The 141,852-nt window shown below is 45.2% G+C and overlaps 6 protein-coding genes and 2 long non-coding RNA genes across 18 annotated transcripts; 6 read left to right on the top strand and 2 right to left on the bottom strand.

The window, feature by feature from the left end:
- Nucleotides 1-24,278: 24,278 nt before the first annotated feature.
- LOC134480872 (uncharacterized) lies at nt 24,279-27,892 on the bottom strand. Its single transcript, XR_010055803.1, has 2 exons — nt 27,689-27,892; nt 24,279-25,020 (listed from the first exon to the last, which is right to left on the bottom strand). It is a non-coding gene; the product is annotated as an uncharacterized LOC134480872 (long non-coding RNA).
- On the top strand, nt 24,568-28,863 carry Krt10 (keratin 10). Of its 3 annotated transcripts, none has more exons than NM_001413356.1 (8): nt 24,568-25,220; nt 25,989-26,071; nt 26,529-26,685; nt 26,792-26,953; nt 27,047-27,172; nt 27,405-27,622; nt 27,883-28,205; nt 28,486-28,863. In NM_001413356.1, the coding sequence occupies exons 1-8, from the start codon at nt 24,597-24,599 to the stop codon at nt 28,590-28,592; spliced, it is 1,800 nt and encodes a 599-aa protein (NP_001400285.1). In that variant the 5' UTR covers nt 24,568-24,596; the 3' UTR covers nt 28,593-28,863. The 3 variants fall into 3 exon arrangements, with proteins under 3 accessions (NP_001400285.1, XP_063125641.1, XP_063125642.1); XM_063269571.1 differs by having other exon boundaries at nt 24,574-25,220; nt 27,883-28,185; XM_063269572.1 differs by lacking the exon at nt 27,883-28,205 and having other exon boundaries at nt 24,574-25,220; nt 27,405-27,726.
- Nucleotides 28,864-36,238: 7,375 nt separating this feature from the next.
- Nucleotides 36,239-42,580, bottom strand: LOC108352132 (uncharacterized). Of its 4 annotated transcripts, XR_001840282.3 has the most exons (6): nt 40,808-42,494; nt 40,015-40,063; nt 39,215-39,253; nt 38,462-38,559; nt 37,849-37,915; nt 36,239-37,097 (listed from the first exon to the last, which is right to left on the bottom strand). It is a non-coding gene; the product is annotated as an uncharacterized LOC108352132 (long non-coding RNA). The 4 variants fall into 4 exon arrangements; XR_010055454.1 differs by lacking the exon at nt 40,808-42,494 and having other exon boundaries at nt 40,015-40,686; XR_010055453.1 differs by having other exon boundaries at nt 38,462-40,063; nt 40,808-42,580.
- On the top strand, nt 38,871-49,212 carry Krt28 (keratin 28). 2 transcript variants are annotated; one of them, NM_001415700.1, is made up of 8 exons: nt 38,871-39,364; nt 39,781-39,863; nt 40,672-40,828; nt 42,476-42,637; nt 42,718-42,843; nt 46,566-46,783; nt 48,558-48,613; nt 48,879-49,212. In NM_001415700.1, exons 1-8 carry the CDS (start codon nt 38,921-38,923, stop codon nt 49,019-49,021), a joined length of 1,389 nt encoding a protein of 462 aa, NP_001402629.1. In that variant the 5' UTR covers nt 38,871-38,920; the 3' UTR covers nt 49,022-49,212. The 2 variants fall into 2 exon arrangements, with proteins under 2 accessions (NP_001402629.1, NP_001008760.1); NM_001008760.2 differs by lacking the exon at nt 46,566-46,783 and having other exon boundaries at nt 48,577-48,613.
- A 14,384-nt stretch (nt 49,213-63,596) lies between these two features.
- Nucleotides 63,597-68,880, top strand: Krt27 (keratin 27). Its single transcript, NM_001008824.1, has 8 exons — nt 63,597-64,010; nt 64,641-64,723; nt 65,079-65,235; nt 65,625-65,786; nt 65,882-66,007; nt 67,566-67,783; nt 67,992-68,041; nt 68,741-68,880. The coding sequence occupies exons 1-8, from the start codon at nt 63,597-63,599 to the stop codon at nt 68,878-68,880; spliced, it is 1,350 nt and encodes a 449-aa protein (NP_001008824.1).
- A 3,091-nt stretch (nt 68,881-71,971) lies between these two features.
- On the top strand, nt 71,972-86,591 carry Krt26 (keratin 26). 4 transcript variants are annotated; one of them, XM_039086530.2, is made up of 8 exons: nt 71,972-72,123; nt 78,100-78,182; nt 79,348-79,504; nt 79,627-79,788; nt 79,874-79,999; nt 80,948-81,165; nt 83,631-83,689; nt 85,243-86,591. In XM_039086530.2, exons 1-8 carry the CDS (start codon nt 72,121-72,123, stop codon nt 85,392-85,394), a joined length of 960 nt encoding a protein of 319 aa, XP_038942458.1. In that variant the 5' UTR covers nt 71,972-72,120; the 3' UTR covers nt 85,395-86,591. The 4 variants fall into 4 exon arrangements, with proteins under 4 accessions (XP_038942458.1, XP_063125638.1, XP_063125637.1 ...); XM_063269567.1 differs by lacking the exon at nt 71,972-72,123 and adding an exon at nt 75,095-75,343; NM_001008823.2 differs by lacking the exon at nt 71,972-72,123 and adding an exon at nt 76,727-77,173 and having other exon boundaries at nt 85,243-85,831.
- Nucleotides 86,592-91,337: 4,746 nt separating this feature from the next.
- Nucleotides 91,338-100,161, top strand: Krt25 (keratin 25). 2 transcript variants are annotated; one of them, NM_001008822.2, is made up of 8 exons: nt 92,531-93,007; nt 93,316-93,398; nt 94,572-94,728; nt 97,415-97,576; nt 97,661-97,786; nt 98,357-98,574; nt 99,360-99,427; nt 99,760-100,155. In NM_001008822.2, the coding sequence occupies exons 1-8, from the start codon at nt 92,591-92,593 to the stop codon at nt 99,867-99,869; spliced, it is 1,341 nt and encodes a 446-aa protein (NP_001008822.1). In that variant the 5' UTR covers nt 92,531-92,590; the 3' UTR covers nt 99,870-100,155. The 2 variants fall into 2 exon arrangements, with proteins under 2 accessions (XP_063125193.1, NP_001008822.1); XM_063269123.1 differs by having other exon boundaries at nt 91,338-93,007; nt 97,415-97,786; nt 99,760-100,161.
- A 30,080-nt stretch (nt 100,162-130,241) lies between these two features.
- Nucleotides 130,242-135,378, top strand: Krt24 (keratin 24). The gene is made up of 8 exons (NM_001004131.2): nt 130,242-130,784; nt 131,728-131,810; nt 132,527-132,683; nt 132,890-133,051; nt 133,148-133,273; nt 133,898-134,115; nt 134,318-134,400; nt 135,030-135,378. The coding sequence occupies exons 1-8, from the start codon at nt 130,242-130,244 to the stop codon at nt 135,131-135,133; spliced, it is 1,476 nt and encodes a 491-aa protein (NP_001004131.1). The 3' UTR covers nt 135,134-135,378.
- Nucleotides 135,379-141,852: the final 6,474 nt, after the last annotated feature.

Here is a 141,852-nt window from a genome sequence, read left to right as displayed (position 1 = left end):
AGACGGGAGGATCCTATGAGCCCCAGAGTTTGGAGTCAGCCCAGTGGCTAAGCTTGAGAAGCCCCAACACCAAAGAATACGTTTCTATGATCCCATGTATATGAAGCTTTAGGAAAACCAGGTCTCCTCCCCAGTGGCAGCAGGTCAGTGGCCTCCTGGGATGAAAGGTCAAGGAGAAGAAATGAACTGGCTTACTGGGGTCCCAAGACAGCCTTTGACATCGACGGACTTACTGATGACAGTGACGGTGACATCGGTATATCTAATTCTCAGACCAGGAGCTTTAAGTGGACTCATTGTTCCGTATGTGCAGAGCAATGTAGTCTGCAGGTATAATCCTAAAATGACGGTAGCCAGAGGGTTGGTTCGTCTTCATGGTGATCAGCAGTGGAAGCAGGGGGGCACGTGGGATGAGCAGGGGCGTGCCTGAGAGAGCCAGTACCTGCTCTGAGCACTGGCTGTTGACTCATCAGGGATTTGGAATATTATGGCACAAGCTCGGGGGGTTCCTTATTCATGATGTCAAAGACACCAGGCGCCTGCTGTCCACTGTGCCCGGTAAGAACAGAGTCAATGGCCAGTGGGCTGAGTTTGATTCCAGCTCTATCACTTACTGGTGGTTTTATTTCTCAGTCTCATCTATAAAACCTTGGTATAGACTAATGCCTACTGAGTCAGGGGCCTGGCACAGTGGGTGAGCTCTTATGTAGTATTACCAGGCCCTGAGTTCAATCCCCACAACCAGAAAATAATAAAGTGCCTACCCCCCATAATTATTATAAGAATTCAGGGAGATAATTCACTTACGGCACTAACTCAGTGTTAATCGTTATCAGTCAGAAAATAAAAAACACAGCATCTCTGAGACTAGAACACCAGCTAATTTGCATATCATCCCCTTGATACTTGTGATTTTCCTTCTCTTCATAGGCACTCTGAAACAATTTGGATGTTGGAAAAGAAATATGCAATGTTCTTGTGCATCTGATATATTCTGGGCCTGATACACAGGCAGGGAGGGGGTCGATTCTATTCGCCTTCCGGTCCCCCAGGTAACTGCCAGCATCGGATAAGTCCATTTCCCCACAGGAGCTTTGTGAGCAGCAAACCTCTTGAGAACCATAAGCTGCCTTAAGGCAGCTGCTCACACTGAAGGAGAGAGCCTCACACCCTGTGACCTATAAAACAGGTGCTTGGGGACCTAGCCCTTGCGATATTCCAGCTCATGGTATAATGTAGTCATGAATAAATCTACAGCTTTACAGGTACGCAATGGTGTGTTTGCAAAACTCAGAATAGATATGTTTAAACTTCATCAGAAGCAGAAGCATGGGCCTCAGGCAATTCAGAAGTCATTTCTACCCTCGGGTCGTCCTTAAAATTCACTGTGAATTTTAGTTGCTAAAAGATGTCACTGTTTATATAGTATTCCACATATGTTCTCTCTGTGTGTGTGCATGTATGTGTGTGAGTGTGCATGCATGTGCGTGTGTGTGTGCATGCACACATGCTGCTACACATAGTGTAGAGGTTGGTGTGTATGCCTTATTTTTTTATATTTATTATTACTATTATTTTGAGACAAGGTCTCTTCACTGAACTGGACCTAGCCATTGGACTTACAGGCACACAATGCTGTACTCACGTTTGATTGTTTGTTTGTTTGTTTGTCCACTCGTTCATTTGTACATAGATGCTGGACATCCAAGCTGGGGTCCTCCTGCTTGTGCAGCAAGCACTTTCCCAATAAGCCGTCTCCCAGCCCTGTGCATACACTTTTAACAAGATGCTACTTTCTGCCTCAAAATCATGGGAACAAATACATGACTCAGAAGCAGACCTTTGTTTAATGAGACAATCCACAAAGGGCAGCAGGCTCTAACGCTGACAGGAGTTGTTACTTCGGGCTCTGTTCAGGAAGGAATTGTTTTCCTGAGCATGCTACTCCACTCAAGATGGCCCACGCTTTACAAAAGGACAGTCATGACGTGATGCGTATTCACAGGAGTTCAGCATTTTTGGAACTATGGGAAAACACCATAAGCACAGGACACTGTGACGGGCTAGGCAGTCTGTTTGTTGGACCCACCTCCTACAGTTACACATATATATAATGTTTCTCCTAAGAAAAGTGTATCTGTTCTGAAATATTTCATTTACTGGGACCTGCTATGGGGTTTTAAGAATTCAGTTAACAGTTTCACTTTTCCAGTGAACAGAGCTACAAATGTAGCGTTTAAGCCAGTTCAAGTGTAAATTGTATTTTTAAGCAATGTCCAGGTGGTGCAGTTTTAAACGGTATTATATATTCCCTTATTTGCATATTGATTCAACAGATTGATTTGCCATCACCTACCTGTAAGTATCTATCTATTCTATTGGAAATAACGCCAATCTGCATGCCCTACATACAAATACAGAACCCAGCACCAAACATTGCTCTCCTTATCTACCTGGTACAGGTGGAGTAAGGCGGTACTGTTGTTCATGGGCAAGTGCCATGTCCCAGTCCCACACACGTATACACGCCTGTTCAGCAAAGGTATGAGGAAGAGCCTCTCCATGCAGAAGATACAATTCTTACTCCTTTTTCTATTGGTTTTTAAAAGGAGCAACTCATACGATGAAACGGAAATTCCCAGGGCATGTTTTCTAACAGTGTGACACCCTTAAATGTCTTGTTACATTGTACATTATATGTAAGGACTCCCAGGATGCTTTACATTTGGGGGACCTCTATTCTAAGCCATCTTGTGTGCTGGATGACAGAGTAATTTTGATGTAAAAATGTCCTATCTTATCTAAGAGCAGCTGGGTAAGCTGGCAGATAAATTTTTATCAGTTAAAAAAAAAACACATAGGCAGTCAGCACCCAAGCAAGAGATAACCCAGGAACAAAATCTGTGGCATCCCATCTGCACTGATCAGAATTCACCAGCCTGGTCATAGATAAAAACACAGCAGAGTGTGTTGGTTCCCTGTTCTCCTTGTTCAGAGGTTGGGGGTCAGCGAAAGTCTTCCAGGGCAGCATATCTGGCCGAAGACACTCGGTTCCCCACTGGAGTCCCCAGTGGCAGAGCTCTCCCCTGTGTGACCCTGAACAGTGTTTGCACAGCTTGCAGGGCTGCAGGAGCTGGAAAGCTGAAAGCCAGCCAACGGGAGGATGAGAGTCACCCAAGGGGAAGGCACGGTTCAGCAGGGAGGAGACCAATGGGAGCCTGAGTCATCGTTATCATGACTATCCGTCACCTTGAGGGTACCTGAGGAACGGTTGCATGACAGGGGATTGTTTCTGAGGAGTGAAGGCAAAATACGTGTCGGGCTGTCTTTCCCAAGACACACCAAAATAGCAAGTTACACAATTATTTGTCAATTTAGACAGGAGATATTTTATTGCCACTGTTACAGAAAGGGACCTTTAATCAAATAATCTGTGTGAGTTTTCACCATACATATGCATATACATACATATATACATCCTCTCTAACATCCTTCTGTTGAGGCTTTTTACCCTGATCATGCTCTGTACCACCTAAACTATAGACGTCTAGATCCCTTCGTCCAACAGCACACTAAGTTCACCATGAGCACATCTGCCTGTGTCTCCTACGTAGCTTTCTCTGATTATTTCTCTCCATTACCATGACCATCATCACCCCCATCCAAGCTGGATGCCCAGGCAGCTTCCCCTTTACCCCCTCCTTCCTGTTCCCGGCTCACAGCTGATCTCATCACTACATTGCTCGAAACTCTTCAAACACTTCAAGCGTCCTTGGGATAAATACCAAAGATCCATCCCAATCAAGTCTGTACTTTCTCAAACTGGGGATCTCTTTTATAGTCACCAATTCTGCTGGCCTGCCTAGTGATTTTAAAATACTACCCATATGTATTTAAGGTGTAGAACATGGTATGACGATACATACTTACACATACGTGTAGTGAGTACTACAGTCCAGTAAAATATAACCCTCTTTTCCTTCCCACTCAGCTTCCTGTCAGACATTTCCTCTTGACTAAAGGGGTATTTTCTCCCCAGTTGTGGTCAAACTAAACCCTGCTTATCAGTCAGGTCTAGCTCAAATATCCTTCTGGAAAGACTTGATTAACCTTCTCCATCGCCATTAACCAAATCAGTTTCTCTTGATATACATACATACATACGTATATATTTCCCTTTATATCTCTTAGCACAATTTGCAGTTCTATATTTATCTGTATGACAATTGAAACAATATAAGCAAGATCTTTAAGGACAGGGGCTGTATCTGTTTTCAATCTAGGAGATCCACTGCCTTCTTCTGGCCCCCAAGGACACTCACACTTGTTTGCATATACACCACACAATCATACACAAAAATAAAAATAAGGCTGGAGAGATGGCTCAGTGGTTAAGAGCTCTGACTGCTCTTCCAGAGGTCCTGAGTTCAAATCCCAGCAACCACATGGTGGCTCGCAATCATCTGTAATGAGATCTGATGCCCTCTTCTGGTGTCTTTGAAGACAGTTACAATGTACTCATATAAATAAAATAAATAAATATTTAAAAATAAATAAATAAAAATAAATCTTTAAAAGAAAAAAACATAGTTCCAGCACCCCCTCATGTCCAGTAAGAAATCCTTGTCTCAAAAAACAAGTCCTGGAGCAACTCTCGCAGTGGACCTCTAGCCTCTACATATACACACACACTCCCATCTGCATGTACACACTCATATCCACCACACACACATGAACACGCATATACATATGTACAAACATGCACAGTACTGACACCCAGAACAGGGACTAAAATGGCACTTGCAGCCCACCGCAAGAGGTGGTCAGGACTTGCTGGATACACAGGCACGAAGTCATGCACAAGTGTCAAACTATTGAATTAAAGCTGGAATACCGGTGTCACTCTCGAGGGAGCTCCAGTACTTAGCATGGAGCTGCCACATTCAAAGTGCTCAGTAGACACTTCTTACATAGACAGTGAATGTTGTTTTCCAGGAGTATCCACCAGATCTGAGCCCTAGGAGGCTCAGAGAAGCTTTTTGTCTCCCCCGCCCCAGTGGACAGCAGTCAGTACAGAGATGCCCAGTCGCTCAGGGTGCTGAGAATAAGAGACCGAGTGCTCAGCCCTAGATGATGTCTCTATGACCCCGCCGCCAAGGCTCAGGGACCATCCCAGAAGAAGAGAGGCACAAAGAACAAACATAAAAGCTGAAGAAGTGCTGTGATGTGCTGTCCGCCGACATGGCTACCATGATACGCTGTCTGCTGACGAGGCTACGGTGAACAGAGGCTGCGTTTATTTCTCCAGTTTCCACCACTCACCTCTGGTGATGCTGAATGAAGCAACCCAAGCTCATCAAGATACAACAGATAAGCAGCATGCGGCGCTAAGAGGACGCCATGAGTATCTTCTACCCAGATGTGTTATTTGTGATTAAATATGCAATGCTGATTTATTTAAATTAATGCTTAAATACTTCAGTCCCCTGGAAATTACTTATTCTCACTTTGCTCTCCTTAATTCTTAATCAAACAACTTGACTGACTGCTGCCGACTGAAAGGCGCTGAGAAAGGCGTTTCCATTTTACTGAGGTATTGGTTGGGTTTGGTGAATGTTTTCCGTGCATTCTGTGGGGACAGAAAACTTCCCTAGAGCATGAAAACCTGAGCTTGGTCCTTTCTCAAGCTTACTGATAGAAATCACGTTGCTCAATATCTGGTGATTCAGTAGAAAGGGCTCTTCAGTTTCAACAAGCAGGCTTTTAACTCATGACATTTTCTGAGGAAAGCAACCTGAAGACTTCTTCCCACACATACTAAGAATGCCAGTCAGTTGTTTTGACAAAATAAGGTAACTTGGTTTCTAGTCCGTATTTATCAGATAAAACTATGCCCATAGACATTCACTTATAGAAGCAATGTTGGCATTTCCTAACTCAGCCTTACAGAGTACAGTCAACTCAACTGTGGGCATAAAAGAGAATTCTCCCAAAGCAACTGAGGGAAGACTAGGTTTATAGGACAGAAGAAAGAAGAACATGGTTTTAATGTCAGACTACTCCTCATAACCTAGATCAAAATAGAATGGGCGTGTCTCAGCCCTTGTCATCGGGGCTACTCTAGAATTTACTTTCCTGTCAAATGAATATCTACCCAGTTTTACAGAGGCAACTGTGGGCAGCCACGGGTGCAGATCACCTTACCTTGAGGTATAAAGTAAGCTATGTAGGAGAGAAGATGCAGACAGGATGCTGCGGACCTTTGGAGATGGAGAAAAACTGCATAGGCTGATTAAGAGCCGCTCTCTCGGAGCAGCACCTCAGCAGAGCCTCCATATCTGAGCAAAGGACTACAACACTGTGACATCTCCCTGCACGGTGCAAAGGACAGGTGATGGGCAAGACTGAAACCATAGCATCCGACTCATAGAACCCCAAGCTCCTCGGCCACAGCAATCCAGACTTCAGTCTTAGAAAACAACCCAAAACTTTACTTACACACATGTGTGAGCCTGGTGTGCATGGAACCCAGGAGATTGCATCAGATCTCCTGGGACTGGAGTTACAAATGGTTGCGAGCCACCATGTGAGTAGCAGGAATTGAACACTGATCCTGTGAAAGAACAGCCAGAGCTCTTTACTGCTGAGCCATCTCTTCAGCCCAAAGGTGATTGATTTTAATGAATATACCATCATTTATTCAGATGGTTTCTTTTTCAGGGAGTCAGACGATTAGAGATGCAATACTGTCCCCATCAGCATTACAACGAAGTCATCCAGGGGACTAGAGAAAACAATCTCAAAATTCATACAGATAGGGGGAAAAAAGGGAGAGTCACATGGCCAAAGCTATATTCATTAAAACAAACAAAACTGAAATGTCACACAGCCAAAGCCACCGTAACACAGCACAATGTCACAGCATAAAAACACACAGATGCACAGCTCAGGATGGCCATCCCAGAATCAGTCCATGAAGTCCATGAGACTGCCAACCAATTCGTTAAGGATTTTTATTAGCACATACCAAATTATATAACAGACTTCGTTATAAAAATGTCATGCCTGTATAGATGGTTTTGGTTACAGTCAAACGCCTGCCTCACGCTCTCTCATCTGCCTTCCACTACTGATCCACATCCTTCCTCCCAAATAATTCTTGCATTTTTAATATAGATTTGACATATGACAGAAATATGCAATATCCGTCTTCCTGGTCCACCTTACCTCACTGGCATGCTGACCTCCAATACCACCCATTTCCCTGCAAATGGCATCATCTCAGTCTTCTGGATGCCAGAGCAAAGGTAGCACCATGTATTGTTAGCCATCTAAAAACAAATCCTGTCTAGAAAACAAATCCCCAGTGCTTAACACAGCCAGGACGTAGTGGGTAATTGGAACATGGGAATTGGAAATACCACATCATGTATATCCCACTGAAAAGCTCACAGGAAAGCGAATTCGGGGCACAGTTCACTAAGAGAACCCATGCCTGCCATTTGCAATTCCCCCAAATCGATCCATTCATTTAAAAAACTTTTTTTTTCTTATTTTTGGTTAGAGGACAAGATTGGCTGAAGTCCAATGATCAAACTATTTGGTCTGTCATTTGGCACATTTTCCAATAAGAGCTTACGCTGATTGAATTTTTCATTTTGGTACCAATTAGGCTGTCATTTATGTATGTGGCTCCAGTCCATGAGTCACCCAAAATTATAAAATCTGGGAGCAATCATAATTTTTAATCACCACCCCTCAGCAGTTGACGGTAGAGCACTCTGCAGCAGGGACTAAGGAGCTAACTACATTCTAAAGGGCGGATTGAGCAAAAGGTATTAGGAAGAGCATTCTGAGCAGCATGGGGAAGAGCGATCTCTAATAGCTCAGCAACCGGGGAGAACAGAATATGGATTCTCAGGGAAAGTTTGTTTGGAGTGAAACAACAACAACAAAAACCCCAATATGTGTTATTAGATTTTGCAATGGCTGTGTTGCAATAAAGAAATGTGATTTTAATTGAAGAGGAAGATAATTACAGCTTAAGAGCCAACTACTTAATCAACACTACAATCAGAACAGTCTTAGTGACAAACGTTGGCCCCACACCCAAGAAGAAAGGTTGAACCCAGAAAGTGAGTAAAGCAAGTTTCCATTACAAATGTGCTCGAGCCACCCTGGAGCCACGCCCTGAAACTGGGGGAAGGGGGGAAGTGCGTTTACGTTCCTAGTGATCACTGCATTTAAATAATTTCCACAAGTTTAGATAAGAAAAGGAGAGACTCTGTTTTGAATTGTGTCTCCAAAGGATACAGTGTTGCTCTGGAGATGGGCACACTGGCATACAACACAGCACACATTTCCCCAGACAATATTCCTTGAGATGATACTGTAAACAGAAAGGAGTCGGGGAGGGAAGCAGATTATAACTCCAGATATACAAGTGATGCCGGTTAGGACGGCTCCTACGATGCGGTAGAGGGAAGCCATGTTGTCTGAGGAGCAGGCGAATGAGCTGGTGGAAAAGACTTCAGGAGACTTGCTGGCTGCATGGCCGTGTCTGTCTAACAGATTTCAAGCCAAGATAAAAAAGATTTCCGAGAGTCATTTGTAACACCTCAAATAACACTTGTAAGTCAGTGAGTTTCTTCTACACCTGAAATATTCAAGCTGGGATTGCTGATATTGATAAGGGGATCTTCTTAATGTTGAATATTTAACAAGTCAAAAAGGAAGCAAATTAATATTAGTGACTATCTTCTGTGTACAGATGTTTCGTGTTATCTAGATTACTGATCTCAAAAAAAAAAAACACATGCCTCTGTCAGATCTTTAGAAAATGCATTTTAAAAAAGAATTAGAGAGCTGAAGAGATGAGTCAGCTGTTAGGAGCACTGGCTGCTCTTCCACGGGACGAATTCAATTCCCTGCACCCACGTGGCAGCTCACAATTGTCTATGACTCCAGTTCCAGGAGATCGAACACCCTCACACAGAGACACGTGCAGGCAAACCACCAATGCACATAAAATAAAAATAAATGATTTTAAAAAGAATTGATAGCATTTCTTTTGCAGGGATTAAGAGAGATTGCATCGTGTAGCATAGTCCCTGGAGAGACAGCAGAAACTTGAAATGTGGTGATAACCTCTGAGGTCCTTTGTAGCTCTATTCCAGCCTGAGCCATGGCAGCAAATGTGTTGGTGGTCATGTCTGGTACTCTGGTACTCTTTATGTTAAACTATCCAGAGAAAGCAGGAAGAAGGTATTAGCTTTCTTTGTGCCATTAAACTCAAAAGCCAGACCGTTCCTTAGGTCCTTTCCGGCTGCGTCTGTGTATTTCATGAACACATTGGATGATGGCAAACCATCTGAAGCTGGAAAGGGAGACGGTTTTAGCTCGCACGGGTCAAACCTAGAAAACCAGTTGTGATTTCCTTGATTATGGTTATTAAGAGCAATTCTGTGGCAAGTCTAGTTATATCAAAAAGCTGTGTCCTCATCAATTAGGACAATCAATTAACATCTATGCCACGTCATCGGGAGACTTTGTGTAGGATGTGTTGACCCATGCCTGCAATCCAGCACTCAGCAGGCTGAAAAGGAGGATGGAGAACTTCAGGTCAGCCCGGGCACATAGGGATGCTGTGTCAGAGGAAATGGCAAAAGGGAAGGAGAAAGAGGAGGGAGGGGGACTTTTGAGGTTTTGCGTTTGTTATCTCTGATCTACAAAGTCCCTGAAACTATCTTTCTATTTTTCATTATCAGTTCTTGAGTGCATATAGGAAATAAATTCTTTTTACCAAGTGGCTAGCTAAAACAATGCTCATTAATATCATTCCTAAACCCACTAGTGGGAGTACATGCAAAATATGAAATCAAGCAAAGGGTTGCTCACAGACTAGGTCAAGAGAGTCTTAAGATGCAAATTAGAATCACTTCGGAAATTTTGTCATGGTCCATGTTCTGCAGATTTTTGGGTCCAGAAATGGAATGTTGCCATACATGGAGGTCATCCGACATTTGATTACCAGGCTATGCCAACTACATTCACATGATACAGATGTCTAGATGGTAGTTCCAGTTTAACAAGGAAGGCAATATTTTCTCAGTCACCCAAGAACACTTTCCTGAGGACTCAACTTCCCAACAATGGCCACAGTTGGCTTCTCTAAAATATAAGGTTGGCTTTTTCTTTTCACCACGTGTCTGTTTTTTATAAATTCCATATGGTAAATTTTAAATTATCCACCCAAAATTTAGATTCATTGGGGCTTAGGGGATACAAAGAGAGGTAAAATGCCACCCTATCCTTGTGAGAAGTCATGCCTTTGAGGGTTTGAAAGCTAGGAGACCAAGAGGCAGTCATCATTACATGGGATGGTAGATATAGACAGCTATTCTCAAACCTTCGTGAGGGGCTCAGTGTCACTATTACTTTGAATGTTCTTCATTTTTTCAGGATCCTGCCTGTGTCATCTCACTTCTAGGGTCCCTGAGTCTTCCTTTTTTGGTTCCTGGAGGGAAACATTTCCTAAATAACCTGAAGACTCCAAGTCCAGCCTCCTTCATTGGCCAGTGTGCCCCATACGTTGTCCTAATGACACCTGTTTTCCTCTTTGCCGTTCCTTTGTCTTGTACGCTCACTTGGAATGTTCTAGTAACACAAGATGTAGGTGACTTCATTCTCTCTCCACCCTCTCCTTCCCTGATGATAAATGGTCTGGCTTCTGTGCCCTAAATTATCTGGAAAATTGTTGTTCCTGGATCTCCAAGGATCTTGTGGCAATAACATAGATGTTTTTCTCCTAGCATTACTTCTCCATGCGCTCTCTCTCTCTCTCTCTCTCTCTCTCTCTCTCTCTCTCTCTCTCTCTCTCTCTCTCTCTCCAGAATATGAAACTCACAACCTTGAAGAACCTTCATCTGGAGAGTGCCAGGTGAATCACCTTGCTTCCATCCATTCTGTGGTTTCCTGAGTTTCCCTGGGCTTCCAGACCACTCCTCATTCGTTTCTTTTACTGGGTGCTTTTCTCTGAGACAAACTTGACTTGGAGGGTTCCCCACCCTTCAGGCTTCACCTTCAGCTTGCTCTTCTCTGTACAAGTCAGGTGTCCTAAGGCTTCCCCCACTACCATGGTATGGATCGACTTGACCGTCAGTGGGTCCCTAAACTCCCATCAACCTCAGTGGTTCTTTTCCTTTGCACAAGCTGTCAGATTATACAATCTGTAAATTATGAAGACTGGGGCTGTGAGTGTAATTTTAGTTAATACCTTGGAATGATTCACTCTCTAGTCACAGAAGACAATGGCAACTTACAGGCTCTTTCCAGAACAGCCTAATTGAAACACAAGCTGGAATCTTAGATGTTGTTGGCCAGTCCATCTCCTCAAAATTCTCTTCTCTCTTACCTTCTTCTAACTTCTGTCTCCTGGTTCTCTCTCTCTCTCTCTCTCTCTCTCTCCCTCCCTCCCTCCCTCCCTCCCTCCCTCCCTCCCTCCGTCCCTCCCTCTCTCCCCCCCCCATCAAGCCTGTTAATATATTATATGCTGTGGTATCTTTGGTCTTCTTCCTTTCTCCCCACAATCCATGCTTCCTCTTTGCCAAGAACATGCAAACTCAGCCAGATACACTTTCCTGGATCCCAAGATACACAGAGCCATGAGATAGCTATTCTTGGGTGCCTCATCTCCAGTCTTCCTATCCCAAATTCACTGGCTTTCCTACACAGACTGACCCTCCTTTGTAGTCATATCAATTAATGAGGTTCCTCAAAGCCCAAACCTAGAAACCTCGTCATCTTAGACTCCCCCACAAATAGTCTGTAAATGGCCGCAGCTGAATGCCACCATTCAGCTCCTGCCTCTCCTTCCTTCCTGCACCACCGCTGCCTTCATGGTGTCTCATTGTCCTTTTTTCCACCTCAGACCCTTGAAACTCCTACCTTGCCTTCCTACCTCCAGTTCCCCTAAACTCCTTCTAGTGCACACTTGAGCTTACAGATGTTGGGGCCATGCTCATCTCCTATTTGATGGCTCTCACTCATCTACTCCATGACTCTGGCCTCAAGTCCAAATTCTTAAGATGGCATGAAGGAGCTTCCCAGGGTGGCCCCAACCTGTTTTCAGGCTTATCACTTGGCACTCGTGCACATCTGCTTTATGCCAAACCAAACTTCTCAGTTCTCCGTCCCGGCTGTCTCCATCTCCTCTGTACATGAGGCCTCTTTGTCTACTGTGTTGTTTTTATGCAAAGGTGCCATTCCTGGGGCTTCTCCTTAAGCCTCCCAGGAACTAGTTTCTCTTAGGCTGCAGTGCACGTGTTCTATACAAATCTGTATTAGGAAACTCTCGTCCGACCCGCATTTATTTGTGCTTCATGCCCTGCTCGCTCCTGGAAGAGCTGGCTTCCTAAAGGGCCAGGGGGATGTCTCACTCACCTTAGCCTCTACAGACTCCAGCGGGGTGTCTAACATATATGTGTGGAGAGTAAGAATAACTATTATGTCATAAATAGTTATAAACAGGAAGCCAGGGGGTGGGAGGTTACAAGGGCAGAGGGCAGATGAAGGGGCAGGGAGATGAGTGGAATTCGTGTGCGTGATGTGAAATTCACAAAGAACCAATAAGTTAAAAGTTCTAGGAAATTGAAGTCAACTCCTGGGACAAGGGACTGCAGACAACCAAGGGCTTGCCTTACCTTTGTCACAGCAAACCATACTGTCGAGTTGAACTAAGTGAAATAATACAGAGAAATGTCATCTTCCAAGTTTTCACCCCCACTGAGCCCAAATTTCACTCAGATCAAAGGTGCATGCTCTAATCTAAACAGTGAATACCTCTGCACTCCTTCCCAGCTCTCCCATCGGTAAATCACACCTCAGCCTCAAGTAGACTAGCCGGATGGTAATCTGCAGAATACCTCTTCTCACGGCATTGTTAATGCCGAGGAAACAGGAAGTGGAGGCTGTCCAGGGAGGACAAACTAAACTGGGATGTGGCTTTGGGCTGTCAACACCAGAACACGGGATTAATGGCTGACGGGGGCTGGGGGAGGGGGTCTGTAGAAAGTAAGAAGTCAGCAACGCAAATATGTACGAGCAAGGATGGAAACTCAGGTAGATGCTGGCTCCTTTCCTCCACAGAGCAGGGAACACCCTCTCTCACACTCAGCGCAGCCCCACCTCTACACACGGGCTTGGCTCTGCCTGGGAAGAGCTCATTGTCCTCTCTTACTTAACTCCTGCTAACTCCTGTAACCTCTCGCGGTGGTTTCCACCCTCTGCCCCCATTATCTTTCCTTTCCTCTGGTAAGAAGGGAAAGAGAAGACTGTAAGGTGGCTTCTGCAGTCCCAAGACATCAGCCCCAGAGGCGATTCTATCTCTGCTCACCCTGATCCCACCTGAGACATTCTCTTACCTCCCACCTTAACTGCACCAGTGAGCAGGCACAGGAAGGAAGGAGTCTAGGTTTCCACACAACGAACACACCATGCATGCATTCGAGGCTGTTTCTGCCTTTCGAGACCGGCAGCAGCGCACCTTTGAGAAACACAAGTCAACCTGTGAAGAGGATGCACCACCTCCAAGAGTAGGAGTCGGCAGATCTCACTGTAGCCATTCTTCCTCCAGCCTTTCCTAAAGACAGACCGTCACCCTCTTGGCCTTGTCCACTCCAGCACTGTAGCAATAGTTTTTGTTAATTTGCTATTGTGTTTGGAGCTAGGGGCTAAATGTATCCTTCCTACCCAATTCTCTCCTCCTCAAAGTTACAGCTTAACATGATTCCTTCCTCCCTTCCTGGATATGCAAGAACTCTCCCTCCACGACCTATACCATTTGAGATGGTTTGACATACACAGTACTATGAACTCTCATTAGTCATGCAACATGAAATCGCCCACTTCGTCTAAGACCTGTAAGAAGAGGCTCACACTCTGTCTAGTAACCCTCAACTCTACTTGGATCCCTCTCTGAGCTGTCTGTCTATGAAATCTGTCTTTCCACAGTGTTAATAGTCTTTCTAATAAACCTCTTATCCAAAAGAACAATCCATCTCAGTGTCCCCTGGAACTCCTGAACCTTTCAGACTTTCATTTCCTATGTTATAGGAAGCCCAGAAGGGATGACCACTCAGACACGGATCATAGCCAACTGAAAGCCTTTATTCCAGATGGCTCGGGCCACAACCAAGTGTTCAAGGACCTACGTGTGGCCCCAAGTGTATAGAGCAAAAAATTTTGAAGGGCAGAGACCTCGCTGATGCCTCTCACTCAGCAGATGCAGTGAGAAGCTTCAAGAAGAAACCAGCTGAAGAAAGCAGTTTCAACAGAGGCTAAGATGAGCAGTTGGCTGGCTGGAGGGGGCTTCTGCACAAACAGGCAGTCTTAACAGAGGCTAAGGTAAGTTAAGTAGGACATGTTAACCTTTGGTTCCTACAGTAGCGTTAAGAAGCTTTCCATGGGAACAACAATGCCAACCAACCAGAGCTTCCAGGGACTAAGCCACTACCCAAAGACTATACATGGACTGACCCTGGACTCTGACCTCATAGGTAGCAATGAATATCCTAGTAAGAGCACCAGTGGAAGGGGAAGCCCTGGGTCCTGCTAAGAGTGAACCCCCAGTGTGAGGGGTGTGAGGAGGGCGGTAATGGGGGGAGGATGGGGAGGGGAACACCTATAGAGAAGGGGAGGGGGAGGGGTTAGGGGGATGTTGGCACGGAAACCGGGAAAGGGAATAACAATCGAAATGTAAATAAGAAATACTCAAGTTAATAAAGATTAAAAAAAAAAAAAAGAAAAAGCTTTCCCCAGGATTCTCCATCGAGGAGTTCAGATTCTAGATGAACCTGAAACGGCTTCAGCAGGAATACAAAATGGAGGAATCACTGCGTGCCCTTGCCCCGACACACCTGCGGCCATAGTGGGGTGCCTAAACTTCAGAACTGGCCCCAGACCTTTTCAAACCAACTGGAAATACACACGTGGAGAGTGACCAGGGAAGGACTATTTGCAAGGGGTAGGTTTGGTATGGGAGGACAACTATGGGTAGCAATTATCTCCATGCCCAAAAGGACAAAAGAAGGTCATTTACAACTAGAATATCCCATAAGGATGGCCTGCTTGAGAGGAGTGAGTGTGTGTGTGTGTGTGTGTGTGTGTGTGTGTGTGTGTGAGACAGACTGACAGAGACAGACAGAGACAGTGACAACAGAGACAGAGAGACAGAGACAGACAGAGACAGAGAGACAGAGACAGAGACAGAGAGAGGGGTGCACAGGCCACAGGACAACCTTGGGTGTTGTGATTGCTTCTCCTCAATGCCATCCACACTTACTTGGTTTTTTTTTTCTTTCAGGGTGTTTGTTAGTTTGTTTTTCTTTTTGAGACAGGGTCTCTCTTTGGCATAGAGCTAGCAAATCTGGCTATGTGAGCTGGCCAGTGAGCTCCAAAGATCTACCTGTCTGCCTCCACAGCACTGCACTTACAAAGGTCTCCACACTTGGCTTCGTGTACGTGGGTTCTGGGGAGCAACACGGGTCCTCATGCTTGTGTGACACGCACTTATGGACAGCTAGATCTTACGTTGCTATGGAATCTGGTTCCTAATTCCTCTCCTCCGGTATTTTTAGTTCTCAAGGAGCACTAAACTGTTTTGTTGGCAGGTGTTTCTGATACAAGAAAGTTTCTCTTCTACATAAATATACACCAGCACTGTTGGAACTAAGCGCTAGGTTCCGACAAAATTATACCGTGTAACAGGTCTCATGTGGGAGGTTTATTAAAAGAGATACAGAGGCTGCCTGGGAGATGGGGGGAGTTGGGGGGAGAGAAACATGGCCTTTTATCAGGGCTGTGGTGCACCCACATCCTGCAACAGGGGAAACAATGGAAACGTGTCACCTCTGGGCAACTAGTATTGACATGTCTTGTCAGGGGGTCCCTCAGGGGCTGGCTGTGAAGGTGCCTGATTGTCAACATTGTCACGGGGTCCCTTTTAGGCTGGCCAGGGAGGTGCCTGATCGCCAACAAGCCCTAAAAAGACACTGTCGGCGTTCCCTGACAGAAGCTGAGCCTTGTCTGTCTTTCCCTGTATTTCTCCCCTCGTGCTTCAGGGGATCAACAATACATGTAACTGCTACCGTCTGGATCTCGTCTACTCAAGTGTAGCAAAACTATGGGTTCTTAGGACCACCACAGTCTGACACAGAAACGGCAGAACTCTCTGGCTGCAGGAATGGGCTGCCTCAGACTGAGGTGGAGGGAGATGGCCCAGAGCCTCCGTGCACAGATATCTTGGATTCTTGGGGTACACTGGAAGATAGGTAAGGAAGAAGAGACAGAGAAATCTGATGAGGAGACAAAAATCAAAGAGGAGAAAAAGCTGCCTGGGTGCTGACGCTGAGGACTGGTCCATGGAGCCAGAGCCGTCTGTACTGAGCAGGAGGAGCAAATGTGTGAGACGCGTCCACCATTTACACTCTTTTGTTTTGTTTCCTTTTAAATTTTTATTTGGATGTAATTGTGTGTGTGTGTGTGTGTGTGTGTGTGTGTGTGTGGTGTATGTATTCATGTGTGTGTCTATGTGTGTGTGCACATGTATGTACAAATATGCACATGTATGTGAGGGTATCTTCCTCAATTGCCTTCTAATTTTTTTTTTTTTAGACAAAGTCACACTGAACCTGGAGACCACCAACTCGGTGGCCATCAAGCCTGAGGGCTTCTCTGGTCCCCTCCCTCCCACAGCTTGGATTACAGCCATGTGCCACCAGGCCCTGCTTTTCATACCATGCTCGAGACTTGAACTTGGACCTTCATGCTTGTGTGGCAAGCACTTTTCAGAGTGAGGCATCTCCCCAGTCCACCCATATGGGTCCTTAAAAAAAGAAGTAATAATTTTGCTTAAAACTAGCCTTTTAAGTGTGCAAAGTGTGATTTCAGCAGGCTTCTGCCCAACACCGCTCTTTTCTTTCTCACCAAGGTCTAAAATTCCTGTTACAAGGAACAGCCTTTCATTTCAGAACTAAAGGGCTTGAAACACAGAGGCAGAAGTTCTGAAATGCATCCGGTGAGTAGACAGTGCTTACCAGAGGCATGAGCGGCACCACATCCTCTAAGAATGAGAAGCTAAATCACAAGAAAGCCCACAGCACCCGTTGGGGTGCACTGTTTACAGTGCTGATCCGGTTTTAAGGACAAATGGATACCTAGAATCAGTGTGTGCTCGGCTCTGGGCCTGGGAGGACCATCAATAAAGAAGCATCCATGATCCGTCCACAGGACCAGGGTCCAGAACAGCCTCCTAAGACTGCACTTCAAAACATAGCTAAGCCGTTCATTCACCTCTGCTTCCTGGCTGTGGACGCAGAGTGAGCTGCTGGTTTATATCCCTACCGCCATGCCTTCCTTAAAAAAAAAAAAAAAATCATCTAAGCCAAAAGGCATACTCATCAAACCTGCTTACCTTAAAATCTCCACTTAGTTCAGTTACAGGGAGTGAGTGCCATGCTCTCCTAAAACAGGCGTTCGACAAAAAAATAAATAAATAAATAAATAAATAAATAAATAAATAAATAAATTCCATGTTTATCACAGCAACTGGTGTTTCTGGGGGAGACTTTGAAAGCACGAAGCATAGCTTAATTCAGTGCCGAGAAAGGTTGGGCTTAAGACTATGCAATCTAGTGGCAGGCTTTGTCCATCTAGCTGGGCCACTAATTCATCATTCATTATCCCCCAAGCTTCAGTTTCCTCCTCTATGAGTGGAGAATAATAGTTTCAGGTTGTCGAGCGACTGATGGGCCCACCAGGCTCCAATGGAGAACCACATGGTTCCAAGCCCATAGCCACGTAGAAGGCCCTGGTTAAACTTGGTGGGGTCACAAAACAAAACAAAAGGACAAGACTGTGGGGAAGGGATTTGGGGCAGGGTAGGGGCAGTGGCAGCAGGGTGGAATGGAGCTAACAAAGGCCTGGGCTGAGGGATCACGCACTATATACAAGTAGGAAATTGTCAAAGAACACATTCAACTGCCTTTTTGTAAAGAATGAAAAACTAGAAAGTTCTACTTAGCCCCACCTTTTAACCAAAATAGATTTACAGAAGCTGGGGGATTCCAAACCAGCAAGCTCTGGTTTGGTTTGCTAGCATATTAGGTCAGATGAGCACTGTATTCCGCAAGACTTAAAGAGTTAAAACCTGAAGGAGAGGATTAAGCCAAATGGGAGCTAGCAGCTTCTGGGAAAGCCAGCAGTGTAAAAGGATTAACGTCACGATTATGCACGGTGGCTAATTGCATCGACTTAAGGACTGTGTTGGGGCTGAGCACAAGCCTGAAGGTCTTGAGAGCCTCCAGAAACCAGCGCAGGAGAGGCCCTCCCGGAGCGCGTGGGCAGAGCCAGGCACAGGGGAGAGCTGCAGGTCTGACCTCTTCCAGGACAGCTCCACTCACCCATTCTTTTTCCCTCCAAATAAGTCTGTTTTCCACCACAGCACCATTTGAAAATGTGTCCAGTTTGAAAAAAAAATAAATATAGAATTCCTGTGTAATCATTAATTTTGCTAAACCTCAATGCTAGGAAATACAGTTTTAAGTCATTTCAAGGGAGTTTAAGGAGTTGCTCAGAAAATAAACCGGATGAAATGCCAGCAAAGTCCTTTTCAGGAGACCTTTGGGTAAACGACGTAACGACGTAACGACGTAACGTTGCTGTTAGGATTTGGTGAGATAAACGTGCAGGTGAGGTGCTCGGCACAAGGCCTTAAACTTGGAGACTCTCAAGGCGCAGATGAATGGTTTAATCCAAGAAATTAAATAGTCTCGGGATGTGATCAGTCTCCAAGCCTGCACAGCCAGAATGGTCATGGTCAATTTCCCTGATGCAACTGCATTGCACTGAAATAGTTACTAAAGTCTAGCGCCTGCGTTCTTATCCACTCGGGGGAAACACGTGACTCAGATAAAGAAGTACATCGCTATGAAATTAGTCATTTGGTTTTTTTTTTAAGCCAGTCTAAGAATTTCCTGAATAACATTAAGAGATTCGTTTTACTCCGTATGATTTCCTTCCCTTCAGTTTATACATTGTATACTTAATTAGAATAGCTAGAGGAGGTGATGATGACTGTGTAGTTTAACTTCTATGTCCCATTTCTGAGCCAAAATCTTCAATATTCTATTTAGATTTACATAAACTTCGTAAGACAGACAGACAGACAGACAGAGAGAGAGAGAGAGAGAGAGAGAGAGAGAGAGAGAGAAACAGAGACAGAGAAAGAGGTTATACCCAGTAGTACTATGGTTTACACCCAGCCATTCTTTCAATTATCAACCTGGGTGAAGAAGAATTCTGTAGCTTTGTGAGAGTAAAAGCCAGCTGCTAGAACTGGACGCTGTTCACGTCGGCCTTTAAGACTGGAGTGTGCCCAGGTTGGTTTGATTCTTTCTCTTTCCTTGTGGGAACCAGGGTGACGGTTACATTTTTGCCTGCTACCCTGTGTCACTGTTTCCTTCCAGAGGCTTCACAGTGGGCAACTGTCTTTCACAGAACAGTGTCAACTTGACCAAAGGAAGAAACCTGGGGTACAGGAGGGAAATGTAAAGGCTAAATCATGCTAAATCTAATCCTATTGTACTCCATACTCACAGGGGTACTTAAGGAGAAGGCCACCTGGCCAGTGAATTCAAATTCCATGATACAAGTCCTTATCTCAGTAGTACCAGGGCAATCTCGGCAAATGACTTGATTGAAGAGGGAAATGCAGGCTTAAGGTCTACCTAGTCTCCGTTGCACATCACCCAAAGCTATCCTGGGAATATTATGTAGAATCTTGAATGTCTTATCCTTATAAAACATTTTCAAATCCACAAGTGTTACTTTTTTTTTCCAAGAAAAATCAACTTTTGACTAGCCTTTCGGTTTTCAACTTGCAAGAGTGCCAACATGTCCTGGGGACAAAGCAAGGAAAAGAAAGTGGGGGAGGGGAGGCACTGAAAACCCCGCAAAGAACAATCACTATCTACAAGGTGTGCCGAGAATCTAAGCCATCGTTTCTTCTACAGAGGAGGTCAAATGGCCAATAATGAGGCGGCCAGCACTCCATGTCACAAACTTCAATGCAACATAAGAACTATCTCAGGCAGTCTGCAGCTGTGGTTGGGTGAGTGGAATAAGCCAGCCACAGGGAAGAAGCTATTCCAGACTGGGGGCAGGCAGTAAGCAAGGTCCTCGAGGTGGAACTGAGCAGTGTTTGGCCAAGAGTGAAATGGAAAGGCTTGCTTGTAAATGCCATCGTACTTCACTGGCTTATATAGTACTGGCATTTTGATATTTCGTAGCATTGGCCTCCATATTTTACAGGATAATAACTTGAAACACAGAAAAGCTGAGTGTTTTGCCCAAGGCCATGTAATTACTTTATGAGAATGCAGCTCTTGTTCAGCCCTGCCACCCTCACCGCAGGGGGCATAGGGTTGGCTGGACAGGGGCGAGCCAGGTTATAGAAAAGACTCAATCCATCACAGAAGCTAGCATGCTGATGAGGTGATGACAGTGCCGCTTCCACAGCATTAATCATGCCACGGTGAAGACTGGATCTCAAGTGACACGAGGAGCCAAAAAACTAAGTAAGACTTCAGAAGCTGGTGAAACCAACCTGGGGAAAACATTCGAGAGGCAGGGTTAGAGTACTGGCAGCAAAATAAGGTAAAAGTAGTGGGCTGCTGGTCGGCAGAAAATGGATGAGTTTTTTAAAATCAAATGGAAGCAAGGCTAGCTCACGGAAAAACGGATGGCAGGCTCGTCGTGAAGTAAACAGGCTCAATACTCCCTCACCCTGCTCTCCCTGGCCACTTTCGCCCTCTAGCCCCAACTTTTCAGTGTGTGTATGCATGTGTGTATGTGTGTGTGTGTGTGTGTGTGTGTTCATGTGTACATACATACATGTGTGTGTATATACATGCCTGTGAAGATCAAAGGTTAAAGTCAGGTATCTTCCTTGCTGTCTACCATATTCCTGAGACAGGGTTTCTCACTGAACCTAAAGTTTACCAATAAACCGGGCTGGCTGCTGAGCCAGCCTCAGGGGGCCTCTTGTCTCTGTCTTCTTGCACTGGGACTCCAGGCAGGGATCATCAGGCTCGACCTTTTTCACACAGGCTCTGAGGGGCTGAACTCAGAAAGTAAAAGCACTTTAGCCACTAAGCTATCTCCCATGGCCCATGCTTTCATATTTTGCAGCCCTAAGTGGGTTGGGCTGTAAGAAAAAAGATCAGTGACGATCACAGAAACATCCTCCCAGCTCTTCTGCCTGCTGTCTGCTGTCCTGATGCTCTGCATTTATTAACTCATGAGTCTCCCAAGATAGCACCTTAGAGTTAGCAAAGATAGAATTCCTACTTTAGAATTTAGAGAGGAAACGAGGACCCAGCTTCCCAGTAAACAGTGCACCTGACCCTAGAGCCCATCCACAGAGGCACTACAGCATCCTCCAGAGCTCCCAGGCAGTGTCCATCTCAGTACAGGCCAAGATACTGGGAGGGGTGGATTGTATAAGATCACGCAGACTTAGGATCACTGAATTGGACAGGTTTTCCAATGAACATGCATGGACCTTATCGATACCTTGTCACAATCAGTCTCTCACATGACTCCTGGAATCTGCACCCCTTGGCACTCTGTCCGTACCCTCCACTGTAGCCTAGATTGTTCTAACAGTCTCCTGGACTCATGGGGATGTTTGTTCCCCTCTCCAGGGACACACTATATCCCTGGAGGAGCAGGAATTATATCTTAGTCACCTATGTGAGCCCAGGTCATACTGCAGGTGCTCAATTCAACCTGTTGAAGAAATGAATAATTAATGAATATGAACGACACGTTCCAGCCAGACAGGTTCACTTCGAGTCTCCGCCTGCTGGGTATTGTTTTAGTCCTCACTTCCCAGGACATCTTCTCTCTGCTGTTGCACATACTGAAGACTGAACCATGCTTCACAGGACTCAGCTCAATTCCACCTGTGCTGTGACATTCAGTCCAGTGACCTCAGCAACATCAGCCCAATGTCATGGAAACGGTCATCTCTGTTGCTACTGCAAAACCAGACTCTAGCACAACGGGCTGTGTGCCTCTGGGATCATTCCTATACGTTTTTAAGGTTTAGTGTTCCCCAGCTATAAAATTAGGCAAATGTTATCTGTCCTTAGAGAACTAGGGGACGACTGAAAGTAAACCATCTGAAGACCGCACATGGGGGGGAAATGTGTGCCCCACACTCCTTTACCATGCATGTACCACTTAAATAGCATGTCTTGGCATTTCCCTTCAGTCTGACTGCAAAGACTTGGAGAGATCTTAAGGACAGGAGCAGGATGCCATCCACATCCTTCTGAACATCTCATGATTTACACAGAAACTCTGAAAGCAGAGAGACTGTGAGGTGGGCTGTCACAAACACATGCAAGCGATGATCACATTCTCGTCGGCACCTCTGTGATCCCACTCATGCCCAAGACTCAATTCAAACAGTAAGAGCAACTACAGACAGAGGTTTACTCCCGCAGAATCTCTCCCTACTATTTTTAGACCAATCTTAAAGTAGATTGAGGTTTTTATGTTTTTCACCAGTGCAGAAAACTAAAAGACAACACTAAAACACAACCTAGGAAAGTCAACACTGATGGCCATAGTGGCTGTCAGTAACATTGAAAGCTCTTTGCTCTCTCTTTCCATCAAGTTTTGAGAGCAAGGTTTAACCTCTCTGAACCAGCCAAAGTCTTCTCTCCTTGCAGTGAGTCCCGATTGATTTACATGTTATCTACGCATGAATCAATTCCCATGCTCAGGGCTTTTTTGTTTCTTTCAGCTGCTGCCCTACTTGCAGGTTCTGACAGGTTGGAGGAGCTGCAGCCTCACAAGCTGCACCTCACAGACGCCTCAGCCAAAACCCCCTTTCCCTGAAGAGACCAGTTCTGTAGCTCCTGTTCCACGGAATGTGCAGCCACAAATTTATTTGAAAAAGCAATTACTAATGGAATCCTGCCAACTGCCTGTGTCTTCAATATTCCCCTGTTTCTATGTTCGTTCTGTTTTTGCTTTTTTCCCAGGGGAAGAAGCAATTGGTGAAATTCAGAGCCTTAGTTTCTCTAACAGCAAATCTACCACAGAAGAGAAGGAATATGTAAGGTGGGAGAATAGAAAACAGGCAAACCCAAGAGTCAAGCACACGTCCAACCGTGGTCCAGCCAGCTAGCATTAGAAAAAAAATCACTCCATGCCTTAGCTTCACCTTCCTGTCAAAACTGAGACAGTAACAGCTAGCCCTATGTCAGTGGGTTACTCTGGAGATTTTTAAATCCACCTATCACAAAAAACATTACATAATTACGTAATTCTAAAACATGTGTGAATCCATACCGATATAAATATATGTGTAATATATTTTAACAAGGGCAATGCCATAGCCTATGGGTAGTTATAAAATAATTTTATGTCATGTAAAGTCCCAATTAAATACTTCACTGGATACTGTCCCACTGAACCTGAGCGCAGTATATCCAGAGGAAATATGTTTCTCTTGTTTACTGAGAAGGAAAATCTGGCTCTGGAACAGAGGTACAAGTCTAGCTATAAGTCCTGAAGCAAGTGCCATTCCATAACCTGGATTTATGTTGCCACAAGAAAACTTTTCGTGCAATAAACCTCCCTTTGTAATCAGCCAGAGCTTAAAGCACTTCAGGTTAGTTCTTCCCTTGTGCTCAGAATTTCTGCACTGTGGTCTTCCTTGCACCTGAACCACGAATTTAAAAGTATGAAGTGACATAAACTAACACTTCATGACATTATGTCAAGAATTTGAAGATCCCATAGTCGTTCCTGTGTTCGGTTCCCTAAGTAAAAAATATGAATATACCCTCATTTGCCAAATAAAAAACCCTCCACATAAGGGATTATATATGTGTGTGATATATATCAGATGTAATAATATATATATTATATATCCTATGTATACATATATAGTATACATACAATTTCCTAAATTGTGCTTCTTAAATGTGGCAACTTAACACTAATAATATAGGTCAGCATATTCTATTTTTTTATTTACTTACTTCAAGATCCTTATTATAGCACAATCCCAGCACACTTGCTATTTACTGCAATTTTTAAAGCTATCTAGAACAGGAATTTGAGAAAATTCTTATTTCAACTGTAATCTATAAGCAAAGTTCTTTTACTTTTTGAACTTAGCAAATACTAAGTACAAGCCAAACTGACTTTAGAAAAATTAGATTTTTACTGGTTACTCAATGGTCTTCCAGTGGTACAATGTACTCATCTGAACTCCACCCGTTTTCAGTTTCAACACAGCAAATTTCCCATTTGCACTCAGGGCAAATTCAAGAGCATTGAGAAGGTATTGGTTATTACTGAAGATAATTTATGCAATCATAAGCCAAAGATGCTAAGCTCGCAAAAAGAAAACCATACAGGTAAGCAAAGCCCAGACGCTGTGAGACACGCCCTCTCCGTATATAAAGGCTCGGCACTGTCCTTGGTAGCAAGCACTCCTCGGGCTACACTACACCACCATGTCTGTTCGATTCAGCTCCAACAGCAGGCAGTACTCCTCCGCCCGCAGTGGAGGAGGAGGAGGAGGTGGTGGTGGTGGATCATCCATCAGAGTTTCCAGCACCAAAAGCTCCCTTGGTGGAGGGTACAGCTCAGGGGGGTTCAGCGGTGGCTCTTTTAGCCGTGGGAGCTCTAGCGGAGGTTGCTTTGGGGGCTCATCAGGTGGCTATGGAGGCTTTGGAGGGGGCAGCTTCGGGGGTGGCTATGGAGGAGGCAGCTTTGGTGGAGGCTACGGAGGAGGCAGCTTTGGTGGAGGCTATGGAGGAGGCAGCTTCGGTGGAGGATATGGAGGAGGCAGCTTCGGTGGAGGCAGCTTCGGTGGAGGAAGCTTCGGTGGAGGAAGCTTCGGCGGTGGGCTTGGAGGAGATGGTGGTGGCCTTCTCTCTGGAAATGAAAAGGTGACCATGCAGAACCTGAATGACCGCCTGGCCTCCTACATGAACAAGGTCCGGGATCTGGAAGAGTCAAACTATGAGCTGGAGGGTAAAATCAAGGAGTGGTACGAGAAGCACGGCAACTCCAGCCAGCGAGAGCCCCGGGACTACAGCAAATACTACAAAACCATCGAAGACCTTAAAGGGCAGGTAAGTCGCCTTAAACTCCAGGTTTCTGTCGTCCCATGTGTGTAATGCAGACAGATGAAAGGAAGCTAAGCATAGCACAGCTGACCAGTGTCTCTCACCTGGTAACTTTTCCTGTCTAGTGTAACCAAGTCATTTATGAAGGCATGGCCATGTCAACCTTCCTCTAGCATGTGTGTTGCCTGTCTTCCAAGATGACAGACTACTGAGAACCTTATAGGTTTTAACAAACATATATGAGTTCACAGTTAAATATGCTAGATCATATATAAATGTGGGAGCTAAAACAATTTTAAATGAGTATGAGATATATATATAGATATATATATATATGGCTTACTTACAATTATAAACAAGCCATATCCAGCACTAACATTGCAATAACAACTCTCCAGCATAGAAATGAGCTACCCCCTGTCTCTGGGGAATCTGTTAACTACATGTGTAAATTCACCCCTAGAAGTATTTATTAACAAATGAAACAAATACCGACGTGAGTTGCTCAAAGGTTAGCTGCAACACAAACAAATCCCACGCTGTAAAGGAGAAGCTGCAGGAATAACACACTCCCAGCCAGTGCTCAGAAAGGAATCAGGGCTACTGAAAACATGCTCAAGGGGGAAAGTACGGGCAAGTTCGTGAAAGTCGAGGTTTAAATTAGCCTCCCTCCAGATTTTTGAAAGAGAAATATAAAAACACAACTCACCTATGCTAGCCTGAAAAGCCATGAGCCCACCTGACCTTTTCAATAACTTGTGTCTCTCCCTTCAGATCGTCAACCTGACAACTGACAATGCCAATGTCCTGCTGCAGATTGACAATGCCAGACTGGCAGCTGATGACTTCAGGCTGAAGTAAGTTGCGTGGATGTGGTGCAAATAGAGCAGGGGCTTCAAACGACGCCCCTGGACACCCACGACAGCTTTTATGTTCTCCTGAACTCTCCAGAGTCAAACAGTGATGAGCTGTTAAAAATTATTAATTCTGGGGTTAGGGATTTAGCTCAGTGGTAGAGCGCTTGCCTAGGAAGCGCAAGGCCCTGGGTTCGGTCCCCAGCTCCGAAAAAAAAAGAACCAAAAAAAAAATTATTAATTCTAATCATATCTTTTGGGCAATTATCAAAGAAAGATGTACTTGAAAGTGACAGCTTTCTTCATATCAAACTATTAATTAATATTCCCACATGAACTCATGTGTTACGAATGTTGCTGTGGCATGAAATCAAATCTGTATTTGGACTGTTAGTCAGCCTTTATCCAGGTACACCTTCACCCTCCTGTATATCCAGTGTCTGTATCCTGCTTGTTTCAGGTATGAGAATGAAGTAGCCCTGCGCCAGAGTGTGGAGGCCGACATTAATGGCCTGCGCAGGGTGCTGGACGAACTGACCCTCAGCAAGGCTGACCTGGAGATGCAGATCGAAAGTTTGACTGAAGAGCTGGCTTACCTGAAGAAGAACCACGAAGAGGTGACACAAAATTACACAATTACATCCCCCCCCCCACCTTTAAAGAAAAAAAGCTCATCTCGGTCATGGTGCATTCATTAATTAAATCTAACTGTCCCTCAAACAGGAAATGAAAGACCTTCAAAATGTATCCACTGGTGATGTGAACGTGGAAATGAACGCTGCCCCAGGGGTGGACCTGACTCAGCTGCTCAACAACATGAGAAACCAATACGAACAACTTGCAGAAAAGAATCGCAAGGACGCAGAAGCCTGGTTCAATGAGAAGGTAAAAACTAATCGCCCTTCTCAGCGAAGCCCATGGAGACTTTTTTAGCATGCCCAAACGTTCTCATCTTTTCCCGTTTTTTTGATCCTCTAGAGCAAGGAACTCACCACAGAAATCGACAGCAACATTGAACAAATGTCCAGCCATAAGAGTGAAATCACTGAATTGAGACGCACTGTTCAGGGTCTGGAGATCGAACTACAGTCCCAGCTGGCCCTGGTACGCTAAATTTTATAAACTGGTTTCTATTTTATCCTGCCATTGTTTATGCTAAGAATGACCTGGGGGCAAGAAATTAAAATCGAAATTGCAGCTTTGCGCGGGAAAAGAACTGTTCGCGTAGAATCAGTCGTGCTCAAACTTTGGCAGTATTGCCATTAAGCATGAATCCTATTTACCCTTACTGAATAATTCCCATGTTTCACTATACTTAATAAAACCTTCTTCTCAGAAACAATCGCTGGAAGCCTCCTTGGCAGAAACAGAAGGACGCTACTGCGTGCAGCTCTCCCAGATTCAAAGCCAGATCTCCGCCCTGGAGGAACAACTGCAACAGATTCGGGCTGAAACCGAGTGCCAGAACGCCGAGTACCAACAACTCCTAGACATTAAGACCCGCCTGGAGAACGAGATCCAAACCTACCGCAGCCTGCTAGAAGGAGAAGGAGGGTATGTTGGAAACCTGCAAATAACCCTCAATTGCTTTCCTTCAGAATTCCACTTAGCAAAGCTTACCCAAACCCAAGGAAAAACCAGAGGCTGGAAGGGGAGCAGTAATGATTTCAGGAATTAGGGCTGTGTATATAAATATGTTACGGAAACTAATAGACAAACTTGACTGGATTATACTTTCTTAATATTGCACTGGAGCGCAACCTAACGCTTCCACGTTACAAGTGACCGCATTTGACCCTTCACGCTCTGTTTAGTTCCGGAGGCGGATCCTACGGCGGCGGCGGACGTGGCGGCGGCGGCCACGGCGGCAGCTACGGCGGCGGAAGTACCGGCGGCGGCGGCGGAAGCGGAAGCTACGGCGGTGGAAGCTCCGGCGGCGGTGGCCACGGAGGCAGTTCCGGTGGCGGCTACGGCGGCGGAAGTTCCAGCGGCGGTGGTCACGGCGGCAGTTCCGGTGGTGGCTACGGCGGCGGAAGTTCCAGTGGAGGCCAGAGCGGAAGCGGAGGGTTCAAGACTTCCGGGTCCGGTGGCGGGGACCAATCGTCTAAAGGCCCAAGGTCAGCAGAAACTAGCTGGGGTAATCTGAATTAGTTTTAACTTTCTCCAGCGGTTTTGTTGCTCTTTAAACTCAAGAACTGATTTTAAAACAATGAAAATCTTGAGTTAGATCTTCATTTGTGTTTTTAATCATAGTATAGACACCAGTATTTGAAAATGCCAAATACAGCTTGTATTTTCTTTTTTTCAGAACAACTTGGAAAAGTTGTATTATCTTCCTTTTGTAATAGCTTATTAGTGGCTAGGATCCCTACAAATCTTTTCATCTAAATTCTAATTTATTTTTTTATTATTCGCAGATACTAATAAAACCAGAGTGATCAAGACGATTATTGAGGAGGTGACACCTGAGGGTAGAGTCCTTTCGTCTATGATTGAATCAGAAACCAAGAAACACTTCTACTAAGCTGCTTAGAAGAGTCTCTAAACACAGGCCAACTGTACAGACGTGTGGAAAACAAAATGTCCAGGAAAACACTTCTGTCTTAATGGTCTATGGAAATAGGTTCGCTCCTTGAAATTAAGGGTCTAAAAGGTGTTTTGTGGTTTCTGTATTTCTTCTTTTCATTTATCAGAAAGTGTTCTTTTGTGGAGAAAAAAAAGAAAACTTTCTCATTTACTAATGAATTTCTCATTTACTAATGAATTTCAATAAACTTTCTCACTCATGCAAACTATGAAAATTTGTCAGAATTATTATTTAATTGGGTGGGTGTGCCTGGGGCAGTATGAGTTGTCTGCATGAAAAGGTCCATAATTCCCCCAAGCTTAGTTTTTCTAAAGATACACAATGAGTAGAGAACTCCCAGCTCTCTGGCTGTAACCTGCTTCAGTCTTGGAAATTTTGAAACCATCTCAAATAAGATTTCCAATATAAAAGGAAGTTTCGTATTCTCTTTCTTATTTCTCGTGTTTTCTGACTCTGTTTCCAATTATAATATTGCTTCTCAAGTCTTATATGCCACTTGTAATACATCTTCCGACAAAGTCAACCAGTCCAACAGAAATCATCAAAATAAAATTATTTTGTGTCTGCCAGATGACAGCAGTGAATCCAAACAGACACCTCTAAACCTCCTGCTTCCCCCAACTCTTGATTTGTAATCAATACTCAAGACCTTGTTCTTTCAGTATACACTTAATTATATCTCTCAACCAGACCCCAACCATGCTGGCTAGTTTTGGGTCAACTTAGACACAAGGTAGAGTCATTTGGGAGGAGGGAGCCTCGGTTGAGAAAATGCCTCCCTAAGACTACAAGAAGGCCTGTAGGCATTTTCTTCATTAGTGACTAATGGGGAAGGGCCCAACCCATTGTGGTTCTGGGTTCTGTAAGAAAGTGAGCTGAGCAAGCCAAGGACAGAGTCAATAAGCAACGCCCTCTCATGGCCTCTGTATCAGATCCTGCCTCCAAGTCCCTCCCCTGTTTTCCTTCAATGATGAACAGTGATGAGGAGGCATAAGTTGAATAAACCCTTTCCTTCCCAAGATGCTTTTGCCAGGGTGTTTCACGACAGCAAAAGTAACCCTAAGACATCAACGGGAATTACTCAGTACTCTACTTGGGGTAAAGAGGGAAAGCCCTATGTGCTTTTGGATTGCCCGTGTCCATTGACTAGCAACATCACCATCCTTCTTGACTTGAACTCTAGTGCTTTTCAAGATCTGAGCCCTGATCCCTTGCCATTTCAGTGGGATGACACTAAATAAACCCTACCCTTAAGTATAACACACTTCAGAATGTGGCCAAAAGGGCAGTGCCCCTCCACAGACATTGAGAATCAGGCTCTCTTTTAATATCAAGAATTAAATTAATTTTTTTTAAAAAATTACTTTCTCAATCTATATGCATTGAGATTCCTTGTCTTTGAGTACTTTGCGATTCCTTTGGGATACTAAATCATACCCCAGTGCAATCTAAGCTAGACTATAATACTGGAGAAATGACAGAGTCTGCCTTACACATTGCTTAACCCCACCCTAATGTAGTTGGTCTTTTTTTAGCACAAATTGTTAAGTACTGGTTGAGCAGCAAAATCAATAAGTCATGTCCATGTAAGTTGACCTCCCAAAGTGAACCCAGAGGTACTAGGGACTAAGAATAAAAAAGAGTGTACTTGCTGTCCTGTATAACAACGCTGTCCCTGTATAACAACGCACACGAGACCAACTCTTCTGTGCCATGAACATGTGATTATTTTAAACACATTGTAGACAAACTGGAAATGTTTCTGTTGAGCCAAAAAGGAAAAGAGTATTCGTGATGCCCAGGGCCTTCCATGGGCTAACAGCTTGACTAGCTCTCTGCCTTCATACTTCTTCCCTTACCCTCCAGCAACAGCCACCCCCGTCCTGGCAGACAGCTGTAGAAGTTCGAGGGACTGGACTGTAACTAGTGAGGATGTTTCTAATGTGAATGTGGGGGAAAAGCCATCTAAATGCCAAAAAATCAAAGCCCTGGAGACGTCTCCCTGTTCTTCTGGCATTGGTAGAAAAGGTAGGGGGTGAAACGAGCGGCTCCTTTAAGGAGGCAAGACACGTTCTAAGTGGTAGTGCAGAGAGAACCCTCCAAGCATGAAAAGATGGAGGCAGCACAAACAGCTGTCTGAGGAAGGACAAACCCGAGAGTACACGTCAAGGGTTTGTTACACATCTGAGTATCAACTACGAAAATCTTTCCACAACTACAAATGCCAGGATCCTGATGAACAAAAGGAAGGCCATGGCAACTCCTAGGTATGGCTGAGGAGAAGGTTTTTATTGTAGGTATGAGAAAGAGAACAACCAGAAGCATCTGGAAAAGTCCAGCCTGAACATGGCCATCAGAATAGACAGGGCCATGAGAGGTGAGGGGAAGAACGAGAAAGGAAGAGAAGAGAGAAGGGCAAGAGATGGGACCAGGAGAGGGAGACGAACCAAGAGGAGCATATGGACAAAGAGGCCAAGAAAGGACCAAAAGACTGTATAGCAAAAATGACTGCGTGGTATAGGAAAGACGCTGAGAAATGAGAAGCTCGGGGTCTGGAGAGGTTTAGGCTACAGGGCTGGGGTGCGAAGTGCTGAGAGGAGCCAGGAGTCTGCAACAGATACTTGGGATGCTGGGAGCATCCACTCTGCTAGGTTAATAGGCACCTTAGCCATTTGTCCTGAGGTTCTTGCCCATGTGACATCTACCAGAAGCAAAGGAGACTGGAGTGTGCCCAAGAACATGATTCGGTGGCTAAGATGCATCCATTCATTCGACAAGCACAGTTGTGCAAGCTGTGTCACACACATGCTAGACCTTGGAAGCAAACAAAATCAAGACATAGCCACTTCCTGTCATTCCTGGCACGGATGTGTCCATCAGGGACTAGAGATGGTGGACGAGACACTAAGGCATTCAAATCAGAATGTCACGTCAGGGAAGGGTCACTAGAAAATATGAGCCTTGCATTTACCTGGAAGAGGGCCGAAGCTGGCTAATTGGAAAGAATGTGAACTCTAGGACAGCCAGAGACATGTTTGCAGCGGCGCAGTGTAGCAGCACCCAAGCTCCCCACTGCTACTGTGCCAAGAAAACTTCCTTAGAACCATGATTGATTGCTTGTCCTTGACTTAATCATTTCCCTAAAGTTCATCTCGTTCTGTAAGGGAATATAGCCACAGTTCCTGACCGTGTGGACTTCTACGAGGAACCTTTATTTTTACTGCTACAAGAATAATTCTTGGTTCCTCTCTCTTCCATTCTCTCCTACCCACACCCCAGCTAGTCACTTCTAGGTGCTAGTTAGACTGTCTTCAAAATTATCACAATGCCATCTAGCTCTGTCCTAACTCAGGTCACCTTAACGTCTCCACCAAATTACTGCGGCTGGCTCTCTGGTGATTTCTCCACTGACTTTTATTCCATCACCAGCCATCCCTACACTCCAGCCAGAACAATAACCAAACAAAAACTGCTTACGCTTCTCAACAGTCACCTTTAATGCTCAGAACCTAATTCAAAGTCCCTCCCCTAGCTCAATACACCCCTCGACCAGCTTCCTCCTGACACATTGACATCCATACCTCCTCCAGTTCCTTGAAGGCACCCCACTATTCCTTCCTGCTACAGTTTGGTTGTGCTTTGACTGTGTTCCCCCAAAGTTTCATGTGTTAGAAATTTGGGCTAACACGTGAAAGGATGGCTATGCTCAGAAGTAGTGGGACATGTAGTCAGACTCTTGGCTATTCTGTGGGGTCTTTGTCCTCCGCCCTCCCTCATCCCTTTTCATCCACACTTTCGATGACCTAACACTAGAGTGGAGAGAAGAAAGAATAGAGGGGGGAAGAGGGTGATGTTACATTAGATGACTTCCTGCTGATTATGGGGCATTGGGGTTTTGGGGACAAGTTTGATCTTCGCCATCGGGATATCTAATTTCTTCTTGTTGTTTCTTCTTTGCACACAACTGCTTAACAAACCTCAGCCAACAAGAACCAACCAACAATTCACCAGCTGCAACCCTGCCTCTAGGAGACTTGTCATTTGTATATCCTCTGAAGAGCTCCCATGATTCAAAATGTCACACACACACACACACACACACACACACACACACACACACACACACTCTCAGAGCTGGCAAAACCATACCCTTGTCAGAGTATAAGGCAAATCATAGTCAGCCGTTGTGGACAATCTGAAGCAGACCCATATCCCACACCCGGGATTAAAATGAAAACATAGTCTTATAATACTTGGGGGGAGGTTTTCCAAAGAAACCAAAATTCTCATTACAGGGGTCTTTCAGAGTTGACTCCCACTGGGAGTTGATTAAGGCACTGTGAGCACCACCCTTGGAGAGAACTGAGGAAGTTCTCCTGAGATCTGGGTTAGTCCCCTAGAAGTGCTGCTGTGTCAGAGAGGTCCTGACCCCTCTGTCTGTGTTCTGGCTTCTTACCTCACCGTGTGACCCCTCCCTTCACAGCACTCCCTCCACAACGCCCAGCGTGAGCTTCTTACAGAGGCTGAGGACAGGACTTTGTTCATGAATGTTCATGAACCTCCAGTGCTGTTAGCTAAAAATATTCCCTTCAATATAAAGTGTTAGGTTTCCGGTAGCTTGCCATAGTAATATAAAATAAAATAACTCCCCTCTAAGACTGCCCCATCCATGTGCCAGCCTAGAAAATAATATTTTTCATGTTTCTTCCATGTGCTTAATGTTATTTCTTTAAAAGATTACCCCAACCTAAACTAGGTACACATGTTTCTTTCCCAAATTTTTAACACAATTTCTATTTTATGGTTATTAGGACAACTCTACACACACACACACACACACACACTCCATAAAAGTTGAGAATGTGTCTGTTTTTCTTTCTGCATTACCTGCTGCTAACACAGAGCCTGGTACAGAAATGTTCACTGACTATTTCTTTAAGACTTATTTAATTTTATGTAGTATGGGTATTTTGCCTCCATGCGTCTGAGCATGCCACTCATGCGGTACCTTGAAGGTCAAAACAGGGCAACTCATATGTGGGTGCTGGGAATCCAGGTCCACTGCAAAATAAACACTGTGACCAAAAGCAACTTGAGGGAGGAAAGAGTTTATTTCGTGTTACAGCTCCTGATCACAGTCCATCACGGAAGAAAGCAGGGTGGGAATTCAAACAGGGCAGAAGCCCGAAGGCAGGAACTGAAGCCAGATCATGGAGGAACTGCTGCCTTTGGGCTTGTTCTCAAGCTCTGGTTCAACTATTTCTTATACCTCCTAGGACAACCTGCCTAGGGGTGAAACCGCCCAAAGTGGGCTGGGCTTTCTCACATCAATCTCTCTCTCTCTCTCTCAACCTCTCTCTCTCTCTCTCTCTCTCTCTCTCTCTCTCTCTCTCTCTCTCTCACACACACACACACACACACACACACACACACACACACACACACACACACACACGACTTGCCTAGAGGCTAATCTGATGGAGGTATTCTCTCAGTCTAAGATCCTTCTTCCCAGGTGGCACTAGTTTGACAAAAGGAAATGTCTCCTTTTCTTATTTCCAGTTTTCTCAAGATTCATCCGAGATGATGCACTAGACGCTCCTATGGAATCTGTACAGCACACTATCAATACAAGGCAGTCTGGTCTTACATTAATCTCTTCCAGCTGAGGGCCACAGTTCTGCCCGAAAGACCAGTGACATCCATTTGAAGGGCAGCACCGCCCCCTGGTGGAAATAACGGGTAGGGGCAAGTATAGCCACCAACGGATGGTCAGAGAGCTTATTTATTTAAACGTGCTCCTTAGGAGTTTTTGATTTGTATGTGTGCCATTGTATTCTTAATTGGTGAATAATGCTCACACATATATATATATATTTTATATACTGTATTGTCTTGAAATATGTATAATTGAGAAATGACTAAATTAAACTGACATATCACATACCTTTTTTATGATAGGGACACTTAAAATCTACTTGTATTAAATACGTTGTTTTCCCTCTTATTTTGACACAAAATGTTCTCTCGGAAATGTTTTATTTGCATGTGAATCATATACAACAAATTAGTTGCCTGCTCATTACGCAATTTTAATTATAATAATTAGAAGCAATAGTAGTAGTAGCCATTTATTAATAATCAAGCACTGAAGATACTTTAATTATTAATATATGCTAATGTGCTCCTTTAGTGTTTCGATTTCAACAATTCAATCAGAAGAATGGTTTTACAATGCGTAAACAATTCAGACTGTGGATGCCAATATGTAAAGTAGGTATGCAAATCAGTGTGCATCACGAGTAATTATTCATAGGTAAAATAGTCTCCTGGAGTCACTTTTCTTCAACTGTGTGGTCCCCCGCTAGGTTGGCTAGGTTGCCCGTGCTCTAGCTGATGGCCCCACGTCTGTGAATCGGGCACTGATACCTCAGACACACCGGGTTTAGGAAAATAGAAAAACAAGAAGTTGGGAAGGGGATGTGTGCACGTAGGTCTGGGAGGAGTTTGGAGAGGGGCATGGCTGTGATGGAAACAAGTTGCATTCATCTCTGAAATTCTCAAAGAGTAAGTGAATCTCCAAGTCACCGTGACCAGACAAGTTTACGCCCAGTGTGTGCCTGGTAATCCGGAATAAAATGCTTGACATGTCTGGGTCTTATTTATCTAACCTACTAATAAGGAACTAAGTTAAGAGGTATCTGGGGCTCTTCATAACTGTGACGATGTCCTGCAGCTTTGCTAGGTCGTGCATTTAAAGACTATACCAATGCTGACCACAGCATCAACCAGCCAGCCAGGTTGGTGGTAATTCATGTCCTGGCAACACCAATCAGGACAGTCAGTATCCTCGAGATGACACCAAGACCATACCATGTCTCCACCTGAAACTGAAGCCGGTCATTTCAAAGTCCCCCCAATCCTTCCTTTCTCCTGTCCTTTCAACCATCCTCACCCCACCCTTCTGGGCCACTGCCCCAGGGAAGTTTCCTTCACTTTCAGCTTCACTTCCCCAGCGTGTGCACAGATACAGACACACACACACACACACACACACACACACACACACACACACACACACCAGCCCCACCATCAATCAATAGGGCTGCCATTTATTGAATCAGTCCACTTTCTAGACTGATGAGATGGAAACTTTTAAAGTACATTTTGACAATTTATTTGAAATGTTTCTGAAAGCAACTCTGATAAAAGAAAGGAAGGGAAGGAGAGAGGGGAGAGAGAGAGAGAGAGAGAGAGAGAGAGAGAGAGAGAGAGAGAGAGCATTTAATGGAGAATCTGCCTTACAGCATTAACTATTCAATGTGTCTTTCCTCTAGATGTCCTAGCAGTAACATCTGTCAGAAGCCCCTCATTAGTCCCTGTCCCTGTCTCTCTCCCTACTGGTGCACTCTCTCCTCCCAGTTTTCAGCTTCTGTCTTCTCTCCCTCCTCTGGTGTCACCCTGAATCTTTCCTTTCGCTTCCACTCCACACACCCCATCTATGAACTTTAAGACAGATAATACAAATAAACCCATCTTCCGTCCATCCACAATGCTACGTCCAGCTTTGTGACACTTAATTCTTTTTCAATTTATTTGTGTGTGTGTGTGTGTGTGTGTGTGTGTGTGTGTTGTGTGTGTCTGTGTGTCTATGTCTGTATCTGTGCAATGCTATGCCCTCCATATAGAGGTCAGAAGACAACTTCCAGTGTCAACCCTAACCTTCAACTTTGTTTGATGTAGGGTCTCATTGGTTTTGTTTTGTGATATGCTAAAATGCTTTTACAGAAGATGGCACCCAAATGCCCCTTACCACATACTCTTGTCAGCCCATCATCAAAGGATATCAGCAACTGGCTGCAGGTCCATTTCTCTCACCTCCGACATCACGATTCCATGTCCACTTAACATCATGGTCCACTTGTTCCTCGTTCCATAGCCCATATCCGTTGAGCCCAGTCCCTGTGGCTGGTTTCTGGATTTGAACGGCATCTACCTATTTTAAAATTCTGTACATTGGTCTCCCCTCTCCAGTTGCTAAAGTTTGAATGTGGTTTGCGTATGTCTTGAGGTTTCTGTGCTGGAAACTTGGTCTCCAGGTGATGGCTTTGAGGGAGTGGAACCTTTCAGAGGTTACACGCCGCGGAAGGCAATTGGCTCAGTGTTCATTAGGGACTCTGCCTCAAAAAGGACTCACACAGTTTTGCTTGTGGGACCCAATCAGCTCTTGTGGAAGGGCTGTTTTAAAGCAAAGCCATCCCCAAGTATTTGCTTCTTCTTCAGAAGCTTTTCCCTTCCCGTTTCTCTACCACATTGTGATGAAGACAAAGGGACCGTCACCAGAAGCTGAAAAGATGGTGCTGCCCAATCACAGATTCTCAGTTTCCAAAACTGTCAGTTAGAGAGATCTCTTTTCTTTATAAAACAGCCAGCCTCGGGTGTCTTGTTAAAGCAACAGAAGTCGATTAACATTGAACCAACCTCCCCTCAGCTTTACCCAAGACATGCTCACTCTGGCCTCCTCTGTGACACAAAGACATCCAATGACTCAAACTCTTTCATCAGCTTATCTGTCTCTCTGATTTTGATCCTTCCTTCTTTATAATTATGTAGCCAGACACCCCGGTCATTTTCTCTAGAGCACCAGGAATCTCTTTGGCAGTCTTTTCCTTCAGATCCCCTGAAACCTACATCACTCTGTCTACACTATTCCTTCCAAATACATCATCGAGCATCAACTCGAAATGAGAACTGTGCCCTCAGTTCTGCATGCCAACCCCTTCACACCTTGCTGGCCAGGCGTTTGCCCAGAGCAATGAGCTTACTCTAAATATTGATTCTGCCTATTGGCAGCCATCTGTATCTGGGGTATCCAGCAACCTCTCAAATTCAGTTAGTCAGAAATTAAGCTTAGTGTTCCCACCTTAATCCCATCTCAGTCAACATTATGAATTCCCAGCTATGAAATCAGTTATAAGAGCCAGCCCCAGCCCCAGCCCCAGCCCCAGCCCCAGCCCCAGCCCCAGCCCCAGCCCCAGCCCCAGCCCCAGCCCCAGGCCCAGGCCCAGGCCCAGGCCCAGCCCCAGGCCCAGGCCCAGGCCCAGTCCCAGCCCCAGCCCCAGCCCCAGGCCCAGCCCCAGCCCCAGGCCCAGCCCCAGCCCCAGCCCCAGGCCCAGGCCCAGCTACTGTGTACTTGGCATTGCCTTCTTTGATCAGCCTGAGATACATGGCAAATTCCAGGCCTGGTCAATAGTAAGATCCTGTCCAAAAAAAAGAGAGAAAGAATTCTTCCTTTACTCTCATATGTTAATCGATAACCACTTCCTCCCTACTCCCCCATCTTCTGTACACGACCATCTTCCTCTTTCCCACCTGGCCATTCTTCTACTTCTGTACTCTGCCTTATCAACTCGTTTCAGCTTGATTCCTTTGCTGCATTTTTATTAAAATATAATTGCATCATTTCCCGCCATTCAATTCTTTCCTTCAACTCCTCCCTCGCCCCTCGCCCCTCCCCCCTCCCCCGCCTCACTCCTACTCCCTACTAGGTTCCTGGCCTCCTCTTCTTTTATATAATATATATATATATATATATATATATATATATATATATATTATATAAAAGGACTGTAACAGCGTCTCTTCGTGTCTGCAGTATTGAGCTCCCATCTTCCATAGTATACTAGACACGGTAGCCACAGACTGTGTCACCGGCCCACATGTGTGTCACAGCTACGGAAAGGAGGAATTACCAAGGATGTACTTATTTAAAATGACACGGTTTTTGTTCTCAGGGGATAAAATACCTGTTTCCGTAGCTAATAGTCCTTCATCCACCTGCATAGTAAACCAGGAAGACAGGGCCTGTCTCTGTCTCACTTAGCCTGTGACACTGGATCAGCCCCTGTACGGGATAATGACAGCGTGTTCACAGGGTCTCTGGATGAAAGAAAAGGATTAGTCATTCAAAATTAAAAGTCAAAATAATGAGCTTAATATAGAACTAAACCCTACTTTGTGTACGATAACAAATAACCTGAAGCTATGGGGGGTGGGGGGGTTGCTAGGCATTAATTACTTTTTAAATCACCCAATTATGCATCATTTCATGCTAATCTAAATGATGCCATTTCTCTCTCAGCAGACACCACTCAACTCGAGACGGCCCCCACAACCGTGTATAAAAGCTCAAAGAACCCACAAGCAGGCAACGTTCCTTTGAAATTACAACTGCCCGCGGACCCGTGGAACGTTTGCCTGGCACCATGTCTCTCCGGTTTTCTGGCGGATCCAGGCACGCTGGCCTACAGTCAGGATCCCTCAGGCCGCCCAGCGGAGGCGCAGGCTTTGCTGGGAGCAGTGCGGCCGGCGGTTCAGTTGCTGGTAGTGGATTTTCTTGGGCCTTGGGAGGGACACTGTGCAGTGCTCCTGGTGGGAGCCACGCTACTGGTGCCCTGGGAAATGTCACTTGTGTTGGCTTCGCTGGAAGTGAAGGAGGGCTCCTCTCTGGAAACGAGAAGGTCACCATGCAGAATCTCAACAACCGCTTGGCCTCTTACCTGGATAATGTGAAAGCTCTGGAGGAAGCGAACACTGAACTAGAGAGAAAGATCAAAACTTGGCATGAGAAATACGGACCCGGATCTTGCCGTGGGCTTGACCGTGACTACAGCAATTATCATCTAACCATTGAGGACCTTAAAAGCAAGGTAAGGTCACAAACTTGAAACTGGCCAAGTAGTTAAAACTTAATAACTTTCGGCAAAAGTATATAAAACCACAAAGGGAAATGCTTCGTGGCTGTTCTCTAACTTGCATTTAATTTTAATAAATAATTCTTCCCGTTACTCAAAATTAGGAGCCTTGATTCAATACTTTCAATGTAGCTAAAAGACTAATCCCACTGTGTACTTTGAAATGCACTTATAGATAATAAATCATTATATTCTAAAAATTATGCAATTATCTGAGAATGAATTTAAAACATTACTCTTTTAAAATTAAATTATAAACATTCTGATAATTGCATAAGTCTAAAAAACAGATGCAGGGGCTTGATTATTTTCTAAGTAATAAATAACAAAAGCAAGGTTATTTCTGTTAACTTCCTTTTAATTTCCTCTAGGTCATCTCTTCCACGGCTGCTAACGCTAATATAATTCTGCAGATTGATAATGCCAGACTGGCTGCTGACGATTTCAGACTAAAGTAAGTGACAGTGACAGTCGTGGCCCCGAAACTGAGCCCCTATGTGTTAATGTTGCAAAAAAAAAAGTTCATTTTCATCTCAAGTAAAATTACAGCCTAAAGGAATGAAAGGATTTCTGTTAGAAAAATAACAATTAAGTGAGAACGTTACCTATGCCTTCCGTCCTTGGAAAAAGCTGCCCTTGCTTCTCCACGTCTGCCTAAAGTAATGTGAAGCACGCAGTAAATACTCAGGGACTACTGTCCACTCCCTAAGAATGCTAACCTAGGGCCTGGAGGGATGGCTCAGGAGTTCAGAGCACTGACTGCTCTTCCAGAGGTCCCACGGTCAGTCCCCAGCACCCAACTCACGACTCTTTGTAACTCCAGTTCCAGGGGATCTGACATCCACATACATGCAGGCAAAACACCAATGCATATAAAAAATAAGTAAAACTTTTTCTAAGATGTTAACTTAGATAGGATTATGAAATGGCTGCTGTCACTTAACGGGCACTTCCGTCTCTGTGATTGGTTAGCTGCTCCTTGTCCTGCCCAGATTTGGAGGGACAGATCTTTATGCACAGCTGTTTTGTTTTATGACAAGGACTCACTCTGTAACCCAGGCCAGTCTAGAACTCACAATCCTCCCGCCTCCAGCTCCTGAGTTCTTAGAATACAGACATGAGCTACCCCACAGGGGTATTTTTCTGTGGATTCTTATATTTAGAGTCCTGGTCTGATTTCAGATTTCCAGCTGACATCTTCGACTTCTTGAAGAGGTCTAGCGTGTACTGAAATTCATCTAAATCCACTCCCTCCCCTCAAGGTATGAAAACGAACTCACCCTTCACCAAAATGTGGAGGCCGACATCAATGGATTGCGTCGCGTCCTGGACGAGCTGACGCTCTGCAGGACGGACCAAGAGCTGCAGTATGAATCCCTGAGTGAGGAGATGACTTACCTCAAGAAGAACCACGAAGAGGTAGGAGAAGCTTCCCTCTAACCAACACAGCTCTGCCCGTGAAAAGTCTAGGGAGGGAGGTTGTTGCTGTTCCAGCACGAATCCGGACTCACGGAGACCACACACAGAATCTACTTGCCTCCCACGAGAACATTAGAGGAAGGAAAGTTAGGAGACAGAAAGAGAGCGCTAGAGAGCAAGAAGAGTTACGAGACAGACATAGATAGAGACAGAGGGGAAGGGGGGGGATTTGTACAGCACAGCACCAGAAGGCCCCAGGGATGTTTGGCAGGACAGTGATCACACACACACACACACACACACACACACACACACACACACACACACACCAAGGAAACCAGGAGAGGGAAGGGAAGGAATGACAAGCCCCAGGGAAGGACTGGAAACACTACAGGATCCATGTCTTCTTAAAGGCACAGCCACGGAAAGAAGGCAGCTTTGATGGCACTGAGGGTGGGGTAGAAAAAGCACTTGCATTGTGCCACCCTGAGAGCATTTACCACACTCTCTGTGGCAGGTGCCATCAGTCTAACTGCAACTAGTTTGATAGTTTGATTTTTGAAAATCCACAGCGACAAGAATTTTCCTTCGTATGGAATCTTACAGAAAATTTTAAAATACAGAAATACATTAAGAGTAGCTTTTTAGGGGAGATCTATACACATGGATGGATGGATAGATAGATAGATAGATAGATAGATAGATAGATAGATAGATAGAGAGGAGGAACGGATAGAGAGAAAAAGGAGAGGGAGAGAGAGAGAGAGAGAGAGAGAGAGAGAGAGAGAGAGAAATCTTAACTAAGAAGTCAGATTCTAGTTTAAGGAAACAAAAGTCAGCCAGGCATGGCAGTACATACCTGAGGCACTTGGGAGGTGGAGGCAGGCAGGGGCATGGGACCTGGAGGCCAGTCTGGGCTACATAGCAAGTCCCTGTCCTGGGATAGGGGAGAAACCTGAGATATTAACACTGTGAGATCCAAATGAAAAGATCAGCTACTCAGTGGACTGGGATAGATGCCACAGCTGAACGGTGTAGCCGCTAAGAACAGGAGTCGGGAGTCCAGTCCATTCTGCCTCTGGCCAGATCCCAGTGAGCAACTTAGGCAGCTGTCTTCTCCTCTCTGTGCTCCACTCCCCTCATCTGTGAAGGGAGTGCCTGTCTCATAAGGATGCTCAGACTTGTAGCACTTGCTCAGAGCAGCGTCTGAGCAATGGTCATTCAAATAAATGGCTATTAGCATCCCTTGGGTGAAATTCCACAGTGGCTGGGATTGGGGGCAGGCGGAGGCTGGGTTTTCCTCTGTCTCCCAAGTGCTGGGATTAAAGACGTGAGCCATTACCTGCTGGTTCAACTTTATAATCCCAGCTTTTTGGAAGCTGAAGCAGGATAATTCCCTAATTCAAGGTCCAGCCTGGGTTACATAGTGAGTTCCAGCTTAGTCTGGGCTCCAGAGTGAGATTCTGTCTCATAAAAACAAGGATGGATAGACGGAAAGAAGGAAGGAAGGAAGATGGATGAATGGATGGACGACAGCCTTGAACACAGACAAAATAGCACCCATAAATTATTCATCACTCTGGGGACTTTGGGACCTCTAAACCCTTCTCAGATGGCATGTGGACAGTCGCTTGCATTTCACTTTAGGAAATGAAGGTTCTGCAGTGCGCAGCCGGAGGTAACGTGAATGTGGAGATGAACGCGGCCCCGGGCGTGGACCTCACCGTCCTGCTGAACAACATGAGAGCCGAGTACGAGGCCCTGGCTGAGCAGAACCGCAGGGACGCCGAGGCCTGGTTCCAAGAGAAGGTGAGGGGAGCTAGACCTGCTCTGTCTATGGTACCCTAGCAGGCCAGACTCAGTGTGACCCTGTGCACCCTTCCTTCCAGAGCGCCACGCTGCAGCAGCAGATCTCCAATGACTTGGGCGCAGCCACCTCAGCCAGGACTGAGCTGACAGAGCTGAAGCGCTCCCTGCAGACGCTGGAGATCGAGCTGCAGTCACTCTCAGCAACGGTAGGTGCTGACCCCAGACCGCCTGAACTTCTGGTTCCCAAAAACCGAAGAGAAGCTTTTCTTTTCTTTCCTGAAAGGGGCGCACGGGGGATGGGGGAGGAACAGCAGTAAAAGCATCCTAGGAGACAGAAAGAGGCAGTGTCTTCCTCACAGACGTCTTGATACTGCTAAGTTCCTTCCTGGACGGCGCCCAGAGTTCATTGTGGTTAAAAAAAAAAAAAAAGGTCTGGCACCCAACTCCACCCTGTACATGGTTCGTTCAGCGCCCCAGAGCATGCTGGGCAGTGTTGTTTCAGTTAAAACATTAAAGGACAGGACTAGCGTTCCTCGTCCACACGGGCCATCATCTCCGACTACGCGGAAAGGCATATTAAGAGACAGTACACAAGGCTGGAGAGGTAGGTCTGCAGTTAAAAGAACCCACTCTTTTAGGGGAGCCAAATTTAATTCTCAGCACCCATAAGGCAGCTAACAACTATCGGTAGCTCCATCCAGTCTCGCGGTATCTGGTACCATATTCTGTCTTCTGCAGACATTGTATACCTGAGGTGCACACGCATACAGGCAAAACAGCCGAACGCATAAATTTTTTTAAAGAAAAGTACACGTCAACCCAGGCGTGGGGGCTATCTTCCCTCTCACCTACTCTGGTAAAGTTCTCATACCCCAGCACACACCCCACAGCCTGGCACTCAGCCTCTTAGGAATATCTGGGCCACGGAGAAGACTTCGATAGTTACCATGGAAACAACCTAGAAACCTACTTTCTGTCAAGGCTGTGAGCTGACAGCATCCGTAAGGCTTGACTTTGAGAAGTGTGGCAAGCCGGTGGCCCAAGGATTCCCCATCCTCATTACAAAAGGTTTTGCAATCCCTGAAGACACCAGGGTGTCACATGAACAAAGAAAGTGCTACTATAAAAATCAGAACAGTGAGTCAGCCACAAAGGAAATCACGGCTCAGTAGACTAAGAAAGACCTTTTGGTTTAGCCAACCTGAAAACACAGTCGCAGTGTTCTATCACTTAGTATTTAGACAGAAGATTTACCATTGGCTGAGCCTCGGTTTACCCAGCATGCCCCTCTTCCCCTCACTCTCCGTTCAGCAGCCTCTCTAGCCCTTCCTTCTGTATTCTCTCTTCCCTAAAAGCATCAGAACTCCGCATGATCTTCTGCTGCTGCAGGGATGAAGCCTCCCTGTTTCTGAAAAAACAGGATAGGCAATAAACTCTCAAATGTCCTCATCAGAATTAGAAGCATTTTCACATAGAAGCAATGCTGTCGTGAAGCAGTTAGATTCTCGGCTCAGATCACCCATCCCGGGGGTCAGGAAATCGGGTCAGGAAATAACCCACCCTGCAAAATCCGTTTAACAGCCAGTGCAACCAAGCTATAAAGTAATACTTGTAACCTAGCTTCCATACCCAAGATTCTTTGGTCAAGATAAATCGCAAGTTCAGTTTCCCACAGGGAGAACACAAGTCAATTACAGGTTGGAGGTTAGCTCTGTGTAAACACCCACGTGTTTGCTTCCTGTGTTGCGCCAACTTCCAAGTTCATCTGGTTCTTTCTCATCAGCACTCAACTTTCCCAGTAGAAGGCAGTTAAGAGAGATGCTGCCCCCTTCCGGCTTCCCAGGGTATAAGCCATCTTATAGACTATCCTAGGGAAGAAAGGCTTTGAGGCTTTGAACTGCGGTTATGCCCCTCCCTGACACCTTGGTAGCCTGCACCTTTTCTTTCTTATTACCATCTCTGTCACCTTCTGCTCGCTTGCTCCTGGAGAGCCCAGGAACCTGTCCAAATGCTGCAACCAGACTAAATCAGGATCGTAAGGGTCTCGGCCCCAGTAGACCCTCACATGCCTGTCATGATGACTATCTCACTACATAACTACTTCTTTGCAACCCTAGGATTGAGTTGCTTCATCATATGTTGGTGATACACAAACTTATCCTTAAAATTAGAATGCTATTAATGCAAAAAGGAAGTAAGCTAGGGAGCTGGGGGACAGCTCTGCCGGGAAAGGGCTTGCCGGGCAAACATAAATAAGGATATGAGTTTTATCTCTAGGACTCCGTAAAAGAAGCCAGGCATGATAGCATGAGCTTGGAATCCCAGTGCTGGGAAATAGAGACAAGAGGATCCCTGGGGCTCACTAACCAGCCAGTGTAGCTTAATCAGTGAGCCCAGGCTGTCGAAGGAAGAAAGGAAGGAAGGAAGGAAGGAAGGAAGGAAGGAAGGAAGGAAGGAAAGAAAGAAAAAGAAAGAAAGAAACAGGGTAAGGAAACAGAAAAAGAAAAAAGTATTACCTGAGGAATGATACCCAAGAATGTCCTCTGGTCTGTCTCTCTCTCTCCCTCCCTCTCTCCCTCTTTCTCTCTCTCTCTCTGTCTCTCTCTCTGTCTCTCTCTCTGTCACTCTCTCTCTCTCTCTCTCTCTCTCTCTCTCTCTCTCACACACACACACACACACACACACACACACACACACCAGAGAGAGAGAAGGCATTTAAAATTCAAATGCATTTATTATGTAAACGCTTGAATCAACTGCCTCCAAAAATGCCAGGCAGAGGCTTGCACCTCCTTCTAACAGAGGCGTTATGTCCTGTGACGTAAGAGCAGTAGTCATGCCACAGGAAGACAAGGGAAATGAGAGAGTGGAAGAGGCACTAGACATTCTGATAATGATTAATATCAGAGGTAGTAACTGCCCGGACACATATATTTCCGTATGATAAGACAAAGAGGGAAATTACCGTAATTGAAGGAGGAATCATGGGGCAGGACAAATTACAGTCTAAGGAGAGAGGAAATGAGGTACTCTTAGGACATAGTGTAGACACCATGACCTGCATGTAATGAGCGCCGGGGCCTTGAGAGCCCACCCTGCTAAAGGATTTATTCAGTCTGAACAGCTTTAAAAAGAGGACTGTGGTGAACGACAGAAAAATCAAGAATGGATTACAAAAGAAACCAATAGTCCAGTGGGTCTAGGGATAGGACAAGAGCTGTTGAGAAGTGAAGTTTTGGTATAACAGTCAACCCTCCAAAGCTATTTTAAAATATAAATTATCCTTTATATTGGGGTTGGGGATTTAGCTCAGTGGTAGAGCGCTTGCCTAGTAAGCGCAAGGCCCTGGGTTTGGTCCCCAGCTCCGAAAAAAAGAAAAAAGAAAAAAATTATCCTTTATAGATTTCTTACCGTGCTGTGCCCCAAAAGTGCTTTTATATACGTGTTTGTCTTAACAAAAACTGTTAACAAAATCTTAACAGTCAAACATCTTGAGGGAGGAGCAGTGAGATGCCTCAGGGGACAAGGGCATTTGCTGCCAAGGCTCTCAACCAGAGTTTGATCCCAAGAACCCATATGGTGGAAGGAAAGAATCAATTCTGCAGGTTGTCCTGCGATCTCCACGTTTGCTGTGGCACATGCTTACACACAATCGCTTGCACACACGCACGCACGCACACACACACACACACACACATATACACGCGGCGCACATAAATATTAAAATAAAGTCTTGGGTGGGGATCATTTATCCCTTTTCAGGCCATTCAGTGCTTGTTCACCCAAGGTTAATAACAGGCTCCACCTCCTTTGTTGTGGTGACGAGACCCTAACCTGCCTGGGGAGTGGTCCTGGAGGGTACTGAGAAACCCAGGACTGGGTGCTCCTCTAATGATTTCATCCCTTACTGTGATCTTTGATGTTTCAGAAACACTCTCTAGAGTGCACCCTAGCGGAGACCGAGGGCAACTACTGCTCGCAGCTGGCTCAGATCCAGGCTCAGATCAGCGCCCTGGAGGAGCAGCTTCACCAGGTGAGGACGGAGACCGAGGGCCAGAAGCTGGAACATGAGCAGCTGCTGGACATCAAGGCTCACCTGGAGAAGGAGATCGAGACCTACTGCCGCCTCATAGGCGGAGACGAGAAGTAAGATCCGTGGGAAGTCCCCAACAACAACCATGCTCTACCCCTCAGCGTTCAATGCTTTCAGACTGTGGTTTCTCTGTCCCACTGCACAAAAATGCACATCCTTCTCCTGCCTCTAAATAGAGGAACCGTTTCCTCTATATTTCGTACATCACAAAGTCCCCTTATCTACTGCGGATGACTCCTGTCATTCCTGCACAAGTTCCCCACTACTGTCCACGTTAAGCCTTGGAATTTGAAGATTCTCCTGACCCCTGTCCCTCCTCCAAGTCCCCTGAACAAGACCCCAGGACACATTCTATATGTGTGTGTGGCTCCTAGGATATTTTTGTTGCATATTTTTATATGTAGCTCTTAAGCTAATAACGTACTTTTTAAATTATTGGATTAAAAAAATCGAATGGGAGGGACTGGGAAGATGGCTCAGTGGGGGAAGTGCTTGTCTGGCGAGAGCCTGCCTTTGATCTCCAGCACATTTGTAAATGCTGAGGGCAATGGCTGTACTTGGGGTCAGGGGAGAGACTGCGGATGCTGAGTGCTCCCTGGTCAGCCAATCGAGGTGATTTGTGTGCTGTCGGTTCAGGGAGAGACCCTGTCTTAAACAGGGTAGAAGGACTGAGAGATGGCTGAGAGGTTAGGAAGCACGTGTTGCCCTTGCAGATGACAGGTTTAGTTCTCAGCACCTGTAGGATTCACACCATTCTGTACCTCCAGTTCTTGGGAAACTGATGCCCTCCTCTAGCCTCTGAGGGCACTACATGCACGTGGTGCATACACATGTTTGCAGGTGAAATGTTCATGCATGTAGAATAAAAATTAATAAGTCTCTGTCTAAAACAAAGGGTGAGAGCAATGAGGGAAGGTTCCTCATGCCAACCGACACACAGCCACACTCACACACATACACTCACACACATACACACTCACATACACACACTTACTCATATACACATACTCACACACATACACACTCACACACATACACATACACACATACACACTCACACACATACACTCACACACACTCACACACACATACACTCACACACATACACATACTCACACACATACACACTCACACACATACACACTCACACACATACACACACTCATACACATACACACACTATACACATACACACGCTCACGCACACACTCACACATATGCACACATACATACCCACACATGCACACATACACATATTCACACACACAAGCACACACTTACAAACACATACACTCACACACATACACTCATATTCATACACACACATACACACACTCACTCACACGCTCACTCACACACACACCCATGAACACACTCACACACCTACATACATACCTACATGCACTCATACACATACACATACTCACATACATACTCACACACATACACATACACATACTTACAAACACACACACATATATACATCTATGCACACACACTCATATACACATACTCACAAACACACTTTCACACACATGCACACACACATTCACACACTCAACAAACACACACACAATCACAAACATACTCACATACACACATACACATTCACATACACATACCACCAACACTACCACTACCAAAAAGAAAAAAATGGAAATATTTTTAAATCTGCTCTTTAGATAACTTGTAATCACTTCCTGCTCCTGCACACAGATCATATTTTTTCAAAAGTAAAATTGAGATCTGTTGAGTCATTAGTTCAATGAAAGTTTCCTAAGTGATAATGGACACCAATATAAAATAACAAAGTTTTCTTCCCTCCAGTTCCTGCTCTAGCTCAAAGGGTTTTGAATCTGGAACCTCGGGGAATTCATCCAAAGGTAACAAAAACCTCGTTTGATTTCTATAGCAGAAAATCCCTTTACATCAATGGCTCTCACGCATAGTAGCAATGTCTACAGTTAGGAAGTTTTAAGTAAAGTGCTCTGTACTAGAAATGTTCTCCAAACACCCCAAACTCTTATTTTAAGCCCATAACCCTCCCCCAGTGTGTGCGATGCAGTGCGAGGAGCCAAGCAATGGTGTCCTTCTTCACGTAAACTCTCGGGGCAGAATACGGCCATTCACCTGTGTTTTCTTCTCTAGATGTATCCAAAACCACACTGGTGAAGACCGTGGTTGAAGAAATAGATCCGCGTGGTAAGGTCCTGTCCTCCAGGATCCACTCCATCGAGGAAAAGATGACCAAGATAAGCAACAGCAAGGCTGAGCAGAGGGTTCCCTTCTAGCTGCCACGCTGGGAAGGGGGGGGTAGCTTGGGGACGGAGCCAGCATGGCTGCACAGTTCTAAAACTCAGGGAGAATGGAAACGCTTTCTTCTATTACAGATAAGTGACCTTAGACAAAATACCTGCTTTCTTAGTGACTGTCAAAGGATGCTGGGTGTTTGTGTCCAAATAAAATAACTGATGGTAACACACTTCTGTTTGCTAGTGACTAATAACGAGTTGTGATTTTTTTCACCCCCGTAGGTAGACCTTTATGGAAAACGTCTTTATCGAATTTCACTCTAGTTTTCAACAACAACTAACAATTCGATCACACGGTATTTAAAAATAAATATCCACTAGGCATAATCTTCAAATCCCACCACATCTGCATGAAGTAAACACGGGGGTCTAGGGTACTGTCAGAAAATTCTCCTGCAACTGACACATTCTACCACTAGATGGCGCACGTCTGGTGTTTTTGTTAAAATGGCTCAAACTAGCTCAAGCTGCCACACAGACTTCTGGGATACCCCCATCTAACCAGAAAAAAAAGATCTCTGAAAAGATCTACCGCAACCAAGTCCAAGTTGATGGCTTTCCAGGAAAGACTATAGAAGCTTTGCTCCGGGAAGCCCCAGACAGAAATTTAGGCATTGCCAACCACAGGGTCCACTGCAAATACTCAGTTTTGAAGTTGTTAAGAAAGAGCAGTAGACTGTTGGGCACAACCACATTCCCATAAAATTTTATTTAGAGGCGCTGAGATTGGTTTTTTAATTGCAAATAATTTAACGTTTCATGAACTGCTATTCTTCCCATGTTTTCAACCGTTTAAGATGTAAAAGCCAGGGACTGGAGAGATGGTTCAGCAATTCAGAGCATTAGCTGTTCTTCCAGGGTAGAAGGGAGTACCATGACTTTAGAGTTGTAAATCTGTTCTTCCTAGAAAATGACTATGCCATTCAGCTCTGTGGTTTCCTGAGCTCAGCGGAAATTAGGGCAACTGGACCCTGACGAAGTTCTGCGAATAAGCACATATTCTCCCCCTAGTCCCTGCAGAATCCCACTGCTTTTTACTGTCGTGAGTTTGTGGACTTCAAGGTTCTGAAGAATCAATACCTGTCTGGAGGATAAGGAATTCCAGCACTCTGCTTAAACAGTTAGTTGGTTTATTGGAGGTGTTGCTGCTGCTGCTGCTGCTGCTGCTGCTGCTGCTGCTGCTGCTGCTGCTGCTGCTGCTAAGACAAAACCTGGAGGGGAGAGGCTGGAGAGATGGCTCAGCGGTTAAGAGCAGTGACTGCTTTTCCAGGGGTCCTGAGTTCAAATCCCAGCAACCACATGGTGGCTCACAACCATCTGTAATGGGATCTGATGCCCTCTTCTGGTGTGTCTGAAGACAGTGACGATGTACTCATAAATAAAATAAATAAAATCTTAGAGAGAGAGAGAGAGAGAGAGAGAGAGAGAGAGAGAGAGAGAGAGAGCGCAAAGATCTCATTCTGTATCCCAGGTCTGCCTACAACTCATATATAACATAGGCTGACTTCAAACACATAGCAATCCCCCTGTCTCAGTACTGGGAATACAGGCATGAATTACCATACCTGGCTTTCAGTAGTTAGTTGTTACCAAAAACAAAAAGCAAAGCAAAACAAAACAAACAAACAAAAAACCGTCACAGACATCTAAGATGTGTGGAAGCCCTTTCAGGCAGTGAATTACCTCAGGTTTCCTGTAAGGGCAGGAAGTAGCTCCCAAGAGGCATTCTGTGCTATTTCACATGCTACAGAATGGTGTTTGGTGGTAATTTGATACAATCAAGTTAGGTGTGGTTGCAAACTGTAATTTTCCTCTGGTTACTGCTTCTCCCTGGACGTCACACTTCCTGTGAATGTGTGTGTCTTATGTCTACTAACTTGTGCCTAGGTATTGCTAACTTTCTTTTTCTTCTATTACTTCTCATGCGTTTCAGGTGATTTTTGAAGGGATAGATGACGTCTTAATCTATTAGCAGGCACAAAATGTTTCATACAGGAATACATCCATTTCTACATTTTCTCTTTGCTGTGTATTAACATTTTCTGGGGTTTCGCCTCACGTGGTTTCTTTGACTCATTTTCTCCAGGCAAGTATTCCTTATTTTTAAAAATGAGGTGCAATTCCAAATGACTCTTTAATTTCTCAGAATTCTCTTTTCTTTTGCTTGGATACAGGATTCAAAATTGTTGGCTTTGGGGCTGGAGATACAGCTCAGTGGGTTTTTTTGGGAGCTTTTTGTTTTGTTGTTTTGGGAGTTTAGGTTTGGTTTGATTTGGTTTGGTTTGGTTATTGGTTTCCTGAAACAGGGCTTCTCTGTGTAGCCCTGGCTGTCCTGGAACTCTGCAGACCAGGTTGACATTGAACTCAGAGATCCACCTGCCTCTGCCTGCCGAGTTTGGGGATTAAAGGTGTGTGTCACAACTACCCAGCATGGCTCAGTGCTTCAAAGTACATTCTGTTCTTCCAGGGGACCTGAATTTGGTCCTCACACCCATATAGGTGTGTTTATAACCACCTGTAACTCAAGCACCAGGGGACCCAGTGCCCTCTTGTGCACTCCAAGAGCATCTTCACTCAACTGCAAATACACAGGCACACATGTATAAACACAACTAGAAAGAGAATAGACCTTTACAACAAACCTCTCTAAGAACAGACTCACAGAACAATATAATACAACGAAGGACCTAGAATGCACTGCACAGCTGCAGTCACTCAATGTTTGGCAAAGGGACAACACATATGGGAGAAAGCCCTCTCAATGAAGTGTTGGGAAAACTAGATATTCCCCCAGGTAGAGCAAAGCTAGATTCCTATGTCTCACCCTGGGAAAGAACCAATTCAGTAAAGATCTGAACGTCAGACCTAAAACCTTGAAATACCTAGGAAAAGCACCTTAAAGTCTAAGCTTGGGAAAAGATTTTTCTGACAAAACTCCAACAGTTCTGGAAATAATTTGCCGATGGGATTCCCATTAAAATCAAAAGCTCCTGCATAACAGAGAGAAAAATCAGGGGAGGAAAAGCAGCCAACAGAATTGGAGAATACCTTTGCCAGTCAAACCTCTGATGGGAGATTAACATCTAGAATCTGTGAAGAACTCAGTAAAGATAACTGTCAAAGATCAAAGCAAATGCCAGGCGTGGTGCCCATCTTTAATCCCAGCACTCAAGAGGCAGAGGCAGTCAGACCTCTATGAAATCCAAAGCCATTCTGGTCCACATAGCAAGTTCCAGTCAGCAAAAGCTGCATAGTAAGACCCTATGTATTGTGAGATGATGTCATTATGCAGGTGAAGGCAGGTACAAGATAGAATGAGGCCTGTCATTGGACAAGAAGGAAGGATGGGCGGGAGAAAGGTTCGAGGGAAGAGGAGGAGACTGGGATGGACGGAGACTGCGGAAGAAGCCACGGAGAGAACATGGAGGCTGATGTTAAGATTCCACTGTGTAGCCCCACACCCGCGGATCCCAGCCCGCAGCAGCTCTCTGCTCCCAAACCCCGTGGGAGAGAGATCTCACCGCCTGATCAGGTGGGCACTCCTGAGGCTGCAGAGCGGAGGAGACCACCAACACTGCTCACCCCTGCCCACATCCCTGGCCCAAGAGGCAACTGTATAAGGCCTCTGGGTTCCCGTAGGGGAGGGCCCAGGAGCGGCAGGACCCCTGCGCCTGAGACACCGCCGGAACCTGAAGGAAACAGACCGGATAAACAGTTCTCTGCACCCAAATCCCGTGGGAGGGAGAGCTAAACCTTCAGAGAGGCAGACAAGCCTGGGAAACCAGAAGAGACTGCACTCTGTGCACATCCAGACGCCAGAGGAAAACACCAAACGTCATCTGGAACCCTGGTGCACGGAGGCTCCCGGAAAGAGCAGCGCAGATCTTCCCGGTTGCTGCCGCCGCGGAGAGGACTTAGGCAGTACCCCACAAGCAAACTTGAGCCTTGGAACCACAGGTAGGACCAACTTTTCCCCTGCAAGAAACCTGCCTGGTGAACTCAAGACACAGGCCCACAGGAACAGCTGAAGACCTGTAGAGAGGAAAAACTACACGCCCGAAAGCAGAACACTCTGTCCCCATAACTGGCTGAAAGAAAACAGGAAAACAGGTCTACAGCACTCCTGACACACAGGCTTATAGGACAGTCTAGCCACTGTCAGAAATAGCAGAACAAAGTAACACTAGAGATAATCTGATGGCGAGAGGCAAGCGCAGGAACCCAAGCAACAGAAACCAAGACTACATGGCATCATCGGAGCCCAATTCTCCCACCAAAGCAAACACGGAATATCCAAACACACCAGAAAAGCAAGATCTAGTTTCAAAATCATATTTGATCATGATGCTGGAGGACTTCAAGAAAGACATAAAGAACTCCCTTAGAGAACAAGTAGAAGCCTACAGAGAGGAATCGCAAAAATCCCTGAAAGAATTCCAGGAAAACACAATCAAACAGTTGAAGGAATTAAAAATGGAAATAGAAGCAATCAAGAAAGAACACATGGAAACAACCCTGGACATAGAAAATCAAAAGAAAAGACAAGGAGCTGTAGATACAAGCTTCACCAACAGAATACAAGAGATGGAAGAGAGAATCTCGGGAGCAGAAGATTCCATAGAAATCATTGACTCAACTGTCAAAGATAATGTAAAGCGGAAAAAGCTACTGGTCCAAAACATACAGGAAATCCAGGACTCACTGAGAAGATCAAACCTAAGGATAATAGGTATAGAAGAGAGTGAAGACTCCCAGCTCAAAGGACCAGTAAATATCTTCAACAAAATCATAGAAGAAAACTTCCCTAACCTAAAAAAAGAGATACCCATAGGCATACAAGAAGCCTACAGAACTCCAAATAGATTGGACCAGAAAAGAAACACCTCCCGTCACATAATAGTCAAAACACCAAACGCACAAAATAAAGAAAGAATATTAAAAGCAGTAAGGGAAAAAGGTCAAGTAACATATAAAGGCAGACCTATCAGAATCACACCAGACTTTTCGCCAGAAACTATGAAGGCCAGAAGATCCTGGACAGATGTCATACAGACCCTAAGAGAACACAAATGCCAGCCCAGGTTACTGTATCCTGCAAAACTCTCAATTAACATAGATGGAGAAACCAAGATATTCCATGACAAAACCAAATTTACACAATATCTTTCTACAAATCCAGCACTACAAAGGATAATAAAGGGTAAAGCCCAACATAAGGAGGCAAGCTATACCCTAGAAGAAGCAAGAAACTAATCGTCTTGGCAACAAAACAAAGAGAATGAAAGCACACAAACATAACCTCACATCCAAATATGAATATAACAGGAAGCAATAATCACTATTCCTTAATATCTCTCAACATCAATGGCCTCAATTCCCCAATAAAAAGACATAGATTAACAAACTGGATACACAATGAGGACCCTGCATTCTGCTGCCTACAGGAAACACACCTCAGAGACAAAGACAGACACTACCTCAGAGTGAAAAGCTGGAAAACAACTTTCCAAGCAAATGGTCAGAAGAAGCAAGCTGGAGTAGCCATTCTAATATCAAATAAAATCAATTTTCAATTGAAAGTCATCAAAAAAGATAAGGAAGGACACTTCATATTCATCAAAGGAAAAATCCACCAAGATGAACTCTCAATCCTCATCTTCGATTGGTTTATATACAAGTGTGCAATTTCTAGGCTTGAAAGTAAAATGATGCTATCTGGTGCTGGATAGAGGAGCCTTATTTTTTATTATGGCAGCTTGCTATTTTTGTAACATGGTGATTTGGTTGAACACAATAAAGTACAGTAGTAACTGAAAAAAAAAAGATTCCACTGTGTATTTACAGGTTGTTATGAATGTTCTTAAGGGATGGATGTGTACAGGGCTTTGTATGTTTAGGTGGGCAAATATATCTTATCAATTAGATCAGAGGTTATTGTGTTGTGTGTTCTTTCATGTGGCGATTTAAGTTTAAGAGGGTGTGCAGCAGCTAGAGACAGTGGGCCACCACAGAGTTGGAATGTGTGTTTCTGGCGTGATGGCAGCCTGCCTTGGGAACTAGATGAGTAGAGAGATGGCTGCCAGGCCCAGAGAGATGTCATCGGCAGTGTGATGTGGGATAGAGCAAAACGGGTGAGACGCTTTGCTGACTGAGATGAAGCTATCTACAGGATATCTTGGAGCACTGAGGTGCTGAACCTGGGGGGTGGGGGGAGACAGCACTTTCTTATAATTTTATAGCAACAATGTATGAACACACACACACACAGAGGGAGGGAGAGAGAGAGAGAATGCATATAAATGCATATAAGTGTGTGTGTGTGTGTGTGTGTGTGTGTGTGTGTGTGCATGCACGTGTGTGTATCTATGTGTATAGAGGAACCACTCAGTAAATGGGCACGTGAGCTGAACAGACAATCCTCAAAAGAAGAAATACAAATAGCAAAGAACAAGCAGACAGATGAAAGGTGTTTGACACCAAAATTCACAATTCCACTTCATTCAGTCAGCACAGTTTTCGTCAAGAAAACAGACGGCGATAACCCTGCTGCAGGCGAGGGGAGCAAGGTCCTTCATACTGTGCAGGTGGGGTGTAAACTAGTGTGAGGCGATGGGTCGGCATGGAGAGTCGTCCAGATCCCGAAAACAGAGGCAGGGGAGTCAACCTAGCACAGGCACATTCGTGTCTGCTAAGGTACTGTTCTCAAGAAGCAAGACAAGGAATCAACCCACATGAACATCAACAGATGGATGGTGTATTAGTCACCTTTCTATTGGCGTGATAAAACGCCGTGACCAAGGCAACTTACAGAAGAGAGAGTTTATTTGAAGCTTACAGTTTCAGGAGGATAAGAGACCGTGACCACCATGACGGGAAACATGGCAGCGGCAGGCAGGCAGGTGCTGGAGCAGTAGCTGAGAACTTACCTCTCTGTCCACAAATAGGAAGCACAGAGGGATAACAAGAAGTGGGGGGAGTCTTCTGAAACCTCAAAACCCACCCCCAGGGGCACATTTCCTTCACCAAAGCCTTGACTCCTAATTCTCCTCAAGCAGCCACCCATTGGGGAACAAGTCCTCAAATGCCCAAGACTTACAAGGGACAACTCGTTCAACCACCACAGATGACTAAAGAAAAACTCGATTCTGGAGTATGGTTTACTCATAAAGAAAACCACGTATATAATAGTATTAAGAAAAAAAAAAAAACATGGGTCCAAAAAAACAAATATTGCATGCCTTCTCGTATGCGGCATCTACATTTCAAAAGAATACATAAACCATGAAAACAGAAGGGGGACTATGTGAGGGAAAGGGGTGTCCAGTGGGGAAGAAGAAAGTGAACAGATAAAAGAGAGCCGGGAAAGCACATAACACACGTGTGAGAATGTGATCGTGGAACCCGCCCTTTCCTCCGTAAACTAAAACACGTTAGTTTTAACGAGGTGCCGGTTTGATTTCTAAGGTTTCCCATCTCCCCTCCCACTTGGTACTTTGCCCTCCTGTTTCCTGCATCTCAATGATCTGATCAGCTGGCCCCTCCCCCAGCTGCTTCTCCTCACCTGGGACTGCTCTTGGGACAGAGAGCCACAGCTGGGCACTTCTGAGAGCTCACAAGGCCTGGACAGTCTCATTCCCATTGGAGCTCGTAGATCTCTTCACTCAGCTGGGAAAAGCTAAATTCTTCCAGCCCCACCCCCTCCTCCTCTGGGATCTGCTATGATTTCTGGTTGGCTTTGGGGGGAGGGGGGTGTGTCTTATGATCAGAGTCTTTAGAGGCCTGTAGTCTGTAGTCTGTCCTACTTGTTTCTGTGTTGCGACTCATGCCAATATGGTTACCTGTAGATCGGTTATAAACACTGTACGTAGGCTTTGGTTGTCTGACATGAATGTTCTGCGTGACTTTTATGGAAGGACTTTGAAATCCTGCCACCTTTTTCCCAGAATTCTAGAATTTTTTTTTTCCTGTCTTTATCTGTTCTGCTTGGACTCTGATGAAATGGCTTTAAGAACTCCTATCATCGTTGCCTATTTTTTCCAAACATCTCTTCCATAGTTTCCAGTCACTCCCTTGTCTTCCCCTCACCTCTCTCCCCTTCTCCTGTCTCATTTAGAATAACATATCTATCTATAATTATCAAAAATATACATTGAAGTACCAGAGGAGGGAGACCAGGAGGAGGAGAGGGCCAAAGAGAACAACAGGGAGGGAATATGGCAAAATATCCGTGTGTGTGTGTGTGTGTGTGTGTGTGTGAGAGAGAGAGAGAGAGAGAGAAACTGTCATAACAAAACCCATGCTTTTACACACATGCTGAAAAAATAGCATCAAGCTTTTTTTTTTTAAGATTTACTTATTATATCTAAGTACACTGTAGCTGTCTTCAGACACACCAGAAGAGGGCATCGGATCTCTTTACAGATGGTTGTGAGCCACCATGTGGTTGCTGGGAATTGAACTCAGGACCTCTGGAAGAGCAGTCAGTGCACTTAACCGCTGAGCCATCTCTCTAGCCCAGCACCAAGCTTTCCTACACCCAACTTACTTCTCAGTTGTGCCTCATCCGTTCTTTAAATCCATCAGCTGAATTTCACTTTTAGTTATATTTTTATGTACTTTTTCAGATTGACCTGTGTGTGTGTGTGTGTGTGTGTGTGTGTGTGTGTGTGTGTGGTGTGTGCTTGTGTACGTATGCAAGAGAGAGTATACAGGTGTCACGGAACACCTGTAGAGGTCAAGAGACAACCTGGAGTGTTAGTACTTCAGGTCCAACTTGGTTGAGTCAGGATCTCTTTGTCGATGTGCTGCTGTGCCTACCAGGATAGTTGGCCTGAGAGCTCAAGGGATTCCCCTGTCTCAGCACCATGTCCGAATACAAACACTGGGATGACGGACACTTGCTCTGCAAGTCTGGCTTTTACATAGGATTCAGAGTCAGGTCTTCACGCTTTCATGGCAAAGGCTTTTTATCCACTTAGCCATCTCCTCGACCCCCTCCCTTTTTTTAAATAAAAAAAAAAATCTGATTGTATCCAATGAATCCATTTGTTACACAAAGTCCTTGAAAATTCACACGTTAATTGGCCCTAACAGGATCCAAAGGGCAGCAGATTGGACCTGCCAAAGATGATATATCAAAAGTCGAGGTGGACCAAGAATGGTGGTGTTTATCTTTAATGCACCTACTCAGGAGGCAGAAGCAGATGGATTTCTGTGAGTTTGAAATCAGCCTTAGTCTATCTACCCTGTGAGTTCCAGGCCATCTGGGCAATGCAGTCTGGATGGAGATGGAAAAAAAAAAACAAAAAAACAAAAAAACAAGGGCTCACAGTTTCTCACAATTTGACAGGTTATAAGTTTGAGGGCTTGGACTTGGGCGGGAAGGCAATTTTATACATCATCTAATGGATTTGGGTCATTTCTGCTCTCCATTATCCTCTTACATCACGCCACCCAAACCCTCCTCTTTCTCAACAAGTTCCCCTCCAACTTCGATGTCACCAACTTCGATGTCTCCAACTTCGATGTCTCCAACTTCGATGTCTCCAACTTCGATGTCTCCAACTTCGATGTCTCCAACTTCGATGTCTCCAACTTCGATGTCTCCACCTCGATGTCTCATGTGTGTGAGCCCACTGAGTTTAATTTGTGTTGCTTGCTTGAGCATGGGGGAAGGATTATTTAGTGGAGCCTGGCTGCACTGCTGAATGCTGTGCCGCCCCCACCCCACCCCTGCCTCCAGCAGCCATTAACTAATAGTTCCTTAGGGAAGGATGAGGTCTTGTGAATCCCTTCGCTGTATAGGATGAAATGCTGCTACGCCCAGACTTGTTCTGCTCTCATGCAGGGAACCAGAACCGCAGTGAGTCTGAGTAAAATAGCTCTGTCGGGTCCAGAAGACACCGGTTCACCCTTTTCTCCCTATTGGCTGCCTTACTCAGACGTCCCGCCCACTCTTCCGGGATGCTCCCTCAGCCATGGAGGGGATGATGTGGCGGACCCATCTGATGCTGAGTACTCAGTCACTTAGTATTAGCGCTTTACCACCGGTTGTGAATCCCTGCATCACCTGTCACGCGTTGCATAAAGGAGCCTCGCTGACGAGGGCTGAGAGCAACACTCATCTACAGGGATAGATAGAAGTATTTAGAAGGCACTTTGGCAACGAGGCCATTTAACAAAACAGCAGTAGTGAGATCCACCCCAGGGCCTGTGACCTCCCCAGCCACGGGCTCTGGACTGGTTTACAGAACCAGGCATGAGGGTGTACAGGACCAGGAATGAATTCAGGCCCGTGTCTTTTTTGCTAGTCACTTGTTTGTTGGGAACCCTTCCAGTTCCTTTGCTTCCTAGGCATTAAAGCCACGTGTGTGTGTGTTTGTGTTTTGTATGTACTTCCTTGTAATTTCTCGGTTGTTGGTCTTTCATGTTCCACAGACTATAGTTAACATTGACTCCTGGTCATGTGACCTTCTCTCTCCTTCATTTGTTTGTTTAGCTTGGTTGAAACATAACTTTAAGACCTTGTGGGACCCGGGCTGAAATGCTTTCTCAGGTATTACAGAACACCACTAACTTTGTTTTGGACTTGTGCATACATGCGCAGGTAAGCAGGTGCGCTTATGTGTTCCTTATGAACATTATCCACATTTTTATTTCAAGTCAGCGTTTCTCTGTGTAGCCCTGCCCGTTCTGGAACTCATCCTGTAGAACCAGGCTGGCCTGGAACCCAGAGATCTGCCTGCCTCTGCCTTTGAAGTGCTGGGATTAAAGGTGCGACCCCACCCCCTATCCAAATTATTTTTTTTTTTTTGGTTCTTTTTTTTTCGGAGCTGGGGACCGAACCCAGGGCCTTGCGCTTCCTAGGTAAGCGCTCTACCACTGAGCTAAATCCCCAGCCCCCCAAATTATTTTTGAAACGTAGTCTCTCTCTGTGGCCTAGGACTCCCCGTAGACTTAAGCTGTCTAGCCAGCAAACCCCAGGGATCCACCTGTCTCTGCCTCCCCATTCCTGGGGTTACCAGCACATGCTGCCACACCTGGCTTCTTCGGACCGGTGCAGGGTCTCAGACTGAGGCCATATTGCTGCTTTACTGACTGGTTCAGATCCCCGGTGCTACGAACGTAAATTCTAAGTTAATTCATTGGATTGGGCTTTTTCAGACCACAGCCGTTAACTTGGTTTCCTGAGTATGTTGTCTTCCCTATAGCTTCCTGAGCATCAAAATCATTTTATCCCAACACCTTTTGTCCCAACATACAGGAGGCAAAGGCAAGTAGATCTCCATAGTCTGAGCCTGGTCTACATCAAAGTTCAGGCCAACCAGGCTGCACAGAGAGAACCTATCTCAAAAAAAAGAAAGAAAGAAAGAGAGAAAGAGAGAAAGAGAGAAAGAAAGAAAGAAAGAAAGAAAGAAAGAAAGAGAGGAAGAAAGAAAGAAAGGAAGAAAGAAAGAAAGGAAGAAAGAAAAGAAAATTCATCCCAACTAAAACCTTTCACTTTCAGAGCACCCCCTTAATAAATCAAGGTTATCCTTTATGTATGCATGTGTGTATACATGTGTGTGTTTGTTTATTGAAACAGGCTAGCCTCTACTTGAACCTATGATTCTCCGGCCTCCGCTTTCTAAGTGGAGCACACCACCACAGTCAGATTACATCCTTCTTTTTTTTTTTCTTAATTATTCATTTACATCCCTCTCACTGCCCTCCTCCCAGCCACCCCCTCTCACAACCCTTACCCCATCTCCCCCTTCCCTTCTCCTCTGAGCAAGTGGGAACCCCCTGGGCATCCCCCCACCCTGGTACTTATAGTGTCTGCAAGGCTAGGTGCATCCTGTCCCACTGAGGCCAGACAAGGCAGCCCAGGTAGAACGTATCCCACAGACAAGCAACAGTTTTGGGGATGAGCTTACATTCTTAAAGGGCTTTTTTTCTTTTTAATTTGTTTTTTTTGTTGTTGTTGTTGTTTTCTTTTGGGTTTTTTTTTGATTTTTTGTCTTTTTGTTGTTGTTTTGTTTTGTTTTGTTTTTTTGTCAGCCCACTACTAGAGTTTTACCTTGGAAATGTAGTGAAATTGATCATCTCTTTGTTTATTTGCTGTTGCCGCCTCGGGATCACAAGTAACCAAGGATGACCTTGTATTTCCGGTCACCTAGCCTCCACCTTCCAAGTGCTGTGACTACAGGCCCCTGTAGTAGCAGGGCACAGCAGGGCACGCCTGTGACCCCAGCACAGCAGTGAACTCTGTCACCCCAAAACTGAGGAGGAGGAGACAGGTAGAATCTTGCTACTTACTGGCAGCCAGGGGACACAAAAGAGTAATCCCCCCGCTTCAGCAAAAGAGTCTGGCTCAAAAACTAAGCTGGAGTAGCAATGAAAGAATGATACCCCTCACCCCAAACCCTCAGACACGTTTTTATAACTTCAACGCTTTTCTTGTGTTTGCTCTTCTGTTTTGATATACTCTAGCCATTTTTTTCCATCTTTATTAACTTGAGTATTTCTTATTTACATTTTGATTGTTATTTCCCTTCCCGGTTTCTAGGCCAACATCCCCCTAACCCCTCCCCCTCCCTTTCTATATGGGTGTTCCCCTCCCCATCCTCCCCCCATTACCGCCCTCCCCCAACAATCACGTTCACTGGGGGTTCAGTCTTGGCAGGACCAAGGGCTTCCCCTTCCACTGGTGCTCTTACTAGCTATTCATTGTCTAGCCATCTTTTGAGTGTGCAATATTTAGTAACTTCTAAAGTTAATTAGAAGTGGTTTGTTCTGAACTTTTTCTTTGACTTCCTTTTTAAAGGATTTATCTCATTTTGAATTATTCGAGCGTGTGCGTGTGTGTGTGTGTGTGTGTGTGTGTGTGTGTGTGTGTGTGCGTGTGATTACAAGTGACCATAGAGGCCAGAGAGAACCTTAGATCCTCTGCAGCTGGAGTTACAGGTTGGTGTGAGCTGCTAGTGTGGGTGCTGGGATTTGAACTCTGGTCCTCTGGAAAAGTATCAAGTGCTCTTAATTGCTGAGCCACCTCTCCAGTCACTGGATTTCCTGATTCAAATTTTTTGGCTTCCTTTTCTGTTAACCCATCTTCTCCGTTATGAAATTGTATGTTCTTAGCTCGTTTGTTTCGAATATTCTCAACTGAAAGCGATGTCCAATGTCCCTGGAAAACGTGAGATCTTACATTTTAAATTCTTACAAACACAAAAAGAAAACCAATGCAAAGAACATGAACCAAGGCAAAAGACGGGAAGGGGAAAATCTCCTGAAATACGATGGTAAGCCAGCCAGGTGACAGCTCTAGCAGAGAAAAACGTCTTCCAGGGCAAGCAGAACACTGCAAGCATCTAGCATTAACAGGCAAGACATGAATAGAAGAGAAAGGGGGGGCAGCCAGAGGTGTGGAGGGATTCTCAGGGGTCAGCTGTCTAAACCTCAGGCTGACTGACGTCACCAGTAGCTAGTGGAACCAAGGCAATGACTGAGAATAAGCACAAGAAATAGTGGCTGAGCGGGCACTGAGGGAGGCCCACATGTACAATCCCCACACTCCAGAGCCTGAGGCAGAAGAACCACAAGTTTGAGGCCAGCCTGGGCAACATAGTGAGACCCTGTCAAATGGAAGAAGGGAAGAGAAGAGGAGGGGGAAGGAGGGGGGACGGGGAGGGGGAAGGAAGGGCTGGATGGGAGGTGTGGTAAACCTGAAATCTCTAAGATAATTGAACCAAAGTTTAGGAAGAAGTTAGAGGTAAGACGTGGAAGAGACTGGCGCAGAAGTAGCCTAAGAAAAAGAAGATATATGAAAATACTAGTAACCTCAATCCTTCATTTACAGCTAAAGACACTGAGGGCTTCAAAGGCTAACCAATCCCCCTGTGTGGCCTGCCTAGCGATACCACTGTAAAAACCTGCGCAGAATAAATGGGAATTCAAGAAGGATAAAGATCAGGGGAAACTTTCTGTTTCCAAAAACAGAAACCTGTATTTGTTTGATCTTTTGATTGATTGATTGATTGATTAATCAATCGATTTTTTTTTCCATTTTGAACTCCACTTTTTTTCCGTCTGGAAACTAGGGCTCATGGTATTGAAATTATTTTCAATGCGTCTGATAGAGAACGACGCTGGCAATGTTTGGCTTGCCAGAGAACTACAGATGTTAGTCAAAGGAAAAAGAACTGTATCTACCCCGCTTCTTTTGAATTCTTTAAAGGAATTTTATACTGCTGAGGCCCAGAAGGCAGGAAGAAGGGTTGCTCACACTAAATTGAAAGGCATCCCTATAATAACCTTGATAATACTCCACCCTGCTCGCTCCCAGGGGTTAACAAACATCAAGGTAACTATCCACCTACGGAAGTGGACACAGCAGAGTAAAGACATTCATTAGGGGAAAATGTCACCCACTTACAGATAATTCTCAATGAGCTGGCAAACACCATTTTGCTAGGCGAGACAGAGTTCATCTAGAGACACCCTAACGATGCATATATAAAGCAGTCTTCACCCAGTAGGACATTCACCATTGGGGCAGCACTGCAGAGTGATCACCATGTCTGTTCGTTTTTCCTCCGCATCCAGACGCCTGGGCTCTGTGAGGCTCTCCAGCCCGGGAGCAGCCTTGGGGGCTGGAAATACCTGCGGAGTGCCAGGCATCGGAAGTGGCTTCTCCTGCGCCTTTGGGGGCAGCTCATTGGCAGGGGGTCTCGGCATGGGCGGTGCTTCCTGTGGGGCCTTCACTGTGAATGAGCATGGCCTCCTTTCCGGCAATGAGAAGGTAACCATGCAGAACCTCAATGACCGCCTGGCTTCCTACCTGGAGAATGTACAAGCACTAGAGGAGGCCAACGCTGACCTGGAGCAGAAGATCAAGGACTGGTATGAAAAATTTGGACCTGGGTCGTGCCGCGGTCTTGATCATGACTACAGTAGATACTTCCCCATCATTGATGACCTCAGGACCCAGGTAAGAAGTTCAATGACATAGAAGTCACAGCAGGACATGGAGCCCAGCTTCAGGAACTTCATTATCAAGATTCAAAATCATTTCTGGGCTGGAGAGGTGGCTCAGTAGTTAAGAACCCTGCGGGGTTTAATTCCCACCATCTACATGATGGCTCACAAATCTGTAACTCCAGTTCCATGGTATCCAACGTCTTCTCCCAGCCTCTGGGGTCACCGGGCACACACATAGTGCACAAACATACACTGAGGAAAGACGCTGATACACATGGAAAAGTGAATTTTTAAAGCAATAAGAATTCATATTACAATTATAACCTTTGAGCACGACCCACCCATCATTGGGAACCAGACAAGCCTGTACATTTTTTAGTAACACAGAAATATCAAGAACTGCCCAATGTCTCCAACTAGATATTTATAAGCTTACAGGGGGGCTTTTTAAAGTGATGAAGTAGGAATTAAAATATAAACTAAAACTGACTAGATTTAGTCATTTAGTCCCCATTTCCAAAACTCTCATCATCGGTCCCGGGTGCGAGAAGTATTAGTGTGATCTCGTGTGTAACTTAATTGCAGGGAAATTTGAATGTTTACCAATGTCCTCCCTCTTACCTACCCCTCCATTCATCAGATAATCTCTGCAACTGCACAAAACGCCAACATCGTCCTGCAAAATGACAACGCGAGACTGACGGCGGACGACTTCAGAATGAAGTGAGTCGAGCCAAATTAAAACAGACCAAAAGCTACCCTGGCACCTCCCTCTTTTCCTTGGGCCATTGGGGGTTCTTCTCTGCTCTGCTTTTGTCCGTTTATCCATTTTAAACCAAATCCATATGGAGGAGACCTCATTAACTGAGAAAACTCGGAGCTTATACAAAAGAATGTCAAGCTCACAGGAAAGAGAACCTTGAATATTCCCATTAACTTATTTCACAGAAGGGTGTCTGTTCTGTCCTGGGTAGTCATGCTGAAACCAGATGTATTAGGTCGACTTCTAGGGTGATCTGTAAAGTGGGATGACTCAAATCTGGTAGGAGAGAATGAGCCTTTCAAACACATCTCTAAGGTACGAGAACGAACTGGCGCTCCACCAGAGCGTCGATGCGGACATCAATGGCTTGCGGAGGGTCCTGGATGAGCTGACCCTGTGCAGAACCGACCTTGAGGTCCAGCTGGAAACACTCAGTGAGGAGCTGGCTTATCTCAAGAAGAACCATGAGGAGGTAGGTACCCAACCTTCCCAGTCTTCACAGCCTGCCTCCTTCCGGGAATCAAAAGCTAATTACGTTTTGATAAATAGTGTATCATTCTGAAGTCATCAAGACAGTTTTTAATTCCTCCTTACACCTTTGAAATATTTCTATTATTCCCTGTCAAATGAAACAACCAAGCCGGGGGTAATATCTTACAGCTACAATCCTAGATCTCAGGGAGCAAGGAGGAGAGTTCTAGGGGCAGCCTGAGCTCCAGAATAAGGCTGTCTCAAAACAGAAAAAGAAACAGACCTCGCAAAAGAGAAAAAGAAATCTATGAGGCTTTGAGCCTTACAGATCCTGTCCACTTGGCTTCCTTAACAAAGCGAACCTAATGTCGTTGAATGAATCTGTTTCAGGAAATGCAGGCTCTGCAGTGCGCGGCCGGAGGTAACGTGAATGTGGAGATGAACGCAGCCCCCGGCGTGGACCTCACCGTCTTGCTGAACAACATGCGAGCCGAGTACGAGGCCCTGGCTGAGCAGAACCGCAGGGACGCCGAGGCCTGGTTCCAAGAGAAGGTAAAGCCAGGCTCGCTGGCACGCACCCCACACCAAGCATGGATGCGGATGCCGCGCTGCCCGCACCCTCCTGACACCAGCTCCTGACTTTGCAGAGCGCTTCCCTGCAGCAGCAGATTTCAGACGATGCTGGAGCCACCACCTCAGCCAGGAACGAACTCACTGAGATGAAACGGACTCTCCAAACCCTGGAGATAGAGCTGCAGTCCCTCTTAGCCATGGTAAGTAGGGAGGTCGAGGCGGATTTGCTTTGGAAGCTGAGAAAAACTCAAAAGAATTTTCATCCTCACTTGGGATTTTATCCACTGATTACTCTATTGGCATCTGCTTGAAAACTACACCTACATGTTAGCAAGCCCTGGAAACCAGCAACTACAATTATTGTAGCGTGCTCTAGGAGAAAGCTAATTTTGCCTTGAGCCTTCTCTCCCAAACCCAAAGATCAACACATTCATCTCTGCACAGCATAAATATCTTCCCTGGACTCCCCACCCAGTCTTCTCTCAGTCAGTTAATTAAGAGCACTTAAGTTCCTTTTAAGTGGCATGAATAAGGAGCAAAGTAGAGGTGTGAAGGTTGAGTCTAAAGCAAAATCTGCCTAATGACAGTAATAACACCTTTTCCATTAAGGGTTTGCCCAGCCAGTGCCCCCACAGGTTAGTCCACAAAACCCCCTGGGGCACAGACAGGCAGACTTCACCACTCACACCAAAAGAAGCAGCAGGTTCAAAGAGGAGAGGAGATTCCCAGAGTTGCACCATCAGAGGACAAAGAATGGGACTTCCTATCCAATTTACCAAACTTAGTCTCTACCTTTCCGCCTGGGGCTAGGAAACTTCGAGCATTTACCCACAAAAGAATGCCTGTGCACTATGCGAATGTATGTAAAATTACAGGAAGATGATATAGGGCTTCAAACAGGTAAGATATTGTTATCTAGCCAGGCATAGTGATTGGTGCACTCGTTTAATTAAGTAAAGGCAGGTGGACCTCTGTGAGTTTGAGGCCAGCTGGATCTATTTAGTGAGTTCAGGACAGCCAGAGCTCCAGGGCTATGTAGAGAGACAAAAAAAACCAAAACCCTGTCGTCCTCATTTAAGTAAAACTATAATAGGTGTTCCCTCTTGTTCTGTATAAACTCACTTGACTTCATTTGACTTTACAAGCCAAGCAATTAGACAGTTTAAAGTTTAAAGGGGCCTCGCTTTTCTTTGGATCACAATACCTACACACTGTTTATACAACTGACTATAGACCGGCAGGAGACAAAGGCTTCCTGTGACTCACAGTGAGGGAGCAAAGTGTAGGGGGTGTCTACCACAGACTAGTCTGGTGTCTGCCGTGAATAATGAACAAGTGGAATCTTTTAGGTGGGCATGGTTGCCTATGTATATATGTGCAGTGTGTATCCACGTGTGCGGTGCGCATGTTGAGGAGTCCAGAGGTCAGCCCCGGGTGCTGATCTTTGGAACTGTCCACCATGTTCTTTGAGACAGTCTCTCAAGTGGAACCTGGGGCGTACAGATTAGGCTACGTAGGCTGATCCTCAAGTCAGAGAAATTCTGCCATCACTTCACCAGTACTGGCATTACACACACAGAGACTTTTTAATGTAGGCGTTAGGGACATGCTGCCTGGCAAGCCCTTTACCAACAGCTGTCCTCGCAGCTCTGAGTGTGATGGATTGCCTTGTGTGAGGATAACTCTCTTCTAAGAGACCTGGCTTTTTCTGAATCAATACAGTAACGTTCTCTGCAATACCATCTTCCCAAACTACAGAAACACTCTCTGGAGTGCTCCCTGACGGAGACCGAGGGCAACTACTGCACGCAGCTGGCTCAGATCCAGGCTCAGATCAGCGCCCTGGAGGAGCAGCTGCACCAGGTGAGGACGGAGACCGAGGGCCAGAAGCTGGAATATGAGCAGCTGCTGAACGTCAAGGCCCACCTGGAGAAGGAGATCGAGACCTACTGCCTCCTCATAGGAGGAGACGAGGGGTAAGTGCCCTTCCTGCAGAATACTCCTTAAGATTCCTAAACACCACCTGACTCTGAGCCAAGTCTCTGTGGTCCAGATCACATGTGACTAAAACCTCCCTCCCCAGTGTTACTTCAGCAGTCAACGAACATCTTCTGTAAGTCGGTGCTGGTTTATGGCTTAGCAAAACATGCATGTAATTAATGCAAATGTATTTGTGTTTTACAGCTCTTGTGTTAAGTCAAAAGGCCAAGGAGGACCCGGAAATCAGACAAAGGGTAAGCGAAAGCTCTATGAGGTGTTCATGGTTTCTTCCTCTCCTCCTTTTTCTTCTTTCCTCCTTCTCCTCTTCCTCTTCTTCCCCCGCCCAACCCTCTCTCCTGTGTGTGTGTGTGTGTGTGTGTGTGTGTGTGTGTGTGTGTGTGTGTGTGTGTGTGTGTGTGTAGGGGCACCTGTCTATGGAGACCAGAGGGCAACCTCTAATAGTATTCCTTAGCCATGGTAGTCCCCATGTTTGTTTGAGACTGGGTCTCTGACTGTCCTAACGCTTGCCAGGTCGGTGAGATTAACTACTGACTCCCAGGGATGCCCCTGTCTCTACCCCTCCAGCTCTACAATGACAAGTGACTTGTTTTATGTAGTTTCTAGGGTTGGAGCTCAAGTTCCCATCATTACAAAGCAAATACTTTACAGAGACTGAGTCACCCCGTCGGCCTTGCTTTCTGTCTTTTTTTGTTGTCCGGGTTTTTGTTTTGTTTTTCAAGATAGGGTTACTCCATGTAGCCCCAGCTGTCCTGGAACTCTCTTTGTAAATCAGGCTGGCTTCAAACTCAGAGTTCCACCTACCTCTGCCTCCCGAGTGCTGTGGTTAAAGGCGTGTGCCACCACACCCAGCATATTATCTACTTTTCAAGTGATGAGTTATTCTCTACCTGTGGATTTAGCACAATTTTAAGAGTTTGTTTGTGTCGTGTTAGATTCACCTAAAACTGCCATTGTTAAAACTGTCGTCGAAGAATTAGATCCCCGTGGCAAGGTTCTGTCCTCCCGAGTCCACACCCTGGAAGAGAAATCCACCAAAGTCAACAACAAGAACGAGCAGAGGATCCCTTCTTGAACTCCACCTCTAAAACAGAGAGCTCTAACTTCAAAAACCAAATCTAAATGGTTTTCCTACATAGAGCCCTCTTAGGTTTCTGCCTCTCCCCAGGAGCAAAGATGAGCTCCTTTTAGATTAGTGACATTCTTTGGCTTTCTCTCTGGTTTCAATAAACGCCTTCCTGTTGCAAGTTATCTTCCCTGGTTCTGGTCCGTCACTTCATCTTAAGTATACCGTCCCACAGAAACTAAATTCTACCCCTTAATTTTCTCTGTTTAATCTACTGATCTTTGCAAGTTGGGAACTGGTTGAATTCATATTGGTGGTAGTCACATGTGAGTTCAAGACTCAGTTGATATGGCAACTGGTTGAATACAGAGTGGTTTGGCACATGTCTATAAGATTTTGTCTTCCATCCTTCCAAGATGCTGGGCAAACATAGGCTGGGTGCTGGGCACTGAAAATAAAAACAGCTAATTGAAAATAAAACCCAGTTTCTGGAACTGGAGAGATGCTCAGTATCAGCTACTGGTTCAGTTCCCAGCACTCATGTGCTGACTCTTGAATTCCTGTAATTCCAAGGGACCCAATGTCCTCTTCCAGGCCTCCTTGGCCTACATACAGTGCATACAGTACTCTGTATACATACATGCTAGCAAAACATACACATAAAATACAAATAAGTAATCATTTTTAAAAAAACAGATCTTGAGTATAACAGACTAGTGGAAGTAAAAATAAGAAATTAAAAAGTCACAAACAGCCTAAACATAAAGGAAAAGGGGATTTTTTTAAGAGAAGAGAGAGAGGGGTTACATAAGAGGGAGCTGAAAGTATAAAAGCCAGAGTTAGCAGAAGACTGTGGTTCCTGGACATGACAGGGCTGCTATGCTCGGGAGCTCTGTGCACAAGACCCATGCAGTACTAAGCTACTCAAATCTCCAGCACTGATTGTGAAGGGAGCCATGGAGTCTCACCCACCCTCCCCCCAGCTAAGGAACTAGTGGCATGATGGCCGATAGGGGAGTGGAGGTGAAAGAGGAGGAGAAAGATGGTGAGAACTGGAGGATGGGGAGGAGCGCTGTGAAATACTGTCTTCTAGACTTCACATAGCTACTGTTTCCTGACCTCACAGCTCTATGTTGCATATGTGGCCATAGCTACCTACACAGGATCAAGTCAGCTATATTCCAGCAGAGATGGAGGAGGTGATTCACCAGGGCCTACCCCTTACAAAGGAGCTACTGGCAGTGGATGGTTACTAGGGAAGGGAGAATAACTCTTTGTTGAAGTTATGGCCATTGGTAGATTTCCATGCTCTCGAGGATGGTTCAACACCCATGTACATTTGGGCAGCATTAAAAAGACTTAGAAGGTGATGAAAGAAAAAACATGAAATCGGGAGAGAGTCATATTGTGGGTATAACAGTTACTTTTCTCATACAGTGATGTAATACCATGATTGAGACAACCTACAGACGAAAGACTCTGTTTTGGCTTGGACAGTTAGAGTCTATCACAATGCCAGGGCAAAGGTAGCAGGCAAGCACGAAGGCTGGAGTGGAATCCTGGTTTTTTGTTTGTTATTTGTTTTTGTTTTTTAATTTTTTATATTTCTAAGATTTTTTATTTTATTTATGTAAGTACACTGTAGCTGTCTTCAGACACGAGGGCATCAGAGCTACCATGTGGGTTGTTGGGAATTGAATTCAGGGCATCTGGAAGAACAGTTCTTGCTCTTAACTGCTGAGCCATCTCTCCAGCTCATGGAGCAGAATCCTTAGAACTGACATCCTGAACCACAAACCCAAAGAGAGAGTGACCTAAAAGTGATGAGCTTTAGGCTCTCAAATCCCACCCCCAGAGATGAACTTCCTCCAGCAAGGCCATGCTTCTCAAGCCTTCCCAAACTACTGTCATCAACTGGGGACCAAGCATTCAAATTGAGCCCAGGGTTATAAGGAACATTTCTCATTCAGACCACCATGTAGGGGATATAGGAATAATTGGAAGGGGAAAATAAGATTATATTTCATTATCTACCTGTATAAAATTCTCTAGATAAATAAAAATTAAAATTCATTAATGGAGAATAGTGACTGTGGATGTCATTTAGTTTGTAGAGTGCTTGACAAGCATGCACGGAACCCTCATTTCCATCCCAGCATCACATAAACCCGGGTGGGGTTGCACACACCTGTACTTACACTCTTGGACGTAGATGGAGGAGGACTAAAAGCCCAAGGACATTTTTAGCTACACAGAGAAGCCATCCTGGACTGCATGAGACCTAGCTTCAAAAATATAAGTAAGATAACACAAGATACCCGGGTGAACCTAAAAGTTAAAACACTTGACTTTTGAGTAACTGGCTTTTACATCCTATTCTCTTACGTCAAAACCAGAAGGGGGAAAAAGTCTCTTTCTGCATGTCTCCATAGTCAAAACTACTTAGCCACTGTAGAAGACAGTTCAGCAGGTTCTTACAAAACTAAACGCACTCTGATTGTCCGATTGAGCAAATGTCTGGAAACCACCGGATCCTTGCTCCTCCACCCAAAGGAGGTGAAAACACCTCCACACAAAACCCTGAGCAGGAGGAACTAGAGAGATGGCTCAGTGGTGAAGAGCATTCGCTGCTCTTCCAGAGGACTGGAGTCATGTTCCCAGCACCCGTGTCAGCAGACTCACAACGCGTCTGTAACACAAGAGATCCAACCTCCTCTTCTGGCCTCTGTGGGCATCGGCATACGTGTGACATAGACTCACACCTACTCAGACATGAGTGAAAATAAATCTCTTTTTAAAAAACTGTACAAAGATGTGTATAGTGAAATTATTAATTAATTAACAAAATTCAGGAGCAAACCAGATGCCCTTCAGTGGGTGGGTAAAAAAGAATAAATGACAGCAGATTCAGAGGTGGGGGGGGGTACTAACAAACCAGGGCTATCAAGCCAGGAAAAGACAGGAAACTTGAATGTGTGTTACTAAGTGAAAGAAGCTAATTTGGAAAGACTGCATCATGTAGGAGTCCAGCTCTCTGACATCCTGAAAAACACAAAACCATGGAAACAGTACACACAGGTCAGTGGTTGCCAAGGACTGAGAGAAGAGGATAAACAGTAGGGAAGGGGCAAAGGGATTCATGGGACTATTGAAAGTACTCTATATGCTACTTACCATGAGGGCAGGCAGGGGTCGGTATGTAATTGTCCAGCCAAAAGAATTCACCAAAAGTGAACACTAACATGATCCATGGTGAGTATGATATGTCAAGGTATCTTTGTGAACAAATGCTCTGCTCCAGAGAGGACTGTTACTGCGGGCCAGTGAGGGCTGTTGATAAGTTGGGCGTGATGTGGGGAGAGGGGAGTAGGTGGGATATTTTTGTACCTTTCTCTGAATTTCATTGTAAAATTAAAACCATTCTTAAAAACTCTTTACAGGGGGCTGGGGATTTAGCTCAGTGGTAGAGCGCTTACCTAGGAAGCGCAAGGCCCTGGGTTCGGTCCCCAGCTCCGAAAAAAAGAACAACAAAAAAAAAAACTCTTTACAGATTTTTTCTTTTTAATGACTAAAGAGTTAGCTCAGATTTCTTCAGTGGTTGAGATGTCTGATCATCAAGTCACCCAAAGGAAGGGAACAAACTCTTTCTACTGGAACCAAGTAGAGAGAATAGGTGGGTGTACTGGGTGTACTTGTGCCTTTTAAACTATAACTTCTAAGGAAGAATCAGCGATAACAGATAAGCACTAGGCTACGTCCTTGGTCCCCACAATAGCCCTATAAGGTGGATACTGTGGTCATCACCATGAATAAGGAAACTGAGTCAGAGACCAGTGGACTATTTTCCCAGAGTCACACAATTAATAACCGGAGGTGCTGGAATCCAGGTAGTCTGACTCACCACCCATGCTTAGCCACAACCTGACACCATGCTGGTGAGAACCAAGAGCTCTGAGGCTCCCCCTCCTTCTAGTGATAAAGGGGTTGCTAGCTCTAATTGTCTTCTCTTTCCCAAACCAGAGAAGCCATTAGGGGAGGAGCTAACACAACATAATCTGGTTCTCAGAAGAAACAGGAGGAATCTCGTCACAAAACAAACCACCCCTGTTCAAAAAAAGTGTTTTCCTGGTCAGGCAGGGTGGCTCAGTAGGTAAGGATGCTTGTCGCCAAAGTCTGATGACCTGAGTTAGATACCCAGGGTCCACATGGTGGAAGGAGAAAACTGATACCTGAAAGTTATCCTGTGATCTCTACATGCATATTACAGTGCATGCACACATGCTCACATGCACACACATAAACACACACGTACCACACAAACACACACATAAACACACACTAAATACATACAAACATACGTACATAAAAAGTTTTTTTATAAAAATGTTCTTCTAGGATAGTCAACAGAAATGAAAAATATGCATCTTTAAAGTTTTAGATTTCTTTTTCTTATTCCTTTGGTGTGAGTGTGGATGTTGGTGTAGGGACACACCATGGCGCACGTGTGAAAGTCAGAGGACAACTTGCTGGGCTTGTGAATGTAAGTCCTCTCCTTCCGCCATCTGGAATTGAACTTGTACCCTCGGGCTTGGCATCAAGTGCCTTTCCCTACTCAGGCATCTCACCAGTCCCTAGGATTTGCATTTTAACTGATGGAACACTGGAAACTAAACAGTTTATGCGCAGTCAGGTCCTTAGAGGAAGACAGACAAGTAAAACTTCATCTGGAAATGAGACATCGAAGCAGCATGGAGGTTCAAGTTCAATTCAGTTTAGTTTCTTTAAATACCAGCCTCATGCATGGAAGGCACTTCAGTACTTACTAGCAGAGTCTCAAGAAACGACGGCTGACACACCAGCAGGTGTGAACACTGCTTTCCAGCCGTGAACGCACAATCTGAAGAAACAAAGGCACCGATAGAAGTGACCTGGGAATCCATTCTAGTCATCTTAAGTTTCCAGAAAAGCAGAAATATAATTATAATAATAATAATGATGATGATAATAATATATAAATAAAACAGATTTAGCCTTTTAAAGTTTTAGTTTAGAGGGATGGAGAAATGGCTCAACCATTTGAGCATTTGACCATTGAGCACTGGCTGGTCTTGCAGAGGACCTGGGTTCAATTCCCAGCATCTACCCGGCAGCTCACAACCATCTGTAACTCCAGTTCCAAGGGCAAGGGGCCCAACATCTTCTTCAGATCTCTATGGTGCCCAGACATACCTGCAGACGAAACATTCCTACACATGAAAAATTTAAACTTTAAAGAGTATTGGTTTGCGGGAAATCTGGGATGACGAGAAGGAGGAGATTCATCCTACTCCTAAGCAGCAACCATGTTTCCAGGGGGTCCGTGGTCATCCATGCTGCCATGATACCGAGCTCTGTGATCTACGTGGCCGTGGTGTTTCCACAGCCTACTCATCTGCAAAATAGTTCTAATAACATATGCTTGACTTAGTTCACAAGAGATAAGTTAATTAGTATTTATAAGCTACCTGAAGATTAAGCAGACTGTGTTAATAACACTTTGCAGTCTCGTTAGAACTCTTATCTTAAAAAAAAAAAAAACTCAAGTCTCATAAACTATTTCTCTGCCAACACACTGTCTTGGTTGTCTCATTCATGGGAAACACTGGCAAAAACTGTAAAAATCCGGCCAGTCACAAGCAAAATCACTAATAATTCTCTGGATATAACGTCTAAATCTTATGGTATGACGCTATGATCCCAATTACGATTCTGTATGAATTGTTTTTAAATATGTGTGCTTGTTTAGCTCACGCATTCTTGTCCACTTGGATAGCTTTTGTCTTGCAGTGACAAACACCCGATACTTCTCAAACTTCAATGCCTACAACATTAAAAAGTTTCATCCGGGAGAGAACTCATGCTTCGAAACTAAACTGGTAATCAGTCAACCGATCAATTTGTACCCACCATGGGTGATGGGTCCAACCCGTCCCTGTCCGATGTGTCCACCTTATTATAATAATACAAATAATTAACATTTGTCTGTGCCCTTCAGACTGTCTTCTAGCCATTCATTATTGGAGCTGCTCCTTGAAGCCTTCGCCTGACACTGTGGGATGTGATTATGTTCGTTTGTTCCCAGGGAAGAGACGCACAAAGAGGCTGGCTGGCTTCCCTAGGGCTTTGTGGAAAAGAAGAAAGTGGCGGCTTCCCCATGGCAACCAGTCTCCTTCCCCATGGCAACCAGTCTCCTAGGTACCAGGTCACAGGTTTCCTAGATCGCGATGGAAACAGCCCTCTCCTCCACATATTTTGTTCCCCGCTAATCAATGCGAAGCTCAGACCTTAAAGTTACAATGCTTTACGTACAAAGATGAAAGCCAGAGAACCACGACAGGAGAAGGCAGGGTAGGGCACGCCTGTGATTTCGGCATTTGGGAAGGCGGAGGCATGAGGAGGACCAGACAAGTTCAACGTCAGATTGGTCTATACGGTAAGTTCCAGGCCAGCCAGAGCTATAAAATGAGACTGTATCTCAAAATTAATTTTTAAGGAAAAAGGGAAATCAAAACATCTTACCAGACACAGCAGCATATAGCTGCGGTACCAGCACTCCCACAGCTGAGAGGGGAGAACTGGAGTTCAAAGCCACCCTGAGCTACCTGAGACCCATTCCAAATGGTCAACAAAAAAGAAAGAAACTCTCAATACAAATCCCGCCAAAACCACATATTTATAAACTTTAGCAAAGCTAATACGCACAGAACTTCTGTTAATCGCTTCTGACGTACTACAAACAAGTGTCAGGGGCTGGTGAGACATCTCAGTAAAGCCTTTACCATGCAAGTGTGAGGACATGAGTTTGATTCCCCCAGGAGCCTAGTGGAAAAGCCAAGAGCTTGGGCATGCATCTGCCATCCCAGTACTGGGTAGGCAGAGACATGTTGATCCTGGGGCTTCCTGGCCAGCAAGCCTTGCCTACCTCACAAGCTCCAGACCAATGAGACCTCATCTCAAAAACTGAACAGGAGGGCTGGAAAGATGGTTCAGTGGTTAAGAGAACTGTCTGCTCTTCCAGAGGTCCTGAGTTCAATTCCCAGCAACCACATGGTGGCTCACAACCATCTGTAATGAGATCTGATGCCCTCTTCTGGTGTGTCTGAAGACAGTGACAATGTACTCTTATAAATAAAGTAAATAAATATTTTTTTTAAAAAAAAGGAAACAGGATGGATGACAGAACCACTCCTAAAGTTGTCCTCTAGCCTCTACACTTTACGTACATGTACACACACATGCACCTGCACATGCAAACACCCATTAACGTGAATATGCATGCACCTGAAAAAATAGATCAGTTCAGAAATTCTTATTGGCAAAAGATAAGGAGTTTCTGTCTCAATAAGAAGGGAACAGCTCAGTAAAATAGGGACAATTGAGATATTCTATTCTAGTGCATTTCTACACAGGGAGCAATTATTTCCAACGTGAATTCTTTGTTGCGTGGGATGGGGTCTCTCCACCCTTTTTCCAGGGGTCAAAAGAATGTAAATTCTCACCTTGGTAACACAAGTAATGGTTTTTTTCCCTCTGTAATCTCTGGGGCTGTGATTTAGTGTTAGTAACACTGTAAAACTATGAATTAGGATCACAGTCTCTGGCACCTTTTTCATATATAAAAAAATATCCTCCGGGCACCTTGCCACCTACCGGACACTATTAAAAATCACCCACTTATGAGAAACAGCAATTAGGATATGAATAACGTTTTATTACAGATCGGCATGGCTAAGATTGAGTCCTATAAAAGCCAGTGGAGCTGTCGGCCCATGGAGGATAAACTTCGGCTTTGTGCCTCTCTGGGGAAAGGCTGCCGTGCTGTGCTGTCGCCATGTCTTTTCGATTTTCAGGGGGATCCAGGGTCTGTTCTCGAGCTGGGTCGGTCAGGCTGTCCAGGGGAGGGGCAGGCTTTGTGGCCGGGAATGTGTGTGTTGGGCCGGGAGCAGAAAGCAGTTTTTCTTGCACCCTTGCGGGGATCTCTTCTGGAGGAAGCTTTGGCAATGAGGGGTCGAGTCGGGGAAATAGCGTTGGCTTCATTAACAACGAGCCAGGACTCTTCTCTGGGAACGAGAAGGTGGCCATGCAGAACCTCAATGACCGTCTGGCATTGTACCTGAACCATGTGAGCTCCCTGGAGGAGGCCAACACGGACCTGGAGAAGAAGATTGAAGACTGGTATGAGAAGTGCAGGCCTGGTAAGGGCCGTAGACTGGACCATGACTGCAGCCGGTATTTCCCAGTCATTGAGGATTTGAAACGACAAGTAAGAAATGCAGAGTCCCATACTGTGGCTAGAGGCATGGGGGCGGGCTTAACTAAAAGCTAATCAGCCGTGAGGTGTGGTGGCTCACATCAGACATCCCAGCGACTGCAGAGGCTGAGACAGGAGGATCACAAGGCCGAGAGGGCCCGGGAGCCTAGAGACCCTATCTCAATTTAAAAAAAAAAAAAAAAAAAAGGCTAGGAATATAATAGAATTTTTCCCAGCATGCCTGTGACTGAGTTCAATCTCCAGTACCATGAATATGCTTAATTAGTTAATTAATTCATTTCAAATGTACTTAGCAAGTTTATGGGATGTGGAATTTGCTCACTCTCTGTTCCCAAAGTTGAGGGTGGCACCTGACCAAAAAAAAAAAAATGTAGAATCAATAGTGGATGAGAAATAGCTTCGGAATCAACATAATTGATTGTATATACAGCCCTGTAATCCCAGCCACTCCAGAGGCTGGAGCACGGGGGAATCACAAGTTTGAGGGCGGACTTGGTAATTTAATAAGATCCTGTTTCAAAAGAAAAAAATTAAAATGGGAGCAAGGGGTGTAGTTCGTTAGCAGAGTGCTTGCCCAGCGTGTGCATGGCTTCTAGGTTCAATGTCCAGCACCACAAGGATGGTGCATGACTTATTTTGTTTTGACCTTTAACTCAAACTTTTTGATGAATGACAGGGAAGTTTTCAGTGGGCCTTTTTATTATCTGAATAAAAGAATGGCTGGGCTTTTGTTGGTGGCGGTGTTGGTGGCTGGTTGGTTGCTCTCCTCTAATACGCTAAGCCAAGAGCTCTACCGCTGAGTTACACCCCAAAACCAAGTTTCCTTGACCATCCAAACAAGATGCAAATGCCTGAGACCGGTTCCCACTGACGCTGGAATGAATGTCCTTTGACGTTTGTCCGTTTGTCCCATTCAGATCCTGTCTATGACCACCTGCAATGCCAACCTTGTCCTTCAAAATGACAACGCCAGACTCACGGCAGATGACTTCAAGATGAAGTAGGTGAAAGTGGACGGATTATCATTAACAGTGGCTGAAAGACCACAGCTGCACTAGAGAATGTATCTTTCGCTTTTAAAAACCTATTTGTGTGTGTGTGTGTGTGTGTGTGTGTGTGTGTGTGTGTGTGTGTGTGTGTTTTAGTTTATGCACTTGAGTGTTCTACCTGTATATGTGTCTGGGCAGGACTTGTGTGCCTTGTACCTTTGGAGGCCAGAAGGAAGCATCGAGTCCACTAAAACTGGAGTTACAGACAGTTGTGAGCCACCGTGTGGGTGCTGGGAGCCAAAAGTGGGTCCTCTGAAAAAAGCAGTCTGTGCTCTTAACCACTGAGCCATCTCTCCAGCCCTCCAAACTAAATTAGTATAATGAAGCCATTCTATTCTAGATCAAGAAAGAAGTAAACATTAATACATCCTTATAAAGAAGATCTATCATAAATTTTTATAAATCTGACACTATATTATTCTGACATGCTATTAGATGGCAAAGATCAACTGTAAAGAAATGACACCTCTAAAATAATGTACTTCTAAGGCCTGGGATGTCACGAAAGGGTTTGTCACAAGAACATGAGGATCTACCTAAGTTCAGACCCCCAGCATCCACATAAAAAGAAGGGACCCGAACACACATGTAAATCCAGTGCTGGTGAGATGGAGACAGGGCCAGGCAGTGGTGGTCTGTGCCTTTAATCCTATCATTCCAGAGGCAGAGGTAGGCAGGTATCTGTAAGTTCAAGGCCAGCCTGTTCTACATACTGAGTTGCAGGACAGCCAGAAGGATACACAGAGAGACCCTGTAACAAAAACCCAGGGGTGAGGGGAGACAGGAGAGGCTTGCTAGCTAGCAAGTCTAGACAAACTGGTGAGCTCCAGCTTCATCGAGAGACCCTGTCTCAGAAAAGAAGGGAGAGAGATATTGAGAAAGATACCAATATTGATCTCTCACCTCCACATACACATGCCCATGCAAACACATACGGGGGGGGGGGGGGGATGTACCTATAAGCTAATAGATATCTCAAACTATTTTAATAATTTGACATTGCAAGAAACCTCAGAAATACATGCAGAACCAGAATATGCCCTTGGTACCCAACGTGCCTTTATAAGTTGTACCTGTTGGTAATCCCAACCCTAAAACACCTTCACATCCTTTAAGGTATGAAAATGAACTGGCCCTGCACCAGAGTGTTGAGGCGGACACCAACGGTCTTCGCAGAGTGTTGGACGAGCTGACGCTGTCCACAACCGACTTAGAAATACAACGTGAGGCTCTGAGCGAGGAGCTGACGTACCTCCAAAAGAACCATGAGGAGGTAAGGAAGAGCCTTGCACACCGATTTCCCTCCTCAAGCCCTCTAATCATTCGCCATCATATCCAGGATGTGGATATCAATCAAAAACCTCCCCCTGGGTATTAATGTTTACCCTTTTCCAGGAAATGGGAGTTCTGCAAAATGCATCAGGGGGGAACATCAATGTGGAGATGAACGCGGCCCCAGGCCTAGATCTAACCGCCATGTTGAACAACATGAGGGCCGAATATGAAGATTTGGCTGAGCAGAACCGGAAAGATGCAGAGGCCAGTTTTAAAGAGAAGGTACGCCTGCGGCCGGTGACACCAGAGGGGCTCGTTTGGCAAACAATCAAGCGGGCTACTAACCCTTCTGACGATTCCTCTTCAGAGTGCATCGCTGCAGCAACAGATTTCAGACGACGCAGGAGCAATCACGGCGGCCAGAAACGAGCTGATGGAACTGAAACGCAATCTGCAGACTCTGGAGATAGAACTTCAATCCATCACGGCTATGGTACGTGAGAACGGAACTGAAGGCGTGCGCGTCTGCGCTCTTTGCGCTACTGCAGCAAAACACCTCGCTCAGGATGTTTTGTAAAGAAAGGGGGTTTATTTACTCACCCAAGTAGTGCGGCCCCAAAGGTGCTAAGAGCCCTCTCTGGCTACACCACATCATAGCAAGTGGAATCGTGGCAGAAAACTGAGCATCGTGAGACCGGAAGCTAGAGCACAGGGAGTGCCCACGCTCAACTGTTCTAAAATAGCCCTCTCTGGAGAGCTAACTAGTGTCCGACTAGAACTAAATTGATTTACTCCTGGAGCCCTGGGTGACTTAATCTCTCACTAGCCCCACCTCTTAAAGGTCTCCACTTACCTTAATGTCACAACATTGGGACCGAGCCCCTCATACATAAATCCTCGAGTGGACATACCCAAACCACACATAACACCTAACATTGCATTTGCATAGGTAAGTAAATGATATCTCATGTCTATAAGAGTTTTGTCTGCATGTATATGTGTGCATCATTTATGCATCTGGTGACTGTAAGGCTCAGAAATGGACGTTAAATCCCCTGGAGCTAGAATTACAGTCTCTGGAGAGGCACCAGGAAGCTGCTGGGAGCCCAGGTCCTCTGCTAGAGCAGTAACTGTTCTTAACTGTGGAGCTGTCTCTCCAGCCCCTACAAGATGAATATTTACAACATTAAATATTAGTCTACATAATTAAACAACCACCATATGTTATATTAAATATCAGAAATTCTGTCCATACGCACTACTTCTGACATGGCATTCCCAAACCTTGACATGCTTTTCTCGGTGAACCCCACCCGTTCTGATTTTTTAACTGAGAATAGGCACACCTCGCGCTAACACCCCCTTCCACCTCAAGAATGTTTCAGCATGGACATGTCGCCCTCTCTTGCCTCATTCAAGCCTCACTCTGCTTTTTCTTCAGAAACAATCCTATGAAAGTTCATTGGCCGAGACCGAAGGGAATTACTATGCGCAACTCCAGCAGATCCAGGAGCAGATTGGGCTGCGGGAGGAGCAGCTGCAGCAGACCAGAACGGAGACGGAGAGCCAGAAACTGGAGCACGAGCAGCTGCTCGGCATCAAAACGTGTTTGGAGAAGGAAATTGATACATACTGCAACCTACTAGACCGAGAGGAACAGTGAGTACCAATGTCTGACACAACTAACTGCACAGGAGCTGGGTTTCTATGTGGTTATTATACATTTGTTACATGTTATGTAATGTAGTATGTGCTTGCTACAGTAGATTACGGCATATTTAGTATATCTTCAATTTAACTTGCAATACATAGCATACACGGTACATCCTATAACTTCATAAAAACCATATATATACATATATAATATATATATATATTCAACTATGTCATTATTGCATACAATGAAATTAAAACAGACAGGAAATTAAAATCCAAAACTCAGGTTTCTTTTGGCTTAAGTGTTGTGGTGTTGTTGCTAATAATGATGATGATGGTGATGAAGGTGGTGGTGAGGGTGGTGATGATGATGGTGCTGGTAATAATGATGGTGGTGATGGTGGTGGTAATGATAGTAGTGGTGATGGTGATGATGATGGTGGTGGTGATAGTGATGATGATGGTGGTAATGATGGTAGTGGTGATGGTGATGATGATGGTGGTGGTGATAGTGATGATGATGGTGGTAATGATGGTGGTGGTAATGATGGTAGTGGTGATGGTGGTGGTGGTGGTGGTGGTGATGGTGATGACAATTTCTGAGACAGTATCTCATTATGTAGTCTAAACCCTTAACTCTGTGATTTTCCTATCTCAGTCTCCTAAGTACTGGGATTATGGGCATGGGCCACACATACATCCTAGAAATCAAAGATCTAAGTATGGAAAACATCTGCATGCATAATTTATATAAAGAACAATTAAAAACAAAATACTTGGTCATCCCAGTATCTGGTCCAAGGAAAAGTTTGCTTTCTTTTATGTTTATGTTTAAATACATTTCTTAAAAACTAACTTGTTTTATCACTTCGGTGGTTACCCCACCTATACCCTCTGTCCAAGCTCAGAATGAGGATTAAGAATATCTCACTGGGGGCTGGAGAGATGGCTCAGTGGTTGAGAGCACTGGCTGCTCATCCAGAGGTCCTGAGTTCAATTCCCAGCAACCACATGGTGGCTCACAACCATCTGTAATGGGATCTGACATCCTCTTCTGTCTGAAGCAGGCATACATGCAAATAGAGTGCTCATATACATAAATAAATAACTCTTTAAAAAAATCCCACTGCATTGGTGGTACAGCAGTGAACATAGCCATCTCCTGAGAAGATGTTATAGAGAAACTATCAGAGTTTGTTAGCCAAGATCCCAAAAGCCCCAGAATTGCAGTCTCGGTTGTGAGTCATGTCCCAAGTGAATTTGAACATGTAATTAACCCTCTTTGGACCACAGTTACCTTTTTGCTAAAGTTGTAAACACAGTAAAATCATACTCTGTTCTCAGTCACAGCATATCCCTATGCAGACAAAACATCTTGAGAGAGGCTGACACTAAACCAGGCCATCAGTTACTAAACACTGGCCCATGTTCATACCATGTGTTAATAGCTGCCTTCTGCAGTCTCTGAGGCCAGGGGGAGCCCTCAGCAGACTGCTGGTGGTGGTGGTGGTGGTGGTGGTGGTGGTGGTGGTGGTGGTGGTGGTGGTGGTGGTGGTGGTATTTTGTCTTCAATACATCCCACTACAGTTCCCCCTCCTTCCACTCCTCCCAGTCCCCACTCTACCCTCCACATCTCCCCTCTCTCATAGATCCACTCCTCCTCTGTTTCCCAGGGATATCCACCAAATACAGCATAACAAGATACAATAAAACTAGGCACAAACCCTCATATCAAGGCTGGACAGGGCAGCCCAGTAGACGTTGGCAGTATAGTGGTGGACACAGCTGCCTTGCAGACTATTCTAAGAGAAGCCAGCAGTGATGGCTCCCTCCTTGGTATCTGGAGACCATTCATTCTTCTCTTAACATATAGTACCTTTTAGGCACTGTTAAGCATAATGCTTTACGTGAATGTGTTGTCTTTCTAACACTATAAACTACTGTGTTTCTTAGGTCTTTATTTCTCTACAGCACCCAACCTACCTCTTAGAGGAGGCATTGAACCGTTGAATAAAAAGTCAGAACACAAGCTTGGGACAGATGCCCTTGTTGCTAGATAAAAGAGACGATATCCAGCCATAAACATCCATTAATCTCTTCTCACTGTGCCGAAGTCACCAAAAGCTTATTAACATCCCTTTAAAATAAAACAATTTAAAACTTACTGAAAGTAGAACTCTGAAATTATTATTTCTGGGGGTGGAGAGAGATGGCTCAGCAGTTAAAAACCAGTTCAACTCCCAACACCCATGTCAGATAAATCACAACCAAGTGTAACTCCAGATCCAGGGGAACTAATGCCCTCTTCTGGATTCGCCTGGCAACTGCATCTATGTGGATGCACACACACATACATAAACAAAACTAAAAATAATTTTAAAAAAAGAAACCCTGTAATTTCCAACTCACAATCATTTATTTGCTTCCAATTGAAAGGAAAATATAATAACCTACCCCTTTCTTCACAGAAAAAGTGAATCCACAGGTTACAAACCAAAGGATCGCAAGCCTGCAAGCGAAGTCAATGGTACGGAAGAGATTTTACTTGGTGTAATATTGTGTGTGTGTGTGTGCATGTGCATGTGCACATGTATGCATCCTAGCACGTGTGTGCCTGCTGTGCATGGATGGGTAGGGCAAAGATCAACCTCGGGTGCCTTTCTCAAATGCTCTCCACTTTGTTCTTTTGAGACAATCTCTCGCAGGTCTGGAACTTGTCAATCTGGCCAGGCTGGCTGGCCAGTGAATGCCCAAGGATCCTCCTGTCTCAGCTTCTCCAGTGCTGGGATTGCAAGTGTGCCCTACTGTGCCTGGCTTTTGTATGTGCACGCCCGGGGATTAGACTTGGTTCCTAACACTCCCACAGCAGGAACGTCAGTTACCCAGCCTGAATGATCCTGTTAAACCCCCTCAGCTTTATTAACCGACCATCCTATGTGTTAACTAAAAAAATTGTTTTCAGTTTAGATCTAGTGAGTGGACCAGCGAGGTCACTGTGACTTGACTGACTGATTGATTGATTGATTGATTTTTAACTAGAGTTTTGCTAGGTAGCTCAAACTGGCCTGGAACTCAGTCTTTTTGCCTTGGCCTATCACACGTGAGGATTACAGATGTGCACCACTATACTAATCACCTGACGATTCTTAGTATTTATATCTCACATCCCTGTAGAACAGATGTGTTTAAATTATAAAATTTAATTTGTTGTGAAGGACAAATCCTCGAGCATCTTTACTGCTTAGAATGCATTGTTTTTAAGTTTTACTGCTTATTTAAAAAAGTGCTAAAATTTTAAGTCACTAAAATAAAAGAAGCTGGTATTTAAAGAAGGCAACAGTTCTGGCCCGGTGATTCAGGCCTATGATCCTGAGTACTTGGGAGACTGTAGCCGGACGTTTGTAGATTCTGGACTTGTCTGGGTCACAAAGCGAGTTGAAAACCAGTTTGAGTGATTTAATGAAACTCTTCTCTCAAAATAAAGAACGAAACCAGGGATAGATATAAGTGAGAGACAAGAATCCTGGTCTAGTATATTTTTGAGTATCTGGGTTCAACCTCCAGTTCTAAAAGGAAGAGGGGGCAGGGAGAAAGGGGGAAAGGAACAGTGGGGGAAGGAGGGATAGAAGGAAGGAAGGGAGGAAGGGAGAAAGGGAGAAGGCATTGACTATTTCAGACCTACATTTACCTGATGCCTAGAGTCTCTCGCTGGTCTGGAGCTTGAAAATACATACTTCATTTGTGCTTTCAAACACCCTTTGCACACAGACAGACAGACAGACACACACACAAATACACAGAGAGAGGGGGTTAGAGAGGGAGAGGAGAGGGAGTTTGAGGGGGAGGAGAGGAGGAGGAGGAGGAGGAGGAGAGAGAGAGAGAGAGAGAGAGAGAGAGAGAGAGAGAGAGAGAGAACATTCAATCAGGCCTGGCTCTTATTAAGAACTGACCCCAAACATAGCATTGTATCTCAATTTTCTTCAAACTCACAAAAGAAACACTTGAAATACATACCTGCCATGGCTAGGTGCCTCTCCCCTGTCAAGACTGACCACTGAACTTTCCCTAACTTCATTTTAGACTCAGCAGAAGAAACGTTTGCCAGAACAGTGGCTGAAGAGCTAGATCAGCTTGGCAACCTCCTTTCACTTCGAGTGCACTCCGTGGAAGAAAAATCCTCTAAGATCAGCAATATCACCATGGAGCAGTGGCTGCCTTCCAAAGCCCCGTGAGGCCAGCAAGATGGTTCACCAGACAAGACGCTGCCTCTGCGAAATCCCTCTGCTCAAGAAAAATCATCCATGCCTGCTCCTATGAGCCAAACGACTAGACTCAAGTTTCCTTTTCTTCTTCCTCTTCTCACGCGGTTGTGGGCAACGCAGACGGAGGCACTAGGACCCTTGGCTTTGACAGAGAAAAGAATTTCATGGACAGACAATGTGAAGCAGAATTGGAGATTTACTAAAAGGCCATTTTTCACTTAGATCTAAAGCATGGCAGTCGATAGAGAGGTGTCCGGGACAGGGGTGAGATAGACCCAAGCATCAGTGTGGGCTTCTCCCCGGAAAGTCACGCTTAAGTGTCTTTAGCAAAGGTATATATAGAACTTTGGTACCTCTCAGGTCATATCTCTAAGGGTTACAGGAATCAGCCCTCTTCTTTAACATTGCTCGAAGGGTGCGGCTGAGAAGGTTTAAACTTAAAACTAATTTCCTTCAGTAAACCAGGTTGTAAGATAGATTGATGGAGGTGTTGTTGTGCTGTAGAGCGAGAAAGGAGTGTTAGAAACTCAGGGTGATACACATGCTGGTCATGAGGAAGTACGATTTAGCTTGTCGGGTGTCTCTCGAGAAGGATGTGCACAATGTCCGTTGTGTACAGTGTCAGTTGTGTAGTATGTCTTTTATGTACTGTGTCAGTTGTGTACTGTGTCAGTTGTGTATTGTGTCTGTTGTATACAGTGTCAGTTGTGTATTGTGTCTGTTGTATACTGTATCTGTTGTATACAGTGTCAGTTTTGGACAATGTCAATTGTGTATTGTGTCTGTTGTGTACAGTGTCAGTTGTGTATTGTGTCTGTTGTGTACAGTGTCAGTTGTGTATTGTGTCTGTTGTGTACAGTGTCAGTTGTGTACTTTGTTGTGTATCTGTTGTGTACTTTGTCTCAGGCCATTTGGGCTGCATCCGCATTTCCGATGGGATTTCCGATGTTTCTGGCCTTTCTTGGGAGAAGAGTCAGGTCAGCCTCTGAGATGAAAAGCATAATGTTTCTCATCCTTTTCTTCCCGTGTCCCCATGAAGTTCCTATCTGTCTACCCAGCCCAGTGCTTTGGTAAGCCTTTCCTAGAAATGGGGCAACCTCGGTAGCTCCTGATTTTATTTTGTGAACCTTTGGCCACTTCATAAAGAGCTCTTCTGTTGCTAATGAATTAGTTTTAAGTATCTGCTTCTTTTTGGTTTCCACGGCTGACCCCCACATGACTATGCCAAGGATGTAATAACACTGTGCTTCACCCTGATGTCCCATTTGCCTCAATAACAACAGAAAGGACACTAGTCCTAACCTTGGGTCCCAAACCCCAGTTTACTGTGTAAACGTCCTATTCGGTCTTCTATGGGTGTAGAAGATAATGTATCCATAGATCGTTATGGTTCATTCACACTTCTGATGCTTAGATGAATGATCAGGGAAAGTTTCTGAGCCTGGTGAGGTCTCCTTCAACTTTGGAATGCATGTGTCTTTCCCCTCCAACCCCACGGTGATGACTAAGCAAACCTAGAACTCAAGCAGGAGGTCTTACTGACAGCCTCTGTGCACAAGACCATGCCTGACACTACGCAGTGAACAACCCTTAACAGAGAAACTCACAACTCATCAAAGCACAGAGAATAACATCCTGCAGGGCTCAGTCATATATGGACCATCTATATCACATCCCTGGATCCAAGGTTCAGGGACCATCTCAGAAGATGGAGAAAGACTCTAAGAGCCAAAAGCCATAGAGGACCAGACTGAAACAGGCAGGACCACTGCACCCATGAACTCACAGCAGCTGTAGTTGCCCACACAAGATGAACACAATATCAAGCCAGTCATCAAACATGAATGAAACAGGGAGGAGTTCACAAGCCCCACCCCCCAACCTTAGCTGAGGCACTACTGACGGGTGATGGCTTCCAGGAGTAGGAGAAGATATGACCCCTGTTAAGTAGATCATCTCCAAGCCCATATGCATATGAGAAGCACAAATTTGATTCAACTGGTGGGGGGGGATGAAGTTGGGAGGGGGCTGGAACATGGGTCTGGTTGCGCACACCTTTAATCCCCACACTCATTAAAGCAAGGTGAGAGAGTCCTAAGTGTGAGGACAGCCTGCACCCGCAGCCAATTCTAGGCTGGCCTAATATATGAAACCCTGTCCAAGGAAAAGAATAAGGAAGGGGAAAAGGAGGAGTGACCAGGACCGACATTCATTCTTCAGTGACAAACCCTGAGGACCAGGGGATGAGAAGACAAGGAAACAGGTAAGTTTAGAACTGGGAGGTTTGCTATGTCTTATGCGAAGCAAGCTTATTAAGGAGTACAGCACCTTGTGTGCTATTCCCATGGGAGGAATTAGAGTCAGTAGAAAATAACATACAATGGGACAAAGCCAGTATGAGGCTAATGAAGTAACGGTGCGCAAAAAGAACACGGGGTTTCCGAAACAACATTATAGACCAAACACACAGCAGCCTGAGGACTGGTAACTCCACTCTCTTCAGTGGGAATAGCCAAGTTCCAGGGACAGAAACTTTAACCCTTTCAAGGCCCTAGCTCCAGCCCCAGACTGGCCTTGCCACGTCTGCTCCTGGGCAAGGACACAGAATGAATGTTCCCTTCATGCTTCCATTGGGGCTCGGAGAAACCTTTAGGTCAGCCTGGCTCTCAACAGAGAAGGGAGGAAGGTAGGGGAGGATGAAGAGGAGGTGGAAGAGGAAGAAAAAAGAGAAGAGAAGATTAAATTAAAAAAACAATTTGAAGATAAATGAAAGGTGGGTTGTGTATAAAGGAGTAATGGAGATGGAGGCTTAGATGGGGGAGGGCTGGGAGAGGAGAGCAGAGGAGAGGGTGAAGAGAGGGCTAACACTAAGGGTGTTTGAAAGGCCACATGGAAACCTACTGCTTTTACGCATGTGTGTGTGCATATGCGTGTGTGTGTGTGTGTGTGTGTATGTGTGTGTGTGCATGTATCACCCCTCAAGTTGTTGGTCAAGGGTATCCTGGAGATCCCCTCCCAAAACTACAGACTATTGCCATTGCTCTTGGTTCCCCTTGGCAACAAGAACCTATTGCTGATGACATTCTGACTATATGACAAACGACATAAACAGGCATTGACTATATGACATGGAGAGATCACAGCAGTGATTTCCCAGGAAGCTTCCTCCCTCCTGGTCAGCTCTCATGGCGCTGGAAGATGTTTTGCAGCCTTCTGAGACAAAATAATAATAATAATTAATAATAATAACAACAACAATAATGATCAGTCATCTTGCCTAGCTGTGAACACTGTGAAACACCCATTGTGAGTGCTGGGAATGGAGAGGTGCGTGCTTGTAACACTAAGTCAGCCATTGCTCTAGCCCATCACTGCTGTTCGGTTTTAAATCCTAAATAGCATTAGGGAGATGGCTCAACAGGGGGATTTTTTGCTGTGCAAACATGAAGACCAAAGTTTGGATTCCCAACTCCCACTGGAAAGCCAGACTTGGCAACAAGTCCATGACCCCAGTGCTGGGGGTACAAAGGAGGATCCTAGGGGTTTGCTGACCAACTGGTCTAGATAAAATGGTAAACTTCAGTTTCCGTGAGTGGCCCTATCTCAAAAACTAATGTAGAGGTACTTGGCAAGATAGCCCAGTGGATAAAGCACTTGTCACACGAGTCTAAGGACCTGAGCACAATCCCTAGACTCCACATTAGCTTAGGGGGAGAGAAGCAACTCCCCAGAGTCATCCCTCAGGCTCCGTGTACATGCTGTGGAATGCATGCACATCGTAAATATAACAAATACATGTGTACACACACAATAGTGATAACGATAGCAACTTTTTTAAAAGATATAAGTAGAGAGGGGCTGGAGAGATGGCTCAGTGGTTAAGAGCATTGACTGTTCTTCCAGAGGTCCTGAGTTCAAATCCCAGCAACCACATGGTGGCTCACAACCATCTGTAATGGGATCTGATGCCCTCTTCTGGTGTGTCTGAAGACAGTGACAGTGTACTCACATACGTTAAATAAATAAATCTTCTTTTAAAAAAAAAGATATAAGTAAATATGTATAATGCCGGGGTTGGGGATTTAGCTCAGTGGTAGAGCGCTTGCCTAGCAAGCGCAAGGTCCTAGGTTCGGTCCCCAGCTCTGAAAAAAAGAAAAGAAAAAAAATATGTATAATGCCTGATCAAACATTCATAGAACTAATAAGTGAATTCAGGAATGGTGTAAAAAACAATATTGACATATGAAAATCAGCAGTAACAAAGTATCACAGAAGAAAGCTATCCCTTTACCATAGCACAAAAGTTCCCAAGAAAAAAGTGTGACTGATGCAGGAGGTGGAGGATCTTTCCACTGACAGCTCCCTAAATGAGGAGCTATTCTAGACCCTTGATGGCAACAAGGGGAGGGAGGATTAGTGTTAAGGGTGTGGGCCCCGGAAGGTGTAGACGATGAGCAGTCTCTTAATAGACATGCTCCTGGCCCCACACCCCGGAGTATGTGAGCCCCACAAATTGGAGCCAAGGGTTACTTATGAAAAAGAATACAAAATTGGGAAGGGAGGAAGTGGGTGAATCTTGGAGGGGTTGAAGGGTAAATATCAAAATACATCGTGTGAAATTCTCAAAAGGATAGATGAAAATATTTTAGAACATTTCAAAAGACAAAACTCAGTGGAAATATATCTCCTGTTTGTAGATTTAAAAGAATTGAAATTGTCAAAATATACAGATTCAGTAAATCTCTTTTTAAAACTACAGTAAACCCTTCACAGAGATAGAAAAACAAGCTTCAGGCTGGAGAGATGGCTCAGTGGTTAAGAGCACTGACTGCTCTTCCAGAGGTCCTGAGTTCAATTCCCAGCAAGCACATGGTGGCTCACAACCATCTGTAATGAGATCTGATGCCCTCTTCTGGTGTGTGTGAAGACAGCTACAGTGTACTTATAGACATAAAATAAATAAATAATTCCTTTAAAAAAAACAAAAAAGCTTGTGGAAGATGTTCAGTGAGCTTCAAATGGGCCTGCAGTTGTGAACAGTTAGAAGGAAGAAAGAGAGTGAAGTTAAAGACATCACTTGCTTTGACCCCAGAACCTATTACCAATGTCAGGAATGTAAAACATTGTGTTCCAACACAGAAGCGCACCCATAACCTCACAGATGAAAATGAAGGGCCCAGGAATAAACCCATGCATTCACAATCAATTTACTTTAAGATCCCAAGAATACATGAGGGGCAGTCTCTTCAACGGATAATGCACTGAAAACTGGAGAAGAAATGAAGGCTTCAGGTCCTCGCCTAATCCTATGTAAAATAAATAAATTAATTAAATAAATAAATGAATTTAACGCTTAAAACTATGGCTTGGAAAATATGATTACTGGACAAATCATAAGAAAAAACTTCCTGACATGTCTGGAAAAACCTTTTTTCTGATTTACTTTAATTATGTGTACATATGTGTGCATATCTGTATATGTATGTGCCCCATATTTGTGCACTGCCTGTGGAGCCTGGAAGAGGGCATCAGATCCCCTGGAGCTGGAGGTAAAGGCAGTTGTGAGTTGCCTCATGTGGATGCTGGGAGTCAAATTTAAGTCCTCTGGAAATGTGGAACATTGCGGGGCAGTGGGGGGGAGGAAGCTAAGCTAAAAATACAGTCAACAAATGCAAAATTAGAAACACAGAACTACAAAACACTAAAAATCTTCCTCAGAACAAAAGAACAGAGTAAAGAACTACTCCACACACTATGAGAAAATACTGTGAAGGCAATATCTAGTAAGATTGTTTAGTATCCAAAATATATAAATATTAGTGTCATATATGTGAAATAACATATAAATATATGTATATACAAATGTACAGATTATAAATGTCATATGTAAATTATAAATATATAAAAATTTAGTACCTGAAATATATGAAGAACTTAATAACAAAAAAGCAATCTGATTTAAAAGGCATTCCTTTAAGGAAACTGTCAACAAACCTATACAAAGGAATTCGACCTCACTAATCTCACGGCAGTACAAGGGAAAATGTTGGTCGAGGAGCAAAAAATTTCAGTTAGGAGAAAGGAGTTCAGGAGATGCATTATACAATTGGGTGACTACATTAATGACAACGCATGTTTTGCTTGAAAACTGCTGAGTGCAATGTAAATGTTCTCACCACAGAAATATGTGAGAGAAGTGTGTGTTAATTAGCTGGACTTGCTCATTCCATTGTGTGTGCGTAATGAAACGCCATAGTGTGTGTGTGTGTGTGTGTGTAATTTCAATCTGTCATTTAAATGTGGGCTTTACATATTAAGGGTTTTCAATAAATATGTAGGAACCCACACTAAGAGAATAGTTAGTTACCTTTCAATGATTTTCAACTGAGCTAAATAAACCACAAAAGAAAGATGAAATTGCTCCTCCCAAGTTGGCTTCAAATTCTGTGAGGTCAGGAAATACGGTGATGTCCTTCCAAACTCCCACAAAACATACCAGCAATTAGGGGCGTGTTCCTAATTACCAATGGATGAGAGGAGAGGACAACTATGCTCTCTCATAAGTGTCAACAAAGTATGTTGCAGGTGTCAGCGGAATGGAAGCTAATTTCCCATCGGGAATGGTGACGAGGAATTCAGAACCAACCGCAGCCTAGTGACTGAAGGACCAAGTGGGAAGGAAACGTGTAGCTGTTGCTCTTCCCGACCAACGTAAGAAGAATGGAAACATCAAAGTCCCCAAACCTTCAAAACCTGTCTTGGCGTAATAACCCCCAAACCCCTGATACCAAATCCCTGCTCTGAGATCGAGCCACAAGCGTTATCAGCCTCGGCTGGAAGTAACCTATGACTCACTGGTAATTTTAAATTGTAATAATGAGCCTGACATTGCTCCACCCGGATCCATTTCTCAGATAAACACTAACCTAGGGGCAACTGCCCTTCTACAGAAACGAGCCCAACGATGTTAGTTACTAATTAGAAAAAATCATCCAATTACGCTAACTTGCTGAGGCTGGCAAGCCGGGCTTTACCCTATGTAGGCAGAATTTCATAGAACACCCTAGAGAATTGTCTATAAAAAGGCAAACAAAACCATCGGGGGCAGAAGGCACTCTATTCTGACTTTCAAGGACACAGTCCTGCGACACGCTTGCCCTGAAATCATGTCTCTTCGCCTCTCCAGTGGATCCAAGAGGTCCTATGCTCGTCCCAGCACAGGATCGCTCAGGGGCGCCAGCTTTGGTGCTGCAAATGCTTGTGGCGTAGCAGGCATTGGAAGTGGCTTCTCCTGCGCCTTTGGGAGCAGCTCCACAGGAGGAAACACGGGTGTGGCCAACTCCTGTGCTGGCTTCACTGTGAATGAGGGGGGCCTCCTCTCCGGCAATGAGAAGGTGACCATGCAGAACCTCAATGACCGCCTGGCCTCCTACCTGGATAATGTACAAGCACTTCAGGAGGCCAACGCTGACCTGGAGCAGAAGATCAAGGGCTGGTATGAAAAATTTGGACCTGGGTCATGCCGCGGTCTCGATCATGACTACAGTAGATACTTCCCCATCATTGATGATCTTAAAAACCAGGTAAGAAAGTGTATTTTTGCACATCACACCTATGTAATTTACTATCTAAACGTCCTTTTTACTGAAGAAGAAAAAAAAAAGCACGCTACATGATTATTAGTGGTTATTATTTTTAAGCGCATTTCACTTTAGCATTGGGAATAATCATGAAGTAGATTCAAGTGTTTAACTCCATATTAAAAATGCCCTTGACTAACAGCCTAGTTAATGTTTATCATTAGCGTTTTCTAAAATTAAGAAAACCTTCACGTTTTTAAAAATTATTGTGATAAGTAGCCTTTGTAAAAAGTCAAACTCCTGGTTTCCAGATCATCACTTCCACCACCAGCAATGCCAATGCCGTTCTGCAGATTGACAATGCCAGGCTCACGGCTGATGACTTCAGACTCAAGTAAGTCGTCCCAGAGCGAAAAGAATCCATGGCTATCCACTCGGTCTTAATTCAGGGTTCTTCTTCTTTTTTTTTTTTTTTTTTTTTTTTTTCTTTTTTTTTTTTCGGAGCTGGGGACCGAATCCAGGGCCTTTCGCTTGCTAGGCAAGCGCTCTACCACTGAGCTAAATCCCCAACCCCTTAATTCAGGGTTCTTTTTAATCTATCCATCGAGTTCTAGTCAGTCTTATGCCAGCGTTGGAAAGCGTTCGGATTTAAAGTACGCAGGACAAACAGAGAGGGGTGAAAAAATTGTTGGAACCAAAGGATGGGAGGAGTAAGACTCTGGACACAGCAGACTCAGCCACCCATTCACGTGCTCACTATTAGGGTTACCTGAAAAAAGTCAAGCCAATAAGATCAGTCAAGATCCCAGCAGGCAGCGCTGATTGTGGGCTAAGTCACAAAAAAAAAAAAAAAAGGAAATATGGGAGTGGCCATGTTGGGGGTTATCCAAGGGGAATGGGAGTGGATGGAGAGCTAGGGAGCTAGAGGTGTGTATAATCAAAACCCTTCTTAGATTCTTTAGAAAGAGAGAGGAGAGAGAGAGAGAGACAGAGACAGAGACAGAGACAGAGACAGAGAGACAGAGAGACAGAGACAGAGAATGCTTTCACTTTTCTATACATTGGCTAGTTTTAGTGATCATTTATTAAAACTGGGGTAAGCCCGGTAATCTGCTTGAGAGAGAGAGAGAGAAAGAGAGAGAAAGAGAGAGAGACAGAGAGACAGAGAGACAGAGACAGAGAATGCTTTCACTTTTCTATACATTGGCTAGTTTTAGTGATCATTTATTAAAACTGGGGTAAGCCCGGTAATCTGCTTCTTTGTTAAGCCCGGTAATCTGCTTCTTTGTTTTTGTCAAATGCCTCTCACATGTTTTACAAAACGTTAAGCATGGGTTGGTGATTTAGCTCAGTGGTAGAACACTTGCCTAGCAAGCACAAGGCCCTGGGTTCGGTCCCCAGCTCCAAAAAAGAAAAAAAAGAAAAAAAAAAACCGTTAAGCATGTAATCTACTTCAAAGAAGTCATGAAAGTGGCCAGGTTTGCCACTTCAGAAGTCCCGAGTATACCCATGATTGGTGCCTGTCTCCAACCATGACACCCTGGAAACATCCCTGACGCTTTTGAAGGTACGAAAACGAGCTGGCCCTCCACCAGAGCGTAGAGGCTGACGTGAACGGGCTGCGCAGGGTTCTGGATGAAATCACCCTGTGCCGCACTGACCTGGAGATTCAGTACGAAACCCTGAGTGAGGAACTGACTTACCTCAAGAAGAACCACAAAGAGGTAAGAGAGGACGGGCTGGCTGTCGGCCTCCCGGCACACAGCACCACACCTCCCCTCATAAACCAGAAATCGGTCTAAAGACTCACGGCTCACCCCACCGGGGGCCAGCTTGCCTTTGCAGGTGATGAGCTACCTGTGTTATCCGCCCTTCTTCTGCCTTTTTCCCACGGCTGGGAGGGCGGGGGGGGGGGGGGGGAGCCGGAATCACTCTTTCCAGAACGATCGGGCTTCTAAGATCAGTGGCTGGCTGTCATTATCACTAAATTAAGCAGACCACTTAGACAATTATACCCAATTAGATGAAATGAATGTGCTTTAAAGGCCGTCCTGAGAAACCGAGTCTAAATTTCTACCTAACAGCAGCACGCCTTAACCTCATACATCGGGTATTCAGTTTTAATAATAAGACATTCTTTTTTAATAATATTAGCATTGATTCTTTGAGAACTCAATATATGTTGGCCGCATCCACCCTTCCTCCCCCACCCCCTCCTGTCTCCGTCCTCTCTGTCTTCACCTCCCCACCTATCCAACTTGGAGTTTTCTTCTCCCCTATTCACATCGAGTCCATCAAGTGTAATTACTCTTGGAAATGCAGCCTGGAGTGTAGTCACTGCCAGGGGTCACATTGCTGGAGAAAATTGACTCTCTCTCTCCCAGCTGCTGTCAAATGTCAGTAGATCCTCGGTACGAGTAGGATTTTGTGCCCAACTCAAGCACCATGCTTGGATTTTGTCTGGCTTGAGCTTGTGTGAGTCTCGTGAACGCTGTCACTAAATCTGTGAATCCTTAAATACAACCGCCCTATGGGGTCCAGAAACCATTCCTACCTTGACATCATGAACTGCCTCTGGTTCTTCTGATCTCTCTACACCTTCTGCCATAATTATTCCTGTGTTTTGCTTTTCAAGATCTATGTATGTACACGTATGAGTGCTCTGTTTGCATGTGTGCCTTCATGGCACCAGAGGGCATCAGATCCCACTGTAAATAAATGGTCATGAGCCACCATGTGGCTGCTGGAAAAACAGCCAGTGCTCTTAACTACTGAGCCATCTCTCCAGTCCCTAAAATATTCCTAATAGACACAGTGATAAAGGTGAAACTACCATTGAACTGTTATACTAGAACTTACACTTCCAGGCACATAGCATCCTTCGAAGTGCTCACTTGACCACGAAGCCATTGTTCTTACAGTCCATATTTCCTGTACTAAAATATGGGGGAGGGGGTAATGTTTTAAATCTTTGGGTTTTGTTTTTTTGTTTTTTTTTTTTTTTAGTGGTTGAAGACCCATAGTTAACACAAAAGCTTAAATCAGGAGCAAAGGCTTACACGCTCATGGTTAGTCATGAGGCTAATTTGTAAATTAACCGACCTGAATTATAGCATTTATTTGGCTCTCTGCATTCACATGTGGTTATGATCCATGGTAGTTACTCAGGGAATTGTTGATGAATTAGGAGCAACTGATTTTTTTTAAAATGCTTCACTTATGGATGGCCCACAGATTTTCCTTTGTTTTTTTTTTTTTTTGTTTTTTGTTGTTTTTTTTTTGTTTTTTTTTTTTTTTTGTTTTTTTTTTTGGTTGAACTGGCAAAGTTTTCACTAAATCCTGTGGCCTTTAAAGCCACACTGAGAAACAAAGATAGAGCATCTACCAGGAAGGACATTATAGAAGGACCTGGGGGTTGGCATCGTGAAGGAAAGCCAGCCCCTCTGATTCAGGGGTGGAGAGGAGAGGGAAGGTCTCTACAGCAGACAGCCAACCTACACCAGCCTGGCAGGGACACCTGTGTCCACAGAGACACTTAGAACTGCTCGCCAACAGCACGCCACGCAGACAGAATACTGCGGAGTCTTTGATGACAGAACAGATCCCCGCCCTCCAGATGACAGGAGTCACCATAGCCAGCATTCACGTGGCAAACAATACTGGAAGGTCACAGGATTATTAATAATCCTTCCACTTCTCTTAGCACCACCAGAGAGGGATTTTTACAAGGAGCTTCAAGCTTCAGATAAATCATAACTTTCCCAAATTAGCACAATTGCAACTGCCCAGAACCAGAAATCACACTAAAGTCCAAAGGGGTGCTTTATAACGATTGTGTAAACTTAACGATCACACACACGCGCGCGCACACACACATACACACACACACACACACACATTTATTTATTTATCTATTTATATCATTTCAACTGTCTCAAATTATCTGAACTCAACCTTTTGGTTATGCTGAGGCTGTGAGTTTTCAGGGAGTCCCTGAGTTGAGAAAGCATCAAGGTGCTTGCTCTCTACCTGACCGAAGAAGACCGACTGAAAGCATATTTACTCAATCCAGTAAGAGCCAGAGCCAGAGGGCTATCCTTTCAAAAGGTTTAAAGACTTGTACTTGTGAAGGAATGAAGGCTTACTCTCAGAGCTAAACTGAAGACTTGCAGCCTCAGGAACAGGGTTTGACTCACAATAATAAAAACCTTGAAGATTCTTTCAGAACGAAGCGGGACACTTGACGAGGTCATTGGCCTCGAGAGGTAAGTCAAATGAATGGGCGCTATAAAATGTGGAGAGATGGTCACTGCAGAGCCAAGGAGGGAAAGCAAGGCTCTGTCGAAAGCTAAGCTTCTAGACTCCCTGAAAGTGCCGCTTGACTTGAGCTCAACATCCCTCTGCCTCCAGGAAATGCAGGCTCTGCAGTGCGCAGCCGGAGGTAATGTGAATGTGGAGATGAACGCAGCCCCCGGCGTGGACCTCACCGTCCTGCTGAACAACATGCGAGCCGAGTACGAGGCCCTGGCTGAGCAGAACCGCAGGGACGCCGAGGCCTGGTTCCAAGAGAAGGTAACTCTCGCCGGACAATGCTGCCCCTCTGTGTTTTGTGCTGTTCCCCAAACTAAACTCTGCCCCTCTTGGATATCACTTCAGAGCGCTTCGCTGCAGCAGCAGATCACCGAGGACGTGGGCGCCACCACCTCAGCCAGGAATGAGCTGACGGAAATGAAACGTACGCTCCAAACCTTGGAGATTGAACTACAGTCTCTCCTGGCCACGGTATGGAAGGAATCTCCCACAGCTCCCTGAGTTTGTTTTCAGTTTCTACCTACTGGTTAAAAGCCCCACCCAGTTGCTGCCGAAAAGACACCCACATATACTTTTGTTCTGTTTTGGTTTGGTTTTTAAAGAATTATTTATCTATCTATTTATTTATTTCATGTATGTGAGTACACTGTCGCTGTCTTCAGACACACCAAAAGAGGGCATCAGATCCCATTACAGATGGTTGTGAGCCACCACGTGGGTGCTGGGAATTGAACTCAGGACCTCTGGAAGAGCAGTCAATGCTCTTAACCGCTGAGCCATCTCTCCAGTCCTTGGCTTGTTTTTGTTTGTTTGATGTTTGTTTATCCGGTTTTGGTTTTGGTTTTACGATAGGATTTCATATGTGGCTCTGACAGGCCTGGAACACAGTGTGTAGACCAGGTTGTCCTGGAACTCACAGAGATCTACCTGCCTCTGCCTTCCAAGCTCTGGGCTTTAAAGGCAGGGGCCACTACGGTAGCTAGGGACGACTCGCTGAACGGGCTGTGCATCCTCTCACCCACTCTCTGTTCTTCCTGACAGAAACACTCTCTGGAGTGCTCCCTGACGGAGACCGAGGGCAACTACTGCACGCAGCTGGCTCAGATCCAGGCTCAGATCAGCGCCCTGGAGGAGCAGCTGCACCAGGTGAGGACGGAGACCGAGGGCCAGAAGCTGGAATATGAGCAGCTGCTGAACGTCAAGGCCCACCTGGAGAAGGAGATCGAGACCTACTGCCTCCTCATAGGAGGAGACGAGGGGTAGGTGGAGGGGTTTATGTGGCAAATGTGTTTGCGTTCCCTCCTCTGCGCCTGCCTCTTCCACAAGAGTGGATTCCAACACCCGCAGCAGAAAACTATCGCGAAGAAAACAGGGCATTGGTGCTGGACGTGCGCAGGCTTCCTCTTGATCTCCCTCTTTTTTTTTTTTTTTAATCTTTCTTTTTTTCGGAGCTGGGGACCTAACCCAGAGCCTTGCGCATGCTAGGCAAGCGCTCTACCACTGAGCTAAATCCCCAACCCCTTGATCTCCCTCTTAAAGGACAGCAACTACTTGCACACCCTTTGCATTCCAGTCGGCACTGTAAGTGACCCGGAGATTCAAGGTATAGGAGAATGCATATAGGTTTTATGTAAACAATAGGCAACCCTAGCAATGATGATATTTGAACAGTCTTTGCCTCTAAAGCCATTACAATCACAGCACCTTTCCTCACCGATGCTAAGGGATGACTACCCCGAAATGCCCTTATCTACTAGATCAGGGACCAGACTGTGACCATCAGTGACGAGGAACAAACGCCACTGTCTCTGTTACCGTGGATGCTGAGTGTTCAGCACCGCATTCCATTGCCAAGAAACGAATCAGCAGCACTTAGCCAAACCCAACACAGCAAGGAATGGAGATTAAACTGCTGCTTCTTAATGTTAGAGTGTTTTCAGCTGTGACCCACTGACACCGTTCTCCAAAGAGCAAGAGAAAGCCTAATGCTGGATCTCCAACAGACGGGCTTCCTTCCCCCCTTACTCTTCTGGTGTCTCCACAGGGCCTGTAAGTCTTCGAGTTACAAGTCTAAAGATTACACCTCTGGAAACGCGGGAAACCAAAGCAAAGGTAATGAAAGGGAAATCCCATACTTCTGCCAGCCCCCCCTCACTTCCAGCACACAGGCCGTTGTTTTTATGCTACAGTAAGACTTAGAGTGGATACCGTGGCATGCTACATGTCTGAGTTCAGACGTGTGTGCTCATTTTTAATAATGTCAAAAGTCGCCGTGATTTGGCCCAACCAGGTTATTAAAATTCACCAAAGATAAATCACATCTGTGCTCTCTACATACTCTAACCTACGCTTGTGGGGGAAACCATCTTACTATTCCTTTCTGTACCCTCTTACTCATTTCCTTCTCGCTCGCTAAAAATCTTCCCTTAACTTGCGATTTTCAGATTCCCCCAAAGCCATAGTGGTTAAGAAAGTCCTAGAGGAGGTGGACCAACGCAGCAAGATTCTAACCACTAGGCTCCACTCCCTGGAAGAGAAATCTCAAAGCAATTAGCAAAGATCATGAGCAAACAAAGAAGAAAAAAAGCTTCAGAGAAGACAAGGCGTGAAATGCGTCTGGGAAATGAGCAAGCCTATGGGAAAAAAAAAAAAAAAAAGAAATGTCTGTCCTGTTGTCTTCTGTTCCTTTCTCCTTCTGAGCCAGCAGCAGCAGCAGCAGCAGCAGCAGAACTCCCCATCCATCTGGTGGGATGTTGCTTGCAAATGAACGCCAGGGCTCACCCGATTACCCTACAGCCATCTGTTAGCTGTTCCTTCCAGTCAATAAACCTCCCTTGAGCAACTTACCTCTGGTGGCTGGCGCTGTCTTGTCTTTGAAAGGTCCGTGGCTGTGCCGCCAACTATGAACACGTAGCGACTTTGGGTTTTCGTGAAAAGTTTACACACTAATTAAGAGGTCGCCCCCCTTAGGTGTTCACAAGGATTTCTAGACAAGGTCAGAGAGAATAAAGAGTATTTCCACTGACAGGTTGACAGAGGGAGCCTATTTCCTGCCAGCGTTGGTAAAATGTATGCCCGGCACATTCTTCATCCGCAACTGGGAACGAAGAAAGCGTTTGTCTCGAAGCCTTGTATGAAGTGAGGTAGACATCCAATAATTACTGACTTTACTCCAATTTTAATACTCACAGCGATTTAATTTTCAAAATCACTGCCCCTTAGGAATATAATGTTACAGCAATATTCCAAATATTAGGAGAGATTAGAGCAAAAGTTGACTTAGAATCCAGATCATGTCCATAGACTTGTGGTTTTGTCATTGTTCCTTATCAGTGTAAATTAATATTACATAACATGCATCATTATGATGTTTTCATGCTTGCATGTGATGTATTTCAAGCATATGCACTCCCAGGACACTCTTGTCCCCCAACTCCTGCTGATCCCCTTCCTCTTCACAATGAGTCCTCCTATTTTCATGTTCTCTGTGTGTGTGTGTGTATGTGTGTGTGTGTGAGTAGGCGTGTGTATGTATGTGTACATGTATGTTCATATATGTGTACATATGTGAATATACATGTTCTTGTGATATGTTTTGTAAAGTGTAGCATGGTGTGATGGGACCGGGTACCTCAGCAGGCCCATGCCAAAGCACCAGAGTTTATTCAGGGGCATGAGAAAGAGGTTTGAGAAGGGAGTAGAGGAGAGAGAGAGAGAGAGAGAGAGAGAGAGAGAGAGAGAGAAGAGGCTGGCAGAAACACTTGGAGAGAGAAGGAAGGGGAAGGAGAGAGGGGGAGAAAGGGGTCAGAGAGAGCAAAGAGAGGCCAAACAGTCCTTTTACAGCAAGCCAAGCATGCTTGGTGGAGCCTAAAAGGACCACTAACATGCTAAAAACTTTTATGTGCGTGCATGCATGAGTGTGGGTACGTGTGTGTAGAGGGGAAGTATATTTCAATGAGTTTCATTATTAAAGTTGTTCAAAATCCTCAGGAGTGGATGGGAGCTCTCATACATTCCAATTAAGAAAGTATGTTAGGGAGTTGGGGATTTAGCTCAGTGGTAGAGCGCTTGCCTAGGAAGCACAAAGCCCTGGGTTCGGTACCCAGCTCCAAAAAAAAAAAAAAAAAAAAAAAAAAAAGAAAGAAAGAAAGAAAAGAAAGTATGTTAGTCAGGAGTACTGAATGTTTTGACATCTACAAACGTGCTGGGCTGCACTCACAGCTATGACTATCCTCAGACGTACGTAGCCCGTGGGCCACAGGTTGGGAATAACTATTAGATGAACTGTAAACTTGATTTCCTTGGATCAAAGGCAGCCTGTTAGCTGTGCATTGTCCCTCTGTGGATAAGTTATCTGCATTTTAACCCATTTGGGGATTTTCCCTTTCGGGGCTCTGTATGAAAACATCAAAGAGAAAAGATGGTGACATCCTTTAAGAACACAGGAATTATCTGATACAATCTTAGCTACGGGCCACTAAAGCCAGAATAACAGGTTATGTGAATCAAAAACATCGCAATCTCCCAGAAAATTCCACTTCAAAAAATATTTCATGGGGGCCAGAGAGATGGCTCAGCAGTTAAGAGCACTGACTGCTCTTCCAGAGGTCCTGAGCTCAATTCCCAGCAACCACATGGTGGCTCACAACCATCTGTAATGGGATCTGATGCCCTCTTCTTCTCTGCCTACCGGTCAACCCTCCTTCATTATCTACGCTGACGCTCCCAACTGTAAAACTGTACACAACTACACACTGATTGTCACTAACCAGTGTGCCTAAAAAGGGAAATCTCAATAGATGTAAATAAATCATGCACAATGGTCTGCTGAAATGCTTTTACCATCTCCTGAGAGATTTCTAATTATCTCTTCCCAACGTGTCTAGCTTGAGATCAACCCTAAAAAAGAATTTATACCATAGGCACTGGAAAGCACTACAAAATAGGACTTATTTCTCCCTAGAACATGTGTGTATACACAATCTAAGCATGCTTAATACCTCCAAGCGGGTTTCTACTACATGTGACACAAAACTTAAATATCTTTCAGGTCTTCCTGAACAACTAGTGATGACTTATCTTGAGAACATAGGATGATGGGTTTTAGCTGCTTGGCTGTGTAGTAAGGCATGCTCGCTTCAGGGCCAGCAAGATGGTTCAGTGAGCAAAGGTGCTTGCCGCTAAGCCTAACGACCCAAGTTCAATCCCTGAGATCCACATGGCAGGAGATAAACAATTTAAACCTCCACTTGTCTGCTGTGGCACATGAATACACACACACACACACACACACACACACACACACACACACACACACACACCACAAATAAACATGGAAAGAATATAATTTAAAATAATTTTGAGTAGCATATATATTTCTGTGCTTGCAGTCTCCCAGTCGATCATGTGTGATGTCTGTCACTTCGTGGCTTAAATGTTTACTGGTTAGTAAAACTGTTTTTCTGGTGGAAAGATGGCTCAGCGGATAAGAACAATGGTTGCTCTTCCAGAGGACTGGAGTTCAATTCCCAGTACTTACTTGGAAATTCACTACTGCCTATAATTCTAGTCCAAGGGAATCCAACTCTCTCTTCTGGCCTCTGAGGACACCATGCACTCAGGCAAAACATCCATACAGGTAAAATGATAAGATTTTTCCAAAAATAAAATTTAAAAGCAACATGAAACTTCGCTTAAACGCACACTTCATCGTCACAGAATACATTCACAGCACGTGTGAAAACTTCATGACCTAGTTCCAGATCGCTCCCTTCACCTTGAAGGAAACCCTCTACCACTAATCACTTCACACCTTAGTCCCTAACACACAGCTTAGCCCTGGAAAGCTGAAATTCGCTTTCGGTCTCTACAGAGGCCAGGGCTAGTCACAATAACCACAAGTTGAAAACAACCCAAGCCGTTGTCGGGCATGAATAGACAGACGTGTGTGCCAGGAAAAGTGGGGGAATTTAACTAAAAATTGTGTATGTCTGCTGCTAAATCGTGCTGGCAAGTTTTCTCCCTGTCACAACCCAGGTATGTCACTTTGGGGACTGTAGCTTGTAGACGTCCAGCTTTTTCAGAAAGACATACACATGCGCGTCTAATGCGCATGCGCTAGCCCCCCCCCCCGCCCCCAATGTGCATGCGCTACCCCTCTGCGCCGCGTCTTTCAAAGCAAGCAAGGGCTGTAAGCAACGAGAGCTGCTCTGATGCTTCCAAACTGCTTGAGAAGATGAAGGCAAGGCACAAAGGCGGGGTGGGGCACAAGTGACTTAAGGAATATAAAATGAAAGATGCTTCAGACTTCTTTCCCTCGCTAAACTATTGCTAGATTAGGACTTCAAAAGTTTTAGCATTAATCAATGGACTTCTAATAAGCTAGTTCTGGTAAACACTGACTACGATTATCATGGTCCCAAGCTCAAGATTTTAAATTTCCTTTGGTTGTCTTCCAAGTATAGACTTCAAAGTGAAACAGCCTGCTCTTCCAGAACTTGGCCAACATCCCGGCTTTCTTGGGTCCCCCAAAGATATCAATGTCCCCCACCCGGACATCAAGAAGCAGTCTAAAATGACCTCATTCCAGCTCACCACCACCCCTTCTTATCCCCTCACTTTGGATTATAAACAAAATGAAGGAATGTTAGAAAACAGACGCTCCCAAGCCTGCTCTCAGAGACTCAGCACCAGCAGCTAAGTGGCATCATCACCAGACACTAACTAGACTTTTAAAAGGTCCGGCCATCACAGATCAATCACTCACTCTTGCTCCCCCTCTGTCTGTCTGTCTCCCTCTGTCTTTCTGTCTCTCTCTGTGTGTCTGTCTCTTTCTCTCTCTGCCCACGCCCCCACTCCAAGACAGACTTTTGCTCCTCCACCCCCTCCCAAACCCCACACCCCTGGCCAATAAACCTCTGTTGTGTGGTGTGATCTCTGCAGCACACCCTGACCGCAGATGTGCCAAGGCGCTCTGCAGTGAAACTCTTAACAATTTAGCCATAAACATTGTTACTATGTCCTTGGCAGGAAGGTGAAAGGAACACACCAAAGTGAACCAGACGCATTAAAGACAAGCAGCAGACGTTTCCTCTAATGGGTAGAATTAAAACACAGGGAGAAGGGGCTGACAAGATGGCTCAGTGAGGTAAAATGCTCGCCACACAAGTGTAAGGATGTAAATTCAAATCTCCAGAACCACAAGAAACTGGAGGCGGAAGCACGCACTTGCTGTCTTGATAGTCCTGGGAGGAGATGGGAAGTTGTGGATCAGCTAGCTTAGCATAGAAAGCAGAAAAACAAGAGACCCCGTCTCAAAGGAAGTAAAACGGAAGGTTGTGAGGGGGTGGGGAAGGGAGTGTCCCTGCAGGCTTTACAGTCTCCATTGAAACAGTCCAGGTGAGGCAAGATTAAAACTTGGTTCAGACCAACGTAGCCAGCTGTCCACGGTTCTGACACCAGGTCATTTATTTTAGCCCTGTTTAAGCACAGCGAGGAAAAGTTTCCTGATAACAATTAGCTCACACCTGTGAGCACAGCAGGGCTTAAGATGTGTTTACTCTGGGGGCTGGGGATTTAGCTCAGTGGTAGAGCGCTAGGAAGCGCTTGCCTAGGAAGCGCAAGGCCCTGGGTTCGGTCCCCAGCTCCGAAAAAAAGAACCAAAAAAAAAAGATGTGTTTACACTGAAATGCTTGACAAAGTACTGTTGACTCAGAGAGTGACCAAGATTTGGGGTCTAGGAAAAATAACTAAGGTAAACAGCCTATGGCTATCAGGATCGGCCTGGCCCTACGGTAACATGGAAAACACATGCACTGTTGTAAAGGACAAGGGACATCTCTCATATGGATGGGTTTTAAGGCCTAGAATCTATGTCCGGAAGTTAGGATGAAAGGGTCTGAGATAAGCAAAACATAAATCCCGGGGAAACGGGTAGAGCCCGGCTCAACAGATAGCAAGACCACCAGGCTGTAAACTAGACACACACACACACACACACACACACACACACACACACACACACACCGCATTCTGGGAGAACAGGTAAATATATTCTTCCTTTAAGACAGAAGCCTGGCGTTGACCCTTTCCTGGCCTCTCCAGTGCTTGTCTATGTACAAGGACTTCTGCTCTCTACAGAAGGTAAAGACCAACACCCGAGGTTGTCCTCTGATCTCCAAATACACTGTGAACATTGGAACTCACGTGTGCACAATACTAATTACACACACACACACACACACACACACACACACACACTCACTCACAAAGGTAAGTCATTAAGACATGCAAGTAGAAGAAAACCAGCAGGAAAGGAAAGGGAGAAAGAATAAAGGTTAAGAATTGAGGAGATAAAATGAAGGTAAAGTGAGACAGTGAGACAGACAGACAGATGATAGATAGATAGATAGATAGATAGATAGATAGATAGATAGATAGATAGATAGATGACAGACAGACAGATGGATGGGCAGATTGGACGGACAGATGGATGATGAAAATGCCATTTTTTTTCTTTTCTTTTTTTCAGAGCTGGGGACCGAACCCAGGGCCTTGCGCTTGCTAGGCAAGCGCTCTACCACTGAGCTAAATCCCCAACCCCGAAAATGCCATTTTAAAATTCACCGTTTTAAGTGATTAATAGACACTAATTAAATTTGTTTTTGCCAGGGCTGGAAAGTTGGCCTAGAGGTGAAGAGCACTGACTACTCTTCCAGAGGTCCTGAGTTCAATTCCCAGAAACGACATGGTGGCTCACAACCATCTGTAATGGGATCTTGTGCCTGCAGGCATAGATGCAGGCAGAATACTGTATACATCATAAATAAATCTTTAGAAAAAAAAAAAAAAAAGCCTTAGCTACAATTTGGTGCCACCTGCTGTCCAAAAAGTATAATAACATTAGCCCATCATCTCAAGGGCTAGGGGCAGAATGTGCAGAATGGGAACCAAGAAACTATTACTATGGGTCTAAATTCCCTACAGTGCCCTAAGATGTGAAGGGTTTTTGTTACTCTTGTCTTATGTGACCAATAGACATGCTGAACTCCTCAGTATATGAACTTGAGAGCAGATCTGTGAGCAAGCCATAACAGATGAACCTGTGCTACCCAGGAACAATTCATGAACTGAGAATACCCAGGCGGCACTGCATGCTGCCTCACATCCAGCATGATTCTATCAAAGCAAGGCAAATTTAAGTAAGAAGTGCCATTTTGAATATCAAACACTCCCTTAAAAATGGTAAATACTCATTCATCAAGAGAGTACAGAAAAGACACCAGCACCTTGCCACACAGAGGGTGGGCTGGCAAAATCACCCAAAGAAGAATACAGCAACAGGCTTTCCATGAAGCCAGCGAGTCCCCTTCAAGGGATCTGCCTTTACAATGATCAATTATTAATACCTGTCTATTCTTGACTGCTTATCAAAGGGAAACCTCAGAAATAATAAAATAGCCATCAACCAAAGTAAGTGCGGTCAGGAAGCACCAGCAAGATTCTATTAGGAACCATAACACAGCCATTTAAAATGTCCAGTTTGCCAGGTTGTGTTGTAGTTTGCCCTGAAATTATCTGTATTTTGATGCTAATTCCACTGCCCCTAGGACAGCTGCCTAGTGACTATTCGAAACTCAGGTGACTTCACCAGAACCACCTCCCCATTGAATTTGTAAAGTACAGGTGAGGGGCAGGTACAGGAGAGAAGGAGGCCTGTCATTGGAGGAGAAGGAAGGATGGGCGGGAGAGAAGTTTGAAGGAAGAGGAGGAGACTAGGACAGAGGGGGAGAGAAAGGAGAGAGAGAGAGAGAGAGAGAGAGAGAGAGAGAGAGAGAGAGGAGAAGCCATGGCAGGTGATGTTAAGATTCTGCTCTGTGTATTTACAGGTTGTTATTAATGTTCCTAAGGGATGGATGGTACCAGGCTTTGTATGTTTAAGTGGGCAATTATATCTTACCAATTGGATCTAAGATTATTGTGTTCTTTTATGTGAGGGTTTGAGTGTAAGAAAGTGTGCGGCTGGGATGTGTTTCTGCCAAGATATCTAGCAGATATCTTGGGGCACTGTGGTGCAGACCTAGCGAGGTAAAAGACAACTATACTCTTTTATTTTTATATTTTTACAACAACAAGGTAGTGGTGGCACACGCCTTTAATCCCAGCACTCAGGAGGCAGAGTCAGGTGGATCTCTGTGAGTTCAGGGCCAGCCTACCTTACAGAGTGAGTTCCAGAACAGTCAGGGCTGTTACAAGAGAAATCCTGTCTGAAAAACTAACTAACTAAATAACTAGCTACCTAACTAACTAGCTAACTAAATACAAGTTCACTCATTGACCTGAAAAGATATTAGTCATTCATTGGAAAATGAAAACCAGAGACCCAGTATGACCCATCTTTACACACAAGCTCATGAAAAATCAAAAACAATACACACCAACATCTTCCCAATGTTGCGTATTCTGAGGTAACGAAAATACCAGGGACAAAATGGGTCAGTAAATAAAGGCACCTGCCACCAAGCTTGACAAGTTAAGTTTGATTCCCAAGAACCATATGGTGGAAAGAGAGAACTGGCAGTCACACTCATGCATACACACACGCGCACACACACACACACACACACACACACACACACACACACAAATAGAACACATTCAATAAGCGAACTCCTCTGGTTTTCAGAGAAAAAAATACAAGAACAATTGAAAGAGGCAGAGTTAGAATCAATCTAAGGTCAATGGGAAAATTCCACCACAAACCTCTAAGCACAAAGACCTCCCCTTCCAGGGAGGGTAGAGCTAGTTTAGTTCCTGGAGCAACTGCAAGTCAAACTGTCAAACAAAGCCACCAGTAACTCCTGACCAACCTCCCCTTGACTCCCAACCGTCTCCCCTGCAAAGTCCAGAATGGTCCACTGATCACGAGTCAGCTTGAAGGTCACTTCACCCCATCAATAATACCCTGCCTAGTTACCAACTATTTGAATTCTGCCCCAATTGTTTGCAAGGTATGTAACTTCCTGTTAAAGTCTGCTCAGGGCCGTCTCCCCCTTGAAGTGAGATGACCCCGACAGGCTGGAATTAAACTCCTCTTGCTTTTGCATCAATCACTGCCTCCGTGAGTCTCATTCAAAAGATTCAATTCGGTCCTCACACAATCAAGTGATAATGAGGTTAAAAATACCTGTAAGAGGGTTGGGGAGATGGCTCTGAGGTTGAGCACTGTTGTGGTATATTTAAAAAAGGACACAACCGGCTCCCAAAAGTTCCCACCCTGCTCAGATCCACGAGCTAACAGATCCACAGCTATAGCTTTCATACACTGTCCCCTTCATTTTGCTTTTTTTTTCTTTTTCTTTTTCTTTTTTCTTTTTTTTTCAGAGCTGGGGACCCAAACCCAGGGCCTTGCGCTCGCTAGGCAAGTGCTCTACCGCTGAGCTAAATCCCCAACCCCATGTCCCCTTCATTTTGTTTTGTTGTTTTCGGTTTTTGGTTTCAGTTGTTTTTGTTTTGTTTTTTGTTTTTTGTTTTTGTTCTTTTTGTAACCCAACAACCAGATTTATGTTAAATACTCAATGCATAATACATCCACACAATTGACTTGCAACCAATTAATTGATAAGGATATAGACCACCCACCTAGATAAGATAAATTTGCCTATAGAAATCCATCCCTTAAGAAATATTCATAACAACCTGTATCTATGTAGAAATGCATGGTGAGGGCTGTTTACCTCTGCCTCCATGTTATAAATCTGCTTGTTGGTAACAGTCTGTTGAGTCATGTTTTCACTGGGTTGTTGGGAGTGTGAGCAGAGTCTGTGACAGAAAGCCGTGCTAGACTATAGAATGCTTGGGGCTAGCATGGCATGGAGCCCATGATAAAGCAGGCCACAGAACAAGATGTGTGTGTCAGGCGTGGTAACAACTGCCAAGGGGACAATGTGTGAATGTGGCTGACAAAGAAACAGCTAGAGCTCGTGGATACGTGCAAGGTAGGAACTCATGGGAACCATTCATGTACTTTTTTAATTATACCGCAACAGAGCACTGACTGCTCTTCCAGAGATCCTGAGTTCAATTCCCAACAACCACATGGTGGCTCACAGCCATCTGTCATGGGATCGGATGCCCTCTTCTGGTGTGTCTGAAGACAGCTACAGTGTACAGAAGATAAATAAATAAATCTTTTAAAAAGATAGCTGTAAGAACAATAAAAATGAAAATTACATGGGTGGGGAGAAACTGAGCTATTCTATGGGACTTTAACTCAAAAGAGACATTGAGATGCTCAGAAGGTTAGGGTTCTTGCCACCAAGACTGATGACCTGAGTCAAAGCCCATATCTCTGGCCCACACACACACACACACACACACACACACGCGCGAACACACCATAGCACATACATGTGAATGCACACACACACACACCATAGCACATACATGTGAATGCATACATACGCACATACCACAGCACATACATGTGAATGCATACACACACACCATAGCACATACATGTGAATGCAGACACACATATGCAATTGCATGCATCAATTATATAATTAATTTAAATTTTTTTTAGAAAAATACCTCCAATAAGGAACCTCGTTGGGGTAATCTTTTTTTACATGTGTGAAAGTGTGTCTCTGTACTTTTTAATTGTTAATTCTGTCCTGGCCAAGAGCTAAATGCTGGCAGGATATTGGTAGTGTCATTTCTGTGACCTGGCCTCAGGCACTTAAAGTTCGACAGACCTCTCTACCTAGAGGTGATCTAAAGTTGCATGACAGATTGTCTCGCTACTGATTGCTTGTAATAAACAGCTGACAGCCAATAGTCAGTCAGGAAATTGGGAGCAGAACTTCAGAGAAACAGAGACAGAGACAGAGAGATTGATTGATAATGGGAGAAGAAAGCAGAAACAGGAGCAGGAGACTGAAGAGCAGACTAAGGGGACAGGCAGACCACAGCAGCGCAGAGAGAGACACAGAGCTAACTACATGGCAGGGCCTGGGCAAGATGGTTAGATTAAGTTAAATGAGCTAGCTGGGAGACTGCCCAGCAAAAGGCCTAAGCTTCAAACTATAACAGACACCTGTGTCATTATTTATACCACTGGTGGGCCCGAGAAAGTCCTGCTACAGAACCTCAAATCGCACCTTAAGATCTTAGTGAAATAAGAACAAAGCTCAAAGTTAGCAGAAGAAAGCAAATGGCAAAGACCAAAGATGTAACCAAGTCTAGGAAACCACAGAAGCAATCGGCAAGAGCTGGGACGCGGCTCGGTTAGCTCAGTGCTTGTCAAGCATGCACAAAGCCACGCAGGGCTTAGAGCCGCAGAGCCACACCTGACTAGGACTGTGCTGGCCTGTTGTCATCCCAGCATTTGGGGGGTGGTATAAGCAGGAAAATCAGAAATTCCACGACAGCCTGGGCTACATGAGAAGTTCAAGGGCGGCATGGGCTACACGAAACCCCGTCTCGAGAAAGCTAATGGTCAATTAATTTTTAAAATGTGAATGAAATTAATAGCTGCAGTTTTAAAGTTAATTTTTTAAAAAAATCTTTAGCTAAATTTTAAAAAATTAACGAAGATTCAAGTAAAGAAAAAAGAAGGGATAGAGATCGTAAGACAGCAAAGAACTGAAGGAGAAGAAAGAGTCACAGAGCGGGAGATCGGTTCTCACATTTTTTTATTTCATATGTATGGGTGTTTCCCCCACATGTATGTCGGCACAACACATGCATGCACTTCCCACAGAGGCCACAAGAGGGCATCTGTTGCAGAATTTTAGCAGAGCCATTGTAATGGCACCTAGGCTTTGAGGTAGCCTTCTGTAAATAGTCAGAGATTGTTATCTGAGGTTTATGGAGATGCTCTTCCTAGGGAGTCACAGAGCCTCTGCGTAACTTAGTTCCACGTGGCACACCAGGAAATTCTGTGGCTGAGAATTGTAAAGGAAATGGTTTCTTCAAACAAGATCAGACAAGGTTTTAGTGCGCGGAGACTGGCTTGCTAAAAGTGCCCTTTGTGTAACAATGGAGGCTCTGCGAAGCAGATTCGAAATTCAGTCCTTTAAAAGCGGGCTCGTGAGCGCTCGCGCGCGCGCACACACACACACACAACACACACACACACACACACACACACACACACACACACACACAACACACACCACTGCTGAGAAGCCTAAATTCATCCTGCGGTGTCTCTGTTCAGACTCCCCACTTCGGAGTTTGGAGCACACAGATACAGGGACGTAAATCTACATATTCTCCTCAGCACCATTTCCCACACTGGTCTCAATGGAGTAGCATAGGAGCCGTCTGAGTCATTCACAGCAAGTGACAAAGGGGGTCTTGGATTTGGCAGCAGCAGAAAAGCCGGTAGGGATCCGTGACTCCCTGCGGTGCCCCGGGTGGGGGTGGGAGATACAGCGACAAGTGTGTGACAGCGGGTGTGGAATTAGGAAGTGGGGTGGCGAGGTGAACCCCTAGGCCAGCTCTGTGGAAACTGGGTCTCTAATGAGGGCAGCTGTTGGTCAACTGCAGGAGACAACAAACGGGCCATCTGCAGCCAAGAGACCCGCATCTAGGTCAGCACTCAGCGAGTCAACGTTCTTAATGTGGGGGAGGGGGCGGTGAGGGTTACTTTTCTGACATTTTCTCGATGTTGTGAAAACTGCAAGAAGCCTTGCTGTGATTTTATAAAACACCACAAGAATACATAGTAACCTTTTAAAAGCAGGGGCTTGAGGCGGGCGAGCATGGAGAGAGTTCAGTTCTCTGGCACGCACTTGGTCCTGGGTTGTGCACACACCTCTCCTGCAGCTCGGCCCTGATTCCCACCTCCACGGAGCTACACATACTCCCATCTCTGAACAGCAGCATTAAGTTCCTCTAGCAACAGTCAAATTTAGATAGTTTCCCTCCGAGTCCTCTGTGAGAAGGGTCATACCAGAAAAGACTACGGGACAGGGACTGGAAAGAGTGCAGGGCTGAGGAAGGAAATTAAATGCTCTTTCCTTCTACTCACAAACCAAAATTAATCTCACAGAGAGATTACAGAAATGTGAGGATGCAAACTTTCAAATGCTTTAATTTCTTTTTAAAGAGAATGTGTATATAGGGGCTGGGGAAATGGCTCAGTCAGTAAAGTGCTTGATACACAAGTACAAACATCTGAATTCAGATCCTTTGGCCTGCATAAAACACCAGCACAGCAGGCAACAGGATCATAATCCCAGTGCTGAGGAGACAGAGATGGGAGGTGTTGTGTTTTATTTTTAAAAAGGCCAAATTGGGGGCTGGGGATTTAGCTCAGTGGTAGAGCGCTTACCTAGGAAGCGAGAGGCCCTGGGTTCGGTCCCCAGCTCTGAAAAAAAGAACCAAAAAGACCTGGGAGGGGGCAAAAGAATGGAGGACAGGGGGTGCAAAGGAGGAGAGCAAGTCTGTGCTCTGATCAAGCTTTCAAACTTTAAAACAGCGGCTTATAAAGACAAGCAGGTGGAAAGGTTACCCAGGACCAATCCATCACTGCCGCCATCCTCCCTATAGCCCTAAACCGTAAGTTGCACGTATAGACTGATAAAAACAGATAGCTGGAGACAGAAGCTGTAAAAGTGATAAGGACAGACAACTGGCTAGGTGTCCCAGAGGGTGTAAGTGGGCTTGGCTCTCAGCACCAAAGTTATGTTTTGTAGAGCAAGGTATGGTATGGTAGGAGGGGTGCCTCGGTGGACCACACTGAGGCATCCCTTCCCCCTGAGGTACCATGAGAAGGAGGAAAAGGAGGAGAGGCAAGGCCAGCTGTCCAGGAACAAGTGGAGAGAGGGGGAAGGGAAAGGGGAAAGAGAAAGAAAGAAGAGAGTGAGAGAAAGAGAAAGGGCAGAGAGAGGGAGGAGGGGCCTAACATCCCAGCCAGGTAACTGTTGGGCAGAGCCTGTGGAAAGCTAACAGGATGTCCTGGGCCTTGCTGACCACTTCGTGAGTGCCAGATTTGATGAGAGGCTCTGTCTCAAACGATGAGGTAGAGAGTGATAAAGGAGCACACTTCTGGCTGCACTCATCCACATGCATGTGCGGGTAAGGACAAACATTACATTCACATACCATGCACACACGAGGAGAGAGTGTCTGAGGGATGATAGAGGCATGTAAGGAAAAAAGATAGACTTGTATCAACAGAATATGTAACAGGAAAACAAAATGTAAAGAAAACATTTAAACCTCCGTTAAAAAAACAATAGAAACGCAGCCGGACACCAAGGAACCTGTATGTAGCCAGAAAACAGGGTCAGATTTGGGGTGCAAGGTTACACTGTCTTGTCCTGGTTTAGTTCTTTGGAGAACCTCATAAGATCCAGCTGGACCACTCGCCAGCACAAGTGCGAATGAATATTATTCAGATGGGGTCACTTCAGAAAGCCTCCAAGCAGAAAAAGCACCAAAAAGCCCACTGTCGAGCCCACCCCCAACTCTCCATCCCCAAGACCAGTGTGGTGTTTTATAAGCATATGTTTGGTAGAAGGTGGAAGGGGTGCCTCTGTGGACCCATGGCTGAGGCGTCCCTTCCCCCTAAAGTACCAGCCACACCATGGATGCAGTATGGAATAGAGTTTATTTAGTACATGGGAAGGGGAATTGGAGGGAGTAGAGACGGAGAAAGGCAGAGACAGAGAGAGATGGGGGAGGGGAGAGGAGGAAAAGAGTGGAGAGGAGGAGGGGATAGGGAGAGAGGAAGAAGGGTCAGAAAGTAAGAGGGGGGCGCAGCGCAACAGCCTCTTTTATAGCCACGTAACTGTGGGGTGGAGCTTAAAATAAATGTGCCTTTTCTTACTTTTAACTCGGCTGAATTGGCTTATTTGGTCGGCAGAGACAACTTCTCAAATATGACCACATGTGACAGAGAAACCTGCGCATGCGTGTTTATTGTGGCACAATTTATAATGGCGAGGGGATGGTGATACAGCCTGGGGGTGGTGGAGCGGTGATCTGGTTCGTTTTCTCTGCCAGTTAAAGAACTAAAAGGCAGGAAACATCTAGAGCACAACAGGTGATAACCGAAACACCGCAGCAGCAGACAGAATCAACCGTTTAAAAGAAGTGTTTATTGGGGGCAAGGAAAGAAGCCTACACATCAGGCACACGGTGCAAAGCAAAGCAGAAGGGAGCCTTGGAAAGCCTGAAAATCCGGTCCCTTCTATGGGGCTGGGGTCGGGGGTGGAGCAAAGTGGAGGCCAGAGCTGTTTAAAACTTCTGCTGAGGGGCTGGGGATTTAGCTCAGTGGTAGAGAGCTTACCTAGGAAGCGCAAGGCCCTGGGTTCGGTCCCCAGCTCCGAAAAAAAGAACCAAAAAAAAAAAAAAAAAAAACTTCTGCTGAGTACTCCTCCCCTGATTTAGGGTTGATTGGTTTAAAGAAAGCCAGGATGGTTGAATGACCCAGAACTATTTTGTGATGTGTCCTGAGCAGGTTTTGAACTAACGGAACAGGTCCATCAGCAGGGGGCCTTCTCTCAAGTTGGGAAAATGAGGAAGAAGCCGGCCATCTTGAAATTTTACCTCCTTTGTTGTGGCTCCTCCCCCTCTCTGTCTGCCTCCCAAGGATTCTGTCTAACCCCTAGTCTCTCAGTGGAATCAGCCTGGATGCCCAGCAACAGATGAATGGACGATGAAAATGTGGCATCTACATAGAATGGAACATTATTTGGCCATACAGATTGTTATCATGTCCTTTGCAGGAAAATGGATAGAATCAGACATCAACACATCATGCAAAGTGAGCCAGACCCCATAAAGACAAGTAGCCAGTGTTTTCTCTTATGAGTGGATTCAAAAGTAGGCTGGCAGGGCTGAAGAGACAGCTCAATGTAGGTAAAACGCTTGCCACACAAGTGTGAGGATGAAGGTTCAAATCTCCAGAACCCACACGAAGCTGGATGTGGAAGCACACGTTGACAGTCTTGGCACTCCTGGGAGGAGATGGGAGGTCAGGGATCAGCTGGCCTGTTTTAGCAAGGAAAAAACCAGGAGATGCTGTCTGAAAGTAAACAAGATATAGCAGGTGAAGACCAACATCCAAGGTTGTCCTCTGATCTCCATACACACTGTGAGCATTAGAACTCACACATGCCAATACACACATACATTACACACGCAGTGTGTGCATGCATGCACACACATACACACACAGAGTCACTCACAGGAGTAAGTCTTTAGGACACAAAGGTCAGGAGGTTAGGAGATAATCCAGTGGTTAAGAGAATCAACCTCGGGGCTGGGGATTTAGCTCAGTGGTAGAGCGCTTACCTAGGAAGCACAAGGCCCTGGGTTCGGTCCCCAGCTCCGAAAAAAAGAACCAAAAAAAAAACAAAAAAAAAAAAAGAGCATCGACCGCCTCTTCCAGAGGTCCTGAGTTCAATTCCTAGCAGCCACATGGTAGCTCACAACTGCCCATAAATGGTGCCCTCTTCTGGTGTGTCTGAAAACAGCTACAGTGTACTCGTGTACTAGTACTAGTAAAAAAAAAAAAAAAAAAAAAAAAAAAGACAAGAAGGTAGAGAGAACCAGCAGGAGAGGAAAAGGAGAAAGAATAAATGTTGGGAACTGAGGGGCTTAGATGCAAAGAAACTGCTAAATGTATGCCTGGAAATGCCATCATGAAATCCACTCTTTTGAGTGACTAATGGGAACTAATTTTTTTAAAAAAATTAAAGCAAGGCAAATTATCAAAGCAAAGCAAATTTAAGTAAGAAACACCACCTGCTGTAGAGAGGACATCTTGTGTATTGTATGGATGCATCACGTGTCAATTAAAAAGCCTATGTAGGCAGGAAATAGAGGCAGGACATCCAGGAGGAGAAAGAATTCTGGGAGAGCCAGGTGGGAGATTGGCGGGAAAATGTGACAAGATGGACGCATGGTACCTGAGCACAGGTAACCAGCCACGTGGCAAAATGTAGGCTAGAATAAATGGAATATTTTAAGTTATATCTAGTCAGAGAAGAGCCTAGCTATATGGCCAAGGTATTCGTCTTAGTGTGGTGTTTCATAAAAGGAGGAGGAGGAGGAAGAGGAGGAGGAGGAGGAGAAGGAGAAGGAGAAGGAGGAGAAGGAGAAGAAGAAGAAGAAGAAGAAGAAGAAGAAGAAGAAGAAGAAGAAGAAGAAGAAGAAGAAGAAGAAGAAGAAGAAGAAGAAGAAGAAAGGGGAGGTGGAGGAGGAGGGAAGGGAGGAAGGAAGGAGAAGGAGGAGAAGGAGAAGGAGAAGGAGAAGAAGCAACAGCGGCCAGGATATGTTTGATAGGGTCAACTATGATGAAGTGTAAGCAGAGTGCCTTGGTGGGTCCATGCTGAAGCCCTTCTTTCTGAGGCACCAGCCATACAACGGAGTACAGTATAGAATAGAGTTTATTTAGGGGCATGGGTAGGTGAATAGAGACAGACCGGGTGCCTGGGGGTGGGGGGAGACAGACAGACAGAGAGAGGGGGGGTGGGGGAGAAGAGGCCAGCCAGGAACACTTAGAGGACAGGGTCAGAGAGACAAAAAGGTAAAAAGAGTAAGGAAGGGCCAAACAGCCCCTTTTACATCAAGCCAGGCCTACCTGTTACTGTTACAGTTACAGCCAGGTGACTGTTGGGTGGAGCTTAGAAGGAAAGCAAACAGGTAGGGCTTTACTGCTGTGAACAAACACCACGGCCAAGGTAACTCTTATAAGGGACAACATTTACTTGGGGTTAGCTTACAGGTTCAGAGGTTCAGTCCGTTATCATCAAGGATGAAGCATGGCAGCATCCAGGCAGGCATGGTGCAGGAGGAGCTGAGAGTTCTACATCTTCATCTGAAGGCTGCTAGGAGAAGACTGAGTTCCAGGCAGCTAGGGTGAGGGTCTTAAAGCCCACACTCACAGTGACACACTTCCTCCAAGGCCACACCTACTACAACAAGGCCACATCTCCAAAAAGTACCACTCCCTGGACCAAGTATATTCAAAACCACCACAGTATTCATAAACATATTTTGAGTCTGAGTCTTAGTCTTATTTCTGGGAGCATGGGGATGGGAGGTAGAACCGGGTCTAACTTATACAGTCTGCAGAGTCAAACAAGTCCTATTCCTTTAATACCAGTAAAAACTCATTTTATCAAGAAAGTATAGAATACCTTGCCAGTCAGTGGGTGAGTTGGAAACACGATCAGGCTCCAGATAATATTTCCTTGGAGCCAAAGAGTCCTCATTCTAGGAATCTATCTTTACATAATCAATTATTAATAGCTACCTATTCTCCCCATCTGCATAGCGTAGTGAAACCTCAGCCTCATATCCATTGACCAGAGTGAATCAGTGCAGTCAGAAAGCACCAGCCAGACTCTATTAGGGACCATAATGCAGCCCTCAAGAATGTCCAAGTTCATTCATTGACCCGAAAAGATATTAGTCTTTCATTGAGAAATCCAGCGGAAATTCAGTATGACCCAGCTTTATAAGAAAACAATTGCGTGCACATTATACTCATGCTCACGAAAATCAGAAATAATATGGATCAACATCTTCCTAAGGATGGATATGCTGAGGTAGTAAAACTACAGGGGGCAAGATTGCCCAGTAAGTAAAGGCGTCTGCCAATAAGCTTGACAACACGTGTTTGATTCCCCTGGACGCACACGAGAAACGAGCTTCTTTTTGTTGAAGCTTTCTTTTGTTATTCTTTACCCATATAATAATATATCCTCGTTATAATTTCCCCTCCCCCTTACTCCTCCCAGTTCCTCTGCCCCCTCTCCCCTCCAGATCTGCTCCCTTTTTACCTCTCATTAGGAAAAAAAACAGGCTTGTAAGAGATAACAACCAAACATGACAAAATGAAAGACGAAGCAAAAACTGTCATATCCAATTCGGACATAGCAAGTCAACAGAAGGAAAAGGGTTCCAAGAGCAGGCACAAGAGACCCACTCCTTCTCACAGAAAGGAGTCCCATAAAAATCTAACCTAGTTGCTATAGTGTATACACAGAGGACCTGGTGCAGACCCACGAAGGCCCTGCGCTTGCTGCTTCAATCTCTGTAAGCTCGTGTGTAACTTGCTTAGTTGATCCAGAGGACCTTGTTCTCCTGGTGCCCTCCATCTTCTCCGGCTCCTACAGTGTTTCCACCTCCCCTTCCTCAGGACTCTCTGAGCCATGACTGGAGGGATTTGAAGGAGATCTCTCATTTAGACTCTGTCCTCATAATGTCTAGCTGTGGGTCTCTGTGCTGTTGTAGAGTATTTGGTCACACTGTGAACCCCAAAATTGTGAAGTGGAAAAAAAAACCTGTTTCTTGTTGTGGTGTGGTTCAGCCCTAGCACATGCCTTTAACCCAAGAGCTTTCTGTAAACAAGAGCTAAGTAGGTCAAGAGGCAGAGCAAGCAACCAGTTGACAGGGAGTGAACGTAAGAAAACTCAGGAAAGACAAAGGAGGGTCTGCGAGTTAAAGGGTGTTGAAGACAGTGTGGAGAAGGAGGTCAGCTGGATGCTTTCTCTGCTCTCTGAGCCAGCAGGCTTTCACCACAGCGTCTGGCTCCTGAGTCTTCATTTGGTAAATTAAACATTTGGGATTGTTGTTTTAAGAACAACACCGCATCCGTTCCCATCTGCTGCTGGAGGAAGCCTCTTCGCTGATGATTGGGTAAGGCAAGGGCAGGGTGGTACACCGAGGTGTGGAGCTCACACAGCTCCTGCCCCCAACATGATACAACCGCACTGTCGCCCTGACTCAGCAACAACAAGACATCCGAGATAAAGAATGGTTTGTTTTCTGGATTGGGTCTCCTCATAAGACTTCAGTGGTTCATTCTGTCCCCAGAAACCATGAAGTTCACAATCCAGTGCCATCGGAAACATGATCCATGTTGCCACTGGCTGTTATGGGCAAGAAAGTTCTTCTTGGTCTGGTATCTATGACTGCAGACTCATAACGGAGAATGAGAGATGTCGGACCCTCCAGTTTGATCCCTGCTGAGCCCTGCTGATGCATGTGGAAGCCTTTTGTTCCTAACAAAAGAACGCCCTGGCCCTGAACAGCAAGCCTGGGTGATGATACACCTGGGCGATAACACTGCTAATCGGTTCTTGGTTTTTGTTCCTCTTTCTTTGCTCCTGAGGGCATAATATGGTTTTTCCACTCTGCTTCCTGGATTTCTCCACCCGGTGAACTTGGGGCATATATTCAGTGAATCAAGTAAAAGATTTGCCTTCTCATACACAAATGACCCAAGTATGTGTTTTTTCTTAAACCTCACAGGCCTATGCCCAGCTCTCGTTACCGTGTCGGTACCGTACCAACAGAGAGACATTGAAGCTTCTATGTAACAAACTCCTCCTACCTCCACCCCAAAAAAAAGAAAAAGAGAAAAAGAGACAGTCCACCTAGGAAGTTCTTGAAGGGAGTCCTTTAAAAGCTATGATGAAGATACTGACGTGTATCTCCTCACAGCTGATGGCTTCCGGTGAGTAATGGAGAAGGTCTCTGTTCTTTTAAAGGGTGTTAGCAACAGAACCGTCCATGGGCAACCAGAAACAGTTTACAGCAAGCTTCTGAAACCAATGATGACGCCATCCCTAGGCGACAAAGACCCTCCTGCATCTGTTGCTGTGGCAACCACCTCACACCCTGTGCGTATGCATTACCTGCGTTGCCTGCATCACCTGTGTTAGTTGCCTGTGTTACCTATGCCATGACGCGTATAAAAGAGACAGACCCTGACCCAAAGCCCTCTCTCTCTTCCTCATTTCTTCCCCTCACCACCAACCCCCACCCCCTTCTTTCAGAGGCTCCAGTGACTATATGGGCAACGCAAATTGGTGGGTTGCGTTTGCTTGGTTGTTGTTTTGTTTTGTTTTCAGAGGAGGGTTGTAAAGATGGGAGGGTGACCCTTGGAGGTATGGAAATCCAGCATTGCACAAAACTTCCAAATAATTAATAAAAATATTAATGTTGGGGGGAAATGAATATAAGAAGAGTAAGAATGAAAATGATGTGGGTGGGGAGAAACTGATAAAGTCCAGGTTGGATTGAGAACAAGATGTACTAAAAGAGTGCCGGAGAGGTAGTTAGGTCTGAACCCACGGAAGGAAGAAGGGGTGTGGCACTGGCCTTTGCCCCAGCAACATCATGCCAAGCATCTGCAGAACACACCGTAATGGTCACTAGTTAGCACAGGCTGTCATATGTTATTATCCAAAGAGATATTTGTGTCTGCTCTGTAGGGGCGTGAGCCTTCCAACCTGGAGCTGATCGCTGGCTGCTTCGAGAAGGACCCAAGGTTTCTGTCTAGCATCCTCCAGTCAAGATTTCCCAGCTCCGTCTATGGGATGAGGACCAAAAGAGAGCAGTTGCTCGTTGGGAGCCGTTCTGCACTTAGTTGGGTCCGCTGCCCCCACAGCAAAGCTGACTCTTGTTCCTTCTCCCTCATCCCGGAGGACTTGGCTTTCATGGCCAGCGTTCTTACTGGTTTTCTTCACATTCTGGTGACCAGCATTCAGGTGAGGCCAGCATCCTAACCGAAGATCCGGCTCCCAAGCCTGGCTGAGGACTTGTCTGAATCTGCTTCCTCTCTGCTCAGTCTCCTCTGGGCGAGCAGCCATGGAAACAGAGCTGGATCACCCAGGTTCCGTGTTCCTGTAGGAAGTAGTTTCAAGAAGGTTTATAGTAGCCGTGCAAAGAAGGTTGTAAATCAAAGCAATTTAAAATCACACTGGTGGGTATACAGAGAAGCGGTCACAGCAAGATTGGGGGAATCTCCCCTAGAGGCCTCAGATGCGGTCTGATGGTATCCTTAGCTTTGGGTTCGATAGAAGCTAGTGGTCTGCGAATAGATTTCAAAAGGATGAAATTGGTCAAAAACGGTGTGGTCAGACTGACGCCTGCAGCGGTGAGAAGGAAGGATGCGAGCAGATAAGAGTCACTGAAACTCCCAAAGCAAACGACGGAACTGGAAGATGACTCAGCAGTACCGTGACTGTCGCCCAGGCCTGATGGCTTAACCTGAGTTCAACTCCCAGAAACCATGTGTCTTACTTAGGGTCGCTATTGCTGTGATGAACTACTGTGACCAAACCAACTTGGGGAGGAGAGAGTTTATTCAGCTTACACTTCCACAGCACTGTTCGTCAGGACAGGGACTCAAATGGGAAAGAAACCCAGGGGCAGGAGCTGATACAGAGACCATGGAGGGGATGCTGTTTCCTGGCTTGCTCAACCTGCTTTCTTATAGAACCCAGGACCACCAATCTAGGGATGGCAACACAATGGTCCTCTCCTATCAACCACTAATTAATTAAGAAAATGCCTTACAGGCTAGCCTACAGGCAGAGCTCATAGAGGCTTTTCTCAATTGAGTTTCCTTCCTCTCAGTTGACTTTAGCTTGTGTCCAGTTGACATAGACTAGGTAGCATGCCATGTAAAGACAGAAGATGAGAACCAACTTCGTAGAGTTGTCCTCTGACCTCCATCTCCACATGTATGTGTAAACACACACACACACACACACACACACACACACACACACACAACCACTATTAAGAAAAAGAGGAGGAGAAAGAAGAAGATGAAGAAGAGGAGGACGAAATGGTAGACCCAGAGACTGGACTGGGGTCTTCCCAAAATCATTCTCAGAGGCATTGTTTTGTATTTTAGTTTTTTGGGGGGATGGCCTGGATGTCTGTGCACCACTTGCATGCCTGGTGCCCATGGAAGCCAGAGAGGGTATCGGATCCCCAGGAACTAGAGTTACAGATAGTTGCAAGCTGCTATGTGGGTGCTGGGAATTGAACCAGGGCCCTCAGAAAGGGCGGCCAGTGCTCTGACACATAAGGCTTATAGCATATCTTAGCATTGCTCCAGGCTTAAGATCCATGGGGTCCCAGCCTATCACCAAGCTAGACAACAATGTCCTGAGTTCAGGATCCTTCCCTAATACTGCAAAGGCCACAGTGGCCCCAGTGGCCCCAGGGATGGGGACCATGTTAAATGGCCTGTGCAGGAACCATAGACTGTTGGCTTGGCTTAAATCAGTGGTTCTCTGCCTTCTTAATGCTGTGACCCTTTAATATAGTTCCTCACATTGTAGTGCTCCAACAATAAAATTATTGTTGTTTCTACTTTTTAACTGTAATTTTGCTACTGTTATGAATTTGATATGCAAGATAGCTGATATGCAACCCCTGTCAAAGACCACCGAGGTTATGGCCCACAGGTTGAGAGCAGCTGGTTTAAAGGGTTTTTCTGAGGTAACCAAGTATGCAGAGACTCCAATAAATATATCTTCAAATGCAGAGTCACCCCATGGCCACCAGGATGCAGAAGAATCCAAGAAACCGGTTTCACCAAAGAGACAAAAGAAGGTGCCAGAGACATAATGAGACAAGACTACGTTTTGAAAATCAGGGAGTTTATCACACATCAGAAAAACAATAAAAAGAATAATAAATAACTAAGGAGACAATTGACAGTAGATTGATTTTAAAAAATATAAAAAAGGCAGGGAACCGAACAAGGCACTGGGCACAAGGGATGAAAAATCCAATATCCAGCACTGACTACTCAATTAAGTAGAGGAATCCATGAGCTCCAAGGGTGCTTGTTTGACAAACTATGGTTAGAAGGAAAAAGAGAATGAAAAGGAATGAAAAATGTACACAGAGCTTAGCAGGCACGGTGGTGCACACCTGTAGTCTCAGTTCCAGGGAGTCAGTGAGGTCCATGCAAGTCCTGAGGTAGCCTGGTCTACATAGTGAGTTCCACACCACTCCGGACTATATGATGAGATCCATCCTCAGAAAGAGAGAGGTAGAGAAGAAAGCAGGGAGAGGGAGAGGGAGAGGGAGAGGGAGAGGGAGAGGGAGAGGGAGAGGGAGAGGGAGAGGGAGAGGGAGAGGGAGAGGGAGAGGGAGAGGGAGAGGGAGGAGGAAAATGAATTCGAGGGTAAGAAGGGTCCATGGATAGAGGCTCTTGCCACCAAGACTCACAACCTGGGTTCAATCCCTGAAGGGATCCAGAAGATAGGAGAGTCTATCTTCCACAGCTAGTCCTCTGAGTTCCACACCAGCATTGTGGCACTCCTGTACTCACCTCACACATGTATACACACATGCTTGCATAGAAGAAAGGAAGGAAGGAAGGAAGGAAGGAAGGAAGGAAGGAAGGAAGGAAGGAGAAAGGAAGGAAGGAAGGAAGGAAGGAGAAAGGAAGACAGAGAGGGAGAGATGGGGGGAGTGAAGGATTCCTATGGTAACACAAAAAAGCAAATGTCTGAGTCATTCAGGTTGGCATTCAAATGGGAGAAAAGAGTAATGAAAAGAGTGGGAAACTTACATAAAGAAGAATAAAATAATGGCTGGAGAGATGGCTCAGCAGTTAAGAGCACTGACTGCTCTTCCAGAAGTCCTAAGGTCAATCCCCAGCAACCACAAGGTGGCTCACAACCATCTGTAATGGGATCTGATGACTTCTGTCTGATGTCCTATTTTGTCATGCAGGCACACATGCAAATACAGCACTTATACACATAAAAATACATGCATAAATAAATCTTTTTAATAATAATAATAAAGCAGAAAAATCAAATTAAAGTCAAGGTCTCCAGCTAGGTTCAGCACAAGTGAGATTGTTGCTAAGACATTATAATTAAGTTGCCAAAGTTCAAAGACACAGAAGGATCTTAGAAGCAGGAAGAGAAACAAAGCAAACCGCGCATGTGCGCCCCTGGCAGACATCTCAGCAGAACCCTAACAGATCAAGGGACAGTGGAATGATGTATTCAGAGGACCAAGGGAGAGATCTGCCGAGCAAGAATAATTCTGCACCCAGCAAGATGTCCTCCAGAGTGAAGGAGAGGTGGGCGCGTTCAAAAAAACAAAAGCGGACGTTGCCGTTGTCGGTCTCCACCGAAATGCTCCAGGGAGTTCTGCAATCTGGAGGAATGGGACACTGGAAAGCATCAAAGTCTAAGCTCACAGGCAAAAGTCAGTCAAGTGTTGAGAGCTCTAATAATGTAGGGGGGGAGTGGAGGGTGAGGGGGGAATGTCAGTTGCACCTTCAGCATGAGAAGAAAAGAGGAAAGACTGAAAATAATAAGCAAATGATTTGTAAGGTGATGAGGAACACAAAAGCTGTAAAAGGTGGCATCTCCAACCAGGAAGGTGGCAACAAGGAGAGTTTCAGCGCCGAGGGGTTTTACTTTCCTTTGTTGTCAAGACTAAGCTGTTATCAGCCTGTGGTGTTATCACCTAGAAGATGTTTCTCGTAAGCCTCATGATAACCAGCAAGTAGAAATCTATAGCTGAAAGAAACAGGGGGAAAAAAGCAAGGGATCAAAATGCATCGGCTGGGAATTTAGCTCAGTGGTAGAGCGATTACCTAGGAAGCGCAAGGCCCTGGGTTCGGTCCCCAGCTCCGAAAAAAAGAACCAAAAAAAAAAAAAATGCATCACCAGGAGAAAATCTCTTAACCACAAAGGAAGACAGTGAGAGGAGAGAAGAACAAGGAATCTACATTGTAACACATTGAAAACAACTAACAAAATAGCGAAGGAAAATCCGACCTAACAAATCCTTGCACTTAAGTGGACTCAACGCTGTGGTCCTCTTAATTCTCCAGAATAGATACATAGATACATACACAAGATCCACCACGTGCTGTCTGCAGAAATCCACTTAAGGGTTTAATTTATTGTTAATTACCTCTCTCTCTCTCTCTCTCTCTCTCTCTCTCTCTCTCTCTCTCTCTCTGTGTGTGTGTGTGTCTGTGTGTGTGTGTGTCTGTGTGTGTGTGTGTGTGCTTGTACATGTGAGGGCAGTGCCTGGAGATACCAGAAGAGGATACCAGAGCCTCTGCAGTTGGAGTTATAAGTGGTTGTGAGCTGCCTGTCATGGGTGCTAAGAGCCAAGCTTGGGTCCTCTGAAAGAGCAGCGTGTACTCTTTTTTTTCTTACCCACCTCCCAGCATGTACTCTTAACCCCTGAGCCAGCGCTCTCCTTCACCAAGACGCACTGTAGCAATAAGAACACAGATGAAGGCAAAGCGAAGGGATGGGGAAAATATCCCAGGCCAGTGAAAACCAAAAGAAAGACACAACAATTACATGGACATAAAACCAACTTCAAGTCAAAAGACTGTAAGAGAGAGAGGGGGGTTGAGGAGAGAACAAGAGAAGTGGAGAGGGAGAGGATCACTGTATAAAGATAAACCCACTCAGCAAAAAGAGAGAGCAATTATCAATTTGTATGCACCCAACACCAGAGACCAATATATAAAGTGAATGTGGAACTCCGAGAAAGGAGAGAGCAATTATAATGTGATGGTATTGAGGGTCTGCAACACTTTGCTTTGAGGGATCATCTGAACCGAAAGTCAATAACAGAACATAAATAACAGACACATAATAGCTTCCATCACATAAGGGACCACACATCTTCTCAACTGCACATGAGACAGCTCCAGGACGGGTCAGTCATCAAGTCAACAGATTCAGGAAGACAGAAACTGCATCAAGAACTTTTCTAATCACCGTGGTATAAAACCATAAATCAATAACAGGAGGAACATTGGAAAATTTACAAATGTGTGAAAATTAAATCACATGTTCTAAACGGCCAATGGATTGGCAACAAATTTAAAAAGAAAAATTAAACATTTCTTAGGGCAAACAAAAAATGGAAACGACAATACTTTAAAATCTTAGAGATCCAGCAAAGATAAAAGTTTACAAAAGAGTATGTACATAAGAAGAGATATAGTCGGGTATGTCAAATATAAGGCCAGCCTGGGCTATATAATAAGTCCCAGGCCAACCTGAGCTATCCTGTGAGATTTGTTTAAAAGATCCATTGGAATTGCTTAGTAGGTAAGGGCGCTTGCCACCTAGGCTGATAACGGGAGCTCTCTGCTTAAAACTTCACAAGGTGTTACACACACAGACACGCACACATACATATGCACACACACACACACACACTCACACATGCACACACACACACACTCACACATGCACACACACAAAAACATAACACACACTCTGTGGCAAATGGATGATGGATGTGCACATAGACATGCACCATGCCCCTACGTATGCACGCACTCATAATTATCATAATTTTAAATGGGGGGGGGGACTCAAATAAGGAACCTGAAACCAATCACAGCTTAAGATAAGAGCTAAGAAGGAAGCAAATAACAAAGATCAAAGACGAAACAGAAACTAGGAAACCAGAGAAGCAATCAGCAGGATCACCGCTCAGTTAGTTCAGTTCCTGTCAAGCATGCGCAAAGACACGGCTTGCCTGACAGGCATGCGCAAAGACACAGCTTGCCTGACAGGCATGCGCAAAGACACAGCTTAGAGTCTCAGAGCTGCATCTGACTGGGACTGTGCCCACCTATCATCCCAGCACTCGAGAGGTATAAGGAGAGTCATAAGTTCAAGGACAACCTGGGCTACTGAGGGGCAGCCTAGGCTACATGAGACTCTAGCAGAATGTCTGCACACTGTATTTTTTAAATTTGTTTTATTTCATGTGTATTGGTGCTGTGCCTACATGGACATCCGTGCACCACATTCGTGCGCCATCCACAGAGGCCAGAAGAGGATCAGACCCCACGGGACTGGATGGTTGTGAGCCACCATGTGGGCCCTGGGAATTGAACCCAGGTCCTCTGGAAGAGCAGCCAGCTCTCTTAACTGCCAAGCCATCTCACCGGCCCCAATCTGCTCTCCTTTTATCGGTCCGTTGTAACTTCTCTGGTGCCCCATTGTAGCACTGGGCTGAAATCAACTGATGGACACTGCTAGGTCCACTGGGTGGCCTCTCAGCACGCATACGCACTGGGATAGGACATTTATCTTTCAAGTGGTTGAGTCCAGGCTAGCCTAAATAATGACTCTGCACGGGAGCTGGCCCACTGACCTTGGGCATCCTCCCCTGGCCCGTATTACACTATTCCTTTTCCTTTATCATTTGCCAGGCTCGAGCAACAATCAGCAAATACGATAAACTTCAGGCGCTCCTTTGACCTAGCTTTATTATTTGTCTTATTTGGAAAAAAAAAAAAAAAAAAAAAAAAAAAAAAAACACGCACACTAGAATGTTCTCTAGGCTACGCAAGAGACCCAAATTGAGTTCCTTTCTCAACAACGATTCACCATGAGCAATAAGTCATGCCCATCAGCGTGTCTAGGCAGCATGGGATGCTTCCAGCTGAAATTTAAGGGGGAAAAATCAAATAAAAGCACCCACCATCTAGTTGGCAACAACAACCAACACTGGTGGTTACTACTTGCAAGTCACTCAGCAAAACATCCATGTGCACAAGAATTGTCATCTATAGAATTCATTACTGGTCAACATATGAGGGGCTGACACTCCTGGTCATTCCTTTTGAGCTAGCTCCTGGTTACTAGGCAACCCCTGGCTAGCTGCCAGAATGTCGTGTGTGAACGCTCTTGTCCACTGAAAACTCACTGTGTTCCTGAGGCTTACTGTAAAAGGAAATACCAAGAACTAGTGTGCTGTCATTGACAAGGACAGTGAGTATCCCACGTGAGGGTGTCTGGAAACACTGGGGAGTAAGGTTTACTAACAAATCCTGACATCTCAGGCCAGAACAGAATAGTATTTAAATGTGTGATGGAAAGCCTTTAATTTAATCTGATAAACACACCAGACAGTTTGCAGATCCCAGGACCCAGATTAGCCTCCTGCATAGATTCGTTGGTTAGAAGAGAAACAAAACGGATGCATTGGAGAGTATGAAAATGCTTTTAAGGACACACACACACACACACACACACACACACACACACACACATACAACAATAAAGGTAATTATCATCTAATTAATAATAAAACCACAATAAAATTAGCTTAAGGAAGAAGGTTGGGTAGAGATTAAAGCAGGTGCACGATTTAAAAGGCCACCAAGACAAGGCAGACAGTTTCAAATATGAAAATGCAGTTACTTGAGTATAAAGCTAAGTATACCTGGGGAAAACAACGCCCTTTTAAAATTGTGGTAAAGTAGACACCAGAGCTCACCGTCGTGATCACTTGATGTATACAGTTCAGCAGGGCCGAGCACACTCACCTTGTCTGAGCAACTGATCTGCTGAAACATCGCCACGCTGGGAGGCTCACTCTCTACAATTCAACAGCAGCCGAGCCACCCCCATGCCCGCCCAGCCCCGGGTGCCACCATCCTACTGTGTATGGCTGTGAATTTGACTTCTCTAGGCACTCAATACAAGTAGGGCCAAACAACTACAAATGCTCTTTCACAGTTTTTCGTTTAAAAATAGAAATAAAACCATTTGTTCATTCTGTGTGTATGGATGTTCCCACGTGCACATGCTGTGGCGAAATGTGAAGGTTGCAGGAATTGATCCTCTCTTCCTCTCGGGTCCAAGTATTGAATTAGGATGGTCAGACTACACACACACACACACACACACACACACACACACACACACACACACCCCAGAGCCGAGGACTGAACCCAGGGCCTTGTGCTTGCTAGGCAAGCGCTCTACCACTGAGCTAAATCCCCAACCCCTAAACAACACTTTCAAACCAGAGGAACTAGTGGCCAACATAAAAGGAACTGTCTATGCCACAAACAAGAATACAACGCAGAAAAGGAACAGGGAACGTTCTGGAACTGAAGATCCCAAGGTAGGATGATCCTAACCATAGCGTGAGTTATCAGAATTAAAGGTCCTCGCTTCATTATAGTCTTTAGACTAAAACAGGAAAACCTAAGCAAAGAGACTGGATGAACTCGAACAAGCTCCTGTAAAATGACTCCTTTGTGTATTAATAGTGGCTTCTAGTTTCTCTTTTCCAGTTGCCTTCAAAACAGAGAGAGACAAGAGCAGTAAACATCGGTTCCTCTCCATTTCTTAAGACTTAATTCTCAAGAATGAAGTCACTGTGGCTGTCGGACAAGAGCAGAGGCCGGGAAGTGTAGCTCGGTTGATAGTGTGCTTATCCAGCAAGCACAAACCCCTGCATTCAGTCCCCAGGCCAGTACAACCCTGACAGTGGTTGGTGCATGCCTGTAACCACGGCCCTCGGGAATTAGAGGCAGGAGGATCGGAAATGCAAGGGCTCCCTCTCCAGCCTAGGCTCTCCAAGACCTTATCTCGAGGTAGGAAGCAGAGCAAGGAGGAGCAGAGTTCAACCAGAAAGAAAAACCTTTGCAGTCTCTCCCTGGTCCCAAGCTGGAACATTCCGAAACCTTGTCTGATTGTTCTCAGTCAATATCTGTCTGAGCAAGCATGTCCCTGAGACCAGCCGTCCTCACTGGGGAGTATGATATCCACGTCTTATCAACTGCGAAAACGCCTCAATTCACCCCAAATTACAAACCAAGCAATAACCAAATCAAAGAGGAGAGAGCTTCATTAAAGGCAAAATCCGGGCTTGACGCTAACCCTAATTCTGCTGTGGAAGGTAACGCAGACTTCCTGGGTGGGAAGTGTTCCCTCTCGTCACACTGAGCGTTTTAATTACGCTTGATAGTCTGAAGCTATGCACTGCCATTGGGAAACCCTGGAGCAAAGGGAATGGAATTATATTTTCTGAATACTAGGAACTACCAGTCATCAAAACCTCTCAAAGACTAGAACAGTAACTCTGAAGGGAGAAAAAAAAAATCGTCTCCACCTCATTTTTTCTCTACGTCTGACCTAGCCTCGTAAAAAAGAGCCAGTAGAGTAAGTTCATGGAAAATAAATTATCCAATTAGGGATTAACAAAACTGTAACAGGGATTAGGAAATGCCCAGAGAAAAGGAACACCCTACCGCTGTGTATATAAGGGCCAAAAAGGCAGACTGCAACAGGCCATTCACTCCGCCTTTCCTGACACGAGAGCAGCTTAGTACTCTCTAAGCATCATGTTCTGCTCAGCTCAGAAAGGGTCCTGCTCCTCCCGAGTCTCCTCCTCCGGGGCTGTGGGCAGCAGGGGCTGCACTGGCAGTGGGAGCAGCTATGGGCTTGGGGGAGGCTCTGCCTGGGGCTTCCAGGGGAGCAGTAGCAGCTGGGGCCTGAGTGGGGGGTCTAAGGGTAGCATTGGAGGGGGCTTCAGTAGCTGCTCAGTAAGGGGTGGATTCGGAGCAGGCTCCAGCTTTGGTGGAGGTTCTGGCTTTGGTGGGGGCTCCAGCGGAGGCGTCTCTAGCTATGGAGGTAGTCTAGGGGGTGGTCTCGGTGGTATCGGTGGCTATGATGGGGGCCTTCTCTCTGGAAGTGAGAAGCAAACCATGCAGGGCCTCAATGACCGTCTGGCCAACTACCTAGACAAGGTCCGAGCCCTGGAGGAAGCCAACACTGATCTGGAGACTAAAATCAAGGACTGGTACGGCAGGCATGGATCTGGAAAAGATGGGCCTGGAAGAGACTACAGCCAATACTGCTCAGTCATCGAAGATCTGAAGAACCAGGTGGGGCCCTATACAGCTGTGCTCCTGTGACCTATCTGACTTTTATCCAGGTCACACACGCCGATGAGATTGTTTTTACATTTATCTCCTTGTGTGTGTGAGCGTGTCTGCATGTGTGTGTGGAGAAGGGACACGTATGTCATGGCTCAAGGGTGAAAGTCGGGGGATATCTTGTGGGAGCTGGTTCTCTCCCTGGGATGAAACTCGGGGCAGTAGACATAGTGAGTGTCTGATCACACTAAGGCATCTCCAGGGCCCTGTAATGAAATTTGAAGTCAATGAATTATTCATGTGTGCGAAATGGGTCCTGCTGTCCCTGGATTATGACAATTCCGCACAGGGCACACAATAATAGTGTTCTGTCTGAATCTCAAATTTGGGTATGGCATTTGGACAATGCCAGATGGCCAACTGACAGGTAGACGTAAGAGTGATGGTACGAAGGGGATAATTAGGGTGACCTAATTATTCATGACTCATTCTGACAGGTTAGAACATTTTTTTGTGTCTTTCTGGATTCATTAGGACGATTTTTTTTTCTTCCTAGAGAATCTGGCAAAATGTTGCATAATGTCATCAAACTAAAAAAAATTTTAAAAAAACATTCAGCCACAGGTGTATGAGACATATATTTTTAAGTGAAATTCTGTGTTCCCATTAAAGCCTTGGCTAGGTGAGGAAATGACCCATCTTCTGATCAGCAGACACAGACAGAGGACAGTATTGTATAAAACACTGGCCTATGTCTACCCCCAACAGTTACAAAAGCTGTTTCCTGTTGCAAGAGAGCTGTGGTGCTAAGTATCCATGGGCCACGGCTAAGGGTGTCAGCGGATCAACCCACCTTTAAGAGTTTAAGGCATAGGAGACCCGGACTCTCAGCAGGTGGGCATCAAAAGCAAGAGAGAGAGCCACTGGGCATTCAAATCTTCCTCTTTCCTAGATCATTTCAGCCACCTGTGAAAATGCCAGGCTCGCTCTGCAGATTGACAACGCTAGGCTGGCTGCCGATGACTTCCGAATGAAGTAAGGACCAGGAAGTGCTTGAAAGCAAGAACCATAGGGAATTAAATGCAGTCCAATTGCTGAGGGGGAAAAAAAACCCTTGGGTGGGATCGTGACCTAAATAAAGCAGGGGTGTGCTTAGTTGGTTTTCTTTTATTTTACTGTTTGTTTAGTTTAGGGTGTTTCAAGGTGTTTTGTTTTGTTTTGTTTTGTTTCTGTTTGAGACAGATACCTGTGTAGCCCAAACAAGAGACAAACTCACTATGTAACTGAGGCTGGCTTTGAACTCTTCATCTTTCTGCCTCTAGCAAGAGTGCACGCAGTTCTCTGGCTCTCGGGAGTAAACTTTAGAGACTATTGTTGGAAAAGAAGGAAAGGGAAAAAGAAAGCAAGAAAGGGTGGGAGGGAGGAAAGAAGGGGGGATATTTTAAGGTTGATAATTATAAAAATATAGTACATGGCTAAAGCTAATACTAGAAATTTTTTTTTCTTCTTGAGGTTTAAAAAAAAACCTTCAGAGAAACGTCAGCCATTTTCATTTATCAAAATAGTCAGGAGTGGGCTGGAGACGAAGCTCCAACAGTAAGAGCACTTTGTTGGCAAAGGCCAAGGGCTCTGGGTTCCACACAAAAAGAAAAAATGAGGAACAGTGCTCAAAGGTGAAAACTTGCCGGGGTTGTGAAAGAGAGGTGCTCTGAGAGCCGTACCCTCACCTACCTTCCCGCAACCCGCTCCAGGTATGAGCATGAACTATGCCTTCGACAGTCCTTGGAGGCCGACATCAATGGCCTACGGAAAGTGCTGGACGAAATGACCATGACTCGTTGTGACCTGGAGATGCAGATCGAGGGTCTGACTGAGGAACTGGTCTTCCTGAGGAAGAACCACGAGGAGGTAGGAACCGGCTCTACATACATGAACTGCTCTGCCGTAGGCATTTTCCACTGCATCCAATGGTGGGAAACCGTAGTCATGAGCTGGTCGGTCGAGCTTGAAGCTCCTCCGGGTGTCACGGTTTTAAATGTTTACAGTGACGCATGCGTTAGAAGGTTGTACCTTTCGGTTCCCATCACTATGGTGCCTTTTTGTCCCCATGCTAGGAAATGAAGTGCCTGCAAGGAAGCTCTGGAGGGGACGTGACAGTAGAAATGAATGCTACCCCAGGAACCGACCTGACGAAACTACTGAATGATATGAGGGCTCAGTATGAGGCGATGGCCGAGCAGAACCGCCAGGAAGCTGAAAAACAGTTCAACGAGCGGGTAGGGTGCTACACCCAACGCCCAACCCTGCTGTCAAGCTTAAGCCACCACCTCTGCTCCTGCAGCCTGTGACAACTCTGCTTTATTTCCATGTAGAGCGCATGCCTGCAAGCCCAAATCTCTACAGATGCAGGGGCAGCCAATTGCGCCAAGAGTGAGGTCATGGAACTGAGGCGCACAGTGCAGACCCTGGAAATCGAGCTTCAGTCTCAGTTGGCCCTGGTGAGTACGGACCATTGTTTTTGTTACACTGTTTCTGTTACTTTGTTTTAAATCTCCATCAGAGTTAAGCAAATGAGTAAAAGATTAAAAAAAAAAAAAAAAGGAAAAGATAAGCAAAGGATACTTCATTGCCAAAATGCTCTTTTAAGCACATAAAGGCAGAGAAAACAAAACTGTTTTGCTCTCTGGGCCTGGGAGATGGCTCCATGGGGAGAGTATTACTTACTGTGCAGGCATGAGGACCAGAGTTCAGGTCCCCAACACCTCTGGGAAAGCTTGGGGAGGGGATACATGGAAACAAGATGGACCCATGAGTCATTTAGCCAAATCGGTGAGCTCTAGTTTCAGTGAGAGAGCTTCTGGTCTTCACATACACAAGTCCACATTCTCCCTCCCCCCCCTTCCCCTCCCCCTCCCCACCCCCCTTCCTCTCCCCTCTCCCTTCCCCTCTCTCTTCATTAAAGATTTCATTTGAGTCATACCAGTGAAAGTTAAGCAAAAACAAGACAACGTAGATTATGCCCATTGTAGGTGAAAGCATGCACCTTCTCATACAAAATTGGAGGGGTTTCCAAGTCCTCAGACTTATCTTCAACGTGAATTTTCATTTTCTCTCCGTCGTAGAAATGCTCTCTGGAAGGGACCCTGGCTGACACAGAAGCTCGCTATGTGGCTCAACTGTCTGGAATCCAGACACAGATTAGCAGCCTGGAGGAGCAGCTCAGCCAGATTCGGGGCGAGACGCAATGCCAGAGTGCAGAGTACGAATGCCTGCTGGACATCAAGACCCGCCTGGAGCAGGAGATTGAGACCTACCGTCGCCTGCTCAACGGAGATGGGGGGTAAGCAAAAGCCGCTGAGATGCTCGAGGTGGGCTTATGTAACGGAAGAGGGAAGAGGGAGGAATCAACCATATACCCCTAAAGTAATAGGGTAACAGACACAGCCCGACCAGAAGACACTTGAACCTGCATCCTGGGGCATCCCTGGGCTTCTCCCACCTTGGCAACTGCAAAGGAAAATGTTCTTTCTTCTTACCTGCAGTGGATGTGACTATAGAAACTTAGTATCCAGGCAGGTGGTATTGAATGACTCAAACTTCGGAAGCTGTTCTGGACAAGAAAAAGGTAGGCATTTTCTGAATGCTGCTGACCATGTTACCATCTAAAAGTACTTCTCCAGGGATTGACACTGAAGAGTATTTTACAATGAAATGAAAAGGCAGGCTTTACCTGTATAAGTTTACTGTTGGGCTGGGGAAATGGTCCCGGCAGAAGTGCTTTCCTGGCAAGCAGAAAGACCTGAGTTCAAGCCCTAGAAACCATGGGCAAAGCAAAAGAACAAGGAAGCAAATAACCAAACAAACAGAAAACAGCCAGGCTTATGGTACCACAGACTTATGGACTTGTTAGAGACCAAGAAAGGTAGATTGCTGGAGCTTTCTGGCTGGCCCATTTGGCTCATTCCAGGCTAGACAGAGACACTCAGTCAAAAAAAATTTAAAGAAGTGGATGTTGCCTGGAGAACCACAGCTGACTTTCACATGCATGTGTACCCACCTACACATGTGTACACTCACACACACACACACACACACACACACACTGTATACCCACCTATACATGTGTACACACATGTTAATATTCAATAACACAATCTGAAACAGAGAGGGCACAGTCAGCCAAGTGTTGAATTTCTCCTGCTCTAAGCCTCAGTGACCGTTTGCAGACTGACCTTGTGATCCCATGATTTTCAGATCCCAGCAAGACGAGGGTAACGAAGACCATCATAGAGGAGGTGGTAGATGGTAAAGTTGTCTCATCTCAAGTCAGCAACATTTCTGAAGTGAAAATAAAATAAGCAGCTTCCAGATCAGCAGCACGTCTGTCCAAAAAAAAAAAAATTGGACGGGGAGCCGGTGAAATGTCCACACCAGTCTGACCATTGCGCCCGCTCACTCCCGGGAAACCTGCTACCCAAAATTAGCTGACCAGCCCACTTTCTGCTTCCTCTTATTCTTCCTATTAGGATGTTCTCTTTAAAGTAGAAAGGAGAAATTGGCTCTGACTGTTTCTGTACTCCAATAAACGTACTTTTGCAAGCTAGCAAAGTCATTTGCATGGATGTTTCTTTCCTCGGAAATTTAATATTATACTACTACATGGGGCTGGAGTCATGATTGACAGCTCGTTATTGGATCGCTCAAGTTCTTTATTTAATTTAATGACTTCCCTATTAAAGTGGAGATTCCAGACATTTTGCATGTGGGGTTCAACATCACAAAGAACAGAATGGTGTCATAGCTGAAGGCAGACCTCAGTGTCCCTAATACTGTAACAGTCTAGCTCCTCAGACAAAGGTAGAAGTATTAGAATGATTAACTTCTAACTCATCAATGCCTGCTTCTTTATGTCAGTCACTGAACAGGTGTTTCACAAGCTTAGAGGAAGAAACACAAGCTACGCCTCATAGATCAACAAGTTCACAGCTGGTTGTGGCTGTTCACACCTGTAATCTCAGTACCTGGGGAAATGCCACAAGTTTCAGACGAACCTGGGTTCCGTAGTAAATTCCAGACTAGCCAAGGCTATAGAGTGTCTCGACGACAGTAAAGCTTTTTCAGTGAGGAGGAAAACTAAACATGAAGAAAACAGAGGCTACAGGGTGTTTATGGTAAAGGACATCAGCTACGCGTGGTGGTATGCGCTGATAATCCCAGCGCTTGGGAAGCAGAGGCAGGAGGATTGGGAATTCAGTGTCATCTGCAAGTTTGAGGCTAGCCTGAGCTACATAAGAGTCTATTTAAAAAAAATAAAGAAAGAAAAGAAAAGAAAGAAAAAGAAATTGATGAAACTTGATTACACAGGATTTGCCAACCACACTACAAAAATGGGGATATTAAGAGTTGACCGAATAAAAACCATAGGGGAAAAAATGTTCTACTTGTGGCGTGGAGTCCAATCTCTCTTTTTTTTTTTTTCTTTTCTTTTTTTTCCGGGGGTGGGGACCGAACCCAGGACCTTGCACTTCCTAGGCAAGCGCTCTACCACTGAGCCAAATCCCCAACCCCGGAGTCCAATCTCTTAACACTTTAAAAGTCCCAAAGAGAAGAAATGGGTTTTGGACCTTGTTCCTTTGCCAATTATAGCCACATCTCCAACCCAAAAAAAAAAGAATGAACGTCATGACTGGAGAGATGGCTCAGAGTCTAAGAGCACGAACTATTCTTACAGAGAACCAGAGTTCATTTTCTACCACCCACTTTGAGTGACTTCCAACCACTCATAACCCCAACTGCAGGGGATCCGATGTTTTTGCCCTCCAAAGGCACCTCACACGCGTATGCACACAGCTACACACACACACATGCGCACAATGAAAACATAATAAAAACGAATGTTTGAAAATGAATGTCAGGGCACTCCTCCATTGGAGTCCCTCCTACTCTTGACAGTTTTTCCTCACTTTTCTTCGATGAGTCTGTTCTCTGTCCAGAACCCAAAGTACCTGGTAATCTGAAACTTGTCCTGTCACGAGCCCCAGAACATCAGGGAAGACAGAAGGAGAAGAGGATAGAGCCCAAAGGAAAGTGCAGAGCCGGAAGGGGCTAGTCCATTTCTCATGGTGCCAACACAGTAAGCTCAGGAGAGTTCTACTCAAAGTGGAAGCGTGTCCTATGCAGCCATCATCCAGCCATCCCGAGTCAGCCATAGGCCAGGCGTCTTCTCAGCTGGTTTTCTAGCTGTGGGTCCCGACTATGGACCTCTGTTTAAGGCTGAGGTAGCCCTTGTGGGGTTTCCAGTATCCTTTGACCCTTGTATCAAAGCAAACTGAAAATCTACTCAGGAAATTCCCTGGAGTTGAGAGCCCTGTTCCCTTCGCCGGTATTAGTCAGTATTAACATGATATATTTGTCCTTTACATGAGGAAAAAGCCCAGCTATGCGTGCCAAGCTACAGCGTTGCACGAGAACCCGATGCTAGGAATGTACCACATACCTAACAAGGAGGTACTGAAGAATCACGTGGATCGTGAAATTTCTTTCCGGGCCTGAATTCGATGCTAAGAACAGAAGGTTTGCACGTTATTCCCTATCCACCAATTACATTCGTGCTTTCACAACAGAAAGTGTTTATGTGAAAACTCTGAGGTTCAGCTCTCCAGCAGCTTCTATAGAAGCCGAGCTTTCCCTGGGTGGACTTGCCCAGGAGGAAGAGCCTCGGCTACGAGCAAATGGGCTCTCAGCCAAGGCCAGCTTCTGATCCAGAGACTCACAGAGCTGCTCTCATCTTTGTGAACTTAAGGGGCGATGTACAGAAAGGATGAGGATGCTTGGAGCGTCATCTCTCTTCACGGAGATTACAGGCCAGGTGCGCGCAGCCAGCAGCAAAGAGTGCTAAAGGACTCCAGGCTTTAAGGAACAGGGCCGAACATGCCTGATGACATCATGGAGTTAGAAGATAGTTCAAACAACAGGAGACAAAGGAAAGGGCACAGTCATCTGAAATGTGGTTCAAGCAATGCTGCCCATGTCACCTCTTGGAGTAACAAAGTGCCACACATAAGCAATCTCTCTCTCCTTTTTTAAGGATGTGTGTGCGCACGCGTGTGTGTGTGCACGTGCATGTATGTGAACATGGCTGTGAGCTGCATGTGAGTATTGATCTCCGGGACCTTTGGAAGAGTAGCGAGTGCTCTTAACCACAGAGCTGCCTTCCCAGCCCCAAGAAATCTCTTTAAATTATTATCTCTAAGTCAAATGTACCGTTTGGATCATGAGGGCGGTGGGAGGGGGAGTCAAAACTTTCTAAGAAGAATTTACTCATCTGTAGCATCAACCCTTCCTTACCTGGGGTCACAGTGGGGAAGAAAGAAATGCTAAAACAGTGCTTTACAGTTCAGCCATACTCTTAAATTACTTAAAATTTTTTACAAAATGTATGTGTGTGTGTGTTTGTCTCCATGTGCAGGGATGTGCAATTGAGTGAAGGTGTTCAGAGATCAGAGAGGTTCAATCCCCTGGAACTAGAGCCACCAGGTGGGTGCAAACTGTGTCCTCCTCCAGAGCAGCAAGCGTTCCCAGCTGCTGAGCCATCTCCAGGCCAAAAATGTATATATGCACTTGGATAGCATAGGACAGGGCATCTTAGAACTGCTACATGTTCCAAGCTGAGGCAAGGAGACAGAGGGTGTACCTTAGTGTTATTTTTCCAACAGGCTCTCAGGAACACAGAAACATGGGAAGCTCTCAGCAGGATGGCCATAGGATATGTGTCACTTGGCACCGGTTTCCTTCTTAGTGGCAGAGTGGAGTTGAGTTGGGCAGTGCTGAGATTTAAGTGTACTCCCAAAGGTCATGTGCTGGAAGCTTGATCTTCAGAATAATGACGTTGGGAGATGGTGTCTAACAGGAAGATCTTAGGCTAGGTGAGGGCAGGCATCCTCTTAGACGGTCCTATGGGATCCCAGTCTCTTGTACTTGGGCTTCTGGGTTTTGGACATGATCTCTCCTCCATGTTTCCTCCCATCATGACCTCCTAGTTAGGAAGTGATGTAGTCAAGGTCAACTCTCAGCAAATGTAAGGGGAAGTTCTGATGCTAAGGTCCTGTTCCCCAATTGGTTCTTGATTTATCAGTAAAGAAAGACACTTAAAAAAGAAAAATGAAAGACAAGGGCCAATTGTTGGGTGGAAGGTAGAGGAGGGACTTTTGGGTCATGGGAGGCAGGCTGAGGGACGAGAGGAAGGAGAAGAGTTTTTCTGCCATGCTTTGGCACAAGAAGAACATAGCAGTCATGTGAGCTCTCGGGAGGAGCTGGGACCTGTGGCCACTGCTACAGGCAGGTAGGTGGACAGGGATGCTTGGCAGGGGCCAGATGGGATTAGCCATTAAGTTTAGGGCAGGTGGAAGAGACTGGGCTAAGTCTCTTCCATAAAACAACACACAACAAGCGAACATTACACTGGCCCTTCAGCTACCTAAACTTTAAGCTAAATAAACGTCTTTTCTGTCATTCTGTCTGTCTGTTTCCTTATTAGATCGTGTCTTACTTAGTTTAGGACAACCTCAAATTTGTTGTATAGTCAAGGATGAATTTGAACCCCTGGTCCCCCTGTGTCACCTGAGATGATACCACCATCACAACAGCTGCCCTCTTTTCCTTATGAAGTTAGCCCATTGCAGGTTTTTTGTTATGACCATGAGAAAAAGGGTTAAAACCGGCAACTATAAAAGTCACGTCGCATAGCCATCGTAACGAAGTGAAAAACATTGCAAAGAATACAAATATAATAAGCCACGAATATCTATTAAATATAACTTTAAAGTAATATTGACTTCCAGATTGGCTCATCGGGAGATCGTCCACAACTCTTAGGACTATGTTGTCCTTCTAAATGAATTCAGGGACTTCCCAAAGGTTACAGAGTAAGAAAGAGGCAAAACCCAGGCCAGACACATAGCTGGCTATTGGCTGGGAGGGACAACCTGACATCTGAAGACAGATGCTTCCTCAAAAAAGTCAAAACAGAAAACAGCAACAACAAAAGAGACATCTAATATCAACCTGTGGCCTCCAGGCGAACACATATACACAGGCACATGCATGTGTGCATGCGTGCGCACACACACACACACACACACACACACACACACACAGATGAATATTTATTGTGGAATTTTCCAAAACAAATACATATAAACCGTATGAACATCTATCAACATAGAAATGGGTGAATAAAGTATGCTTATCCTGACTCTGGGATTAATGTAGCCATTAAACAACAACAATAACAACCACCACAACAACAAACTGGCCTGGTAATATAGCCATGCTACGAAGTAAAGGATACCCACCCTGTCACACCCATGCTCTAGCCTCCACATGCTTTAGTGAACATACACATGTGAGTGAACATGTGAGCGAACATACACACACATACAGTAAAAAACAAATGTCCTATTAAACATTTTTGAAGCATTATAGGGAGCCACTGTGTATAATTAGTCTAATCTGGTTTTTATAAGAAATTATTTCAAGGGCGGGAGAGATGGCTCAGTGGTTAAGAGCACCCGACTGCTCTTCCAGAGGTCCTGAGTTCAAATCCCAGCAACCACATGGTGGCTCACAACCATCTGTAATGGGATCTTCTTCAGTGTCTGAAGACAGCAACAGTGTACTCATATACAATAAATAAATAAATAAATAAATAAATAAATAAATAAATAAATGCTTCTTGAGCCAATAAAGGGGAGGGGTTAGGAAAAGAAATGTATACCCGGTAAGATACAAATTATAAACTTTGTGTCTGTGTGTTCTGTTCCTACTAACAAACACACCCTGTGACATGATTTCTGTTCTCATAGTTGGAAGCTGTATTCCCAGGCAAGGAAAAAAAACAGAAGCTGGATCCCAGCAAGGGGACCACAGTCCTTCACAATCTCACAGTAGCAGTGAATGTGGGGTGCTATGAGAGTCTTGGGGTTCTATCCTCACTGGAGGTAAGCAATGAGTGAAAGGAGGTCTTCAGGGAGAGATTGTTTGCTTGCTTGCGTGACTGATTGATTGATTGATTGATTGCTTTATTCATGGGCTGGGGAGATTGTTCAGCAGTTAAGACCATTGGTTGCTCTATTTCCAGCAGCCACATGGCTGCTCACAAAACACCTGTGACTCCAGTTCCAGGAGAAAGGGCCTGTTCTCGGTGGGAACCGCAGATACACATGGTGCACATACATGCAGGCAAAACACCCGTCACATACAAAACGAATGTGTCCCCGTGTTGAGAAATACATCCTCTGAGCATCCTCCCTCATTTTTGGAAAACCTCTCCCACCACAGTGAAGAACTGAGGTCATTAACAGTAGGAGTCATTTATGGAAAAGGCACATTTTCATAGCTAGCCTACCCAGTCAGTGAATTCTTTTTTTTTTTTTTTTTACTTTTTATTGACTCTTTGTGAGTTTCACATCATGCACTTCAATCCCCTCATCTCCCTGTCCCTTGGTATCAGCCTTCTGCTTTTGCAACTTCAGCCCCAAAAGAAAATATAAAAACAAAAATATAAAACAAAAATTGTTTAGAAGTTAAACAAAGCACAGAGAGCATCTCATCCTGCTGCTATAGTGTGTCACAGGGTGTCCCACGGTCTACCTTTTTGTCCATACATCTTTACTTACAAATGTTCATTGCCATGAGCCATCGGTCCACTTCGAGGCCTGTGGTTTCTGCTACACTACCAACACTTCTCACTGGGACTCCTCTCAGATAGCCTGTTGTTGCCCAGTGTGATGGAGGCCCTGCAGCTTTGGATCTGAGGGACCAGCTCCTTCGTGTGCTCCAGCAGTTCATAGATGAGGTAGGGTGTAGGATGGGCCAACTCAAAGCCCTAGATCTGGGCCTGGGAGGTTATCTGAGGTGACCAGCCTGCCAGCTTCCATACACACACTGCAGGGAAGCTCTGTACATTGCCCCAGCTAGGTTACCCAGTGTTTCAGCCAGCAAAGGGCAGGGCCAGCTCTCCTGCTTTGATGCCCATGGACTCCTCACCAGCCCTCACCAGCTCACCCACACCACCAGA

The sequence above is a fragment of the Rattus norvegicus genome, chromosome 10, assembly GCF_036323735.1.
Source record: "Rattus norvegicus strain BN/NHsdMcwi chromosome 10, GRCr8, whole genome shotgun sequence".
NCBI lineage: Eukaryota > Metazoa > Chordata > Mammalia > Rodentia > Muridae > Rattus > Rattus norvegicus.
The sequence above is the reverse complement of the archived record's forward strand: the minus strand, read 5'-3'. Positions and strand labels throughout refer to the sequence as shown.

What these genes read in the sequence shown, in the direction of transcription:
- Krt10 (NM_001413356.1), top strand. Translation starts at nt 24,597, where the DNA reads ATGTCTGTTCGATTCAGCTCCAACAGCAGGCAGTACTCCTCCGCCCGC. An exon ending in TCGAAGACCTTAAAGGGCAG is followed by an intron (nt 25,221 to 25,988) that starts GTAAGTCGCCTT and finishes CTCTCCCTTCAG; the next exon opens with ATCGTCAACCTGACAACTGA. An exon ending in TACAGTCCCAGCTGGCCCTG is followed by an intron (nt 27,173 to 27,404) that starts GTACGCTAAATT and finishes CCTTCTTCTCAG; the next exon opens with AAACAATCGCTGGAAGCCTC.
- Krt28 (NM_001415700.1), top strand. Translation starts at nt 38,921, where the DNA reads ATGTCTCTCCGGTTTTCTGGCGGATCCAGGCACGCTGGCCTACAGTCA. An exon ending in CTCATAGGCGGAGACGAGAA is followed by an intron (nt 46,784 to 48,557) that starts GTAAGATCCGTG and finishes TCTTCCCTCCAG; the next exon opens with TTCCTGCTCTAGCTCAAAGG. An exon ending in CTCGGGGAATTCATCCAAAG is followed by an intron (nt 48,614 to 48,878) that starts GTAACAAAAACC and finishes TTTCTTCTCTAG; the next exon opens with ATGTATCCAAAACCACACTG.
- Krt27 (NM_001008824.1), top strand. Translation starts at nt 63,597, where the DNA reads ATGTCTGTTCGTTTTTCCTCCGCATCCAGACGCCTGGGCTCTGTGAGG. An exon ending in TTGATGACCTCAGGACCCAG is followed by an intron (nt 64,011 to 64,640) that starts GTAAGAAGTTCA and finishes TCCATTCATCAG; the next exon opens with ATAATCTCTGCAACTGCACA. An exon ending in CTCATAGGAGGAGACGAGGG is followed by an intron (nt 67,784 to 67,991) that starts GTAAGTGCCCTT and finishes TGTGTTTTACAG; the next exon opens with CTCTTGTGTTAAGTCAAAAG.
- Krt26 (NM_001008823.2), top strand. Translation starts at nt 76,742, where the DNA reads ATGTCTTTTCGATTTTCAGGGGGATCCAGGGTCTGTTCTCGAGCTGGG. An exon ending in TTGAGGATTTGAAACGACAA is followed by an intron (nt 77,174 to 78,099) that starts GTAAGAAATGCA and finishes TGTCCCATTCAG; the next exon opens with ATCCTGTCTATGACCACCTG. An exon ending in TCCAAAAGAACCATGAGGAG is followed by an intron (nt 79,505 to 79,626) that starts GTAAGGAAGAGC and finishes ACCCTTTTCCAG; the next exon opens with GAAATGGGAGTTCTGCAAAA.
- Krt25 (XM_063269123.1), top strand. Translation starts at nt 92,591, where the DNA reads ATGTCTCTTCGCCTCTCCAGTGGATCCAAGAGGTCCTATGCTCGTCCC. An exon ending in GCTGATGACTTCAGACTCAA is followed by an intron (nt 93,399 to 94,571) that starts GTAAGTCGTCCC and finishes ACGCTTTTGAAG; the next exon opens with GTACGAAAACGAGCTGGCCC. An exon ending in CGCGGGAAACCAAAGCAAAG is followed by an intron (nt 99,428 to 99,759) that starts GTAATGAAAGGG and finishes TGCGATTTTCAG; the next exon opens with ATTCCCCCAAAGCCATAGTG.
- Krt24 (NM_001004131.2), top strand. Translation starts at nt 130,242, where the DNA reads ATGTTCTGCTCAGCTCAGAAAGGGTCCTGCTCCTCCCGAGTCTCCTCC. An exon ending in AAAAACAGTTCAACGAGCGG is followed by an intron (nt 133,052 to 133,147) that starts GTAGGGTGCTAC and finishes ATTTCCATGTAG; the next exon opens with AGCGCATGCCTGCAAGCCCA. An exon ending in CTGCTCAACGGAGATGGGGG is followed by an intron (nt 134,116 to 134,317) that starts GTAAGCAAAAGC and finishes TCTTACCTGCAG; the next exon opens with TGGATGTGACTATAGAAACT.